General features: G+C 39.6%; 2 protein-coding genes across 6 annotated transcripts in view; one reads left to right on the forward strand and one right to left on the reverse strand.

Moving 5' to 3' along the window:
* The window catches only part of ANKRD1 (ankyrin repeat domain 1), a 7657-nt gene extending 2631 nt beyond the window's left edge, over positions 1-5026 (reverse strand). The window contains exons 1-5 of the mRNA XM_056495036.1: positions 4940-5026; positions 3582-3761; positions 1970-2107; positions 1773-1880; positions 1039-1137 (exon numbers count right to left, since the gene is read on the reverse strand). Coding sequence (XP_056351011.1) covers positions 1039-1137; positions 1773-1880; positions 1970-2107; positions 3582-3761; positions 4940-4969 — 555 coding nt within the window. The 5' untranslated portion in view covers positions 4970-5026. The remainder of the gene's footprint in view (positions 1-1038; positions 1138-1772; positions 1881-1969; positions 2108-3581; positions 3762-4939) is intronic.
* Positions 5027-54674: 49648 nt separating this feature from the next.
* On the forward strand, positions 54675-120412 carry PCGF5 (polycomb group ring finger 5). Of its 5 annotated transcripts, XM_056494701.1 has the most exons (12): positions 54675-55091; positions 64896-65005; positions 70080-70151; positions 87742-88051; positions 96270-96366; positions 100598-100653; positions 100773-100832; positions 104182-104330; positions 105437-105535; positions 106702-106791; positions 108675-108734; positions 110846-120412. In XM_056494701.1, the coding sequence occupies exons 4-12, from the start codon at positions 87940-87942 to the stop codon at positions 110891-110893; spliced, it is 771 nt and encodes a 256-aa protein (XP_056350676.1). In that variant the 5' UTR covers positions 54675-55091; positions 64896-65005; positions 70080-70151; positions 87742-87939; the 3' UTR covers positions 110894-120412. The 5 variants fall into 5 exon arrangements, with proteins under 5 accessions (XP_056350676.1, XP_056350677.1, XP_056350675.1 ...); XM_056494702.1 differs by lacking the exons at positions 64896-65005; positions 70080-70151; XM_056494700.1 differs by lacking the exons at positions 54675-55091; positions 64896-65005; positions 70080-70151 and adding an exon at positions 87197-87322.
* The last annotated feature ends 23767 nt before the right edge of the window (positions 120413-144179 follow it).

Consider the following 144179-nt stretch of genomic DNA (forward strand, 5'->3'; position numbering starts at 1 on the left):
TATTTTAATATTTTAACAAAAACAGTATTTTGATTTTGATAATTTTGATAATTTCTAAATTAACCCAAATTAATTTTATGCGATCTAACCTAGAGCACTTCACTGTGATCACACAGTGATCACAGTTTCTAGCAAAAAAAATTGTTTCTAGTAAAAAACAAATGCTTCTAGTAACAGCTTTTCTTATTTTGCCCTAATTTCTGCAGTACTGTGAATTTCTCACTCTTCACATTCATTGTATATTGCTCCTAAAGACAGAGTTCTTGGCAACCCTGCTGTGAGAAAGGATGTGTTTTGTCTATTCTTTAAGCTTAGAAGTTACCTTCAGCCAGGTGTGTGGCTGGAATGTGCTAGTTAATATTTTTTATTCAATGCCTTTTGAGTTCTAAAATGCATAGAAAATGAAGCTCAAGGGACAGAATACTTCTCTTTAGAAACAAATCCCCAAGTTATGCAAGTCTACAAAGTTAATTTAAACCCGTTTGCTCTACAAGATTCAGCATCTGTGCCCTGAGCTGTGCTGGAAAGGATGGTCACCCTCTTCCTCGCCCTCTGTGAGCGCTGCTGGGATAAGCGAGGGGGAGCAAGGCTGGCAGCACCTGTTCAGCCAAGGGAAAAGGGCAGAGAAGGCAAGAAACAGCTGCAGAAGCTGTCGGTACTCGAGAGCCCTTGTGGCCAGCATTCCAGAGGGGGCTCTCCCAAGCACAGCCTGGAAATCCTGGTGCTGACCTGGGTACCTGTGTGTGACACCTGGCTCAGGTGAGAGCCTGACCTCAGCTCTCTTACCCTGCCCTGGGGCTCCTTCTTTGTGGCACTGTGCTGGCCAGCACTCCCTGTGTTTTCCAACAACCATTTGGGCACAGGGAAGCAGCCCCTCCCTCTTGAAACCTCAACAAAATTATTTAAAGGATAAACTTCAAAGACAGTGTAAGGCATTTTAGTGCCCCTTCTCTGTAAGGAGCACTTCTAAAAATGGTTCTCTTGGCATGCATAAAGCAACAAGCAGCTTTTGGGAAGAGGGTGAGTGGATGTGCATACCATGTCTTTCTGTTCAAGCTGGGCTCCAGCTTCCACCAACTTTTTCACCACCTCCAGATGTCCTTCAGAGCATGCCCTGTGCAGTGCAGTGCGTTTGTACTGGCAATTGAAACAGGGCAAAGTTAGACATTACATATGGCACAAAGATATCTCTGAATCTCTTCTCCTCCCCCTTGGATGATGGCAAATACACACTCCATGCTGATTCCTTTTAAAGAGCTACTAGTTTTGAGACTTGAAATCTGCTAAATTTTAATAGCAACCTGATAGCTGAGAGCTTCCTACCCAGCATTTTAAAGGATGGGAGGAAGTATCTGCAGTATGGCATCCAGATTTGAAATGATGCCTATTGAGTTCCCCATCCAACATCCTACACTGTTTTGAAAATGCAGCTTATGCATTATGGAGTATAAGGGCAGCCACTTATTTCTGTTGTTCTGCAGAAAAATTTCTTCTCTCTTTTTCCATAGCAATGGAAGATCACCTTTTACAGAAAATCAGGTTTTCCTGGGCACCAACAGCATTTTTTAAATATAAAGGACTCTTCTGAGGTATTATGATTTTGAAGGATCTCAGTGGCCACTAGAAAACTTGAGGTACAGAACTTCCAGCATTTATTTACTTTCCCCCACCCCTTTTTTTTCATTCACAAGGGTGGAATCTAGAAAATCTCATGGTAAAAGTTATTTTTGCTCTCTTCTGTAGCAGGCTTTGCATTAGGAAGAAGACTGTACCTTATCACAGACATTTGGATCCCCTTTGTCTGACAGGTATTTTTCAATTACTGGCAACTTATTCTCCAGTGCAGCTTTGAAGAATGTGGGAATATCCACAGGTCCTGTCTGAAGGAAAGAATACAGAGAACATAAATGTGTGTGGCACAAACCCCCATTAATGCCTTCCCAGAATAAGGTACTTTGACATAACTTACAATAACTTCTGGTTCAGGTTTCTTTAAAACAGGCACTTTCACTTTCTTGCATCTTTTCTTCTTCTTCAGCTCAATAATTTTTTCAAGATCCTCCAAGTTTTCAAGTTTTGACCTGGCCTGTAATTTCTTCTTCTTCAGCTGAAACAAATGAGGGAAGGCAGCAAGTTGAGCGGTGTGACCATCTCTCCCTTTCAGAGTGGTGGGACAGTAGTGTGATATTATTCAGCTGAATTCAATTAAGACTGGATGAACTTTGAAATAAATTGTTTTAATTTTTTTTTTTTTTGAAGATGGGGCTAGCTGACCATTCCAATAAGTTGCTAACTGTGTGACAAATTCTACCTCATTTATAGTTTTTCATATACCATTATATATTTTCATATACCTCTTCCTAATTTCTTCTTGAGCCATATGTTGCCCCATGAATTTAGACCAGTAGTCAGAGCAGCACAACAATTTTAAAAATCTCATGTGCAGCTTATGAGAGCTGGAAAGCTCCTGAACTTTCAACTGACTCCCACCAAGTGATTTTCTTTAATCACTTCTTTAATGATGCAGCCCTTTAATTATTGGAACTTAATTCTCTTTGCTGAAAAACATACCCCCAAGAGAAGAACAAGTCATATGGTATACAGTTTTATCAGCTGAATTCTTATTCATGTTATTTCCACCTCTTCTTTTTATTGTTCTCTGCACTTATGGTTGGATCTGTAGATCATTGGCCTAATGGAAAATAATGATGCTGACTGTGGATAACTGGAAACCCACAAAGTTCTTCTGAACCTGCTTTGAAGGAGCTAAAAAAAACCCACCTCTGTAGCCAGTAATGATGTCTTTGTTGAAGTTTAAGAAGTAGTTTTCATTCTAATGTTTCTGAGACTGACTTTCTCACTCTTCAATTTTTAGAACAAAGTCTTATTCCCCCTGCTAAACTTTATCATTTCCAATTCACTTTAAATTTTTAAGCTAGTTGATGTCTTATTCACAAAAAAAAAATAAAGATATTATAGCTACTGTGTTTCTTGGAGGAAAAGCAACATTTCTTAGGGATCTAAGGAGAACTATCGTGCTCCAGGAATAGAAATCAGTACTTTTCTGTAGACCAGTATGAGTTTCATTTGTAAGTGTTCTTCCCAAATGTGCTAGTAAGTGTAATGCTGTGTTTTCATAAAAAGAACATTTTCATGTTAATTAAGGCTTCTGGCTTCAGAACAGCACTCTTACATCTTTTGTGAGTTAGCTGTTTTTGGTAGCAGCCATTAGGTGTGCAAGCTGAAGGTGTCTCACTGGTCTGGTTGCTCCCCCTCACTGACAGCCAGCAGCAGGTGACCCTGGCCAGCAGGAGCTCTCAGGGTTTCAGTCAGGCAGTGCAGGGGGTGTTTTAGATTCTGCCTCAAAGTGTCACTGCCTGCACCCACATCCTACAGAGGTGAGCAGATCTCTGTGTTCTTCAGTGGCCTTCAGACCAACCTCCTTTTGTGGTGGTCTCCCAAGGGTTTTTCTAGCTCACCATGCATGTATTTCTAACTTAGAGAGAGGCAGAACTTCAAGGACTGCAGCAGGAAATGCATGCATGGTGATAAAAATCCAAGCAGAAAACCCAAGCACCTACCTCTGCTTCTAGCCTTTTCTCATTCTCATGAGCCAGACCTCCTCGGGTCAGTGAGTGCTCAGGGATGGTCTTTAGGTCCTCCTGCTTCTCTAATCTGACAGCAGCTTCATACTCTCCGTTTTTGAAGTCCTCAGGGAGGAAGCTGCCAGTCTCTTTTTCATCCACCTTCTTCCCAGTCACCTGTAAATGCAAACATGATATAATAGGATCAGTGGATTCTTAATGCAGTAGCCACCCCCTGGGATGATGGATGGTCTAGGGCTGATTGCACTCATTCCTGCCCTCTCTGGGAGTGTGTGACAGCCAGGACAGGCCATTCTGCCTGTGCCTGGGCTAGCTGGGGGTGCAACTGCCTGGGGCACATCTCCCATGCAGTTAAATTGGGCTGCTGAGTCATTTCAAGGCTGGTTTTGTCCATTGCTGTCAGTACCAAAGCCCCATTTACAGCAGAATGGCAGAAGCTATGTGGTGCTGTGCAGCAGCACAGTTTTCAATGGTTTTCAGAAATACCTCTGATGCCAAATTAAGTGTGTACAAAGAGATAACTTGTTCAACTTAGTAGAGGCAGATGTGTATTTTGAGAGTGGTTCATTTGGCCTAGACTGCCTTTCTGTTGGATTACCTTGTAAAATTGTGTTTGTTATAGAGTCTAATGCAGAAGAAACTGAGAGAACCTTGCCAAAGAATTTAAGACAGCATTAACTAATTAGGCAGTTGTATCCTAACAAAGTCATCTGGGAACATAAATGCAGTGTTTTACTGAATCATTCCTGCTTTCCCAGTTTCTCAATCAGATCAGACCAGTCAGTCTGAATCCTGCAGTAGAATGTCCCATTACTTGTGATCTGGACCTAATTTTTCAAAGACTCTTTTAATCATGAACAGCAGTGGCTTTAGGAACTGTTAGTTTCTTATTAGAAAACAATACTATTATTAAGCTGTTAATTTAGTATTCTAAAATACTGTAGTTTCCCTGTATTAATATGTTATTCCAGTCCCTTATTAGATTGGAATTACTTAGTGTGATCATTAGATTACTGGCTTCTAAAAATATATATAAATTAAAATCAAGGACAAAGCCAAATAAATAGCTAAATTTTGGTTGATCTTTTCCTGATGAACTGTGCTGTGATGTCAAACCCAAACAGCTGTGTAGTTGTGCCTTTGGTGAGACCCTTTCCCAAGGAAAATGAAAATATAATAACATAGTAGATAGTATATGAGGGTTTGCACCTAGAGCCCAGCAGTGCTGGTAACCTGCTAAATCAGTGATCCACAAAGGTCCTCTTTCTCTGCCTGGTCTAATGACAGTGTAGAAAAGAATTAATTGTGAGTAAGTGAAAGAAGGTTGCACCTACCAGCTCTTGTACTTTCATCATCATCGTCATGTTTGCTGTGTCGAAGGCTGTGCTCCCGTGTGGCTGAAACCTCCCAGGGCTCAGGCCAGCTCTGCAGGGACCACCACTCACTGCACTTATATATCTTTGGGAGAACTGGGCTTGAATGAGATAATCTTCCAACCTGGGAATCCAAGTATGCCCCTTGTGCCTGCCAGCTGAGGTGGCTGAGGCTCATTCCAGACGCGTTAACGAGCCAGATCTGGTGTCCAGGCAGCAGAGGGGCGTCAGCTGGGCGAGCAAGGGGGAGAGCCCCACAGTCTGACCACCAGGATGGGAATCAGAGTGAAATGTGAGCTCACCGTGCCTTTGGCAATGACTGCACTGCTCAGCAATGCCAGGCATTCTGTGCTCCCAGTGCCCACTAGGACAGCTGCCTGTTGATACAGCGTTATAACTTCATCTTCTTCTTCTCTCTTTTTTTTAATTGACATTCAGATGACTGTAAGACACTGGAAAGGGTGAGTGGCTTATGTACAATGCTTATAGCAAAATCTTCCTGATAAATGGATAATTACCTCGAAAAGCCATTATTTTCATTGGTATTTATTCTTGGATGATAAACACTTTTAGGGGAAAGGCTTTTCTCATCACGATGACAGTCTTCTATATTTGTTGGAAAGAGTTTTCTGAAGGGATTAGTATACCAGAATGATGTCTCTGGTGTTAAAAGAGCCTATGACATGATAAGTTACAATCAGTATAAGATATCAAAACAGTAAGATTTGTATTTTTCTGAACCCTTGTCAATGACTGTAAGCCAAATAATAAATTTTGTCCTATTATGCAAAAGAAAAAAAAAAGGGGGAAAACTTAATACTGTTTTCTCAGGCAATATTTTCGTTCTGGATATGAGAGAATAGAGGCCCAGAAGTGATTTGTTTATTTTTTAGGATAAGATGAAATACACACAAATATATGCAGATGGTGTGTGTGTTTTGGGGAAAAAGAGCCGTTGAATCCTTTGGGAAAGCTTTTCTTATGCTATGAATCAGACTTGTCTGGAATCAGGAGAATGATCACCAGCAGAAGGCAGTTTTATTACAGGAAGATGCACTAATCTTTGCATTCAAAGAGTGTGGATAAATGCCAAGAAACACCAGTTCTGTGACAGTGCAATGCCTGGAACTCCTGTCTGGTGAGGTACACAGGTCACCTGGCTGAAATGAATACAGCAGCTCAGGTGCTTCAAGTACAACATGTACATAAGTGCTTCACCAAATGGAGCCCTATCTCGGGTGTTGTTTATATCATTAGCATCATTAGCATGCTGCATTCCTGACATTGACCTTTCAAGGTGTCTCTCCTCTGAACTATCTCCCAGTAATCTGAGTACATCCAAACTTGTCTTCCAGTGCCCATCATACCTATGCCCTCCCTTTCCCTGAAATGAAGCTGGACATCAGGTGGTTCCTTTACCACTCAGAATATATATGACATTAGAGGATGAGTCCCAGAACTAAAATAGAGTATGTGCTAGCAACACAACCTTTCAGAACATTTTTTTCCAAACTTAAGTACAGCAACGCTATCATTTCCCCCTAGTGGTATGCTCTGAATCACACTGCCAGGCTTTTTCTCTCCACAGTTTTGTGCTCCTGCTACATGACAAGAGGCAGCTCTGGCTTTTTCTTGTGTTCTAACAGCTTACCTCAATCGGTTCAGTTCTCTGACTTTTATTTGGGAGATTGCCTTGAAATTCACAACCCTAACAGGCTGCATAGAATGCTTCTAGTTTAGTGGAAACACATCAGAGCAGAGACCTGATGCAAAAAGAGAAATGTAGAACTTTGCTTTTAGAAAAAAAAAAACTGTTGAAGGAACTGTGAACTTCCTCTGGACTCTTTTTTTTTTTTTTTTTTTTTTAACAGCTTCATATATAAAACTGACTCAGCAAAACCTAATGTGGAAGCTTTAAGTGGATAGACCTTCCTCTGCAAATGGTACATAAATCCAGAGCCAGAGTAGCTTTACAGGAAACCTCAGTGCTCTGAGGGGAAACAGAAACCAAGTTCTCAAAGTGCTATGAAACACCACAGTTGATTCATCTTTAAAAAATCCCATCCATGATGACTAAAAGAACAATAAATAATAGAATACTCCTTGATTATCCCATGTTTCTACTTTACAATAGTGGCATCCAGAAACCCACTTTAACCAAAGGCTGGGATCTAAATTAACCTAACAGTAAATTCTTTTAAGCTAAATGTCATGTAAACAAAGGCAGCACTATTGAAATAGCAGAAATGCACTGGTTTTTATCAGCTAAGACTCTTGGCTTATCACTATTGCTGATTATTGGAGGGGGAAGTAGTATAATGAGCTTGTAACCTTGTACTGGATGGTAACCACTCAATCACCTTTCATCAAGTGATTTCTCGTTAAGGTGGTAATAGCAGATGGTCAGTGGGCAATGTGTAACAGGAATCTGAAAAACTCTTGCCACTCCACTGAAGGATAAGGGCAGAGCAATCATCTGCAAGGTGTGAGGCAACTGGATATTGTCACCAAAATCCTGCACAGAGAAAACACGAAAGGACAGTAGGCTCAGTGTGACAGGGAGAAAACTGGCACACCCTGTTCCCTGCTACCAAAATGGAACTGTCTGCCTTGAGTAGAGAATGTCTGTAATTAATTTTTTAAGTGATTAATGGTAGAGTGCAAGTATCACGTGTGATAGAAATGATATTGCCACCTCCTGTCAAGTGTGTGACCATCGTGTTTTCAATGGTGTCACTGCTCAACTCTCCTGTCTTACATTTCCAGCTCTCTGCCCTTGGCTCTGTCCATGCACCCAGAGATGCTGCCCTTGGATTGCACTGTGCCTGGCTGCCTAAATTAGTAAAGGTATGAAAAAATCAGTTGCTGAGGAGTGGTCATGCACCCAAGAGGTTACTGAGCCAGCAAACTGCTCCACATGGGTGCAGTCAAAGATAAATTCATAACCAAGGTACACAGAAGTAGAATCCCACAGGTTTAGTGATGTGTTAGTGTGTAATGGCTTGTTTATTTTGCAGTGTGTGTGCACCCAGCACACCTTATATATCCCCATGCAACAGAGCAGTATATAATTGCATATTGCAACAAATGCATTTATTTCCTCCTCTTGTTGGTTTTCCATAAAAGCCAGAAAACACTTTGTCTATTTGTCTAACATATACTCTTCAATATTTTTGTCAAGAAGTTAACTGATTTGGGAATGAGTTAACTATGATATGATAACTATATCACTCATGTTCTAACTTTTTCAACCTAGCAATATATATGTCTATCTGCTTTTCTAAAGTGGCCAGAGAGTTGCTACATCATCTGATTAGAGGCTACTTATAAATGTGTATTCTTGTGTCTAGAACTGCTAAAGGGAAGTACATTTTCTGATCAGAGGAAAAAAAAAAATCACACAAAACCTTTTTTACCTAGGAATATTAAGCTAGTCAAGTACAAAATTCAAATGTAAGAAATTATTAAATTAAAAGATTAAATTAAAGATTATAATTCCATTTTTTTCAGATTGTTACTGAAGAAACAAAGAATTCATAGCCTAGTAGGTTGCAGATTTGGCTAACACAGTTCTCTGGTGTCAAAACTCAACCAGCAATGAGTCAATAGTTGCATCATTGCAGATAAGCTTAAAAAAAGCCTCTTCAAATTACATAAGGGTTGGGAATTTCTCATAACATTAAAAAAAAAACCACAACTGTGGTTTCTATTTAAAAACAAGTTATTTGAATGTATCTGAGGCTGTGAGCTTTATCACAGTGGTATCTCTACAACATGTGAATCTAGATAATTCATCTTTATGGATCTCAGCTAACAAGCCAGTGCAGCAAACCCATCAGAAGGGTGTTATCTGTGGTCAGATGGGTTTATCTCTTTGCTGCTTGCTTTTCTAGTCACCAACATAGGTCAGGGTCCTGCTGCTCCAGCACACAGTGCTGGCACTGTTCATGTAACCTCTGGCTACATTTGTGTGTGGTAAATGATGTACATTATTCCCTCAGCTACTGCAAAAAGGCTTTTCTGTGAAAGTGTGGAATCGTCTTAAAGGGTTCTAGTGTTCAGAAATACTCCAGAACAACTTTTTATCTCTGTTAGTGTAAGGGACTGCTGTAGTTTTGGGTGACAGAAACATCTCTCTGAAGTGCTGTACAGGACAAAATCCTAGCTGTCCTTCACTCCACTTCCATAGCAAAAGCAGCAGCTCAGGAGGCACTGGAGAGCTCCCTGGGGCAGCAGTGCAAGCCTTCACAGGCTGTACTTGAGGAAGTGATGGTCACTTGCAACTGGCTGCTTCTATGTTAGGAACTCCACTCTGTAAAGGTGTCAGGTTTTATATGGAGCCCTTGACAGCAAATAACATCCAGCCACTGCCTTTCCCTGTAGCCCTACATTAGAGCACATGCTGAAGTAGTTATCCATCAGGATTCCCAAATCCCTCTCCAGGCAGAATCAACCAAATTACATTCCTCCCAAGAGGAGACTTTGGGATGCCATCCAGTCCAAGTTTCTGCTCAAAACAAGGTTAAAATGGAATTCAGGTAAGGTTGTTCCAGGCTTCATCCAATCAGATCTTAAAAACCTGCAAGGAAAGAGATTTCATAAAATCCCTGGCCATCCTGATCTGATTGTCCTCATAGCAATTTCTTTTTCCTTACATACAGTTGAAACTCCCCCAGTTTCAGTTTATGATCACAGTGTCTCATTCTCTCCTCACAAACCTCTGTAAAGAGCCTGGCTCTGCTTTCTTTGTAACCTCCTCCTAGGCTGTTTTTACTTTCCCTGAAGCCTTGTCTTCTCCAGGCTGAACAAGTCCAGCCCTGCCAGCCATGCCTTAGACCATGAGTGCTGCAGGCCCCAAGCATCTTGGGACTGATTTTCCATCACTGTTTGGACACGTGATGAAAACCCTAAACGATGTTGTACCAGGAACTGATCCTTGTGGGAATCTGCTGGAAATAGTTCTGCTCGTTACTCTCACCACTTTGCAATCTGTCAGTCAGCCAACTTTTAGTTCTTCCAAAGTGCATCCTTTTAATTCCATACAATGCATGCTTTTTAATCATACCAACATATGCCATGAAATGAAATGCCTTTGGCAAGACCCAGGCAAACTGCATTAACATGAATGCTGCTCTCAACCAGACCTTTCATTCTGCAAAATGACACTTTAAAAAAAATATTTGCTTTGCTTCTAGCCCCACACATTGGCATCCATTTCATGTGATTTGTCTGATTCTATCTTGATAAAGCCTTGGTTAACTCTTCCCTCTGTTTTCCCAGAACTGAGTCAGGTCAGCCAGCCTGTTGCTAACTCTTCCATCATTTTCAGCCAGTCAAAACATCTTGGGAGCTAAGGAAAAATGCAAAGGAGCTTCTCTGCTTTGCTGGCATGAAGCTGTGGTATCCTGCTTCTTGTGAATAAAAGGGGGCTCAGAAAATCAAGGTGGTAAAAATTGAATGGATTTTGCTTTAAAATATGAGGATGTTTCCATAAAGCATTGATTTTGTAATCTCTTAGTAAAACAGTAGCATTCACAAGTGTTATAAGACACACACTCAGGCAGCCTCTCTCTTTCTCATTTGTTGGAATCATATCCACCATAATGTTAGAAACAGCTTGAGGAGAACTTTAAAATCACTATTACCTGGAAAAAATAATCCTTTTATATTCTTATTTTGGGGTTTATTGTTTTGGGTTTTGTTTTTGCTTCTAACATTTTGCAATTAAAATGTAAATGCGTAAATCTGCTTCACATCAAATTTGCTGAAAAGCTGTTTCTCCCCTTTCACAAGGATTCATTTGGCAGTAAGATATCATTGGATTTTTATCCAAGCTATGTTTAACAAATATCTTCTTTGATTCCAACAATACCAGTGAGGCTGGGAAAGCATTGATGCAAATTTGGAATTACATTACATCATCTGTTGGTCATCCTCTCGGGGCTAAAGGATAGAAACTTTCACGACTGCAAATAGGATAAGAAATTTTTTTTTCTCTTTTTTGTTAGTTTATTATAGGTGTATAGCATATACTAAAAAATAAGTTTGAGTTTCATTTTAGAGAAGGGAGTAAGCAAAACACCAACAAAAAAGGAGGCAAGCAACAAACCCCAAATGCATCTTTTCCTCTAAAGTTCAGAGAGAAATTTATGTCTGTGATGAATTTGGAGAAAAACCTTGTGTCCTTCTCTAACACAGAAGTTTTACAGGAGTCTGTTATGAGACAGGCATGGGGTTTCTCTATTCTGTTTCATTTCAGGTTCAGAAAGTGTAGGGAGTGCAAAGGTGGCAAAAAGGAGTGAAAGTTCCAAGCTGGTTTTTCTGGGTCTGCAGACTGCAGTGTATTCATTTTTAGGAAGTTCCTATTCCACAAAGGAAAATACAAAAAATCTCCCCCATAGCTATTTAGCTGTTTTGTCTCAGCAGGGGCATTTTTACACCAGGGCCAGCAGGATAAGGAGACCATGGGGTAGGGCTTCTCCCCAAAACATCTTTGTTATCCAAAGAGCTAGAGGTGACTAGGCTGTGACCAGGACCAGCCACTTCCTTCTGAAGCTCTGCCCATATCTAATTCATATACCCTGTGGGAAAATTGCTATGGGCTCTGCTTTTATTTTATGGTTTTTTCGACCATCTGTGTGGCAAAGACAGTGTAGGCATAGGCTGTTCTCTAAAATCATAGAAAGAGCAGGAAAATCCTTCTTTTCCCTCTCCCTAGGGCATTGATAGAGAGGATGCAGGATGGCATTAATCCAAATGAAACACTAAATTTCATGGTGAAGAAGTGTAAAAACAAATACATTCTTTACTTCTTCTCATGGATATGAGAAAAAACAATTAAGAAACTGAGATACTGAAGGGCTTTGTCTTTATCAGTGCCCAGTTTTTCAGACGGCCAAGGGTTGTGGCTGAGTGACCACAGGAGTGAACACACTCCCAGAGGTTCCTGCCTGAATGGCAATGGGAGGCCACTGCCTTCTCTGGCACTTGGATTCTGGGATGTCTTTATTTCAAGTGAGTGGCCAGTAAATTGTGTTGAGTAACATTGTTTTCAGACAGTGGTGTGTGACGAGGAAGGGAAAAGGCATTGCTTTCCCACTAAGCAGCCTGAGTCAGAGAACTGGTTTGGAGGAAATGAGAAATCACCAGGGCCTTGCTAAGAAACTGCAGCTTGTGAGACATAGCACAGTCTGGCTAGTTATTTTGTTTTCTTCATATTATTTCTCTGCAATTCCTAGTTTTGGCAGAAAGTGGAAAAGAAATATTGAAACATTGGATGTCTAAATTCCACTGGGCTCCTGGCTTTTCTGAAGCAAGGGAGTGTTGGGCATCTCTGACTGACTACAACTTTGTCTGAATTCCAGCTCAAATAGGAATGTAAAAGCTTTTTCCTCTTCTTTTTCAATATTCTTAAGCCTTATTTGTCAGAGAACAAATGCATGGTCTAAACTCTTAGGTTTTCATGTGCTGGCTCAGAATGCCAGATTGCTGAGGCTAGAGCCAGGTACAGGTTAATTTGTGATTATCCTTGCAATTTCCTTTTGGGCTTTCCTCTTTTAGTGTTTGACCACAGAAATCAGTAGAAATGTTTTCCCTGTCTTTTGGGGGAAAAAATTTCACTTGAGACCTGTGTGACATTTGTCACCTCCTGTCAGAAATCCCTACCAGGTGACCTAAAGACTTGCACAGATGGAAGATAGAAATGTTGCTTTGATCAAAAGCCAGTCAATCAATAAATCAGGAGCAAGAGAAAAACTTTATTCCAAAAAGAGCCAAAATAAAGCACTGTCATGTGTTTTGAACATCTACCCAGCACTAAGATCACTACAGCTGTATTCTGTGTCCCACAATGGTAATTTGATTTTTGAGGGCTGCTGCCATGTGCAGCCTCTATCCCAGAAGCACAAACACAGGGACTTCACACCCAGACTCTGCAATGCCACTTCTAGGAAAACTTGAAGAAATGAATCCCAGCAGTGTGCATCCATGCTTCTCTCACCTTCATGACTCAGATTTCATGGAAACTTGTACAGCTTAGTGCTGATGAGACTGGGAATTGTGCTCTTTTAACTAAGGGTTTTTAAGGCAGGAGGAGCACCACATTCTATATCAACTATAAATTATTGATGGGAGGACAAAAGCATCTTCTCCTCAGCAATAAGAGCTCAGTGGAATGAGCTCTCAAGGCATTACAGCATCATTCACAGTAACACAGAGCTGTGAACCACACCCCCAGCCTGTTGAACTAAATAAATCAATCCCAAGTAAAACATCAGACCCTCAGCACCAGATGATTGAGAAAGTCAAGTCTACTACTAAAAGCACTTAGCAAGTGCAGAGGACTTTCAACTTATGGTTTGTACAACCAGAAACTAGTGTGGGAAAATGGCAATTTTTAACCTTCAGATGAAAAATGTGTAGATGAAGCAGTTCCCAGATAAAAAACAAAAGGCCATCATGCCAGATTTGACTTTTACTGTCTGAACAATTTTTTAGAAATGAGAAGTAGTCATGTGAAGGTGATTTTTTCCAAGGACAGAATTTCTAGAGAGCTGCAGCATTAAATTGCTCAGATTTGAATTGCCTTGAATCAAGAATCTGCAAATAATTCTGTGGTCCCAGTCACTGCAGAATGCATGTTGGGATTCTTGCTTTGCTGCTGGAGGGAAACAGTCATAATACATCTTCCCATGCTGGCTGTAAGCTAACAACAAAAGAAAAAAAGGGCAATTTTACACTTAGTAAAACATGGTGAAAGCATACCCACATTTGTAATAACTTATGACTTTACTGATCAATTTTCTATTGACTTTTCAAAGAACTACTCTTTTTTACTAAGCTGCATAAGCAATAGAGCACATGCTCATTATGTTCTTGGGCGGGAAATTATTCTAGACAATAGATGAAAGCAAATCCAATTTTGCTTTTCTCTCTATTAGAAGTTGGTAAATACTTAGCTATCAACCCAAGAAAAGCAGCAGCCTTGCTGTCTGGATCATCTCTTCATGTTTTTGCTGCAGTACATCACCTAGTTTTTCTAAAATTTGTACCACCTGCACCCATGGCCCCCATCAGAACTTTTGATACATGCATGAAAACAATGATTGCATGTTTATTTGATGGCTGGATGTAACAGAATGAAGACATTGAAAAAGCTGGTTTTTCCCTGGGTGACAGAAGTCATTTATTAATAAAATGAGGGGAAAAGTACCTTGAGTATAGGGTTAAAATAGAATTTTATTTGCTTTTAATTACAGCTGTACATTTGAGAAGGGCACTTTTTAATCTCTTATCAAAGCATTCTATTTTTCTTTGATCTAACTGTAATTTATTGAGTGCAGTTGCCACCAGCATCTATAATCCTTCTTAAAATCCCTCTATGCATTCCACTTTCTTCCAGGCTGGCCTTTTTCAGTCCATCATGGTGAACATATTCTCCCTTTTGTTTGTAAGTGCAACTTCCATTAGTCTCCATTGGGGTTAGAGGCAGTCCTTTGAAGGGTATGTTTTCTTTGTATTTTGTTTCACATGATCATTAATTAATATGAGTATTTGCCACTCAGGGAGATCTCAGTTATCTGTATTATTGGAGCCTTTAGAATGGGAGGGAAAAAAAATCTCCAATTGTTTTCTTGTTTGTTACTGTCTAGGAATAATGGCAGGGACATGTATCAGCTTTCCTAGATATAGCAGCACTCTGTCACTGAGTCATGAAACTTGCAGGCTCTTGGTCTATCTCCATGTTTATTATGAAGTTACAAATGGGTGGATTCGGTCCATGTGGTGCCTATAGACTTTTCTTAAAGTATAAGCCTAAAAATACAAAACTGAACAGATGAGTATTTAAAATTTTTGTACATTTCATTCAAGCAAATAATTCAAAGGTTTTGGGATGAAATTATGAATTTTCCCCATGCATTTTAGAATATTATATATATTTCTCTTTCCAGGTAGAATAGTTTCAATTCATAACTTGTATGAGTTGAAGTCTATTGTCTAAGATCCATAGTCTCCTGAGATGTCATAAATGAGTTGGAAGCTTCCCCAATAATCAGCTCTTACCTTCAAGCAGCTAAAACCCAGTTGGCTGAAGCTAATATGTCCAAAACAAAGATGAAGGTTGCAGAAGAAGCCCTTGACTATTCCATTGTGATGTAGGAGCACCATCAGTTGAAAAGAGAAATCCCAAAGTCGTAGGTTAGCCTTTTGAAAACCTGGTAACCATGAATTGGTGCTACCTTCAGCATCTTCACAGAAGGTTGTGCCATAGTTGTACTGGACTTGACCCTGGTTGCCTCTTCTTAAGTTCCCTGAAGATGAAAACCAACAATTTCACCCTCTTTCTGACCAGCACACAGCAAATTTATCTCATTTTTGTCCTGCTGGCCGTGTGCTGTCAGCTAGTGGGACAGTTCTTCAAGAACTGTCACATGAAGCAGAGCATCCATATGGAAACCATCCCTAGATGCAATAAAATTACCACAAACCACAATGCACAATTTCTGCCAAGACTTTTCACTTCTCTTTCAGGACTCTTTTGCTAAGTCAACTAAACACAAAAACTTGGCCACAAAACATCACAGCTGACAAGAGCAAGTTAGTAACACCAGTCCTGCTCACAGGAGAGAAAATGAAACTTCTCTAAGTTTCAAAAAGTGCTTCTTGCTATAAGAATAGATTAATTTCCACAATCATCTCTTCCCATCTTGCAGGGACAGTTGCCTGTGAGATTTCTGCTGGGCTGAGCTGGTGCAGAGTTCTCTTTGATCTTAGTGTACTTCCTCCCTCATTAAGATGGCTTGAGCACAAGTGATGAAAGGGAATAGCTCCTTACAGTATCTTTACAGAAATGACAGGATGTATTTATTAGTCATAATAGACATGAGAAAGAGGAGCCAAGTAGCTGTCAGGAGCATCAGTCACAAGTGGACAAGCTCAGCTACTGAGAGGAGCTGAACATGGAGCTACAAACACCCTTCTTGATCAGAGCAAGGGCAGCACCACCTCCTCTGGGGCTGCAGGTCCATGGAGCCCCTCAGCCCAGGGAAACATGAAGGGTCAGATGTCTGCAGGGTTTTGGCTGAGGACTAAACCCCAGCAGCTGTTGACTCCTCCTTCTGCTGTGTCTGCACAGGGAATGCAAGACCTTCACCCTGGAAATTATTCCCAGTTGCAGCTGCTAGATATTCATAACAAACGTCTGATGGCTAAAACTGTGTGCTGTGGACAGTGTCAGCTTTCATGTCATATGGGGACAATTGTGTATTCTCCACTGTGGCTGGGATGTGTCACCCCAGCATCATCTGAAGCTGCACTCCTAGACCAGGAGCTGCTGTCCCTGAGCAGTAAGTTCAGCCCCTGCTGATGCTTTCTTTGTATCAGGTTACTGTTTTCTGACACTGTAGATAGACCAGAACTGAGTAGCTCCCACTGTGTCTCACTGCAGGAGAGAAAGTGTAACTGTAGTTGCCCTGTCTGTGGATTACATTTGAACCAGGTTCTATTCCAGGTTACAGCAGGACAAGGGAATGCACATCCCTTCCAGAGTGCTTGGAAGTTCGTGTTTCCAGAGGCAATGTGCCTTTTGTGCTGATAGTGGGAATCACCAGGAGAAAACACCAGCAGGATTTATTCTGTTGATGCATGGAGGTGGATGAACTGCTGCTGACCAGCATGAAGTTTCTGCTGGATTGCTCTGAAATGCCTGTTCAGAATCACAGAATCCCTGAATATTCTGAGCTGGAAGGGACCACAAGGATCACTGAGTCCACCTCTTGGTGGACTGAACCATGACTTTGGCATTATTAGCACCATGCTGCTACCAGCTGAGCTCCAAGTAATGCAGAGTCAGTCTTCTGGGGAGAACATGCCTTTCTACTGATTTACACTGAAACAGCATCTCCATGAATCAGCCAGTTTTCCAACCCCCAGAATCTTGCAATCTTACAAAAATCTTTTAGTTGAGATGTGATGAGGTGCCACAAGCAGCTGAGGAGATGGAAAGCACAGAGACACTGCTGAAATGTGTAGGGGTGCAGTGTGCCCAGGGACCAGCAGCACAGTGCACCTCACCCATCACAGCTGTGAGGACACTGCACCAGCTCTGTCCCCCTCAGGGACCTTGCTCCTGACACAGATGATTAGATGTCCTGTTACATACATCCTGGATGTGCTGGACTTATGGAAAATACCTGGAGCAATTCTGTTGTGTGCACAACAACAGCTTGTCTGTGCTCAACAGCCAAATAACCAGGGCTTTCCTCTTGAAGTGGTAGGTTGCATGTTGCCATCCTGAATCAGTAGAACTGGTGCATCTGATAATCATATGTGATTATCTGCCTTTTTCCAGCTCTAAATCTAGATTAGACAGACAGAGATTTGAACTCAGGGCCAAAGGCTCAGGCAGAAGAGAAAGTAACATCACTTGTTTTCTTTGCTTTGTAAGAGAAAAAAAAAAATTAGAACCCAGTGCTTTTCCTGTGGAAGGACAGACCACATTGCATTAGATGCTATCACCCTTTAACAGGTTCTGGGATTATTTTTGAAATGACAAAAACAACCACATGAGTTCTTTCTTGTTTACAGGACAACTGTTCTCACAAAATAAATCCAGCAACAAAGGGGAGTGGCTGGGAGAGATGGATGGTATTTGGTTTCACTAACAGTCTAGTCAGATGAAAATATCCCCCCTATATCTGACCCTCAGGGTGTGTTGCTGGTCAAGTGAAGCCAACTTGCATGATATTGAGCCAAGAGAGCACACATTTTGGCCTGATGAGGTGCTGAGGAGAGATTTATGACACCATATTTATGTGTAGAGAATCAATTTAAAGAAGAACTGCAATATTTGCTATCATGGCCTCACCCTGAAAAGCACTTGGATCTCTTGCCTGGTGCTGAGTCACTTCCTGCAGGAGTTAACCACAGCTGGGAGCTTTGGATATCCTGGGGTTTGCCTCATACAGAATGTGATGTACAGGATCCTCCTGACAAACCCTCCTTCTCCCCTGCAGTTTCATTTTAGGATGTGTATTTTGTGTCTTCTTTTGTCATCACACACATAAATTAGGGTGGAATTGTTACAGAGAGATGAGGGGTAAAAGTCCTTTTTTGAGTAGTTTTGCCACAGCTAGGAGAACTTTTTCTCATGTGAAGCAGAAAAATAGTGTCTGTCCCACAGGAAAACCAAAAGTTAGAGAACTTTGAGTCAGTAACACCTCTTCCCCTTTCTCTGTTGTGCATCCTCCCTCTTGACATGCACTAATTTAATCTTTCACTTTATAATGAAACAATCCCTGAAAAAAATACAGTTTTTTGAAAGAATCTTGTGTCTGAGTTTGACTTGGGTTTTGTTGAAGAAAATTATCTTAGAAAACTATTGGATTCAATCTATCACTTCATTGATCTGGATTTCTAAATTCACTTACATCTGTTACAGAAGAACATCAAATATTTTAAGGAGCTTTTTAGCTCAAATTCACACTCCAAGAAAAAAAACAGTTTACATGAAATGATGCAGCTCAGAAGGGAGAAATAGCTCTAATGATTAGAAAATTCATGAACTTGTTCAGAATTTAAATATAGAGGTTTTGGCTTTCATGTACATGAGAAGAATCCTTCTCAGTCCCTCTAACAGCATTTTCTGCATCTAGGAATGTCATAAACAGATCATACCAAAAAATCATTCAAAATCACATTTCTTAAAATTACAGTCACAATATGATTCACCATGAATGTCATTATACTAAAAATAAGAGGACTGATGATGAATTTTATTAAATGTATACTTTGCTGTTTCCTGTGTCCCTACTATTCCTTCAGTGTTTCTTTTATACCCTGTCTAACAAGACAGTGAAAGTGAATCTCTAATTCATAAGCTCTAATCTTGATACTATATTCTATCATATTGAGCTGTTCCTGAAATAAACCCCTCTAGTTTTTTATGTCATTTGTATTCTCCAAATCCCACCCACGTAATTGGAAGCTTTTGAGGCATAGTATGTGTGTTCATATCACAACACAAAAGAGAGCTCTCTACAGGCTGCAGAATTGTGGGGCATTCATCTACATAAGGTAGGAACTTACAAATCACAAGATACTTCTCCATGATAGTATGATTTAACATAATTTATTCAGATTCATACCATATCATCTTAAAGCAATTGGAAACACTTCTATTTGCTTATCATTATATTTTCAATATATGGTGTGAGAGTTTAATAGAATATTAGAAGGCATTGATCAAGTAAGTTGTTTTTCAGCAGAAAAATGCCCATTACAGCTCACAGACAGCTAAACCTACAATAATTTTTACAAAGAATCATTAACTGTGCTCTTTTGTTTTAAATCCCAGCCAGCCCTGTGCTCTGCTAGCAAGCTGTGCTGAACCAGGTGTTTCTGCTGAGGACCAGGGACCAGCTGACCTTCTGGCAGGTAGCTCATAAGAGAGAAGAGGAGGGCAGAGCATCCCCACTGGGAAAGCAAGCAGGAGGGGAGCAGCTTTAGGTGACTCCTTTTTAGCCCTGAAATGAGGTAAGTGCTACCTTTATTTTGGGCTCCTGTTGAGGGAGATTTGCTTGCTTTGTTTACACTGATGTGCTGCAGTCTGTTTACTGTGTTTAATTGCCATTTATTATGTGCCTCACAGGAGTTGTGCTTTGAGATTATTGCCTTTGGGTCTGAGATGTTTTTGAGAAGTTTAGACTTTTGTCTGGGAGTTTGGAATCTGTTCTTTAACTAGCTGCCTTTCCCCAGGGTGACTGACAACAAAAAAAAACAAAAAAAAAAGGTGGTGTAAAAACTTCACTAACTTCTGTGATTCTGAAATTGAAGTTGTTTGCTTGGCTTCTAAGAGCTCTCTAATGTTTAGGACAGAAGATAATTCAGAGAAGAGGTTGGGTATAGCACCTGTTTCCTGTAGAGCAGTGAGAAAGGAGGTAAGATGGAAACAGAAACCTGAGGTTTGTGTGCTGGACCACTTGTTGCTCTTCTGAAGGAGCAATTTCTTCAGGGGGGTTAAGGAAAAAAAATCCCATGTTTGCTTTTTTGGATGGATCTGCCTTTTTCTGCTACAGCCTTTTACTTCCTTATTTGAAAGAAAAAAGGCTTGAATATTCAGATGGCCAATCTGACATTTGCCAAAAAGACCCTACCCTCTCCCCCCCTAAAAACCTGCTGCAAACCTGAGTTTATTACACCCCTTGTTCCCTCTTTGATCCCAGTTCCTCCCCTCAGGCTTCAGAAGAGATGAACTAAGGAACCATTGAGGCACGGGGGCTGCCCTGAGACCTCCTACTTGTTGCAATATATCTGTAAAAATTACTGCTAAGTATTCCAGGGAAATGGGAAAGAAAGGGCTGTGGGCTGCTTGTCTTGCCATGTTCCCACAAGCAGAGGAGTGCTGGTGTTTGGATGGGGCACAGAGGAGCTCTGCTCAGGGCTGGGTCCTGTTCCTGCTGCCTTGGGAGAGGCCAGCAGCTGTTCCTGAGCAGTGCCTGCTGGCATCAGGCTGTGTTTTGACTGGGAGCACTCCAATATCTGCCTTAATGCTTGTTCAAAAGTAGTCAGGAGCAGAAAACCATCTTTAGTCAGATTGCCAAACACAGCATATGTGAAGAAGTTTGATTTTTGTGGATGTTTTTCCCTTTTGGTCTTGCTGCTTCACCAGAGTCAGAGGGCTCTCCAGCACTCCTTAATCTCTGCATCTCTGTAGCCACCAGCAGGTCTTTGCCAAAAACCTGATTTTATCACTGATTTTCTGAGGGACCACAGGGCAGGGGACAGTGTGCCTGGTAGCCATGGTGGTGCATTGTGACTTACCTGCCCCCTGAGATGTTTATAAACATCCTGGGTTGTTTGGTACCTCCTGTACCTGTATCCTGTGGCACCCAGAGCAGATGAGCTGGATGAACTGCAGGCAGCAGCCAGAGCCTTCCTGTGGCTATCCAGCACTAACTCCACAGCCCCTTGCTCCAGGCACCCTCTGTGCAGACACTAATTGTTCCTTTCCTGTCCCCTGGCAGCAGGCAGGCTGCAGAGGAATAATGCAAATAGTTTGACTCATGCACACCTTTAGCCTCTGCTCAGCACTGAGCCCTGCCTTGGCACATCAGCTACAGAGCAGTGATTTCCATAGCAACAGCCAGGATATGTGGGATAGTATGAATGCTGCCTTGGAGAGCATATAAAGCACCTTCTTAAGAAATAAACTGACTATGCAGGCTCTGGAAAAAAAAAAAAAAAAAGAAAACCACTCAGTTCACTGTGTGAAGGGAGTGTTACGTAATTTTTTTTGTCTTTTTTTTTTTTATTGTTGTAAAAAGATTATATTAATGGGGTTTTTTTTTAGATATCACTTTTAAAAGAAGACATTCTTGGGTAAAGAGAATGGGGGATTTCTGTTTTCTATAGACTGTTAGTGGATGCAGAGAGTATGGGAAGATCTATGGTGATTCTTCAGCAACAGGGAGAATTTAATACCCTGAGTGAAGACCTGATAGGCAATTACCTGAGGCAAGCACCAAGTGGAAGGGAAGAATGACTTTGTTGATTGAGGGGCTGGGAAGCAGGATCAGCTGCTTCAAGGTGTTACTTAAAGGGACCAGGTTTTGTGGTTATTGCTGTGGGGCAGACTTTCTGCTATCAGAAGAGGCAGAGGCAATGCTCTAGTACTTGGACATGCAGAGAAACAAGATGGGGAAAAAAGCATGAAATAATGAAAATTATTTAACTCTTGATTACATTGCTGTGTCTTCCCCTTGCTGCTGTTCCTCTGCTTCTTTTCCTCTTTGTTTTTGGCTGGTTTCTCTGTTTGGGGGGTGTTGCTGCACAGCTCTTTGTACCCACAAAGCAGCCCAGTGCCTGGACCCCACCAGACTTCTCTGGGGAGTGTGGAGACAAGTGTATTGGCTTCTGTAGGGTCAGGTGTTACTGCTTCAGGAGGGTTTGGCCCTTTCACAGTGGGGAGATGTCCCTGCAGCCAGCTCTGTGGTGCCAGCACTGGTTACCTGGATACAAACAGCTCTGTCCTTCCAAATGGCATGAGACTGGAAGGAATTGCTTCAGCTCATTATAGGTGGAATGGATAAAAGCAACAAGGCTGATTTCATCACTTCCTTAGTAAGGTGATATGTAATCAACAGTGTGTGCTGCACTGCAGCACAAGTATCTTAACAATAAACACTTTTGGAAGGGGAAAACTTCTTCACTTTTCAGAAGTTTAGCAGATTAAACCAAATGTTGGAAACAGCTGAAACCATTGGAAATCTTGAATCTTGCAGTTTAGCTGGATGCTGCAGATGAGCTCCATGTGCTATTGAATTCCTGCCCCTTCCACACACTAAGAGATCTGGAGGAGTCTGCACAGCCCATCTACCTAGCTCTTTTTTTTTTTTTTTTTTTTCTTTTTTTTAGCCTTTTGCTAAATAATTACTATTCCTAAAAGATTCTCTTGTTGACTTGTACAACCAACTAGTATTTGTCTGATACTTTTTCAGTGAGAAGAACAGTGACAACTGGCTGTGGCTCTGTATGGGCCCTGTGTGCCTGTAAAGCAGCACCCAAAGGATTAGCTCAACCTTCACATTTGCAATTTCCCTTTGGAAATGTGTATGCTCTGACTCTAGCACTTGTCCTGAGTAGGGATCCTAAATGTGTGTTTTCATATGGGAGCCAAGAGCAGGGCTGTGGGATTTCTCCTGACAGTGGAGCTGGGAATGGCAAGCCTGCCTGCAGAGGTCAATAATGCTGGGTTATCCCACAGTGTCTGCTGCTGTGGGGTTTAGAGCTCAGCAACAAAGCAAGCTATTTTCTTTTAATGAGTATCTTGTACTTCCAGCTTATGCTTTAATAGGATTAAACAGTCTGGGCATGGCCTTGGCAAGGCTGCACATACCCTAGGGCAGGGCAGTCTAGACTCACCCCTTTGATGCTGGCATGTGAGGAGTGGGGCTCTGTGGGCACCTTGGCAGGTGTGGTGAGGCTGAATCCAGCCTAAAACACTCTGCCTTTGTCTGGCATCAGCCTAATGCCCTGCATGTGTGCATTTAGATGCTGACATGGATTCTGAAAAGGCAAAAGATACTGCATGTACTGATGTAAACATTGTAGTGAGGGATGCACTTCTCTCTAAGGAGAATTGGGCTGGAGCCTTTAGTAGATTAATGCCATCTTCTGCAGGCATCTTTCCCTCCTCTTCTTCTGTCTTTTGTTCTCTCTTCTGTATATGACTTGGCCATATAGAGACATTTAATGTCTGACCCAGTGTGGCCATCTGAGAGTGTCCTTGTTTATAGGGTTGTTTATTTCAGGCTGACTTGCAAAGGAGGTTGAGAGTCTGAACCAGAGTGGGATGACAGCCACAGGCTGTTTACACCCTGGTGTGAGCAGCAAGTTTCATTCTTGGAGCAGGGGTCTCCTGAAGCAAGACCTGAGAGTGCCTTCTCCTCACTCCTTCTCAGCAAATAAAATACAGCCTATTTTCATGTACTTTCTTCTCACACCAGCCATATGTCAGCTCTCCTGGCATGTCTCAGATATGGGAGTTGTGGACCCACATTTCAGTGCCTGGCCAGCCAATATTGTGCAGGAAGAGCATGTGAACTTCCATGGTGGAGATCTCCTCTTGCTGTCTCTGAAGGCAGCTCTGTGAAAGTGAGTTCCAAGTAAAATCAATGGCTGTAGAAAACCCATGCTGGAAGCTGCTTTTGTTTTATCCCATGCATCTGTTTTCTTCCTGGCAATGCAATGTATCTGTGTGTCAAGGCTATAGAATAAGATACCTCTTTTCCAGAAATTAATTGTGAATATATGAGATGACATTGCCATTATGCTGAATGGAGAACAAAAAGGAAAGAGCAGCTTGTATTAAAATTCCTTTTATTGAAGCAGTAGAGGTCTCTGTGATCTTCCACCTACCCTTTAAGAAAGTCTCTCAGCTTGCCAGCACTGGTAACAAGGAGTAGATGGCTTTAGAGTTGCTTTGTTAGAGGAAAAACACATTAAATACAGCCTTGGATTTATCAAATATTAGCTCCTGAAATAAGTATGAGGTCTCCCTTTAATGCTCTAGGGCTCATGCTAAGAATGTGCCTTGAAAAGAAATCGTTCTCTGCTGCTAAGTCTGCTCCTCTGCCATCTTTCTGGGTGGGGACAGGTGGGATGGAGCTGAACAAGGAAATTCAGAGTCTTGCCAGAGGCTGGAATCCTGCATGGCATTTTTTGGTAGCTCCTTTGGCAGGAGCTCAGCTGCAGGTCTGGGATCCCCATGAGACTTCATGGAAGCATGATCCACATTCTGGACTTGCAGGTGAACAAAGTTCAGAGAAGTTCTTGTGCTCCATGAGAAATGCTACAGCCAGGAGCAGAGGAAGAGATGAAAGGGAATATGTTTTGCTTTCACTTCCTAAGTAAACTTGCCCAGAGGCTCTAGGGTAGGGACCCTCTGTTGGTACAACTGGTTGTACCCTTGGAGGCTTGTAGGGTATTGGTGATTTCCTTCTGAAAAGGGTTTAGCTGAGGTGCTATGGGACTGAGTCTTACTGGGCAGTGTCTCATGAAAGTACTCACATACTGACTGTGCCTGTGGGATGTTCTCATTTCATGGTGACTGAATGGTGCTATTCCTCCTCTGATTTCCCTACCAGAAACTGATTCTTTACTTTTAAACAGTCTCTGAATCTGTCCTCAGCTTGACCACTGAGGGCACTCTGCTTTCATTCTTGACAGGGCCTACTGAGCTTTGGCTTTAAGCCAGGAATTTCTGCAGGTCTGTGCTCAAACCCATACAGTGTTGCTTGTACTTTAATTATCTGCTGCTGCAGGTTGTGCCTGCAGACATTTGGAGTTCAGATTCAATCATCTGTGGGAAGATGCCTTAAAGGCTATCCTAGAAGAGCAGAGTTGAGTTGGTGCCCTTTGGGGCTTCTGTGTAAAGCAGAAAAACATCATGAATGGCTTTGGGAGGGAGGAACTAGATCAGTTTAACTTGGAAACTCTTTAAAAATGAAAACTTCACTGCTCAATGCAAGAAAAATGTGCTGAAAGTATGTTGTTGAGGAGCAAAATAAATTTTAGCTATTGTGCTGAAAGTCCTTACATCTCAACATGTGGGTGGAAAAGTGTGCTGGTGTTAACTTCTCAAGGCAAAAAAACTGAAGCTCTACCCCTGCTAGATTCTGCAGAACTTTTTGGGAGAGAAAAGCACGAGGAAGGAAGGTCTAGCATTCCAGCCAGCAGTGAAACAGGGAGAGAAACTTCTGTTTAATAGTGTGCTAGAGAAAATGCCTCAGGTTTTCCCAGAGCAGCACTAAACTGTAATAGAGCTTGGTTAGCAGCCTCTGGGGTGAGAAGTTATTCAGCCTTGTATCTGGTACAACAGTGGGTGTTCTGCTGTGAGCAAAATGCCTCAATGCACTGCAGAGAGAAGACCTCTCCAGCACCAGCTCTTGGAGGGGAGCAGTGGTCCTCATGCCCCACACTCATTTTACATGCTGACACTTCTGTAAGGTTCTGCAGACCCTCATTTTTAACATGAAAATCCTACTAGCTCCTCCTCTGAGTGTCTGGGAAATTTGGGCATCATGTCTTGTGCTGGGAACAGATGCAGGTACCCTTATTTTGCTCTCAGAGGCTGTATTTGTCTCATGCAACAGTGCACAGCAAACTCCTCTATGCAGCTTGGCAATTGCTGCCTGCACTCATGTGGGGCACTCTGGAGCAGCATGAGCATTGCCCTGGGCTCCAGCAGCAGTGGAGCTGTGCCCTGAGCACTGCCCATGGGGATGCTGCAGCTCTTGAGAAGCTCATCTGACTGTGTCTCCCAGCACTGGGGGCACCCAGAGCTGGCACAGGGTGGCTTCATGACGCCTTGCCAAGAGCAGCTGTGCCTGCAGCATCTTGAGCAAAAGTAGCACTGGACATTCTGTCTAAAAAGTCCATCACTCAATCTATTGCCCACTGCTCTACATTGGTGGGCTGTCAGCCAAACCTTACATCTGTAAGTGCATTTTCACATGCAAACCTGACAAGGAGATGAATCTTTCCTGGGATGGTCTTTAAGACAGTGAAACTTTCTCCAGCAAGGTAGAGATTGATGTAGCTTTCAACAAAAAATATCCCAAGAACAAATCACATCCTCTAACCTATAGCACAAACATGTAGTAGGGTTTATGTTCTCAAGGGAAAAACAAGCTACCAAAGAAAGGGACTCTGCTGCACAAGCCTGGGGGAAAGTGGGGGGTGAGAGTGAGGAGCAGAGATTGGAACAAAGAGCAGGTGACAGACCTTGGCTGTGTTTTCTAATGCTGGCTGGAATTCTCAGCTGATAAGCAGGGTGTAGGAACCTAGTCAGAGCAATGCTGTAAAGATTTCCATGGATCTTTGGTTACTAGGGCATTAAGCAATCTACTTCAGTCCTTTTAGAAATTTAATTTTAAAAAGGATGTAACACCCATGCTCTTTTTAAATGAGGCTTGAGTGTGGTAAAAGAGGAAAAAAATAGAAAACTTGCCTGTGAAACCAATGAGCAGATATCTAAAATGGAAAGGAAGTGAAGAAGAGAGGAGGCAGAGTGGCTGTCAGAAAGGAGGTTGCCACTCACTATGCAAAAATGTTTTCAGGGTCCCCTCAACCTGTTTGCAAGACTTACTGATCCATCTTCACAAGGATGGGTCATTTGGAGCAGTGAAAACTGACTGTGGAAATATTTCAGAGTCTTCAGCACAGATTTAGGCTGCCCATGTTTCTTTAGTCACAACAATTTATCTTTTTCTTTTTTTAATCTCATTATATTACAGGAGTTTTGATAATCTCTCATAGACCAGATGTGGTGGGAGAAATGGGAATGTCACTGAGGTGCTCTCTGTGGGTGATAGAGATACAGTAAGAAAGTGTTGAACTTGTGCCAAATGGCCCATGAAGAATTAGTGGGGAAATGGCATGTGTAAGGTATCCATTAAAATTTATTTTAAGAAGACTTTAAGCAACTCTTTAGGATAAAACTTCCCACGCTGATATGTGTCCTGGGACAAACTTTCCTGGGAATGTCTCTAATTTTCAAGAGACAGGTTTCAGAGCTCAGATCCAAGGATTTGCAATATGGGAAATGTTGTGGCAATTTTCTCTAGGAGAAAATATTTTGAGATTATTTATCTTGCATCAGCATCATTCCATATCCCATTGCTATACAATGAACATACCAAAAGCAGATGTATTTTCCATCATGAATCTGAACAAGAGTGATGCACACCTGCTTAGTGCTCCAAGCACTCCCACTTTGAGTGCAATCCTTCCTGTGGCATTGCTTCAGTCACTCCAAATGCCTTCAGCCTTCCTATGATCCCAGGTTGTTTTCTCAGCTTAATAGTAAATATCCATGTGGACAGACATCATGGCTTTAGCTCCAGCTTGTGCTTTTGCACAAGGCTGCACTGGCAGCCTGAGCCCTTCAGTTCAGTGGGGGTTAATTGCAGCAGCCAACACCAGGCTTCAAGTGGACACTGCTGCATGGATTATGGAGTCTCTGCTTTGACTCCAGCTGTAATTGGTGATTTTTATTAAAACTCACTTGATACTGTTGTATGAAAAGCTGTGGTATTAAAATTGTGGCACTCATCAGAGTGATCATAAAAACTTTAATATTCTTGTCCCAAGTTGTCCCCCGAGTAAGATGGAATAAAATTTCTCCCTGTTAATGTCTGAATCACTGCAGGACCAACCCCAGTATTTCCTAATGCAGTAAAAGCCAGTCTTGCTTGTTTCCAGGTCAAGTTGAAAGTAATTTTTATGGCAATGACATGAAGTGATCAAAACCCAATTCAATGCAGTTAGGAGCTCAGGGACAACCTTTAGTCTAAAGCAGAGTGAGAGATCATGTAAGGGTTTAGAAAATCCACAAAATATGATCTGCAGGGCACTCCTATCAGGTTTTGATGTTCTTTTTTCTTTAAGATAACTTTATGCTGAATGTAAACATGTACATGTTACTCCTTGGCTTTTCCTCCTCCTTCCTTTTTCTTGATTAGTTCTTAAATATAACAGACACGGTGCTGCAATTTCTCATCTTCTTTTGCTCTCATTTTAAAATCCTTGGGATAAGACTTTAGTTTTCCAATTTACCATAATTCCAAGTTCTCCCAGCTTAAGCTCATTTTCCCCCTTGTACCTCTATTGCACATATTTTTGGGTTCTGCTGCTGCGCATGTGGCAATTCCAATTTGATTGCTTTCCATTTTCTCCTCTGCCTAGAGCAAATTTCATATAGCAGCCACCCAGCTATTCACCACTTTTTGATCCTTGCTCTGCTACAATATAGTCTTAACATTACCTTCCTTCCACCCTGCCTCTCAAACCTAAATTCAAACCACATAAAATCAAGTAACTTGAGTCTGTAAATAAAGAATGTGCTTTTTCTCTTCTTCAGTCCCTCAGATCTTAAATAACCACTAAGATAGATTCTTATTAGATATCTTGATTTCACACTGTTTTGTCATGGAGATCTTAAGAAGTTCCCCCTTGGCTTGCTCCTACCATCATTTCTAATCTGGACCCCAAGAGCCCCTGGACCAACCTCAGGGGCTTTCAGCAGGGAGGTGCAGGGTTCCTGGGGAAGTAGAGCCTCCCTCTGCAAACCCTGGCTCCAAAGTCCTTTAGCATCTCTGGAAGCAGAACTGATGAAGGGTTTGGGGGTTTTTGAGTTTTGTCATATATCATCTTTCCAAACAAAAACACTGAGTCACTAAAACAGACTCATCTCATCTCTTAATGGAGACTTGTTCATCCTTAAATTTTTGTCACTATGAGAACGCAAAAGCAGAGCAGCAAATAGATAATGATTAGGAGGTTTGATTAGGAAATTTCCCCTGGACAAAGAGACACAGGTTCAAAACTCTTGCCAGAATAGGACATGGTGAAATTGTGAACTCGGGTATGTGGTGTCTCAGATAAGATCCTGAGTCACTGAGTTATTCCAGGATAGAGTTTTTATGCCTGTTTACCAAGCAGCTCTGTTTCTTCACTCTTCAGGGATTTATGTAACAAAACAGTGGAATGATGTTTCCATAAAACTCTAACCTTATGCTGAGTTTCTATTTTTGAATTGTATATTTGATTTGTCATGTGTGGAGGTTTGCTTAGGGAACTCTTGGTTGGCACTCATTAAATCTGTTTGCAGATTACTAAATCCTATTGCATAAGAGCACATTCATATAGCCAGGGGCCACACAAATACCTAGATAAGTGTTCATGGTGCTAAATTGCTTCTAATAGCTTTTTTTTTTTATGGGCACACAACAGTTGTTTTCCTGCCCAGGAAAAGTATAGCAATAAACATAAAATAAAAAACATGAATAATTGGAAGTACTTCTATCAATTAAAAACACTTCTAAACAGATAAGAAATGTAGAGCATTTAATAATATTTACATGTGATATTTGGCATTCATTCTGTAAGTGTTGATACAAGATCCCAGCAAGAACAGATAAGTGTAAGGAAGGTAGTTTATTCTACTGATGCATTCTTGGCTGTCTGCTGAGGTGATGTATTCCAAAGTGGTCCATTCTTAGGAAAGTAAGGTGTTCCCAGCTGGGAACATTCCTTCCATAAACTAAAACTAAATCTAATTTTTTTTTGTTGACTTTTATCCCATCCATCACACTGAATGAACCCTGCATATATGAGCAGAAAAATGAATGATAAGCAGATGTTCCACTTCCTATACTGTACAAACTTGTGGAGATGAGCAAGCATGAATGAAAATTATCAGAGTGGAAAGTGAAAAGAAAATGGACAACTGAAAATCAAATATTTTTCTATATCTTCTCCTGCTATGACAGCACAATACAACTGCTTCTTAACATTTTATGTGTTATGGAGATGAGTATAAACTAAAACAATCTAAAATGCAAGCTTTGCCAAAGTAATTAAAAGTCATTTCACTGCCTTTTACCCCCTGTAAACATCTTTTTCCTGTGTGATCTCACAATCATCTGCTGTACCAGTCCCATCAGTGCATCTGCACCCATGCTGTCCCAGGCTTTGGGCTCACTCTCACCTGAGCACACAACAACCAAGTTCCTTCACTGAGGAAAAGCACTTGGCTGGCAGCTAGGCAAGTCCCTCACACAAGGCTCTGGGCACTGCAACATGAATTCTTGGCTGAAACTTTCAGGTACCAAAGTAATGTGAATAAGTAACTACACATTATCATAGTGATCTGTGCATTGTTTTAGAATTCAGCCTTTTCAGTTAGTCAACAAGTGGAGAATGAATTATAGAAGTAAACTTGTTCCAATGTGTTTGTGCTGATGATCTCTGTTGCTTGCTGTTCTTATGCAGTTGTTTGGCCATTGCAAAAAGGTGAAAGGGCTTGTCCTTCAGTAAGGGGAGTGATTGTCTTCCAGTGCACAAAGGACAGTCATTGCCACAGTCTCAGAATAATGATGATGCAGCTGCCTGCAGGCAACACAGCTCTTCAAGCAAGCAACAGGATTGTGGTGTCATTACACATGCTGAATTCTAGTCACTCAGAGTTTACTCTGCCTTCTTTCTACCCATGATGGTTGAACTGTAAAGGGTGCCAGGAGAAAACTGCTGATCTGTGCCAGGCACCCCATCATGGCATAGTGAAGTGCAGCAGTGCTGGTTTGTTGTGGAGGGTCAGGACTTTGCCTGGCTCCATGTGCACTGGCTGCTCTGCAGTCTGAGTCCTCTGTGTTTGCAGGATCATGGCAATGCTGAGACTACAGATGCAGAGTTTCTCTTCCAGTTCTATGTAAGATAAAACTTCACACATGCATCTGTAGCTATGTGAAGGAAAACTGTGCTAGAAAAAAACAGTTGCTGCTTCTCCAGTCCTGTCTTTACAGAAAAAAACTTAGTGTCTTCAATGATACTTTTATGCTTGGTTCTGCTTTTTCATTCCAAAACTCTTGACTGTATCTGTTGTGACAGGTATCCAAACTCCTTATTGAATAATTCAGAATAGTTAGGCAGACCTCAAATTAATAAACAGATTACAGGGTATAAAACAGAGAACAGCAGATGGGGGTACAAGTGGGACAGCAAGGCAGAGAGTTGGAACTGAAGCTCATAGCAGCCCCTTCCCTTAAATAAAGCAATCAGTACTGTCTGGAGCAGGGAATTAATTTAATACCCAACTGCAATTCCCTGAAAATATCATGGCTGTAAAATCATTCTCAAGTTCATCACAGCTGTGCTGACACCCTGTGAAAATGAAGCAAGGGGGAAGATGCATTAGACTTCTGTGACAGCTCATTTAATTCCTAAAACTTCCTGTTGCAAAAATTCAGGCCTACATTCTACACTGGTCCTGTTTTTGTGTGGCTGTCCTTGCATCTAAGCTTAATGCTAGGAATGGTCACCAACAGAGTGACTACTAAATATTTCAGAATCTGATTAGAAAACAAATATTAAAGCTGTAAACATGAGGTCTTTGGGAAAGATGATGCCAAATGTTATTTGTTTGTGATAGTTCATCTGTTGGTAACATCTAATACAGAATATAGCTTGTGTTGTTACATCTTCTATTTTTTAACATCATGTTTGAACCTGGGGCAAAAATAGTGAAAGGAGGCAATACTTTAGGTAACTTCTTAAATCAATTTACAGCAGCCCAAATGATGTCCACTTCCTCCTCTTCATCCCCCAAAGACAAAGGCTGCAGAGGAAAGGGGAGTGTCCTTTTGTTAAGTCCTGCTAATTTCAGGAAGTTAATATTTCAGAAGCTAATTAGTCAAGTCCTGCTAATTTCAGAAGCTATCAGGAATACTGCCACCTCAAAATAACAGGTTTGCTCTCCCAAACACCAGCTGATACAGCCAAGAGTAAAAGTGCTACAGGGCATAAGCCTGTGTGCAGTGAATTCCTGTGGTAGGAGGGGGAAGATTTAAATAGGAAACTTCAGTCTTGGTCACTCAAGCTGTCTTTTAGATTTGCCAGCATTTATTCTTTTTTCTTTCAACCCCAAATTTCTTTAACTCTTCCACACAACCACACACTAAATGCACAAGTATAAGTATTTTGCAACAGGTAAAAATAGAAGAGTTGGTTTATCCATTTCAAGGGTTGGTTTTTATTTGTTTAAGAATTATCATATAGTTACTGCATTAAATTGCTATTGGACCATCTACAAATATCATTGGTAGCAGAGGAATACCCAGGTCCTGAAGACCCACAGGGCTGAAACAGGTTCTCCAAATAGAATCATTTAAAGGTATTTCAAATTTACATCTGTAAATTGTGCATGGATGTATGGTATTTCTCTAATCAATGCAGTTTCTCCTGTGATTGCCAATGGGAATGCTTCAGAGACTCAATCAACACAAAGCTCCTCTAATCTGTGCTTCTAGAAACAAGCTGAGGAGTGGCTTGCAATCACAGCTGCCTGAGCTAGGAGGGACTTCTTGATCAGTGGTTTAGCTGAATGTCCAAGAAAATCGTTGAGTTGACACTAAATGAAATTGTCTTGGATTTGTCTTCTCAGGAAAAGAAAGATCTCCTTAGTTGTGACTGTCTCACTTGTCCCCAAAGCAGTGTTTGGGCTGTGGCACAGCAGAGTTTGGTGTTTTATGGAAAAGCAGAGCCTCAGTCCCCAGCTTGCACATCTGTGCAATCCATAAAGCAGTGTCATTTCACTTTGTGCTTCCTGGAGGACTCTGCTTCAGGACAGCGAGATGTGTGTGCAAGAGCTCATGCATGTGTCATTCTTGGTGATGAAAGGGTTGTTAGCTTTAATTAGTGCTAACTTTTATTTAGCAGTCAGGTTTACTGGTTTTAAATAGATTTACTGGTGTGGCTGCCAAACTTGTAAACTGAGTGATTCAATATTTTTGTGTTCTGATGATTACTGTGAGACAAGATGATATGAAAAAACTACAGACTGCTTTCAATGTTGGATTGTAGATGTGGAATATTTGATTTAATACATTTAATTCAAATACTCAGTTTTTAGCTTTGCCCATTCATGAGTAAGATTAAAATCACACCTTGGGCTGGTACAGAATTTTAGTCAAGAATAATACGAATTATATTATCACATCAGAATATTTCAGCACTTGTTTTTAAAAAATTGCTAAAACAGAAAGAGGAAAGTTTTGAACAGAAGCCCAAAAGGAAAAGCTTTGCATGCAGGTGTCCTGTTTGCTTAAATTTATCCTTTAAAGTTCTAAATGCACTCAGTATTATATGAAAGGCCACTCAGCAGTGTCCTACCATTGATGTTAAAGGTAGGGTGATTGTTAAGCTGCCATATGGAACTGTTGCAAAGCAGCATGGATAGAATCAAAGAAAATAATTTCATTGCCTTGGGTAGTTTAAGCTGACTATATCCCTGCTCCCACAGTCCTCCTGATTCACCAAACCCAAACACAGCAGCTTCCTTCAGTTTTGACCCTCCTCTCCTTATTTAGGTGGAAAGCACCTGAAATGCAAGTTTGGCCAAGCACTTTGGACTCTGCAAACTGCATAAGGTCTTTAAAAGTTGAGGACTCTGAGCAAGAAGCTTTAAAGCCCATGGTTTATATTTTTAGACCCCTGTAAAAATTTTATCCCTTACTAGACCAGCCCTTAAATTCACCACTCCCTAATTTTATGAGATAATAGTCCCTGAGCTCCTCTTATTCACTAGTTGTGATATAAATGATTACCAATCAATCTATTTTCCTTTCTAATTAGCAATAGGAAAGAGAATTGAAGTTGCTTTGCCCCTTGAGTGACACAAGAGAGTTCCAAGCCTGAGGATGACACAAGATGCATTCTCTGCTGTAGGCAACAGAAAAGAAGTGTCTTTATAGGTTATTAAGAAGTTTTATGACCTCAAAGAAAAATAGTAAGTGCCCTGAAATTATTACATGTAAGGACAGGGGAGGGTGGTTTTTTCAACTGTGTATTTAATAGAAGAAAACCTGGCTACCCACTACTGTCATGAACTATTTATTTCAGCAAAAGATGTGAGAACTGTAGTCCAAGTTCAGTGAGATGTTATCCACTTCTCTTTGTGACCACAGGGGTATCTGGCGGTATACATTTCTTCCCAGGCAGGAAAAACAGATGACTAGTATCATAAAGATCAGCCTGATAACATCACCTCAATTTTCCCTCTAGGGAGCTACAGAAGAAAGGTACATTGGAAACAAGTTGGTAACAACATCCCATTGAAAGGTCTCCTGGACACTCCCTACCCTGCTCAATAGGCACTTTATTTCATTGCTCTGGCTGTGAAAAGGGAGGCAGAAATTGTGAAGAAACATGCAAAATGCGTTCCCCAAACTTAACCATTAACATGCTTATATTAAATGGAAAGAGCATGTTGTGATTGCCAACTGTGTGTGAGGTTTTACTTAATTTGTGGCCTGACCTAGTAGCACAACAATAATTAAGATACATTATCCTCATTAGAAGAAATTAAAGGTTTGTTGCCCAAAAGACTAATTAGATAGCTTAGACCCTCCAATATTAAGAGCTCCTGAAATCAAACCAAAAGTTATGTATAATTCCCAAAACTAGTTTGTCTTTCATGTAACCCAGAAAACCACTACTAAATGAGTTGTGATTTACCTTTGAGGAGCCTGCATCTTCTTCACTATGGAGTAAAGGAATAAAATAGGCCTTAACAGTTAAAAAAAGGACAAAAAACCACCAAAAAACACTGATAGAAAGGATCACAGGGAATCTAGGCCATTTGTCCTCCACAAAGTGGGAGAGCCTGTATTTTTAAGTTTGCCACTGCTCCCTCTCTCCCTCTCTTCCTTTCCTCTTGGAACCCCCTGGAGATGGATGTCCTATGTGGTGTCTACAAAGCCCTCTGCAGAGATTAACTAGAAGGATTATTTCTGCCCCCTTGGGCTGTAAGCTGCCTGTTTCTCTGGAGTTTTTTGACGTTTGTAAATCCTTTTCCACCTAGTATGCTCCCAGCATAGTGATCAGACATAGCCTTGATGATGTTACCAGCACTCTGTAAGCAGCCCAAACAGTATGGATCTAACTAGAAAAGAAAAGTTATACCCAAACAGCAGAACCATGTAGTCAAGCCATATATTAAGAAAAACACCCAAATTATTACATTAGACTGTTTTCTGTTGAGACTGTGGAAAGTTTTCCTCATTATTTTAATTGTGCAATTATAAAGTTTGATTCAGCTTTTGAATTGTACAGCAACTCAATCTGACAAAGCCAATAGAAATACAGGGCTCATACCTTGAGTTTTGAGTGATCCCAGAGTTAATAACATGGAGGATGTTTTCAGTCATGTAACTCTATATCTGTTTTTGCCTCCCAGGAGTGAAATGAAGGAGTCCTAGTGATGCCAAAAGTAACTAATAATATATTTTCTGATGTCCTGAAGAAGCTCTGGGCCAGATCTAATGCAGCTACAGTACTTAAAGGCAATTGATTTATGTCAGTCTATGTCAGTAGAGGACTTAATCCTCTGTGTTCAGATGGCACCACTTTGGAAATGCAATTGTAAGAAGGTGTTTCTTCATTCTCTCTCCTTCCCACCCACTATCAACAGCCATAAGAATGAAATGGCAATGTTAGCTGGCTTACCCTACACCACAGCTCAGAATTCAAGGTGCATAATGCTGCCTCTAAACTAATCCTGTGGTGCACAGCTCTCTTGCTTGCCCCCTCCATAGCCTGGCTAGAGAATTTCCTATTGAAATGCTCCTGCCCTTCTGGACAGTGCTGTAACAAATGGTAATGGGGATTGGGCTGATAGCATTGCAGCAGGGAGAGTTTGGGGACTCTTTAGTATTTCACAGTCGTCTTCTTGTCTACAAGGTACTCTTTGGAGATTGGTGCAATGTGTTGCACAGCTTCCCAACTCTTTCTGAGCACCCAGGCAGAGCCATGCAGGCACTGGTTCTGCTGTACAGGGAGACCAGCACTATACAGCCTGGAGGGAACTACTGGAATCTCCCCAGGGACAGAGAAAGAAGCACCCTATGGCACTGAGATGCATCAGTATGTTTGCCATTGCAGAGGAGAAAAGGTGTCTGAGAGCTGTATATGAATTGGAATTGGCTCTATTGTTACCCCAAACTCTTAAGGAGGAAAAAAGTCTCCCTCTTGATTTCCTCAGTTATGTAGGCTGTGTGCTAGGGGGTCGGGATTTGAGCCAGTGTTTGGCAACTCCAGAAATCAAAGACTTACACTTCAACTCATTTGCAAGTACCGTATAATGAGCTTTGAGAATCCTTCTTTAGTCTGAGTTTGCTCTCAGAAGAAGTTCTGTAGCCTATGTATATTAGGGCAGCATAAATGACAGATGACTCAAAGCCTATTTCAGTTTCTTCTCTTTTGAACCTGTAGAAGAATTATCAGTCTTGACTGTCTGTGCTCTCCTGAAATTAATTACAGCTTTACTTCCACTGCTTTTAGTCTCAGTGAAAGATTTGTTTCCAACTTATCATGACGACAGTGAAAAGCTTCTTAATATTTATCAGCAAGTTCAGCACTTTCAAGTTCCCAAAAAAGTTAAAAGATGAGAGTTTAGATTTTTTCCCCCCCATTTTCAGATTTTAGGAAGGTAACTAAAATCTTGATTAGGACCAAATTCTGCACAGAACTTTGACTCAGCCTTGTTGCATGAAAAGGAGAAATATCCTTTGAGCTAAAGACCCCAAATCCATGCCAGATCATAACTGAAGTGTGCTTCAAGTCTCCTTGTGAATCTTCCAGTTTCATCAAATAAAGACTCTATGTTTTTTGGGGGGGTTTTCCTCATTTGCCTTAGTTTGAAAACTTTACTTTTAACTTTGAGGTGCATTTCAGACATTAGTTCAGAAAAACATCTGTGTTGGCCCAATTCCTATCAAAGTAGGCAGAAGATTCCAGTCATGAAGTCACCATAAACCAAACTCACCACAGTGACAAATTGTGATGAAAAAGAAAGGAGAATGGTCCTGCTAGTAAATAAGGTGACTCCCCTGGACTTAAAAGAAGCTTTGGTAGCAGACTATTAGTGTGATCTCAATCCATCACTTTTCCAGTGCTGCAGTTACTCCTGCCCCATAAAGAGGATATTTCCTTAACCAGCAGGAAATTATCTGAGATACCTGGCAAATAAATGATTTTATGCATGGCAGCTCTTACAACTGATTAAAGATGGTGCTTCTCTTGTGGAACTGCACCTGCAAGTCTCTGGACTGGTAATGTTTTCTGTCATTACCTTGAAATCAGGGCCACAACTGCTATGCTTTCAAATTTCAGTAAGAAGTGACAATGTGACTGTGTCTGCTTGCAGAGAGGTTCTGGCACTGTAGCTGAGTCACATTTTGATATTCCTGCAGCCAAAACAGTCTCTTCCTTAAGTCTTCTTCAAAAGAAAAAGCAGGAATTCTGATATGGGCAGAGGTGTCTGAAAGGTGAGGAGGAGTGAGACCCAAATCTGAGCAAGATGGTTTGGGCAGTAAAATCCATTCCACTTCTTCCTCTGTTTTTATTCAGGGTTATCTAGCCCTTAATAGTGAAGGAAGTCATGCAAATAAGAGTGTCTTAATGTCCAGTTTCTTAAACAATTGACATAGTCAAGACAAATGCAGGCTGCCCAAAGTTGTGCTGTTCATAAAGTGAAATGCCAGCTGCTCTCCTTTATAGTATTTTTGATCAGGACAGCTAAACAAGAGCAGAGGGGTGTTTTAACCACCTTTTTACATGTATATGCTTTTATGCTTTTTTTTATTTTAATTTTTATGTATATAACTGTGTATGTACTATTTTTGGGGGCTATGTTTGGACTTTAAATTGGATGTGCCTTTTTTAGATTTGAGTTTGGTCCCTGGGTGGATCTTTCCAAAGTGAGCCAACCACTTGTTGGCTCAGCTGGTATAGTTAAAAAGCCCATCAGTCCTGCCTGACAATGTCAGCCTTTGGCAAAAGCAGCAAGAAGTACTATTGACATCTTACCTGCTCTGACTCTGGTTTAAAATACAAGAAATAACTGACTGAAACATTGTTTTATTACAACTAAAAGTTAAGCTCGGCTGTCCAAGAATGCAGTTGCATACTGGAGCACTTTTGGTGATATGCCCCTGCTAGTAATTACATTAGAATGTGTACTGGTTTGAAAAAAAAACCAGTAAGAGACTCCAAGTCAGAAATACAATTTAATAGAGGGGGGGGGAAAAACCAACAAAAAAATCACAATAGTACAAAAGAAAACTACTGACAGAGTCAGAATACAACCTGACACCCTGCTAGTTAGGGTGGTGGTAGCAGTCCAGATGAACTGGTCTTGTTGAAGTAGTGACCTTGTAGAAGGTCTGGTAGCTCTTGTCTTCTCGAAACCAGTGGGTAAGGTCTGTCTTGGTGTTCCAAATCTCAATTTTTATCTGGGTAGGAAAGGCTTGGCTCCTCTTCCTGGGTGGAGCATCTCCCAATGGGATGATGTAATTTTATCAGTCATGCAGTGGGACTCAATGGCCCATTAACAGAAGATATCTTCCTGGAGGAAGGGTGGGTTGTGGGAAAGAGAGAGAACATTGCCCCACCTGGTTTCAACAGATGGTGATACAATACAGACTTTTGGGGACATCTTTACACTTTTGGGGACATCTAGGACAGAATGAAATAGAGGATCCAAAGCTAAAATGCTTATAATAAAGATCTATTCATGCAGAAATCTTCCTTTGCCATTTTATTCTCTCTTGCCAAATATTCTCTTAGGTCCATTCCAGGAAGCGGTATAAGCTATACCTCCTTCCACATTTCTTAAAATGTCTCTTGTTGAAGGCAGAATCAAGAAGAGTACTTGATGCGGATTGTACCATGAGCTCTGCTGCTGTATAGTGATGAAAAAGAAATTGGTAAAGGAAGGATTTGACTCCTACCTTCTTATGGCTGAATGGAAACAGAAAACTGGGGGAAAACTTTCCAGAATAGGATCTTGAGCTAGAAATAAGTCCCCTGTATAGGAAGTATTTGAATGATAAATTATAAAGGAAGAAGCCTTTTTTATTATTTTTGGAAGGTGTGTGGATTTGCATCCCGCCATATCGAAGGAGACCCAAGTGCCAAATCTGAATGTTTTACATAGAATAATGGTAGAAAGTTATTTGCGTGTGTTATAAACCCACAAGGGATGAGGTAGGGAGGTGGAAAATGCAGCATGTCTCAAGTGTATTGTCTTCTAGCAAGAAAACAAGATGAGTTCTGAGCAGTCATATTTAATATCTCAAGAAAAAAAAAAGGGGTTGACTTCTAATTAGTGCACATCTGATCCCCCAAAGCTACACATGATAAATAATTTTGCTTCATTTAGATTTCAACAAAATCTCACCAGCAAAAAATGTGATTTTGGTAAGTCTCTATTAAATTGAGTTTGTGCTACCATATTTGTCATTTTACAAACTAGTACTTGGTGCAAAAATAGAAATATTAACATGTGCTGATGCTTGTACTGAATCTAGCACACACAGAAGTTCAGGAGGTAGAGGCCACTGGCAAACTGCCAGTTAGAGATGAGAAAACAATTCAGAAGTGATAAGATATTTACAAGTGTTGTGTATGAGAGCATTAAAGTTCTTGTCTGCATTAATTCCTTCTTATTTCTGGGTTACTCCAAGTCCAGAGTGTGTGTATTTTGAAAAACATACATGCTCAGTTGAACGAAAACCTTGATTTTTAAAACAGTGTAATTGCCAGAGGTGGATTGAGTTCCTTCGTGGTGGGGAGAGACTGAAACAATTTCAGCTGCTCGGGTTTCAGAATTGTTTAGTTACTTCTGTAACTGATGCAAAACACAGATAATGGGCTGGGGCAAGGAAAGTAAAGGCTCTTAATAGATCAGTCCTGAATGTGCATTTATTTCTGCACTTAGAGATTGTAGCAGTCACTGCTGCTTGCTGGGGATTTTTGTTGCCCTGGGAGAGGAGGCTATCAGAAAAACTACCACGTGGCAACTGGTACAGCTTGTCTGTAAAAAAACAAAGCATGATTGTCGTGAGAAAGGCTCCCTCCATAACGAGCACTTAGGCTGCTCCTGGAACTTGGCACTTTGCTAACTTATTTTTGTACACGAACTTCCCAACCAGCTATTTATATGTACCTGAATAATTAGCAAGAAAATAATCTGCTGTTACCCCACACCAGGAAAAAACAAGACTCCAAGTATGTTTGTTAGATGATGTCTGTATTTCTTGTGTGAGAGTGCTCCATTAAGCACAAGAAACACTAAGGTCTTGAATTTAAACAGCATATATTGCAAGGAGCAAATTTCGAGAATTAAAAATTAGTTCTGAGAGAGTGCAGCTAATTCTGAAGCAAGGAAACGACGTCATTTGCTCCTTTGAATGATGATCTCAGAACATCTTTGGGTTTATAGTCCCTTCTCATGGTATCAAATCTACCTACCTGCCAATCTAAGTTTCCAAAGACTTCCTCTTTAAGTACTAGGGGTTAGCATTGCGTTCCTGAGCTGAGCCCCTGGAGCAGCGCTGCACACGAGTGATGCTCCTGCAGTGACGGCAGCAGCTGCAGCGAAAAAGTTGTAAAAGTTTTCGCAGATGGGCTCCCCAGCTGAAGATTTGTTTACCTCGAGCATCAGCCACCGACTCGCACTTCAGTGAGGTCCGGTGAGCCCTCCCCAGCCCGCGGAGCCCGGCCCGGAGGCAGAGGCGGGTTCAGCGCGGCTGTGCCGGAGCACCCGGAGCTCCGCGGGGAAGAAAGGCAAGGGGAGGGAACCGAGCAAGGCTTACAGCTGGGAGCACAGGCAAAGAGGATGGGAGGTGTGTGTGAAGCTGGGAGTAAAGCTGCAAGTGCTGCCGTCATTCCATCATTAGCAGTACAGATGTAAATTCAGGGCAAAGGTGTCTTCCTGTGCCACACAGCCCTGTCCCCATCACCTGTGCAAATGCTTCTAGGACAACAAAAGTTTGTCCTCTCTCCTGGAAGACAGGCCCATTTGGACTATTTGTCAGAAATAATTTCTTATAAAATATGATAAATTGTCGGTTCAAAGTAAGTTGTATCAGTATGCCCAGGGTGCTACAATTTCTGTGTCATCCACATGATAAAGCTATTAGGAGAGAACCTCATCCACGACTTGTTTCTGCTTCATTGCAAAGCTAACAGCCTCCAGGTTTGGTGACTTGTTATGACTAACAACTTGGTGGAAACACCGAAAATAGCTCATGGGGAGGGAAAAGGAAACAAAGGAGATAATTTTCCAGAGCAGAATCAAGGAGGTGTTTTCTGAAAATTTGCTTTGATCCTGTTTATAGTGAAAAGTGCTGTTTAAAACAAAACTGTATGGCTTACAGTATTTAAAAAAAAAAAAAAAAAAAAAAAGAAAAATCTTTCATGTTATTAAATCCTCCTTCTCCTACTTCTCTGAACAGAGACTTGTACCTGACTTCTTGTCTATGAAAAAACTAAGAAATTAATTATATTGAAGGCTTTTTGCTTCTACAGTGAGAAATGTCATTCACTAGGAAACATTTCTTTGATGCACTATATTGCTTTATTGATATTAGGATGATGAAGCATGCATTCTTTGATAGTAGCTCAGCGAAGTTCAGTTGGGTTTACTGTAAGGAAAAGTAAAACTAATGTGGTAAATGAATAAAACTAATGTGCCATTAAGATGTTTTTAATCTGTGAACAATATTTGCCTCAGATTTGCTGTGGACAGGAATAAGAAGTGCTTTTTAGGTATTGTCAATATATTGTTTAAATTGCTCTTTTCCCTCTTTGTGATTTCCTTTCTGTGGGTCTCAGAACTCCTCTTCTGGTTTTCTAAGGAAACAGGCTTATGCAATCATGTGATTTGGATGTGCATCTGCTTTTTAACTCACTAGTAAATCTTAAACAAATTGGAAAGCAGCAGCAGCCTCCAAACAATTTCCCTTATATATTTATGAAAATCAGAACTTTGTTACCAAGGGGAGAGAGAGGCTTTGAGTGCCCCTAACAAAGGAGAGTGCCTCTACTAAGGCTTCAGCTCCTACAAGACACAAAAGATTCTACATGAAGAACTGTCATGACTATGCTAAATCCAGATAAAACTTCACTTTAAATGCACACCCAGTTTGCTCCCAGTGAACTGAGCTCACAGATAAAATCTACAGCAAATCAGGCTCCTGAGCTCTCTTCACAGAACCATTTGTTTTGTGTATGTGACCTTGGCCGAGGGTAAGCTAGATCCAAATTCTGCCTGTACATTACTATCCCTGTTTATTTAGACAGATCTGGAGTAGGCATGAAGAAATAATCATAAAAATGCTGCATTTTATGATTCATTAAGCTTTTAGTTTGCACTTCATGACATAATAAATAGAAGTGCACGAAAAGCATTTCTAGGGCCCTTTATTAATTGCTCTGTTTCTGGGAAATCTGCTTGGAAAGTGGCCTGTTAGTGCTGCCTCCTCCTCTCTCCTGTAACACCATGCAGTTCTTTCACCTCTAATGAAGTTTAATCAACACAGAGAAAGTGGTAGGCGTTCCAGGTCACAGGCATTTTGGTGACTCAAACATTGAGTGCTTTTGACAGACCAGAATGTACTTTGCAAACCTTCCATTGTTCTTCTTGTAAGAATAAAGGTAAAAATACAGACTCCTTGCTGCATTCTCTGCAGGTTTGTCTTGATGGAGGTGATTTGTCATTCCATTTTTGCACATATGAAATAGTGAATGTAATCATCCTTTTAGCATATTACTGCTGTTTGAATTCTAATTCTGTTGTTCAGTACTTCAATAGTTCTCAGAAAATTTAACCCTGGTGATCCACCAGTTATTTTGTGTAGAGCAACTGGGTTTTATTATCTGGAGATGTTAAATGTATTTTCATTACATAAAACAAGGTGATATTTCTTATAAAAAGAGGGTATTTCTTATTAAACATTTTAATGTCATATGGTATTTACAGAGCTGATAATTGTGAAGTTTTTCTATTATTTTCTATACTCAAAAGTTAGTGTATCTACTATTATTTGCTTCTTGAGGAAAAGAAGGGAAAACTGAGAACAAGCTGTTTTATAGTTACAATATTTTATACCTGAAAGAAAAGTGCTGTACTCACCTTCTGCTGTAAGAAAGGTCAAACACAGAAAATGCTTCCCTTTCATGTTGCTCACCTCCCAGTTCCAGTACTGATGGAAGGGTAAGAAAATTCAGCTAGGAGTTACTTGGATTTTTCTAGTTTTCTTTAGCAGGTGGTGACTCTTTAAAGATCTGTCACCTCTTTCTTGCCTCACTAAAATCTAGGCAGGGTTGAAAGTTGAACTGAGACTCTTTTTGTTCTGTATAGTTACTTCATGTTCACAAAGGACTGGTGATGGTGCAGCTTGCATCCCTCTGACAGTATTGCTGGTGTGCCAGAGGTAAATGGAGGCAAACCACTGAAGTGGCTTGAAGCTTTTCAGAGGTGCACAGAGCTTGTGCTCGTGGCAAGTGACAATCTGGAGGCTCCTTCAATATGAAGCAATAGTATTATTTCATCATGTTGTACTATTTCCAACCCCTGCATGAGAAAAGCTTTCTATTTTTTGCTGTTAGGGAAACCATACTGCCTGGAAAGAGATCTATATTAAGATGACATATTATATGGTGTTGGGAAACAGATTTGCATTCCATTGGCTTATTCTTAGAAGATTAGTCTTAGAATCAACCACATATGAAAGTATTTCTTCAAATGTCATTTATGTTCAATGTACAACTTGAAAAGGAAGGCTCTGCTTAAGAGCAAAGATGGTTAAAAACATTCACAGGGATTGAATGTGGGCAGGGAATGATGCCTGATTACCAAATGCTTTTATAAAACTTAGTATTATGTGTAAAATTATGTGATGCTCTTGGCTTGAATAGCTACTTCTCTTTTGCAATATCTCCTGGCTGGGCTCAGAAGTGCTGGCTGCCAAGGGGAAGCCTGTGCAACAGGAAGGAGAACAATTGGAAAGACCCAATAAGTTCTCCTGCAACCCCAGAGATGCTCTTAAAGCAGTGAAAGGAGCCTCCATTGTTTTGCCTTCAGCAAAGTTTGCTGGGAAAGCAGTTATCCTGTGATAGACAAAATAAGTACAGCCTTGTTAGAGGAAAGGATACGAATAGGTTTGCACTGCCATCTTCAGCCCTGGGAAAAAATGGAGTCTTTCATGTAATAGGCAGAACACATGGATAAATAGGGATTCCCATAGCCTGCTCACAGCAGCCAGGGCAGAAACCCAGGCACAAGGATGCCAGAGATCCTCTTGGGAAAGGTAAAAGGTACTCCTGCTCCCTCCACATGTAGCAGGTGCTACAAAGGGAAAATGTACAACCCCTCCAAGGTATGGTGGGGGATAGAAATATAAGGAGAAAGGAATTGACAGAGAGGCATGACCTGTGCTGGGGAGAGAGAAATCTGAAAAAAAAATGGGGCTGCTTAGAGTTCAAAAGGGGAAAATGAACCAAGAGCAGAGGGAGAGGCTAGGAATTAAAAAAAAAGAAAAGTTGGGACAATGTATTTCCAAGTCTGCATTACAAGTTTGAAAAATCAGTCGCAGTTTTTCTCTCTACAAACTCCTTTCCCCTTAAACAAAACAGTTTCACTAGTGGTCAGAAGATATATGGTCTGGCAAGGAAGAGCTTAAACAAGCACTTAAGACTTTTCCATTAGGCAGAAATATGTATTCAAGACAGAAACATATGATTATTGATTGAATTTGCTCTGATGTTTTTGGTGTCTTCAAAAATTTTTTACTGACTTCTTAGAGAACATGGAGCATGAAGTACTCTGCTGAGGTTAGTGGGATATTTGCATTATTGAACCCTCCTCTTACAATATCTGAAACACATGTCATAGTAGTTTACAAAGGATTCTACTGAAAATCCAAAAGTGTCTTAAAAATACATTAATACTCCTTTACATAAAGCCACACATCTCTGGAAATCTAGCTGCAGAGTGAACCATCACATTACTACAAAGCTGAATAGCTTTAAATAAAAAATGCTGAATTTCCAAAAGCTGCTTGCAGTAGCCTCTCTGTTTTATGCACTATTAAACTGCTGTGCAACAGGCTGTCACTGAACATTTGTTCCACATTTTGCTGAATGAAGAATGAATGCAAGGCAGCTGAGGTATCTTCCCTGCAGAGAGCAAAGATGAACAAATCAGAAGCTGCTGCAGGGGTAGAAAAGGAGAGGTGTGGGCTACCAGCAGTGATGCTTATTCAGAGATTGTGAGAGAAGCAAGATGCTGTGTCTTACTGAAATTGCTGGAGCTATTATATAAGCCATTAAAGCAAAAAAGGGAAAAAAACCCTCACAACTCTTTAGCTATATGGCATTTTACAGCTAAATGAAAAAAAAAAAAAAAAAGGCCTTATTTGGTGCCTCACTGGAAAATGTTTGGAAGTGGATGGATGTTCTCAGAAGACAAATAATCTGTAACAACTACTAGGAGTTACTACTGGCTTTGAGTCTGGCTAGGCACTAAGAAACATGCACTGCATTACCTAATCCCACTAGTTGTGAAGCTGAATAATTTAACTTTAATAATTTAATCTTTAGTCTAGGACTTGCATCAAATCTGGTGGGCAAAGGAATGTGACCTCTTGCTAACAATTCCTCACCCTTCACACCCCTAGGAGCCCTGTGGTAAAAGCTGCAGAGAAAAGATGGGGGAAATTTTCTGAAATGAAAGATGGCATTAAAGTAGGCATGCTATGCTGTCAGCAGGATTAAACTTGGGCTGATGAAATGTGCCTAAAATCTGTTCTGAAGACAGAAGTTTTGTATCTATCAGGCAGGCTTAGCATAGCTAATGCCAGTATAAGTGGATCCTGTGACACCAGCACGCTGCTTCCTTCAGCTCAGCAAGTGAGGCACATCTGATGATGCACAAGGACACCCTAGCTACAGCTGTCCCTCTTCAGTGGCTTTGCTGTCCAGCCATCCTCCTGAGTCAAAGTGATAATTAACAGAAGATCAGCACTTGTTCTTACAAGGGAGAAGAAAAGGGAAGTTTTGCATTCAAAGTCTCCCAGGTTCTCCCAGTCCCTCTGTGTTGTGGCTGGGGTCACACTGGAGGTGTCTGTACATCACTGAGGGACTCCCTGTAAGGGCTTAAGAACTCTTGTTCCAAATGAAATAAGTATCAGGGGTCCCAGGGTAGCCTAACTCATGTTCCTGATGCTTAAGGGACATTGAAATACTTAAGACTATCACTGCCCAGGGTGTGCTCTCATTTAGACAGATAACCTTTCATTATTTATTTTGCCAAATGCTCATTTTTGAGGCTGATACTTGACAACTGAAAGAATTAATCTCGAACAGAAACTAAAATTTCTGCATCATACAGGATTTTAATTTTGAATGCCCAGCTAGTTATATCTGGTCTTTTAAGACCCAAAGTTCAAAGTCCTGCAGTCATAGCAAAATTAAATATATTTAGCTCCATCTGTCAAAGCAAATCTTAAAATATTTGTAAAACTATTTGAAACTGAAAATAGTTCACTATTTAATAGAAACACTCAAATATCCATGTTTTGACTTTTCTTTTAAAAAAGTGATTTTATTGTTTTGAATTTTGCATATACACAGATGGAGTTGATAAAGCTTTCCCTCTGTGCCAGTTATTAAACCAGGACTGACCAGCTTATTTTGTGTGATGGAACACGATTATAGAAATTATTTAGTTCCAAGCAGAAAATAAATTCTGTCAGGAAGCAGTCATTTCCTATCTCACTGTGTGAGGACTTTTTAAGTTTCAAGGATTCTTACTAACTTCCCTTTGATTTTAGGGAAACACCTAGATGTAACATAGTGTTTTAAAGAAAGAATGCCCTTTGTGAATTATGATTTATACTTGACTGGTGCAGCTGATGCTCATTCTTCTTGCCTTTCCCAAATGCATCCTTGAATCACAGCTTTGCAATAGAGATATGAAATTGTAAATGAGGACATCATCCCAGGTAGACAAAATCTATCCATATTGGTGTGATTCACCAGCTGGGTTGTGCATCCATGTTTTTATTGGCTCATCCACTATAAGATCTATATCTAAGCAATTGTGGAATCTTCTCTTCCCCTTTGGTTGGCCTACACAAGTCTCTAATGCATTTACTTAGTATATTAAAAATTAGTGACGTCTATCTGTAACTAAGGATGTGTGGGTTGGGTGGGTTGTAGCAGAGAAAATATAACCTGGACACAGAGAGGAAGAACAAATTGCAGTGATTTACAGTCATCCAGCCTGGCATGCCACTTAACATCATTGGCATATTTCATTAATGTGATCTTGTGGGCAACAAGATGGGGAAAAAGTGGCATTGCTTCTTTACTTCCCCTGCAGATCTTGTGAATGAAAACCCCTATGAGGGTGCAAAAGCCTGGCACTGCCATGGTGCCTGCAGTTATCCTCTGATGGGCAGAGCAGCTGGCAAATTACACAGACACCTGAGTGAAACCTCTCTCATGGCTTCTATTTTTCCAGTCTGCTTCCTCATGTTCTCCTGTACTTTCCCATTTCATCTCTTCAACTACAAATCAGTCTTTATCAAATATGCTATATAGCAGTGAAGAAGTAACACCTTAAATTCAAAATTCAAATTAACTCTGTAGCAGGGCATATGGATCCTGAATTTGGCAGGAATTTAGATGAGATATTGAAAGTTTCATTACATAAAATTTGGGGGCGTAAATTTTTTTTTAGTTTCACCAATTCATCTTGTAGATTCTTCCTATTTACAGCTTTGGCTGTGTGAAAACAGATTAAATGTTAAGCTTAGATGTCCACCTGCTTCCATTGATTTGTCACTAAGGATGCCTGTAAATTTGGTTGCTTAAAGCTGTTTCCCAAAACCTTGACTTTCAATTATATCCACCACTATGTTTATCATCAGCTTAAAGAAAACATAGTTTGGACTTTTAACCAGTGTTATAGGAAATTGTTTGGTCAGTATTTAATTTCTGAAGTCTAGATCTAACTGGAATTCAGCTGGGATTTTGAAAGATGTACAATCCATAGTCCTACAGTTTGTCCATCTTCTGGCTTCCTTTCCCTAATGATGTTTCAGCTTACTGACAAGTTGCAGCTATATTTTGAGAGAGAGAGACTGGGAGGACATGAAGCCCCTGGAAAAGTACAGAGTAATTTACAGCAAGGGATTAAACCTGCCTACTCTATCTGTGGGTACTGGGGTATTTTTAATCAGGATCATGGGTGGTAGATGTTTCAAACCAAATCCTCATGTGTGTAGATTTGGGTAAAACACACCTTCCACATGGGGTGTTTTTAGGGGCCATATTTAGGCCCCCTAAATATACATTTCTGTCCACACACAGACTTCAAAGCTGTATGTCACAAGCTTCCATTTGTGCCCTAGAAGGTGTTGTTTGTGTTTTGGTTGTTGTCTGCTACCAGCCCTGCTGGGGCAGAACCAAATGGATTTATCATTTCTGTTTCATCCTTCTTTGTGTTCAGCACAGGGGTTTGTCCCACTAAAGTTCTACTGCCTGAGGAATTGGAGCATCATGCATGATTATTATATTATCATCTGTTATTCTCCCTGGCCTAAGTCATGGCTGCACACACCCAAAGTAAAATCCAGAGTGATTGTGTTCCTCTAGGATTAGGACACCATAAAAATTGAGAAGAGAGGGAATTTTCAGTGATTTGTTCATGAAAACCAAATCAGAAGAGAGGGCTGAGCAAAGGGAGAAGCAAGAAAGGAATAATCAGAGGGGGCAAGAGCACAGTTAACACATAGCCACACACTGGAAGGGGTCACAGGCTGTATTTACATGCACAAAATTAGCACTCTGACAAATCAAATTATGAAAGAACTATATTTCTTTTGCATGGATTTGCAGCTATAGACTCTTCATATTGTATTAAAAAATTCTCACATACTGGGAGAATTTTCACAATTTGATAAACAAAAATATCTTGGTAACTGTTCTGATTAGAAGTATAAAGAACAGCCTGTCAAATTCTCCTACCTTATCTCTTGGTTAAAAATCTTCTCTGTTTGCCAAGAAAATATACTGCTACACTAATACCTGATAAGTAAACCATTCACTGACTGATTTTCAAAAAAAAAAAAGTATTGCCTGATGATAATTTAAGGTCTCAATAGCTGTTTGGACTGCTCACATGTGCTTTTACAGTAGTTTTACAAATCATTCAGGATTAAAAACTGCTGGATCACTGCTGTCTGCAAGGAAGTTTATAAGGAAGATTACTGTGCTGTCAGTGATGGTGCCATCAGGTACATGCAGAGGGGATAAAAAATGTATAAAATATGTTAATGTTATGGGACAGAAAAAAGCCCCAGATTTATACTGTGCATTTTATTATGTGCTAAAAAGAATTTTTTAATGTGTGCATGCTGTGTCATCCTAAGTATTTGGTAGTGGACAGGTTGATCCTTGAAGATTAGAAAAGCTCCCTCTTACATAGGAACTCTTCAATCCATCAGTGCTCTATTGTGTCTTGTTTGCTTCTTTTTAAAGAAATTCAAGGAAGATCTCTGAACTGTGGGATGGATTTGTCACACAAATCTTTCTCTTCCCTCTTCTCCGTGTACTGTTACATCCCATTGTAAAAAAACCCCCTCCAGTATCTACAGCTCTAGTTATCTACATCCAGACCTCAACTATGTTGCTCTAAATATATAAGCCCCTTAAAAACTATTTGTTTTCAACAACCAGAGACTAGATTGAAAATAAATGCTGTGTAAGAGGACCTTTATTCCCCTCTCTATGTTTTAACAATCTTTGGTTCTACACTCTAGTTGACATGCAAATAAAAACTTAGAGAAATATTTTCCCTCTAATTACTAAGGTGTTCAGATGCCCCAGCAAGGGCTGGGACAAAGTATACCAGATGAAACACTTGCCACCTCAAGGACTCTGAATTCTGATTTAGAAATTGGTGTAATACAAAACTCAACCGGTTATAATTTATTCTAATTGCTTGAGCAACAACTACTGCAGGTATTTTAGTTGATGCAGTAGAAATTTGGGAAAACCCTGATTTCTAGGAGTCTTAAAAAAAAAATAAAGAAGTGTCATCCTACTTTCTTTTACTTCAACAGTGGCTCAAATCAACACTACAATAAGAAATAGATTCAATTCAGAAAATATTTTCCTTTGGGATTACCTAAAAAAGTTCACATGGTAGGGTATATACATGGGATCTAAATTTAGTATCTAGGTTCACCTCCTCCTCATGAGCAGCTACTTCTCTCAATTGCCTTGTGAGCTGTTTTGTACACCACAGGCTACAAAAGGGTAGTGCAGAAGACTAGTCATGTCCTCATCTGTAAACGAAGAGGAAAAGTGTCCCTGGAGACTTTGCTATTTCATCCTGCTTTTCTGCATTAATTCCATTTGGCAGTGTAAAAGTGATTGTCTAGTGTGGTCTCTGGGCTGTGAAAAGACACCATTCAGTAATTATGCTCTGAATTCCCTGGTAAGGGATTGTTTCCTCACTGCCAGGAGGGAGACTTGCTCAGAAACAGCTGCTGTGATTACTGAGCACAGGTATGAGTCTTGTCCAGCCATCCCACTCAAAGTGTTACTGGTGAGTCTGTTAAAATCTACTCTGGTAATTGTCTAGCAGCAGAATTCCCCAGTGTGAAATAGAGCTCATTACTATGAGACCACCTCTCTGTGCCCTTCTCCATTTTGGAGGAAGATTGCCCATAGTCATTGGTAGGTATTCTATCCTGCCTGTGAAATGACATCATGTAATAATCTCTTATATGGTGTAATTATACCTTAGTTCATATTTCATAAAATTATGAAAGTCAAACTAGGAAACATGTTTCTCTGCTATTATAACCAAAATTCTTCATAATATACTAGGATATAGAGAGTGGTTAAGTTAAAAAGTAGTGAAATAGAAGGAAGTAGAGAAAGTCTCTGGAATAGTGCAACTGGAGATGTGACTTGCCTTAAAGCACAAGAGCAGGTCTGTGGAGACTGCTGATGCCTTTGAAGGAGTGCAGAATTCCCTGCTCAGGGTCTAACCCTGATGTGGCTGTAGCTCTGCTCCAACAAAGAAAATATTTGGTTTTGATGTACTTATTTATAATGCACCAATAAATGATTAAATGTGCTGTTTACCCAAGGATCTCAATAGCTTCTGTCACAAGGAGAAAGTAAACTCTTAGATTTTCATGTGGTAGGCTCTATTGTGACTTTGTAAATAGGCAGCTATTCCAGATGACAGAAGACAGGTATCTGGCAATTCATATTCCTGCTGGAGCTGAAGCCAGGCTGAGCAGGTGTTTCACAGCTCTTCCCCTCTGCAACTGAATGAAAACTCCCAGTCTAGTCCAAAGGCAAGAGAGCACCTCTTTTCTGCTGCATAATTCATATGTCAGGGTGTTTCAGTATTTATAGAATAAAATTAAAACAATGCTCAAGTTGAAAATATCCACTAAAAAGCAGAATTCACACTTCAGTCTCACTGTTGGTATGAGATACTCTGTTAATTATAGCAACACTAAGCTGTGCTCAGTAAAAGCCAAGGGTGCCTTTTGCTGACCAGTAAACAATTGATAACCTTGCTTGGAGAGCAAGTTAATTAGCAGCACAAATGGAATGAAAAAATCATAGTGTAAAATAGTATTTAAAATAGCATCATGATTCTAAATAGGTAGTTAGGAGTGATGATACCCTCTTTTCAAATTGAAGTAGTTTTAGAGTGCCCTAGTACTCTGTTAAAGTAGTCACATTCTGGAGGAGAGGGATTTATCACTCACTGGCAAGAAGTCATAAGAAAGCTGCATAATTAATGCTAGACATTTTAAAGCCATAATTTTCAATTTCTGTGTAGTCTTTGGAAAAGGAAAAATGTACCTTGGCAATATTTTTGAGGAGGTAGGGAGGGCACCCATTGAGAATTATGTAGATTAGGTCAGAAATCGAGAGCCAGGTCTCCAAAAGATCCCTGATACCAAAAAGTTGTGGCTTGCCCTTCACTGGAATTTTTTTTAGCTTATTTGACAGGCAAAATCTACTGATGAATTGAAAGTTAACTCCCAACCCTACATGTAGCAACTGCTGAAAACCAATGAAACCAGTTAATTTTGCTTATTTCTTAGTTTTAGAAAATATTTCCCCACCACATATTTTACACTTGAGTACAACTTTCATGCCAGTTCTTCAAAGATGCATTAGCAGAAGAGGAGTTCCAGATGTGGCTGTTGCTCTAATCTTATAAAAGCCATCATCTTAGGGAAACATCTACATTTTACAAAGCTTGGGATGAAGAAGAAAGCCCAAGGGAGTAGTTTAAGGCTTGTCACTCTATTAGAAATAAAATCAGAGAAAGTGAAAGAAAGATAATTAGAGAACTGAGTGTTGAACCAGGCAAACCATTTTCTTCTGTATGCAAAATCTACCATGAAACTGCAAAAACTGTTTACACTAAAAATTCAATATCATGTAAGATATAAAATAAAAACAGAGTCTATAGTGCAGGTTTTCACAGCTACTTAATGGATTTAGATCTTTAGGCCTTTACATTGCCACACACAAAACAAGTAGTGCCAACTCTTGTGCTTCAATTATTAGTCTCTCACTGTTTGGTGTCTCCTAGGAGCCAAGAAAACATGTGAGAAGATAAATTTTCATCTAAACTTACAGTTACATATGTATGAACTTAGATTTAAATATATGGCCCTCTTGGCTGTGAAGAAACCCTTGGAAAGGGAAATCTATCCATCATTTAGGTAGACTCAGAACATTTGGTGAGAGAACTGTCAGTACTGAAGTGTTTTGCTTTGGGGCTTTATGTGTGCCTTCCTTGCTCTCTCAGTGAAGAAAGTTAATCTGCTCTGAGCTCTGTCCTACCATGTCTAGACCATCACTGGTAGCTACATTCCTACCTTGTAACAATACATTGAATAATTTTATCTTCTACTATGTTTTTTTTCTGTGACTTTAGTGTTGGCATCAGTTGTTCCAGTAAAATCAATGACTGCTCAAGTACAGGAATTTGCTCTCTTTCTGACCTTTCTTTTCAGATAAAGAACTACTGTCTCTCTCTGGAACTGTTCTTCTGTGATTCAGAAATTATTTTTTCCCCTTTTTTAACAAAGAAAAACTTTTAGTTACAAGTTTTACTTACCACCTCCCCCCCTCAAAAAAAAAAAAAAACAAACCCCTACAAGAGTCCCCAAAACTTTTAATGATAGGACCCATAGGACCCAGGTCTCAGTCTTCAGTGAGCCTGATATGATAGTCTGAAGTACAGACAGTCTAGTTTCTTTTCAGTGAAGTTTCTTTTAGTCTCTAAAAATACTCTGCATGGTGTGAGACCTCTTGACTATAAACTCTATGGAGTTAAATGCATTGCTGTGATAAAACCAATCTGGCTCATTATCAAAAACTCAATTATAACCAACAGCTGACCTGACAGTCAAGATCAACACTAGTCTGACCAGCAAAGCCTCAGAATATCTACTCACAGGGTTCACTGCTGTCTAAATAAATGTGGTGCTGTGACCTGAATCAGATGATTTAAGATTTTTTTAATGCAATGTTATTTGGAAAGCATCACGGATATATTAAAATTAATCTTTCAAAACTACACTCCTACTCTCCATCTAAGGATGAAAGTTGAAGTTGGGAAAGCTGCTAACTTGCAGGAGAATGCTCAGCTCCATGTTAGTATCAGCAGTCCTGACTGCTGGCCAACCACTCTACTGGCTTGCAAGGAAATGGATCTAGCCAGGGCCATTATCCCAAACTCTGTGCAAGAAGCAACATGGAACAGGCTACAGGGACTATTGATTCTGTTATCAGTATGAGGAAGTTGAGTGCTTTACCATCAAATGCCAGGAAAACTTGACTGAGAAGCTTACTCATCTGAAATGAGTCAGGGAAGTTCCCGTGGTGCGTACTCAGAGTGCATCGTGGGGATTCCTATTGCAAAGAGCTCTCATGGCTTACATTTCAGTATCGCATTTATTGCCATTGCTGACTGTAGGATGGGAGTGTAAAAGGAACACATTAAGGAGCTGCTTAATTAGAATTAATGAGTACATAAGTAATGTCACATGACTGTGTTATGTTCTGATTATTTCTTTGGTTAAAACTGTTTATTTCACTGGAAATTACCAAGGATAAGATATGAGTCACACCCACCCCAGCAGAAATAAACTAAGAGAAAATACCCCTCGCTGGGATGGCCTTTTGCCTACAGCGCGGTGTTTCTGTGCAGCCGCTGCTCAGGGCAGCAACCCGCGCTGCCTGCGGCTGCTCGCTCCGCACCGCGTACTGCCCGAACTTCTGAAATGCTCGGGACGCGATGGGCTAAGAGCGGCGAAGAAGGGTCTGACTGGTGCTGTGCTCTTGCTGGGGCCGCACCTGGCCGGGGAAGGGGCGGGAAAGTGCAGCGGCCGCTGCTCGGTAAGGGCCCGTCCCTGGGGCGGAGGGAGCGCATCCAACTCCCAGCCCGGCAAACGCAGCCACAGGAGCACCGAGGGGCAGCCCCTCCTCCCCGGGCGCAGCCGCTGGCGCGGGGCAGCCAGAGGCACCCCCCGGTTACATAACTAGCGCCTGAGGGGCGGCTCCGCCTGTCCCGCCCCGCCACAGCCGGCGGAGAGCGCGGAGCGCCCCGGCCGCGCTGGCACCGGGCGGGCAGCGGCTCCGCGCCGGCCCCGCCGCCTCAGCGGGCACGCGCAGGGCGCATGCGCGTCCCGGGCCCGCCGGCGCGCCGGGCATGCGCGGGGGCGGCGGCCGGGCAGCGGCTGAGGGCGGGCGGGCGGCGGTGCCGGCGGAGCCCGCGGGGCACCGGCCGCCCTGAGCCCCGCAGCCCGGCGGGGGCTTCACCGGCGGCCGAGCGGCGCCGGGGGCCCCCGGGGCGACAGCGCCCGAGCCCGGCTGTGCCCCAGTTTGTGTCCAATCAGAGAGTGCAGCGCCTGCACCGGGCGGGCGGCAATGCGTAAACAAGCCCCGGGAACTCCTCCGCCCCCCGCGCTCCCCTCCGCGCCGCTCCCCGCGCCGCCCCGCAGCCGCCCCCGCCCGCCAAGTCCGGCGAGGCGCGTTCCCGCCGCTCCGCCGCCCTCCCCTCCCCCGCCCGCCCGCCCAGCCGGCGCCGCCCGCGCTGCCACACGCACCCACTCCCGCACACGCCCGCGGGTGCCCGTGGCCTCTGCAGGGGAAGGTAAGGGGCCCGCCGGGGGCCGCCGAGCTGCGGATGCGTGCGGGGGGATCATGTGTCATAACAAGTTGTTGAACGTGACATTGCTCTTGAACTGCGGCGGCGGCGGACGCCGGGCCGCCGCCGAGTAACTTTCTCCTCCAATTCGGCGCTGAGGAGGGATCCGGCGGCGGCCGGGCAGGGCGGCGGGGCTGGGAGCGCTCGGGAGAGGCTGGTGCCGTCCGCGATGCGTGCGGCTTCCCGGGGAGACGGCGCCCAGCGCGGCGGGGGACGAGCGAGGGCTCCGCGTCTGGCGGCTGCTGCGGGAGCCGCTGCCGCCCCGGCGAGGATTTTTCTAGCAAGGCACCGGGGCGGGCAGCGAGCGAGGAGCGGGTCCGAGCATCTCCCGCGGGTAGTTATCGCCGCTGATGCTCCGTGGCGGTTTGGCTCGCTTCCGGCGTGATTAGCTCGGCTTATTATGTAAGATGTCACCGGAGGAGGAGAGGCACAAGCCCTCGGTGTGGCGGAGGAGGGACGCACCGGTCCAGGTCCTTGCCCGCCCCAGGTGCCGGAGCAGAGGCAGCAGCCCCGGCCGGGAGGGAACGGGAGCTCCCCTCCCTTCGCCGTCCGCCGCCGGAATACGGCTGCTCGTTTTACACGTGGGTTGGGTGTGTTCCCCAAACCTTGCCTTTGAGCAGAAACCTAACCTGTCCTGGTTCGTCTCCCATGTTTGATTGCTTCTATTCTCTCTCAAAGAAAAAAAAAAAAAAATAAACGTTTGAGCATAAAAAAAAGTTTAAAAACTTGATTTTTGCTTCCTTTATGTGCATATTTAGTACATTAATGTGGTCTGGAGACGATTGAATGAATCATCAGTTCTCTGAAAGAAAAGCAAGTGAATCATCTCACACGCACAACAGTGAGGGAGCATAGTTGGTGCCGAGGATAGTGAAAGGTTGGTGTCAGTTTCTGACACGCAATGGGATGTCAGACGTATAGACAATGCTCAGAAACCCTGCAGGTTTCCTGCGGCTGGTTTGCTGTGAAAGTTTTGCACCATTCAATTGCAGTTTTTCTGGCTCAGTGGTTAAATGGTAACCTCTTTCAGTTAGCAACTTGTTACCCATTATTTTAGCCAAATAGTCAGAAGAGGGATGTAAATGATAAGAATTAAGTAACTTTGTTCAAAGTGTATGAATTTAAAATAATAAAATTAAGCAATAATACCTAAAAAGTATCATCATGCTATGTCCCTACCCTGAAAACAGGAACAGATCCTGGCTGCTTTTAATCTGGGTTTTGTTTTGCTTGTTAGTCTTTGATAGTCTTTGTTGAAATAAAAAATACACTAATGTGTGTTTTTAAAAGTTAAGCCAGTTGATTTAATAAATATGTTGGAGTTGTACCTAGATGGACTTCTGTTCCTGGTTGCCTTGTCTGTTGGTGTTTTAAATGGAATAGAGTCTGGATCCTATATGTAGTTGTCCTTTCAACTTCAACTTGCTTCCAAAGTGGATTGTTCACACTCCACGGGTTTGGGACATGTTCTTCTCTTCCTGTACAGAGGCAGAACTATGAATTTAACAAGATTATTTTTTCTTTTTTTTTTCTCGGCTTACCTGCCACTGTAAAGAAACAAAGTCACTGTTTCTAGCAGGGAGGCAGTGTTTTCCACATACAACCACGTGGTTTTACAGTATAAAGTAAGCGAAGCTCTTTGCATGTTTCCCTAGTAAACTATTCTGTTTTGTGTGGTATTAGGTATCTCTTATCACACTGCCTGTGTTTTGTACCTCTTGTCATTCTCCACATGGGAACAGAAAAGATTGATTTGGGTGTTTGTCACTGTTGGGGCGAAAGGATATGTTACCATTTTTGTTTGTCTAGAACTATACACTGGCGTCTCATAGTATTAATTAGAGGATTGGAGCAGCTAAGTGTGGGAAAACTCTATTACTTCAGGGCTCATTGCGTGGCTTTTAACATATCCCTATCAGAAATTCTGTAGTTAACCAAGTTAAGACTGCACATGACAGTGAAAGTTCTGCAATAGAGAATCTCTTAGGTATGCTGGGTGGTCAAGTTAACAAACAGGGAAAATACTGGTTTATTTATGCATTTCATGCAACAGTCAAATAGCATTCATCCTTATTTATTGAATTTCCTTAAAAAGAAGATAAAAACGTACAGTGTGTATGGCATTCTGTGTGCCCAGACCTCAGCTGAAAGCAGTAAAGGAAATAATACTCAAAGTGGACTTACCACTCTGCACTAGCTGGTTTTCCCTGCTCTATGAATACTCTAGGATTTAGAGTGAGAATGAAAAATTATAGATTTCACTTCTAAGCCTGCAGTATATGCAAAATAAAGTGAGATAAAATGTATTGGTTTGAAGTTGCTCCTGTGCAGCTCCATTTTTAGGACTGATAAGCAAATTACTGTGGGATGCACAGAAGAACTTAGAGAAAAGTTAATGCAGTGAAATTTATCTGCATTGCTTAGAGAAAAGCAATGGAGATAAAAGTGAAGTGTCTGAACTTTGTATCTTGATTTTTGCCATGTTGGGGATACATAGGCATTGTTTTTAGCATGAGCTATTGATATGTGTGTGTGTATATATATATATATATATATCAAAATTTATACTGCCTTTTATTTAAAAAAAATCATCAAGTTATAATCTTTCTGTGCTTTGAAGGACTGGTGCCAACAGCATCTTCATATATTTTTCCAGTTATCTCAATTAGAACATCCCAGTGAGGAAAAAAAAATCAACCCAAAAGATTAGTTCCTTTTTGCAGTTCTGGCTGTAAAGACCCTTTTTAGATAAGTGTGAGAGTCCCAAGCAAAGTTTTGATCTTTTCCTGTAGAAGGACATACTATTGGTGTTGAAAAGAGAAATCCTTTCTCTAGCTATTGACAACTTTGCACCAAGTACACCTTGGCTTGGGATTGTTTGTTCCCAAAATCCTCAGTTAAAAAACGTTTGCTGCAGTTGTCTGGGAAAAAGTTTTATTTAATTATTAGACTCAATATTTGAAAGATTAAGAAACAAAGTTGATTCTATATCAGTGTTGTAGCTGTTTTGAGTGGTGGTGGGTAGTGCCTTAGATATTTCTTACAATGAAGTTTATTTTCCTGATTATTGTGTTTTTAATCCTTAAATTTTTCCAGTAGGTGTAGTGCCATGAAAAGTAACAGCTTGACAGGCTTTGAGACTGGAGCCCGTCATGAGCAGAGCAGGTGCAGCACTGGCAGCCAGTTCCATTGGGCTGTGACAAGACAGTGTCTGTCTCAATGTGTGTCCATGGGAAATACAAGTGTTGCTGTCCTGATCTTGATTATTGCTTATAAAACAAAAATTGTTCACTGTCGATTGTGGGCCACTTCTGGAATGAAAGATATGTGGTGTTACCTGAGCACTATGGTCTCAATAGCAATCACTATTAGTTCTTACCTGTGAAACAAATAATTTTGACTGGTTACCTAAAGCTGAAACCAGTTATTCAATTATTTATAGTGAAATTTGTGCATATGTCAGTAGCTTCCCTAACAGCTGACAAAACTGTTCATTTACTACTGTACATTGGTCATTTCTTTCCTGTAATGGAATAATTTGGTTTGCCATTGGTTTATGTATATTTTGAGATTTGAAAGGAATTAAGAAAGTAGCCTGCTAATGTGCCATAATACTCCTACTTTCATAGAAGATCTGACCAGGAAAAGAGGTTAAAGATGAGAATAACAGTTATTGGGAGGATCTCCACCTCCCTTGAGATACTGTTGTGTCACTGACTGGTGCATCACAGAGAGTTTCAAGTTGCTGCAGTCTGTAATGGTTCAAGAGCTGCCTTCCCACACTGAGTCTTCACTGGCAGTTGAGTTGGTGCTCATTGTTTTAAAGAGGGCACACATGGAGATGAAGCAATGAGGAACAGGTATCCACACTGCAGACAGGGATGCCTTTGGTAGCCACTTTGCTCAGCTTCAGTATAGGTTCTTCCACAAGGAGGAAAACCACTTTGTGTTCCACAGTAATTCTTGTCATAAAGAACCCTTCCCACACACAACATACCAGTGGAGATGTAGCAAGGAGTAGCAATGAGACCTAAATTGGGAACAGTGATATTTTCCTGATTCATGGCTATGATTCTCATTACATGCATGATACTGATGGCAGTGTTACAGAGTTATTTTCTGTCAGCTGAATCTGTAAGTACAATCTGATACCAGCAGGGAGAGTTCTAGTTCATAATTGCTGTAAATTCTCTCACATCCAATTTGTCATTCCCATCTTTCAAACTCCACCCTATACACTTGTTTTGCTCACCTGTTGTTGCAGCTTAGTGTTTGAAATACAAGCTCTTGGGGAACCCCTTGTAATTCAGTCTGACTTTTTTGCATTGTGTTACATCTATTAAAGTCTTTGTGTATAAACAAAGTACCTTAAATTAAGGACATCCAAAATTTAAATATTCTGGAGATAGATTTCAGTGCTGGTTTCTACTAATCAGATCAGTCAGAGAGAGAAATTCTCTCTGCCACAAAAAAGTAGTTATCTTGAGATAAAAGTCTTGAGTGATTCTTGGAGAAGTGTCACCACTGATTAAAGCTAATGTAATTATATTTATTTCCTTCCTTAAGAAGAAGAACGAAATATATAAGAAACCAGACTCTTGATTATTTCATAGTGAAAACACAGTTCTTCTTTCAGATGGAAGATCATCTCTTAAATAGCCAATATGTGTATTGAATGAAGTTAAAGATGTTTCTTTCTTTCATGGTTTTATAAAATTGTTGTTTACTTTTTTGAAGAATCATCAGTACTAGCTGTAGAGACAAAAGATCCTTTATGTGATATAAATGATATTTTGAGTAAGTATTCTTGGTTGATTCTGGCTGTAGAATTTCTCTGCATACAAAGTGATTTTGAAGAGCTGCTTAATCAAACCAATATTTTTCAGCTTTCCATCTTAACTCTTTAGATATATCATAGATAAAGTAAATTTTTATGCTTTCATCCCAAATGCATATTTACCAAAAGTACAAGTGGGGGTTGGGGTTTAGTGGATTGTGATCAGAGAGTGCAATTAGGTTTACTTGAAATAATGTACTCAGTGACAATTAGTGTCTCTCACAGGCTAGTGCTTAAATTCTACTATCAATGTGTAACTTTTGTGTATTCCTTGATGAAAATTTAAAATGCAAATTTATCTGGGATTAGCCTCCAATTCAAAATTGCCACTAATTGCAGAGAAGCTCTTTCAGCTTATTTGTTGTGAAACCAGTGAGACTTATAACAGAGGAGCTTTTCTTTACACCTGGCTTCTCAAGGTGTAAAGCTCTTAGTACATCCACTAGTACAATAGGGAAAAACTCTTGGGCATACAAACCCTCCCTCAGGTTTTGAACAATAGAAGCAAACAATGAACTAGGTAGGGCTGCAGTTCCAGAAGACATCTACAACCACTGCTTAGAACAAAGGAAGTCTGCTGCTATGGCCAGTGCTCTCTGAAACCTGGCAGTCATTAAACTCCCAAATAAATTTAGTTTAATAAATAAGTTTAGTTTAGTAAATAAGTTTAATTAAGCCATCAAGAAACTAGGAAGAAGTTTTCTGCTGCTGTAGAGTATTAAATGGACTTACAGATGGATCAACAAGCTTCAGAGTGGTGCTTCCCTTCTTCGTGGTACAACTGGTCTGTTAGATCAGATCTGTTCATCTAACTATAGGTTTAGTCCAAGTTTGGAAGAGTTGCTGTAAGTTTGTTTCTGTTATGGCAATTAAACAGCTAATTTGATGAAAAGTGTGGTTATCACCTATAAATATTAGTGTGGGTAGAAATTCTGAGGTAGTGCTCTGTCCTGGGCAGAAGGAAAACACATCATTCCCACCAGAAGAGCACTGGAGGCTTTAGCTGGAGACACACTAGACAGTATCTCCAGTTAAGTATATTTATATCCAGAAGATGTGTGAACTCTCATTTCTACATTTGACTTGGTGATGAGGATTAAGAAGTGGGGGATGCATTCTGGCAGTGCAAGTCTTGCTTATTTGTCTGTAACATTGACAGAATAGCATAAATAGAACAGCATACATGTAAAAAACAGTTCTCTAATATTTACTGAAGGTAATCTCCTGTCTTCTTTTCTTGGATGCATGCTAGGCTACTGCACTAGCAGTGTGCTTGGGTCACATGGATTAGAGTTGCTGCAGCAAGTTTGGTGTTCTGTGGTTCTGGACTATGTGATACAAACTCTGCATCTGACTTCTTTCTTGGCAGAAGAGAATCCTCCCCACTCTCCCATCTAGCAGCCTTATACCTAGATTTCTCAAGTGTGTATTATAAGTAAAGAATATTTGCAAACATCTGCCAAACATTGGAGTTTTGTATTTACAGTTTCCATCTTTTGGAGTGGGTGGGTTATATGAGATAACACTGCTGACTGAAATTTCTTACAAGGGATGATAGCTACTTACCATGTAATTTTTGCTGTATGTTTTCAAAGGAAGTGTCTTGACTCTCATGAATCAAAGGAAGAACCCATAAAAATACAAATAGTTTTAAACATTAGCTTTAGCTGATGAAAACTGCTGTAACTTAAGCTGCAGTTTATCCACTTGACATAATCCCACTATTGAATATGCCTGTAGAATGAGTAACCACAAATACTCCTTGTACTTACTTTAGCTAAGTTACCATAGACCTTGCCTTGAATTGCTTATAAAATTGTCAGTTATTAAATAATTCCAAGAACAAGATAAGGAGAAGTTGTAATTTTCCCCAGTGTAGAAATGTTTTTGGTAACCTTTTCATTGAGCCAGGACCTCAAATTTGTTTGAATTATAGCCCTTGTATTATAAATGTATTTTTTGCTGTTCTTGTGAAAATAGAATTGTTAGATCTAAGTATAGGCCATTGAAAAAAATAATCTGAGTTTATATATGTTCTTAGGTGAGGTTGGTGAGAGTCTGCCTGTAATATTTTCCAAAGACAGTATCTGCAGCCAAGTCGTTGAGTAGAACTTTCCCTTTCATTGTTCCTCCTTGAACAGCAGAGAGAACAAGCCAAGAACCTCTCCTCACTTCAGTGCTTTCTGGCTTGGTATTGATTCTGTTTATTCACAAAGGTGAAGTCTGTTTGACAGGTGCAGAAGTCCAACTGCTGACAGCTTAGACTGCATGGAGCCATAGTAACTTAGCAGTAGAATTCCTGTATTTTGGAAATGGTGAAGTATAAAAATTAAACTGTTCTAATATAGCTAAAGGGCCAAAATGTTAGGACATGTCTTATTTTAGGTTGTTGGTGTGGCCATAATTTATCCATTGTAGTGCTCCTTACTTCTGTTCTTGAAAGGCTTTCTCCCCAGCACCCTCTTCCCACCTGCAGGCAAGTGTAGAATGGGCACAGGGGAATGCTGCAGGAAGACAAAGGATAACCAGCTCAGGGAAGTTGAATTCTGCCTTGGAGGGCTAGTATCTTGCATACTGAATCAGTGTTTTTTGCTGGCTAGGTAATGTAGGTCAGGAGTTCACAGATGGCCTTTCATTTTTAACAGTTGTGAGACACATGTAGCCAAATTTGCCCTTGTTTTGACATCACGAGTACAATCAAAATAGCGTGAAACAGAGCTGTTTACTGAGTACTGATTGTCCTGAAAAGTTGAACCTTTGAACATCAGGGGTGTGGAAATAGAGAGTACTTGAAACAGTTTGGACCTAGACTTCTATACTTCCCTTTTCTGTATCTGTAAATTATGGCTTACAGTGTTGTCTTGTTCAATAGGTTGTGGAGAAGATCCTTTTATTATTATCTGGGGAGCACTGAAATACTGGAGGAATGAGTGGGTATAACTGAGTGTGTTATCAAACACCTGGGAGTAAAATACTAAAAAAAGCCATAACTGTCTATACTAATTTGTTTGGTAGTAAATATAATATTAAAACCAGTGCTGAAGTTCACATATGTGCAAAGGGACAAATTTTTTTTCTCTGCAATTCTTTTGAAGACTAATTTTTACTGAAGTTATAATGATCTCAAAGGCCCCATTTAGGTATGGAATCCTGTTGAATTTGGCTTCATGAAGATGTATAGGATATTAATTTGTCTAAAGGTTGGGTATTTAAACAAAGGATTATAGTGGACAAATTGAGTTCAGGGAGAGACATTAGTCATACAGGTATATTGTTCCATAAATGCTTGGGTGTGCTGCTTGGAAGTACAAAAGTGCTATTTTATTTCTTAAAGGAATTATGCTTTGAGGTGCATCTGTGTAATTTTCTAGCAGATGTAAGCTCCTGCTGCCCGAGCTTGAAAAAACTAAGAAGATATCTGCTGATGTTTAGTGTAATATAAAGACAGAGCATATTAGCTGTGGCTCAGTGCCATGGTAACACCATTAGGTGCTACCCTGAACAGAACCCTGGCTAGAGTATGGTTTCTAGTCAGCTTCCAGCACAGACACATCTTGCTGCTAGTACAACCGTCTTGCAACTTTCCTTGTCATTAAAACAGGATTCATTAAAAATACTTTATTGAAACAAAGAAAGTGTTCTTTAGGAAGCTGTGATAGTGATCGTATGGATGAGTTCTGAATATGGAATTTGCATGAAGAAAGGCAGAGTTTTGGGAAGAACTAGTGTAAGTTTAGGACAATAGAAAGAAGCCCACAATACTTGAACCTAGACAATGCAGAGCTTTCTCTTATACATCAGTGGGTGGGATGTTATTGAATGTGCTTATTGGAGTAGGTGAAATTTACACTGGTCACAGCAATAAAACCTCTCATTCCTTGAAAGTGGCAGTTGACAGTTAAATGTTGATTCATGTACTTTCCTACAGGTAAGAAAAGCATAAACATTGCTGAGCATCCTGTATTGAGTGAAGCCTCAGAAGTTTGTTTTGCAGGAGCTCTTTGTAGGTTGGAGTAGATCAGGTAGCTCAGTGTGGTGTGTAAGAGTGGTAGAACACTGGCATTAATGATTGTGGCCATTCATTCATTCATGTTACATGAAGTGCTATATTGCTTCTCACAGGCTAATTGAACTCCTAAACTGTAGTCTCTTCTTTCTGACCACTTTTTTCCTAAGTGCGCAGGTTTTAAATAGTGACTAAAAAACCTGATGCTCCACTATTACTCATTTTATTATGTTCCTGTGAGCATCATTCCCTTGGAAGTCACCAGCTCTGTAGGCCTCAGTCTCTGGACCTATATTAAATACAAGGAAAGCAGTGATTCCATTTAAGTTAAACAGGGCATGGAAATCCAACTGCTGACTGTGCAGTTGCTGCTCTTGTCTCACTATGTACCAAAATTAATCAGTGTAATATGACCAGGAACTCCAGAACTTTTTTGTGTGGTCCTAACATAGGAAAAGATCTTTGAAAAAGCCTCTTTGACAGCTTGTGCTTTTATTTCTTCGGAGCATGCACAGCTGCAGGAGGAGATGCTTAGGCTGTATTCCTTCTCTAGAGGAAAGGCAGTAGATCAGATCTGTGCAGGATACCAGTGTGAAGTACCTTCATGGTTAGGATGTCCCTGCAGGACTCAACTACATTGCAATTGCCTGCACCAGGCATTACTGGACTTAATGACTGAGGCTTCTTCAGAGTTGTATTCCTGTGCTAAATATTTTCTTTTGAGGGGAGGAGGGAGGGCTGGAGTTGCTGCCTGTATAACCATATGCTTACAGACATTTGCTTTTTAGGTCTCATGCTTGTTTTTCTCTACAACGCTTCTGAGTTAGCAAGACTTCATATTCAGAGGTCTATTTTTTCACTGTCTCTTTTTCTTTTCCTTGCATGTTCCTTCTTTCACAAACACAAGGAACTGATCAAAATCCAAGTAGAAGATAAATTTTGGAATAAGAAGAAACCTGTGTATGCTGAAAAAAAATCACAGAAGGATTGTTGGAAGAATTTAGAGTTCAAGTTCTGGTATGAAATTCTAAATATTTTCCTTGGAATTTAGGTCACTGTCTGCTCTGGAAGACAAACCTCACTTAGCATAGATGATAACATGTAAAATAGGTCCATTGAGTCTGTGCAGGCCAGGCAAAGATTAGTTTTTACTAGAAAAACTATGTTTAAATGGGTTCTTACTAGCATAGCTCCTATTCTGTTGTACATGATATCCACTAAGATATGTTTCATCCTTTAATCAAATGAAGTGTCTTATATGTGAGGAAAGTTATGTAAGAAAACTTTTTTTTTAAATATGAAAACTAGCCAAAAAGTTAGGTCAACTTGCTAGTGCTAGATTTTTTTCCACTCAAAATGTTTTGAGTATGATATTTTTTCTTCCTTAGGATGTAGGAAGGAAAACCATTTGTAAATACTATTTGAGATGAATTCTTCAATCTCCATGATATAAAACCAAAATACAATTCATTTTTTTAACACTGAAAAGATTGAAATATTGCACACACTTAAACAATGCTTTGTCATTATTCACCTAAAAAATACCTTGGTCTATTTCTGACTTAATTTTCACTGAAGGCACTAGTAAGCATTCCTGCTAATTTAAGGGCCCACAATTTGAATCCTTTATACTTATTGCAGAAGTTCTAAATTTAAACCTGCGAATTTGCACAAAGCAAGCAAAAGGGTCTTTCTTTTAAAATCATATGCTTAAAACCCAGTAAATTTTATTTAAATTTAGAAAACCTTAATTGTTGTTTTTCGCTTCCATAGTACTAGAATTACATTTTTTTTTAATTTCTTTTTACTCTTAATTATCTCCAGAACTGTGCTGTGTAAAGGCTCGTCAGGCCAAAAGTTTACTGACTGGAATCAGTCACCTAATCTTAAAGAAATGGCTTGATTATTTTTAATCTTATGTAGGTGAACTTTCTGGTTCAATTTCAAAACATTTGTCTTTGAAATTGCAAGACAGAGGACTGGAAGGTCTCCATGCATGTTTTCCATATTCTAAGTGCTCTTTCATAAAAACACCTGTTCAGTATCCACTGCACTGCAATTCAAGCCATGATCTCATTGTTTCTAAGTGCCAAAGTCAGCTGATGTAAAGTGCTGCTACCAGAAGTTTGTTAGTTCTGTGTTCAGGGCAGCCAGAAGAAAGAACAGGGAGCAGGGAGAGGAGAAACTCATTAGATTAACAAGATGACACAAACTAAAATTAGTTTAAACTAAAAAATTTGCTTAACAAGATGGCACAAAACCTTGAGTAATGACCCGTAAAAATGGTAAAAATGAAATGGAGACATAATCTGGCACTTTTCTTACAGTAATGTAATCATGATTTCTCTACAATAGACATTTGATTCAAATGTTAGAATCAGCTTAATTATCAAAATTAAAAATCAAAAAAGCATCGTAAAGGAGGTAGAAGCAAAACAATGTAAATGGGGATGGCTAAGCATCATATCCTGCCAACTCTTTCCACACTTAAAACTGCAGAAATGAGTCTGCAGTGTTCAGTTGTTCATGAGGGAAACAGCAGAAAATATCACATGGAAGTAAGTCTAAAATTGATACATTCCATATAAATTTAATTAAGCTCTCTGATATTAGATGAGTTCAAATAGAAGCCTTAGACACTTCCATGTGCATATTCCAGAGCTAAGATCTAAAATAATAAAATAGAAGAATAGGCTAGATAGCAAAGGAGAAATCACTATGTAGAAACTATTTGTAGGTTCTATTTACAGAGTGCCTCATTCTTTCCTCACAAAGCCCAGACTTCTAAAGGAGTTTGGAAGGGTCATAGTATAATCAGCTGCCAGTGTCAAGGGGAGACAAAAGAATGTTGGTAGTTTTAGATGAATGGACAAGGGGAATATCAAGCAGTTGTTGAATCACATTGATTCAGTGGTTGTTAATGCTGTGATCACCACTCATTCTGAACTTGATTCTGGCAATTGCACGTCGAGAAGGATGCAGAAAACTTGGAAGTTGTATAGAAAAAAATCTAAAAGAATGATAGAGTTCTTTGGCACACATGCTTTATCATGAATGGTGGGGGAACAGCTTAGTAAAAGTAAAGCTAAGGTGGCACTTCCAGATAGTAATCAAGCCATCTCTTGATATTATCTTTCATGAACTAAATGGAAATATTTGAGATAAAGTAAGTCATATTCAAAACCAGATTATTCAGTCTAGCTGATTAAAAGAAAATCAAATTATTTATCTTAGAAAGTGAGGTAATAAAAAACAGACTAACTCAGACTAATATTAAGTATTTTTAATTTTTCAGCATTTGAAACTAGTAATGATTTTTGTAGATCACTCTTTACAATAGAAAATTAAGAAGGATGCTTTAGTCAAAATAATCTGCTGAACTTCAGGAGAAAATTAATATTTTTAGTGCAACTCAGATTAGATGATTGGCCTTTTTTTACTTGATATGTATTACAGTAAGAGTTCTGCAGTCAATCATGGCTGTAACTTTTGGAAGTTTAATTGCACACAGTCCTGGCTCAGAGTTCTTTGTGCAATTACCCGAAATTCTCCAGAATTCATATTGCTAATTCAGAAAAAGCAGAACAGAGGGACATCTATAACAAAAAGACAGCAGTATGGCATTAATCAGGTGAGACATTTTCAAGTACAGCATGTTTAGTGTGGTTTGTCAGCACTTTATAACGGCATGATGGGATCTCTTGTAAAATACCTGACTATTTAGATTTTAAATGCTCTTTTATCTTCTTTTTCGAGGAGTAGTATTCAAAAAGTATGTGGAAAGTAAAGCAACAACTAGTCCTGCAAAAGATAGCCCTGGGGTACAAGGGAGAGCTGTGTACTGTATTTGCATAACATGTTGGTCTCAAAGTAGGTTAGACATCTGCTTAGCCATTAAGTTTTCTGTAAAAATACTGTTCCCTGCTTGTTCTGTATTAAACCCTTCTCCATTTATATTTTTATGTTCTTTAAAAATAAACCCAGAAAAGATGTGTTGTTTTAACCATTAATGAAAACAAACTAGCTAAGGTGCAGAATGGTCCAAGATCAGCATTCCAGAATTCTTTCAGAAAGAAGAAAGTCAGACTCGATTGAATGGCTCATATTTATTTTTAAAATAAGGTTAGAGAAAATAAATATTGTGTGGAATTGTATGCCCAGCTTCCCTAAAATAACACAGGGGTGTATGTCATGTAAATAAAACTAACATATGCTTAGGAACCATGAGAAGTCAGGATTCCTATCATTAAGTCTCCTTCTCTTCATTGTGGCACTTTTTTTCATACCACTGACAGAAAATAAATATTTTGTTATGATCAATAAATATCCCTGTTAATAACCACATTCTTTAAGCTATCTTTGTACAGTATTTCAGTGGTATGCAAGATAGAGCTTTGCTTCAGATGTACAGCAATCTTTAAGCCCCTTTAGGAGACTCTCAGTTTGCTCTAAGAAGTAGATTAAACTAGTTCTTCACTATTCATAATATTTTTCATGTGTGACAGTGATGCAGTGTTTTTTTTAAGAGTCAAAAACCACGGGTTCAAATACCCTTATAGTCAATAGGGAAAATTGTTTGCAATGGCTTCTAACTTAGACTCTGTACAGATAATTTCTATTTTACCCATAAAATTTATGTATGAAAATTTAATGCAAAGTGGTTTTTATTTTTGATAATACAGCATTTTAATGCTCAGTGAGAGGACATTAAGAATATTCAGCAATACAAATGATACCTTTCTATGAGTGCAGTAAAAGAGTCAAGTATTTAGTGGGATGACACCTAAAAATACTATCATTTGTATCTAGTATATTCCCTGTCATAAGAATATTTAATAACTTGATATAAATATCTGTCTGAGATTATGCCATAAATCTGTATGATTTCTTATAATGAATTTATTACCATATAAATGGTAAACATCTTCCAGCTGCATAGTAAACAATGTCCCTAACATTTGTCACAGTCTTTTCACACATCCTCTCCCCCAGGTGAGAAGCATGTGCAGTACATGGCTATGTTTTGGTTAGAATTTTTGTGTAGAATTTCGTTTGGGGCAAATGCATTGAAAGCATTTATGCTGACAACTTATAATCAATGTATAGTGTTACACAAAATTATTCTGATTATGCTAATTGACCTGTAGGCAAACTAGAAACTGAGCTGCATGCTGCCTGGGTAAGTACTTCATCTGGCACCCAGCCCACTCCTGCATTCTTTCCATCCCTCAGGGATGTTGGTCATGTCATACCATGCACATCTGCATCTGGCCATGGAGAAATGGGACAGCCTATATCTGCTTGTAACACAAATCCAGGCTTAGTCACAAGGGTGCATAAAGCCCCAGTACCTGCTCATACATCACCAGGCAGCACAACAGAAAGGTGGGAAATCACTCATTTTGTTTATTATGTTGTTTTTGTGGGTTAAGTCCAGTGGGCAGCTAAGCACCACAAATTGCTCACTTCCCTCTTCATGAGGGAAGAGAAAAAGGAAAAAAAATTGGGGGTTGAGGTAAAAAAACCCTAAAAGTTTATAAAGTGAAGGATAGATGAAAGATCTGAGAAAGGAAAGAAAACAAGTGGGGCAAAGGCAATCACTGTCCACAGTTATCCCACAGGAAGACTGATGAACAGCTAGTTCCAAGAAAATGGCAGCCAACATCCCTAAGCCTCCCTGTTATTCCTTGACATGACTGAATGTGGTATTGTTACATGGCATGGAATATCTCCTTGGTTGGTTCAGATCAGCTGCCTGGTTGCATCCTCTCCCAATTTATTGCACCCCCACAGTCTTCCCTGTGGTGGGAGTGAGAGAGAAGGCCTTGGTGCCAAGCACTGCTCAGCAATAGGTAGAGCCTCAGTGTGCTGTCAGCACTGTTTTGGGCAGGTAAGTAAAAGGCTATGAGAGCTGCTGGGAAGAAAGTTAATGCTGTCCTAGCCAGGCCCAGCACAGCTATTTAGCAGGAGGATTTAAGCATTTGAGACTTAAGCTATAAAAAGCCATAGAGAGCATCTCAATAACATTTTTCAGGAAGGAGGAGCACAGTATTTTACAGATAACCTTGGTGCTTTTGAACACATTTCCTAGGTCACGTGGTGCAGGAGATGAATATTTCTAACTCGGACTGAGAAGGAAATCCACATATAAAAGATATTCAAGGTATGTATTTGTATGTCCCATTGAAGTTGCTCAAGAATTGAAAAATAAGAATTTGTGTTTGTCTTGGACAAAAGTTTGTATTTAGGTCAGTAAGTACTCTGTTTCATTCCTTTCACTGCAGAAAACAGACTACTTATACAGTTGTGTGCATTACATAATCCTCAACATTCTCTAACTAGAGTATCAATTTTCTTGTGCAGGAGCCTTTTGGATGTTTTGACTAAATGTCTTATGTTTCTGCCTACTCCTGTCTAACATAATGCATTCCTTTTTTAGAGAAATGAGATCTGAAAAATCATATTTGGCATTAGTCTCAGGTGGAACTGAATTTTTTGCTGGAATTTACTGAGTTTTGCAGGTTTACTCTCAGTGTTGTTTTGGGAATAGAGAGAAAAAAGGTTACTGTTATTTTTGTTGACACAGAGTCCGTAGGGATGTAAGCAGTCTAGTGTTCCTCATGTGAGTAGTTTTCTTTACATAACATTGTTTGAATATTGTGTAAAAACTTTATTCTTTCCCCATCTCTGCTCACATGCTAGTGAAGTGAGTCACTGACTCCACTGTGGAGAGTTTGCTTGAGTGCTTATGAAGTATGGGAAGTACTTTAGACAGAGTAGAAGGTACTTACAGTGTCTAACCATCCTGAGTTTGGGAAGTGTGAGGAACGGACTAGAAAAAGAACAGAAATTTGGGTCTCAAATGAGCAGTTTCTGCCTGTGCAGTGATCACAACCTAAGCAAACACAACAAAACACCCTTGGGACTATAATGCCATCTTTGTGGCTTTAGGACTGAGAGGTGCAGCAGAGCAGTAGACCAGAGGACCACTTCAGTTCTGAATAGTCCACAGGCTTCCAGCACACTTGTATTAGATAATGCACTGGAATTTTCTCACATAAGAATTACAAAAGTTAAAAGGAGTGACACTTGGTTCTCCCAGTTATCAATGCACTGTGGACACTGGTGGTATCCTTTATTTGATGTCTTCACTCCTGGTTATTGGGAGACTGTGGTACTTGTGCATGTGTGGAATGGGAGTAGTTTACAAGCACATTTGCACCATGATGCAAACAGTGCAATGATGAAGATACTATATTTAAACCTCACTGCAGAGTGAATCTGTAACAGCATTCTTCTATTTCCAACCAAAAACACTTTCAGTTAATTACAAACATAAAATGAGACAGTATTTCTCTTTCAGTGATTATTAATATTAACTGCTGCTTTGTAAATGAGCATAACTTGGCATTTTTATTTCCTTTTTAATAAGTCATGTATAGCTGTAAAACACTATATCAGCTCTAGATATGCATTAACAAACAATGTCTTCATCACAGCAGAGGTAAAAGTACATTTAAATACATCATAGAGACATAAAAATAACTTGTTTCAGGAAGTCATGATGGTATTGTGTGGGATTAGACTGTGTAAACAGCAATATTTATGTTCATGAGATGCTTGTTAATATGAAAAAGAATGATGACTTGATGGGTCTGAATCTTTGCCATCTTAAGTGATCATTTGCTCTTGCTTAAAACCAAATTCAAAAATGCAATTAAAACACAAAGTTCTGTTTCAGTCACAAGCATATAAAATTTTGTATCTATAAATACATGGACACATACTATATAAGGAATGAAGTTCTGAAGAATCCAGCTTTTTATCTTCAAATATTTTATCTTGCAAAATGTTTTACTTGCCTCCATATGCTGAAAATTTGAGAGTTAACTCTTAATTTTTTGCCAATCCTGTTCTAAAGCTATCTGCCAATATCTTGACTATTTTCAGGAGCTGGTATCAATAGCAGTATGAGGCAAAATGTAGGCTTCAGTAAGTTTTCAGTATGGCTATTTTTTAAAAATAAAATCTCTCACCTCAGAGATTAGCTGTCTATTTTAAATGCATGTCAAATTAACATTCAGATGAAGACTAATGTTGTGATTAACACATTGTATTGGAATTTGAGAGTTGGAGGCTTAATTCCTAGGCAGTCATGCCTTCCTGTGTTGCTGATATCAAAAATTTATTAGGAAACAGCTAGAAATATTTTAGTCTTTATGTAAAACAGGCTCAGTAATGCATCCTTTTCTTAACACAGTTTATATTGGAGACTTTTTAGAGCAGATGGACTCTCAAAAGGGTATGCTTCCACTGCAGCTGAAGGTATTAGCTAGATGGATATATTTGGCTATATTTGCCTAAATGTAATCTAGCCAGTTTTGTTAAATACCAATAAAAATACTGTCAGGTGTTTCAGTAAGTGGGACCAAGCTTGTGTGAGTAGATTATGCTGAGATATCTGTTCATTTCTGTTATTAATGGGGTTAGCCAGTTCAAAGAATGGATCTGCTTTTCCCTTTCAAAAGACAAATTATTTTCTTTTTAACAGCTTTTGTCTTACTCCTTTACTAAATACTGCAGTCAACCTTTAGATTTTCTTCTGATTTATTTTCTTGTACAGGCAACAGTTTTCCATCCTCTGTCTTCCCTTGGCCCTCTCTGCCCCAAAATACACACAGACTCTTCCTTTATGCACAGAAGACCAAAGGGCACACCTCTGTGGCTGTTTTGCTCAGCAGAGCTCTTTTAAAGGGGAATACTAGTTGACAGTTGCCCCAGAATTCCTAAGGTATATAATTTCCTTGGTGCTTTCAGAAAAGCAAAAAATAGACATAATTAAAGCTTGAGTCCATAGAGTTTTGCCTAGATTTCCCTAGAGTTGGATTGTGATAATACATAGCCTGGACCCTAAATTTGGCTACCCTCATTCTCATCCTGAACCACACCTAACAGAGAGCCTGTTTCCAGCCTGAGTTACTAACTTCTGAAATGGCATCCTCCTCTAGGACAATTGGGTTGTAGGTGTTCTAAAGTCAAGTAGTGAACTGAATATAAAACTTAGTTGATTATGTGGAGTTCTGTGAGAGGATACCTTCTGCAATTTGAGGTGGTTGAGTTTTCCTCTTTGAGAAGGATTTAGACTCCTGTTACATAAACACCATGGAATAACATCTCTACCCCAAAGCTATACTATTTTCAAAACACAATTATTTCTTTGGAAGCTAAATTTGTTCATCAGATTTTTGAATTAAAATATGTTGCCTCTAAGAAATGTAGCAACCCACAGAAGCAAGGGAATGCAGAAGAGAGATGGGAAATAGAAAAAAACTTGAATGAAGGGAAAAATGAGGAAAGTTGGTCCATGCAAAGCAGCCATTAACCCAGTTAACCAGGACTGTGTATTTTGCTGTATTGCACTATTCCAGGAAGCTTACTATACTGGTAGCTTTGTCTTTAAATTAGTGAATAGTAGCTTTTTCATAACTTAAATTTTTAGACATGTCATGGAGCAAATGAGAATGGACACAAAGCTGCTCTGCAATTTGTACTGATTTTTAGGAGAACCCAGTGGCTTTTGTTTGGTTGATATTATTATGCTTAGGTGACAGAGCCAGTGCAGACTTGGGTGTATCCCTAATAACCATTGCTCTCAGGAGAGACCAATGTCATGGTGTGAGACCAGAGCCCAGCACTCACCATGGCCTTCACCTCTGATAAGGTCAGACTCAGCTGGGGTGGCTAACACTTGATACACTTTCTGTTTGTAGGTAGCCTAAAACTGCATGAAGTGAACATATTCCTGACCTATTGAGTAATTCTAGCTAGTATTTCACAGAATTCCTGAATCACTGAGGTTGGAAAGGACCTCTGGAGCACATCTATTCCACCTCCTCTACTTAAAGTGGGATCAATAGAGGAGATTGCTCATGACTTTATCCAGTTTAGTTTTGAATCTTCAGTGATGGAGGCTACACTGGGCAAATAATTCCAGTGTTCCAACAACCTCACAGTAAAAATCACCTATTTCTGATGTTTAAGTGGAATTTCCCATGTTTCAATATGTGTCCATTGACTCTTGTCCTTTCACTGGGCACTAGGATTCTCTCTTTTTTACTCCTTCCTCCATCAAGAATTTACAGATGCTAAGGTCTGCCCTGACCCTTCTTTCCTGCAGGCTAAACAGTCCCAACTCTCTCTCTCTCTGTCTGTCCTTGTATAAATTCTAAATTTGTTCATCATCTAAGTAGATTTTTCTTCCTAATGTTTAGATGGGATTTCCTATGTTTCAGTTTGTATCCACTGCCTCTTGTCCTGTCACTGGAAAATACTGAGAAGTCTCTTGCTCTGTTTTATTTACTTCCCCCATCAGGTATTTATACACATTGCTAAGAACCTGCTCTGAGCAAGGCTAACCAACCTCAGTTCTCTCAGCCTCTTCTCAAATGACAGAAGCTCCAATCTCTTAATCACCTTAGTGACTTTCAAGCACTTTGTATGATAAAAACATAAACAGACAGGAGAAAATTATGTGCTAAGAGTACCATGTACCTTTCACTTTTTAATAGTAAATATTTGCATCTTCTCTGACTAATGTTTCTGTGTTCTGCTGTTTTGAAAAAAGACACTTATTGAAGAAGCAGGACTCTCCATTGCATTTTGTCTATCCTAAATAAATTGCAGTATTCCTGTAAGTGGTTACAATTTATTGTTCTTTGGCCACTAAGTGCCATTTAAATTGGCTCCTGTTTACATCAGTGACAGTGGTTTGAACAATAACACCATTGAGAGATCATGTTCATAGCAAGGATGTTTGGTCTAACAAACATAGTAAAATTGACTTTTTTACTGAGTAAAAATTGTATGTAAAGACTTAGGTAGGTGTGTTCCTAAGATCCAGACAAACTATGGAGTTACTTTTTCCTTCTTCAAAAAAGTGATTGGACGCAATCAATCTACAACAAACCAGTATGCTTTCCATTTCTCTTCTTTATGGCTATCTTTGTTATGTGGTTTGTTAGCACCACATTAATTGTACCAAAAGCATTAGTTTTCAGGAGTGTTATCAAGTCTCTCTACTGAAATTCATTAGCTTGTCCTTATTGACTGAGTGACATTAGCATTAAATAGGATTATAAGAAAGCAATTTCAGTACCTCTTCTTGGCAGTTTTCAACTGTTGTTGAGTTTTTTGTACTATACACTGATGTGTAAAGAAAAAGAAAGGGCAAAGGTATTGCTTCACTGGTACAAATGTTAAGAAAAACAGATGCAATGAAGAAAATTGTACAACAGATTTTAAATATATCAGGTAAAACTGTGAATTGCTAGTCTGTGTTTGAAATTACCTGTTTTAGATATATTTTGTAGCAATGGTTTTTGTCATGAATTTGGTAAGTTGATGTATAATGGAAGACACAGCTCCCAAATACATACTTTAGTTCCTGACTGATAGAGAGTTATGATGGCACCACTGTTTCTGACAAGTTTAAAAGACACAGGATAAAACAGACAGAATTCCAGATTTCTCAGCAGGAAAAATGTAAATCTCCTTAATTTTATTCCTACTGAGCTGTGGCAACTGAGGCCTTGTATTTAAATGTGAATTATTAAATAGACAGCACGATGATGATCGGAGCAGACTATGTGTTACATGTATCAACAAGTTCTCATAAGCCAAATTCCTTGTCAAAATTTCATATTCCCATCTATGCATTTGTCATAAAGGGAAATAATTTTAAGAGTATTATGCCTTTAAAAGCTTCCCAAGGATATTAGATTAGGGAATGGAGTGAGATTTGCTATTGGATTGATAGGTGAAACCTTCTAGCTTTATGCCTCTAGAATCTGAAGTTATTACAGCACTGAAGAACATAATTATCTAAAAAAAAAAAAAAAAATCTAAAAAAAATCTAAAAAAACTCAGTAAAGTGCATACAGATTGTAGTAATGTAGAAAGGTCAGAAATTGGTATCTTTAGCATAATTTATCATTTGCTTTAGAAAACTACTCTTGAAATGTATTTAGCATCTATGGGAGCTCAGTTCATTACAAAATATGAAAGATTTTGCAAGTAAAAATGTTTTGAGTATGTTTGTGCTTTTTCAAATGTGTTGATACAGTGAAAAGGCAGCTGGCAATCTGAAGCTGAGCTATTATATCTGTGATAAATTTCATCTCATAGAATCTCTTAGTGTTTGACAGTCACTATAGAACTTGGAACTCTTGCAATGCAGATTAGAAATAACAATGAGCTATGAAACTATAGTAAAGAATGATGCATGCTCTCTACTGATTTTATACACCTTTGTAATATATAAGGAGGTGATGGTTGCATATATCTTTACATTCCTGCATGGATTTCCACACTAAAGCTTGATAAAAGCTGATAGTCACTATTTTAATGAGGAGTGTAGGCTTGCATGGACTCTGTGCATGCATAGTGAAGATAGTAATGTTTATACAAACCAGGCTAAAGATATAAATATTGTTAACCTGCTATTTAAGTATAGGTATACCTGCAGGGTATATGTAGTGATTTTAGCAAGATTGTGATTCTTTGTAAGGAGGAAATGAAGATCTGTTTTTCTATATACAAAACAAGATTCTTGATACAATGATCCAGTTTGTACAGTTGTTAGATGCTTTTATTAAGTGCCATTATATATTTAAGGACCAAAACAGGTATTATTTTGTTGTATTCAAATATCTTGATCTCTAGAAGGGCTGTGCCTGTACTGTCTGGTATGCTTAAAAATTAACTTTAGACCCAAAAGCATGTAATCTCCTGAAGTATTAGCTACATTTGTCACCAACACTTTCTTCCTAAAGAATTCTGTAGCAAAGTAGTCCACAATCATGTCTAGCTGATGAGACTGGACGAGTTTGAAATGTGAAAATGAGCTTCAGCAAACAGTACGATTTTGTAGAGTCAGGATTGTGTATATTCTTTGTATTCTGAGAAAGACTCAGCCCTGCTCTGTCAAGAATCCTAAAAACAGGGAGTCCAAACTGCCACAGCCTACTCAGCTAAAAGCCACATGATCTCATTAGCACTGTGCTGACTCCAGGCTTCCAAGTACTACGAGAGGAAGTTCAAGAGCAGGGATGATAGGCAAGGTCTCACAGTTTTTGGTTGATTTTGTGTTCATTCTGATTAGATGCATGTAAACCAAGAATATGCTGTTTACATGCAGGCAGAGTCTGAAAGGCAGGATTTTGTAATTGCAAAAACAGTGTCAAACTTATTTTGCATACTTGAGAATTGTTTTATACATCTTTTCTTTAGAAAACTCAGTGATGATAATGTTGGACACTGACACCATTTATGCAGACTTTTTTGGTTTCATGCAGTCATGGAACTAAGGTTGGGCAAACCAGCAGTCAAACTTCCTAAGCTAATGTCACTGCAGAGCTGGCAGATGATGCCAAGTTATGGGCTGATTGCTCACTTGAGAATAGGTTCTGGGTAGAATCCTGAGTTTGTCTCAAAACTAGCACATTCACATGAAGAATCAACTACATGTATCAATTTTGCTGATTGTTACCATTAGTATCATGGATAAAAATTATTAGAATTTCAAGATAATGCTTTCAGTGAAGTATTATAAGCAGTGACTCTCATTTGTTAATGTGAATTATTAAAAACATTTAAAATACCTAAAAAGCTTTTATTTTAGGTTTTTCTTATGGAAAGTTTTTTTTATCTGACTCAGTAGGCCAAATTCCATAGTGACTATAGTCATATGATTGGATGGACAGGATCACATGGAACATGTTGCTGCACAGACCTTGGCTCTCTATATACATATTGATGTTAAATTGCTGTCAGAGAAGATCATAGGAGGATGTTAGGCTTGGTATCTTGGTCTGCCCCCTATTTTCTCTTAGTTTATCCAGAAGAAACATTCTCTGTTTTACAATTTCAATTCACAGGTATCTATGTTAGGTTTTCTCTGATGAAGCTGACTCTTTTAATGGGCTGACAAAGTGACAGTTCCCATGAATGAGTCCCATGTAATTCAAATGAAATGGAATCCACCCAACACTGTGTTATGAAGTTAAAGGTTTTATTCTTGAGAGAGCAGGAAACAGAACTCCTGTTGAAAATTGATTGCAGTAGAGTAGTTAACTCCCTAAGACATTGTGAATGTCATTAATTTGTCTTGTAAAAGATGAGGCAGTTTGGTTGCTACTTTTCTATTTCCTTTCAAGCCCCTCTTTTCTGGTTCTGCCATCATAACAGACATGAGTAGATTCGCTGAGGATTGCTTTTGCTGAGCTTATTGACATTTTAAATTTGTTTTGACTTAAGATCTAGTAGCAAGTCTTGTTTTTAATTTGCAGTGCAAGTTGATTGCATAATTGTGAGGCTGTTTGACATGTGTGATACAATTTGATTTGCATTCCTGCCAGTTTTCAACTGTAAGAAACAAAATCTGTTAGTAACGATTTTAGTAGGAGTCACTGGAGGTTTCTTACACTTTGTTTCCATTGTTTTCATTTATCTTTTAATTTCATGGAAATTGAGAGATGAAACTATAAAACTATTTCAGGACTTCAGGTTATTGTTTAGCTGAGCTGTATGTGTTGATATAAGTGGCTTCGATAATTGGGGGGGGAAAAAGAGTGGAAAATTAGCTATAATAGATATTTTTATATAATATGTGTGTACAATGCAGTATAGAATGGAAGAGGATATATATTACTGACAGAAACAAGGATTTTTTAAAAAGTAATAGAATTATAGCAAGTAGACATTAGGATGTCTTATGAAAAAGCATAGACTACATTGTGACTTGATTAGCAAATTTGAAACCTATGTTCATACTGTTATAGAAATAGTTTTCCCCTGGAAAGATACATGCATCAAATTGACCACGTGTTTGCTCTGTGACCTACAGATCCTGGAAGTCTATGGAGGAGACATAGTCTTGCCCATGCAGACAACAGCTGTATCAGGTGCTCTGTGCATGAGTACACCACTGGAATTTTTCTGATAATGTAGCTCTGAGTATCACTGATTGATTTATTTCTTTCCATTGTGGAGTAGCAGGGAGACTTGAAGCAACATTAATTGCAGAGCAGATTTTCTTTGGAGAAGCCTCAGAATAAGCAGGTGATACTATTGTAGAGAGCAGCATAAAAGGAAACTGAACTGGCAGAAGCATATAATCAGAAAGCAATAGATAAAATAGTTAAGAAGTATTGGAGATTATATAATAACAGAAATGGCAACACAAGTGGGATTTCCATTAATTCAGAGACAGCAGAAGTAAATGGCTGGAGATGAAAAATGTAATTCTGATGATGCAAGATGTTCGTGGTGCAGGGAGAACACCTGATTAAGAACCAAGGTGATTTTTTCAAATTATGCATCTTCTTTAAGATATTACCAAAGCACACCACCATTACTTGCTCTACTTACACAGGCTTGCTAGATTTTGTACTAACATAGTATTGCTAGAAATTTATATAAAGCATAGGACTTCAGTAAAAGTAAAAAGTAGTAAAAGACTGCATTGGTCATGCCCAGTGGTTCTCCACAATCAAGCAATTCTGAAATAATGTCTGCTCCATTGCAGCCTACAGAACATACTAAGAACAACAAAACATTTTTTTCCAATACCCTATAAAAAGGTGAAGGAGATGTAATACAGTGGACCAAAGTGTGTGGAAGTTAGTGTGCCATGATATAAAACCAGGAGAGGTTGAGGATAGCACCAGTATTTTAGTTTCCCAGAGATCCACCACAGAGCACTGGTTTTTAACTAAGCACACAGGCAAATGGAGGCACAGAAACCTTGGTTTTATTTCTTGTAAACTTCCTGCAATTGCATCACTCCCTGTGAGCAATCTGATGCTTCAAAGGCTAACTCCACTTCATCAAAAATCAATTACCTATTAAAAAAAAAACCGACCATTGTGGTACAATACAAAGTTTTATATGATAACAAAGACTCTATGCCTTTAAAGCCAAAATAATGTCAGTTGGGTTATTTGCATGAAGAATCAGCTACATGGCTGTCTATACCTGTACTGTGCCTTAAAAAACCCAAACAAACCAGAAAGCATCAGCTGATCACAGTTCACACACTGGACACTGGGGTAACTGAACAGACCATTTGGTCTGTAAAATAAGTTTGTCTCACTTCCTCTGGGAAGTTTCTGGATATGTTTGTGTCTGATACATGTAATCATGCCTATTCAAACTATTCTTCAAAATAAAAATCCAGAATAGTAGACAAAATAATCAAGGAAACAGAAGGAAAATACCTTTTTAAAATATGCCCATCACACTTAATTCTTAAATCTACAGCTGCTTTTAGCTGATAAGTTTGGATTCTTCTGAGATAGATTGTTGTTTTTAAACTTGCAATACCTCTGAAGACTATAATCACAGTTCTTAAATTTGCTGTTTCCAGGGAGGTATGTCAAACTGGTCACAAGATCTTCACTCAGTATGTTTAATGGTCAGCTAATAATATATTCTAAATCAGATATTTTTTTTCTTTCAACCTCTGTATACAAGTGACTAAAGTTAAATTGTCTCCTTCGTGCTTGTGACAATTTCTAGTCAATTTTGTTTCACAGTTATGATTTTTTTTTCCCTTGCACTGGCAATCTCCCCCTCCCACTGCTATGACCTTGTTTCTTGTTTTCCTAGCTGGGAAGAGACAGTGTGTGCTATGGCTGACCAGTATTGCAGTGTGCTAAGGAAACGTTTAACAATATAGATCTGCTCATTTTTCCCTTGCTGGAGTCTCTTATTTGATTCTCTCTTCTTTACTAGCAGCCAATTATTATAAAGTCTGTAGGAACTTGATTTCTCTTACTTTTTAAAAGTTCCTGGAATTTAGTTCAGCACAGTTGGAACACTTTGTGACACAATTTTACCTTTCTCTTGAAGTGCTTCTTGAATGCATTTTTCTTGTTTACGTACTTGTCAATGGCCTAATAATACAGATGTTGGCATTTTGCAACCTGCTTTGCTACTTTACTTTAGGCTATAAAAGAAGAGTAAGCATTAAGAAATGCTATATATATCCCAGAAGTGCTATTATGGGCTAATATATGGCTTCTTATAGAGAGCTCAGTAAGGATGAAGAAAAACCCTCATGGTAGAAATGCAAAACCTCATGGCTGATCATTTTCATGGGTAACTGATGGGGATAAGAATAGCTTGATTCCTGTTGTTTCTTATCAAATCAAAGGCAATTTTCACACTGAGCATACTTATAATTTTTTATATGATAAACAACATTATTACTCTGCCTAAAAAGCAAAGAAATATGTCACATGATCCCAAGATTGTGACAAAGACTTTCTCATATATATGAGAAAGTATACAAGGTGGAGCAAGGAAGATTCCAAATGGACCTAAATAAATTAATTCACAATAAGGATAGTCAGGGGTTGAGACAACTGCCATCCTTACAACACAGGCTTTCTTTGGATGAAGCCCTGAGCAGCCTGAGTTAACTTTTAACATTAGACCTGCTTTGAGCAATGGCATTAGACCAGATGATGTCCAAAGGTCCTGACAGCCCAATTCGTGCTCTATTCTAGATGATGTTCTACTTGATTAGAAATTTAACACTGGAAATAAGAGATCCCAGGTGATTATATATGATCTCTTCTTCCTACCTGAGTAAATATGCAGCAATTTTAAGTAAGTTGCCTGCAGTTTGAGGGAGGCTGATCTTCCTCTCTATGGTGCAGCACTGATGAGGTGACATGTGAAGTGCTGTGTCCAGTTCTCAGAATAAAAAGGGCATGAAGCAAGTCTCAGGGCCCCAAAGATGTTTAAGGTATTGGAGCATTGTTCATATAAGGAGAGGTTGAGAGTTTGGGGACTGCTCAACTAGGTGGGGGGTGGGGGGAAGTCTCAAGGGGAATTTTTCAGCATGTATTTCTTCCTTGATGGGAGGGAATGGAGATGAAGTCAAACTGTTCTCAGCAGTGCCCACTGACAGGAAAAGAGGTAATGGGTACAATTTTGAAACACATTAAATTCTATCTGATAACAAGAAAACTTTTTTTTTACTATGAAGTTGATCAAAACTAGAACAGATTGCCCAGAGAGTGTGTACAGCCCCATCTGTGGAGATAGTCAAAACCCAGCTGGATACAGTCCTGGACAACCTGCTTTAGCTGACCCTGCTTGAGCAGACAGGTTAAATTAGATGATCTCAAGAGGTGTCTTCCAACCTAAAAAATTCTGTGAAGTGTTCAAGTTTTAAAAAGCTGTAGAATGGCATTTCCATCAGATATCTAGAGGATCAGTATCCAGTGAAGGTGAATGCTGTGGTTCTCTCTAAATGCCATTCAGATTGCTACACCATTTCTATTAAGAAAACTAGAGTTTGTTTGTTTTGTTAGTTTCCCAATTCAGATGTGCCCCGATAATTCTACCATCTACAAAATACAAGTAACTCTTAGGATAACTGGAGGGTAGCTGGAGAGTTACTTAGAAACAGACTCCAGAGTAGCTTGATAAGAATGTAACACTGTACCAGTGTGGATCTTCTTGCAAAGTTAGAATTATTCGCTCATTAAACATTTTGCTGAGAAATTTGCTTATTGACCAATGTTTATTTTGTCTCTGAAATTTACTTGGGAGCTGACATCAAACATTGGTATTTTTCAAGAAGTATTAGAACTGCTTTAATGAAATCCTTGGAGTTCACAAGTTCTGGTGTGTCCTGACTGTTCCTTTAAAAAGATACATCTTATTCATATAAATGTAAGTAATTACTCTGTTTCACATCAGGATGATACAGTAGTTCTTTAGGGATTTCGAGAAACTACTCCTCAAGGATGATAATGCTTAGAAAGCAGCATTTATTTTCTGTGTGTTAGGAAAGCCCATATATGTGAAAAAGGACTTGGCTTTTTTAAAAAAGTAAGCACTGTGTTAGAGGAGAGTCTGCTGAGTAAAAGTCAGTTGATGAGAAAGTCAAAAGTTTAAGAAACGCAGAAAAATGAGAGCAGCTGTATTTTCATCACTCATTTGAGGGCTATAATCACTGTCTCTGTTCTACCATGTGTCCTAGGGTGACTTGTGGTACTGTATTGTATCCCCCACCATCTGCTTATGCTGGATGTTGATTTCTGTGCCTTTTAGACTAGATCCCAGAGCAAAGGGAGGGAGAGGCAATGGCAGGCAGTTTTGTCTGCAGAAGCTTCACTTCTCCCCCAGATTCCTTTCTCTTGGTGAGTTGTCTGCAGCATGGGTAGAGAGGACTTTCCTTTGCTTTATAAGCTAGTTTCTAGTCTGTGAGCTGAGTCAAGAAAGTTTTTCCTGGGATGGTGATTTTTTTCTGGAACTGCTCCGTTTTTCTCTGGTCCAGAACTCCAATCACAGCTGCACAGTGGCCTGAATGCCAGCCCAAGCCCCAGAGAGACTGAGTGAGAGCTGAGACACACTCACAGAGGACTGTCTGAACCACAGGAGGACTCTCTGAATTTGCCATCTCTTCAGAACAGCGAGAGGCTTTATTGTTTAGTATTATTCATTTTTTCATGCTTGTGAACACTTTACTTGGTAAATAAACAGGTTTTTTCCATTTCTCCAAGGAGATTTTATCTCTAACCAGTTGGGAAAGGGGCTCCTGGAATCTGCCTTTTCAGAAAAGACACTTTTCAGACGTTTCCTCCCAATTTTGCCTCAAACCAGGACCAATATTTTGGCACCCAACACGGGGCTTGAGAAAATGGAAAAATTGCATTTTGGTTTTACTTACTCTGTATTGGGATAAAGCGGTCAGTAGCCAAGCTGCTTGAATTCATAATGTCCCTCCAGCTTGAGGCACTGATGTCTCTCTGGTTCATAGGCCTGTTTCAGGTACTAATAGTTGTCTGGTCCCTAGACTTGTTTTCTTACCCACAGAAACTCCAATTTTGTCCCGAACATGTAGCTTTTATAGAAGAAGGGCACAGATTAGGATTGCTATTTTGCTGGGCATGGTGATTTTGATTTATAGAGAGTTAACAAAGGTACTGGGGTTTGTTCAAAATGTGTATGGTCTGTTGTTTATCTGTCCTAATCTCCATCCTAACTGTTGTAACCTGTTTGGGGGGTTTATTAGTAACTGCACTCAGTTTGTTAGAGCAGGAGCAGGGGGTAAGGCTTCCCAGCCTTTCCTCTCCTCCTTCTTTAAATCTGTTATGTCACCTTTTGAGAATGTTCAGTTACCCCTGAATGTTAAAGAGACCGCTTTCCTGGTATTTTATTTAGTAAGCTTCCTTTATAAGGTCTGCAGCTTTCTAGAGTGAGGGCTGAGATATCATGAGGAGTTGAGGAGACATCTGACCCAGGCATGGACCCATGTGTGGAAAATTCTGAGTGGTGTGGGGAATGGGGGAAAGTTGGCCAGACCCTGAAGGAATTTTCTGGGACTTTCCCCATGAACAAATTCAGAACCCAGACAAGATAGGGAAGTATTTGCAAGAGAACCAGGACACCATGTTTCCTTCACTAATACATGACACATACTTACTCTGATGAGCTCAGTGCATTTCTTAATTCTGTTTCTTTCATAATATGAAATGGCTGCCTTGTTTGATTCAAACACTATTCTTGTTATCTTTGAACTGCTATAAGTAGATCAAAATGCTCACATCAATTATATGGACCTGTATTTTTAAATAAACCTGTTGCATGCAATGGTAGGAGTAAACTATCTTTGAATTTTTAATTAATTCAAAAGCATTTATTAACATAATTTGCTTCCTGATGATATGAAGCATAAGTATTTTAGGATCTACTTTCCTCTGATAACGAAATGAGAGCTTCTTCTTTGCTGCTTCTCATTTGCTCTTTATGTTGTTGTGGTCTGGAAAGGTGCTGAAAGCCTCAGCTTTCATCGCCTTCAGTCAGCATCTCATAAATATAGCTTGGTACCAGCAGGACTGAGTTCCTGCATTGTGGAGAGATGGGGCAAAAATTTGTCATGTACACTATCACTTACCTGGCATGGGACTGCTTGTCCTTAAAAGAGGTTCTTCAGTATGACTTATGGGAATCAATACCAGTTGTGTATATTTGCAAGTATCCCAACTGCTGTGTGAGCATTACTGCATGGCCTGCACAGTATAATAAATGACACGACTGAGTTTTTAATGTGCTTGAATAGAATTCTGTGCATCCATTACTGAGTAAACATGAGCCTAGCTGATTAATTCATTTAGAAAATGTTGGGGGGGGATGGTTTTGAATGAGACACTTGATAAACTATGCTATGAAATCTCACTTAGAATACAGTTTATTTTAAAAGAAGTCTTACCAGATACAGTGGTTTGGAAACAGCCAGGAAAGCATAAGCAGGTGCTTGTTTTAAATGCATGTATATAGGTTAAAATTAGTGCATCAAACTACATTTGAGCAGGGCCACTCTTATGCACATTCTGAAATAAGTCAAGTTCTACTAAGCCGACTGAATGTGACTAAGGAAAATATTCCCAAGAGATGTTTTTGTTGTCTCTTTCTCTGTTTAATGTTCTTTTGCCTGTGACTTGTCAGTGTGTACTTTGTGGTATAAAACTGCAGACAGTGGTTAACAGTAGAAGGTTTAAACCATGAAAACACAACTCTGTTAAGCTATACTGAATCCTGGGGTGCATCAGGCACAGCATCACCTGCCAGTCAGGGCAGGTGGCTGCTGTCTTGTTTGCTCTGCCCTGTACAGCCTCTCATTGAGAGCTGGGGAACTTCTGGCCACCTCAATGTAAGAAAGATCTAAAGCTGTTAGTGAGTGTCCAAAGGAGGGCTGTGAAGATGGTGGGGAGCCTACAGGGGAAGCCTTATGAGGAGCAGGTGGCTTGGGTCACTTGGCTTATTCTGCCTGGAGGAGACTGAGGAGAGACTTCATAGAGTCTGCAGCTTCCTCATGAGAGGAAGCAAGGGGGCAGACACTGATATCTGCTCTGTGGTAACCAGTGACAGGACCCAAGGGAATGGCCTGAAGCTCAGTCAGGGGAGGTTTAGGATGGATAGTAGGAAAATATTCTTCACCAAGAGAGGGGTTGGGCACTGCAGCAGGGTCCCCAAGGAAGTGGTCACAGCACCAAGCCTGACAGAGTTGAAGTTAGGCAGTGCTTTCTGGCACATGATGTGACTCAGGGATGTTCCTGTGCAGGGACAGGAGTTGGACTTAGATGATCCTGGTGGGTTCCTTCAAACTCAGGATACTCTATGATTCTATGCTGCTTCAAAAGATTTTTTTTTAGCTATATAAACTTTTGTTCATTTTGTGGAGAAATAACCTCATACAAGATTAACATTTTATCGGGAAAAATCATTCCCAAAAATCAGTTCTGTTGAATTGCTCTGTGTCTGATTTCATGCATTCATCTGTACTGTAACTTTAATTATAACAGTTTTTGATGCACCTGACTCAGACTAGCCATTGAATTGATGTAAATGGAGATCTATTGCCTGGTAAATATTACAGCAGTAGGACTAGATGGCAGAAACAGGCCAAAGTTATTAAAGCCTTCTGCTGTTGCAGCACTTACACAAGGATGAAAGGGAAGAGTGCACTGGAGGGCCACTGCAAAATAAGCATTTATTTCAAAATGCGGAACAGAAAAGCAAAGACCAAAAACAGTCACAGGTAATGTGGTGGCATTGCAGCTAATAGAAGAAATGTCTCCTTATGTTTCTGCCATTATTGTGAAAAGCAGTATAAAAGAAATTTTCTAGAAATTGTACAATTGGAAAATTAAGGCAGCATTAGTTTTATGGATAATTACCTGGTAATATGATTGATTTCTGTGACAAGGTGGGGGGGGGGGGCAAAAAGCAGATGCACTGAGCCACGGAGACAGCTTTTACAATCGTGCTAAGCCCTTGGCTAGTTGGTGCCGGTTCGACGACAGCACACACGTATTTTCACGGGATTTGGGCTAACTTAGTGCAGTGTTTAGTGTTTGCGTTTGCGGGCTGGAGAAATGGGTTTAACTTCCACCCTTCCACGGGCAGAAGCTGAAGTTATTTTTAAGAACGGCGCCGGTGCCCCAGCGGGTTGCGCGGGCCGGGCGCCGCGCTGCGCTTACCTGGGCGGGCAGCGCCGCCGCCCCGCTCCGCTCCGCTCTGCTCCGGCCGCGGAGCGCGGGCAGCCCGCGAGCGGGGCGCGCCGGGCTCCGAGCGGCGCTGCGGGCTGTGGCGCAGCGGGGCTCGGCCGGGAGCAGCGCCTGCGCGCCCGTCCCGCCCGCCCCGGGACCGGCCGCGGCAGCCCGGCGGGGAGGAGGGAGCGCTCCGAGCGGGGGAGGCGCACGGCGTTTCCCTTTCTCTTTCGCCGGGCGCCCGCCCGAGGCCGCGGGGCCGCGCCAGGTACGGCGGGGCCGCGGCGGGGGCGGGAGGCGCCGCAGGTGCGGGCGGGGAGGGACGGGAGTCGGGCGAGCGGGGCAGAGCGGGCGGCCGCCGCCCTCTCCGGCCGCGGTCCCGCGGGGCTGCTCCCCGCGGGGCCCGGCGCGGCCTGCGGGCCCGGCGGGGCGGGGCGGGCTGTGCGGCCGGGCCGGGGCGCCCGCGGGCCCTGCACCTGTCACCGCGGCCCCGAGCCCGTCCCGCCGGCGGCCGCGGCCCGGCGGGGCGGGGGGCGCGGCCTTGGAGCTCGGCTGCCGCGCACGGCGGCTGCTGTTATGTAAATTACAGCCCCGTGCGCTGCCAAGTTCATGGCGACTCTGCTCCTCCGGGGCATCGCCGCTGTCCGGCCAGCTTCACACGGCTCTCTTTTTCCACGTGTGTTGCAGGTAGGAAAATGACTCGCCCGGCACAGGAGCGGGAGTTATGAGCCATGTCTCAGTGGGACCTGCGGAATTAAGATCCAATGCCTGGAGAAGTCCAGTTGCACAGAGCAGCGCCACAGCTCTTGTGAACTGTGGACATCGACGCCTCTCAGACTTGCTTCTCTGGCCCCAAGCACTCTGCCAGCGTTTCCTGCTCCACGAATGGCTACTCAGAGGAAGCACTTGGTGAAAGATTTCAATCCTCATATCACCTGCTATATCTGTAAAGGCTATCTCATCAAGCCAACTACAGTAACGGAGTGCCTCCATACCTGTAAGTAGCTCTTTGCAAAATAGTCCCTCCTTTGTAAGTTATATTTTTTTTAAATGTTAATTTGTTTAATATGACCACTGTGCTTGTTTTTGTTTACTGAGTTTTTACATTAAATATTCTGAATTAATCCAGTCTCTTCTGGAGCTGGTCTGCAGTGTGGGTCATCCTTAGCTGTGTGTGCAGTTCTGTGCTCCACAGTACAAGAGAGATACGATGCTCCTGGAGCAGATTCAGCAGAGAGTACTAAGTTGATAAAGGATCTGGAGAGCCTGTCTTACAAGGAAAGGTTGAGGGAGCTGGGCCTGTTCAGACTCAAAAAGGAGTGGCTGAGAGCTGTCCTTATTAAGGTGTGTAAATATCTAGAGTGGGTGTCAAGAGGATGGAACCAGGCTCTGCTTGGTGGTGCCAACCAGTAGAACAAGAGGCAATGGTAAGAAAATGATGCACAGAAGTTCCACCTGAACATGAAGAACTTTATGGGTAACCAGGCACTGGAAGAGATTGCCCAGAAGGGTCTGGAGGCTCCCTCATTGGAGATATTCAAGGGCAGTCTGGATGCAGGTCTGTGCCATGTGCTCTGGGATGACCCTGCTTAAGCAGAGAGGTTGGACCAGATGACCCACTGGGGACCCTTCTAACCTGACCCAGTGAGGATATGTCAGCTCTTCTGGACACCTGGCAGAGCACAGAGACACTTTTGTTTGCCCTAGTCTAGTGGTGATTGTACTGGCTCTAAGACCAAACTTACATCACTGTTGCCTGTCTTATCACAGGTGAGATCATTAGGTCTGGTGTGCTCTTTTGACAATATAACCATGCTTGAAACCTGAACTAATGTATCTGCTGGCAGTGCGTACAATGGATACAGTAGTTTGGTCAATACTGGCCCACATCTCTCTAATGTGTTCCATGGCACAATGCAGAGAAACATTTGAAAGGTGGCAAAATATTTACTTAGGGAGTAGATCTCTTTCAATGAACTGTCTCAGGAAAAGACAGTTTTTTAAATTGTCTTCTGCTCCTACTACAGCTAAACCATTGTAATGTATGAAGTATATTAAACATATGAATAGTCCTGGCAAGCTCTGTCATCTTACCTTCACAAGCTTATTTACATGCTTGCTTTTTTTACATTTATTTCTGAATAGGCAGTAGTTTCACTGGACTTCCTTTAGAATTTGATATCTTTCCAAATAACATTTAAAGTCTTCTAAAGGAAGAGTAAGGGGAATTGTATGTCTTCTAGTAGATTTCCCATTTTTAAACCTTTAATAAATATCAGTTAAAAGTCTTGTCTTGGCATTTCCTGTCATTTCTGTGCAGTGTTGTTCTTGCAGTTATTGTCTGCACTGTTCATTTTTACAATTTGGTATTACATCCCTACTGTATGAAGCACACAGAGAATTAAAACAATAGAAGCCACTGTGCAGCAGGAAAACTATGACACAGTGGCCATCACAGAAATATGGTGGGATAACTCACACAACTAGAGGGATGCAGTGGATGGCTATCAAACTCTTCAGAAGGGGTAGGAGGGTGTGTTAGAGAGTGTTTTGAGTGTCTAGAATCCAGTGATGGTGATGATGGAGTGTTCATGGGTAAGAATTGGTGAGATGGCCAACAAGGCATGGTGGGAGTCTGTTACAGATCACCTAACCAGAGTGAAGAGGCAGATGAAACATTCAAGAAGCAACTGAGGGAAGTCTCACAATCACTAGCACTTGTTCTAGAGGAATACTTCAATTTACCAGATGTCTACTGGAAATATCAGAGAGAAGACAGTCTAGGAGGTTCCTGGAGTGGGTGGGGGGTAATTTCTTGTCCTAATGGGCGAGTGACACGCTGCTGGACCTGTTGTGTGTGAACAGAGAAGGACTGGGTGATGTGACAGCTGGAGGACGTCTTTGGGCACGAAAAGATAGTTTTCAATTTTTGGACAAGTCAGGAGGACATTTAGCAGAACCACTTCCCTTAACTTCTGGAGGGCAGATTTTGGAGCCTGGTTGACAAGTGTGCCTTGGGAGGCAGTCCTGAAGGGCAGAAGAGTCCAGGAAGGCTCTATGTGCTTTAAGAAAGAAATCCTAAAGGCACAGGAGCAGGTTGTCCCCATGTGCAGAAGGAACAGGGCTAGCAGGGAACATGACCAGCCTGGCTGTACAGAAAGCCTTGTCTGGAACTTAGTAGGAAAAGCAGAGTTTATGAATTTGGAAGAAGGGGCAGTGAACCTGGAAGGACTGCAAGGATACCATGAATTTAAAAAGAGAGAGAATTAGAAGGGCCAAGGCCCAACCAGAACTTATTCTGGCTACTGCCATAAAAGACAATTAAAAATGTTTTAGTAAATGCATTATCAAGAAAAGCAGTTCTAAGGAGGATCCTCATTCTTTATTGAATACAGAGGGAAAGTAGTGACAAAGAATCAAGAAAAGACTGAGGTACTTAACAGACATAAATTTATTAGGGAGAAGTAAATAGATTATTAAATTCTCTTTGCCTTTAAAGAAAGTGGGAAACTTCCAGTATTAGCTAATTTTTTATGGTTGAAGTTTAATGAACATTAGTAACTTTTAAAAGGTTGGGGTTAGGGGAAGATAGTTACAACAGAAATCAGATTTAAGAAAAAATGTTTTTATTGTGGTATCTTTTTGTTTATATAATTTATTAGTTTATTTACTGTTGCTCCTATTACAAAACAATAATGGCAGAAGGAGCATTCTCTTCTCAGCAGCATCTGCTGCTTTTGTTCTTTTTAGTTTGTGAGCTCTCCACTGAGCCAGCTCTGTTACTGCCTAGTTCCTAGGTTAGAGCACAGGAATTTTACTGAGCTGCCATATAGTTACACAGGTCTCCGTGCTGAAAAACTGCCACATGTTTGGGTTGTTATGTAGAAATGCAGGGAAGAAGATGTTGTTTCTTTAAAGCAAACTCTAGTTACAGTTGCCAAAATACAAAGCTTACAGTGATGGAAAGGAAAATTAAAAACTTGAAAAAGTGGTGACATGCAAATCTTATGTCTGCAAAGGAAAAGGTGATGGCAGAATTCAGGAAGGTACTCTGCTAACTTATCTTGTAGAAAGTATTTAATAATTTTTAAATTTGTTTTTGTTTTTGTTTTTGTTTTGTTTCTGTTTTTTTTCAAAAACAGATATGGTACCATACATGATTCTTCAGTATTGTCCAAAAAGATACCACAGAATACAATGATTTTAACTGTCCTTTGGTATTTGTCTTGTACTTACTAATTGCCATAACTGAAAACAGTGTTGTACAAATGGTCAAAATCTGAAAATACTAATCGTTGAAGAAGCAGCATAAATTCATTAGATACTGGGTGTAGAGTGTATTACTCTGGACAAGATGAAAAGCATATATTGACATAGATATTCTTCAGTGATCATAGGGGAGCTAATGTGATCAGTAGTAACCAAAGTAGGGAATTAGCAGTTAATTCACATGTTCTGTATTGCTGGAAAATAAGTAAAGTCCTGCTCTGAGAAATGAGTGCTCTTTCAGTAACAGATGTTTCTGATGGGGCTTTTGAAAATGTTGGACAGATAACTCCACTATTCCCTGGGAAACCTAAAGGCAACTTGGGTACCAGAACTGAAATTTTTCCTATCTGTTGGAAAGGAAATGGTTGTGTTACTGGAAAATGACTTATTCTGTAAATTCAGTACTTCATTTCTTTTTTGCTACTTCCAACAGAATGGTTTTGTCTTATGGACTGAGACCTTTTTTTCTAGTCTATTACAGACTTGTCAAGGATGTTTAAGAACTACTGATGGAAGCAGGCTGGATGTGAGCTAAAGGGCATGTCCCATCATCTGTCTCCTGAGTCACTCTGTTGTTTAGTACAGTGTGCACTTACAAAATTTGCAAAATAAACTTTCCTCAAGAACATTCTTCAGTATCTTAAAAAATAACAGACTGTTTACACAATTGTAGAAATGCTGGTTGAAAACATCTGGAGATTGTATAGGCCATCTTGATGCAGGAGGCAGGTTAGTTGCCAACACTCTACCAGGGCAAGCCATGTCTCTGTGTAGTTGGCATTTGAATTTCTAAGCGTGGAGTCTCCACAGTCTCTCTTAATAACCATATCCAGTGCTCAGTCTTTATCTAGTTTTTCTGAATGTCCTGCCAAATGTTAACATGTGACCATTGCTCTTTGTGATACTATTTGCCACTCCCAAGAAGATGAGCTCCATCACTCCTGTCTGGTAATTGTAATTAAGAGTGGAGTAGTCCCACTTGAATAGTTTCTGAAAAGGGTGGTTAAGTGAATTGAAGTTTTCTGTCCTGTTTTTAAGCAAACACTTTCCCTAAAAGTAAGTGCTTCTAAAGCCAGGCTTAAGGCAGATAATAAATACTTCCGTAAACATACCAAATGACTTGTAGCACTTCTGTGCCATCAGTGAGGTGGGTATGATGTTCCACTAGCTGTACATATCCTCTGCCCTTCCTTTGTCCTTTGCTCACTGAATCAGAGTGACTAACTTTGAGAGAGATCCTTGGAAGAATTCAAAGGATGAGTTCTGACAAAAAATTTGTACCACAATTAACTAATTAAACTTTAGAATGCTTTATTTTAAAAGTGGAATATGAAGTTTAATTTAGGTACCTCATTAATCAACATTTAAGCAGTAACCTGGAGGGATACATATGTATGTAGATATTCATAAGATATGTGCTTTTTTTGTTTGTTTGTGACGTACAACACAGTCTTGTATGTTTTTCATCTGATTATAAAGATCTGAAGGAATGTGTGAACCAGATATCTCTGTATTGGAAAACAGCATTGTTATGGTTGCCAGCCAATTAGTACTTTTATCAGACTTTTAGAAAGTCATCTTATGCAAGTTTAACTTTTATTGTGTCTCATCTGAAATGTCATTGTACAACTATGACATTCAGGTTCTCATTTCACTGGCTTGTGTAGCATACCTCAAAATTCTGCTAACTGTACAGCTTGGTTAAGCAGTTTTCTTTTGCCTGTTTGCTGCCCTACCATGACCTACAATAAAGCAAATGAAACCATGTTATTTTGTTAATCTGTACTAGAAGCATTAAAGGGTTTTGGTTTGGAGTTTGTTTTTTCCCTGATGTAGTGAATTAACTATATTTGTCATTTAATTGTGTTTAAGGATTCCTTTTTTGCCTATGTTTTTCACCCAATATTTAGGTTTCATCCCATTTTCTGAAACTGCAAAGAGATAGGCTTTACAAATATTCACATTGAGAGTAACAGAGAATGATTATACCTATCATATAGGAAAATATTGGTTGATGATCCTACTGGGAGTATCATGTATCGGTTCATTATTCTTGCCTGCTAAAATTTATTTGTGTTTTTTACCCTTATATTCCTGTTGGTAAATTACATTTAGTTTTGGTTGGCAAATCCTCATAAAACCATAGCTCGACCTGAGAAAAAGCTAAAGTTCTTTTAGATTATTTTCATTATTATTGATTTACAGTTTCAAGGGGTTTTTTATGGTATTGAGATGGTTGTACAAACACAGGATCCAGATCTGTGTGTCTACTGGCATAGAGAAACATCCATATAGGACTGGAATAAGGTTCTTGTTTCCTTATGATGTCTTCTCTGTGTATGTTCTACTCAGAGACCTTTCCTACATTGAAAATGAAGCTCTTCATTAATCATTAGGTCCTTCCTTGGACCTTGCATGGCTTCCAAGGGTGTCATCCCCTCTCAAAAACAAAAGGTATAAATAGAGCACGAAAATATATTCAGACTAAGGAATTCCTTTCCCTTCCATAGAATGGTTTATATTATAAATATTTCTTCAAGTTAAATTTTTGTGGATGTTAGCATGCTTAATGTTTGGTAGTGTGGAGTCAATTATCTGACTTAAATAAGTGTATTAGTTGTTGATCCCATAGCATGGAGTTCTTCTGAATAGTAATAATTTCAGATTTCTTCTAGATGTAAATGAAAATTATAGGTCAGATAGGCCCTATTTGTCTTTGGGAAATGAACAAAAAACCTAGGAAGCCCAAATGTAAAATATCTTTTCAAGACAAATCAGTGCAGTAAGAACAGTGTCATCTCATCACAGACTTTAAAAACTTCTGTGACATGAGTGGAGCAGAAATCCTGAGAGGAAGTGAAGGGAATCAAATTCTCTGAAGAATTTCAGAAAGTTTTCCTAAAATTCATGGAAACTGTTTCAGAAGGAGGCTAATTCTATTGCTTACAGAAAAGAAACCAAATCGCTTTGGTATTGATACTAAGCCCCTTCTCCTTTTGAAGAATTTTCATGCTAATTCTCTGAGTCTCTGTTGCAAAAAAAAATTCATGGAATGGTTTGGGCTAGAACAGACCCTTAGTTCTGTCCCTCCTCCCATGGGTAGGGACACCCTCCACTATTTCAGGTTGCTCAGAGCCTCATCCAGCCTGGACGTTTTCCAAGTAAGAGAAGGTTATGTATTGAGCTTATCAATTCTGAAATTAATATTAACCAGTTCAAAGTACATTTATACAAATTTTTCCGCTTTGTTTCTTCTTTATCATTTTAACTTGGTATTGGGCTAGAAAGATCTCATAGAGATGCTGCTGTTTATACCAGACAAAGGGTTTACCAAAAAATAACAACTAACTCCTTCCCTTGTTATAGGAGTCAGCAGATGAAACTCCATTGAAAAAGAGTTCTCTTTAAGCTAAGTTTCTATGAAGTCAAGTTAGAAGAGGTCTAAAGTAAGCCAAATCCTTCTGTTACTTACCTCAGTGACTTTCAGCTGAATTTCCAAATGATGATAATTTACATCTGTGTTAGACTTCACCAATTCATCATTGTACTTGCTCCTCAGACCTTTCCCCCCCACACTCTTTGAACTGAGGTTTCCAACTGATGACATTTCTGAGACAGTCAGTGACTCCTCTTAACCTGGTGGTTCATAAGTATTGTCATCACCCACCACTAACCCATACACTGACTCCTGACAGCAGCAGTGTATTCAGCACAATATAGGTACCAGGGTTATGAGCTATCAGGTGTTGCAGCTGAAAAGCTCAATTGACAAGAGTTATTTTACAATTCCTTGAGAAAATAGGTCTGTGAAGTTAATGTCTTTAATTTAGTGATTTATAGCAGTTGGAAGAAACACCTGTATGGAGGTTTAGTGTGTGTTCATTATCAGCATCAGCTGATATAACCCTTCTAAGGTAAAGACAAATACAAGCTTTGTTAAAGGAAGTTCAAGATTCCTAGAGTTGTATTCTAATTAGGATTTGCCAACTTTTTTAGAGATGTTCATACTTCTTTAAGTAACTGATGAAAAAAATTACAGTGTTTCAGCAGAAAACATATTGCAATCACAGCAGTCCATTTATTTTTTCAGTCCATTTACTGATGAATTTGCAGTTCTTATTTCAGTGTAGGTGAATTAATAATAAGAAGAGGATAGAGTTTATCTCCATCCAGAACATTATTGTGCAGTAATAATAGCAGGCATATTTGTTCTCATAAGCTTGGCTTCCCTTATTAATGACATTAAAATCTAGAGTCTGTAATTAATCATTTGAAAGCAACAGTAGTGTAGCACCTTGTTTAGTTTACTTTCAGTTGATTGGTTTTTAAATTCACATTGTTGTTGGTTTAGGTTTATTGGTTTAATATGGTCTTGATCCTGATTTTTCATTAAATGATGCAAATATTAAATGTTGAGTGTACATTCTGGGAAGCTCTATGTCAAAAGGGAAACACTTTGAACCTGTGTACAATTTCTGTGACCTTTTCTCTTACAATAAGTATTTAAACCACTATTTCCAGCTGCAAGCAACACCATTGGAACAGAAGTGTTGTGTGTAAGTAATTTTCACATCAGCTGAGGTGATGCTGAGTTCTGCTGGCTGGAGTTCCCCAGCACACACCTGAGAATCTGTTCTTTAAGGTGCTACAGGCATTGTGTGTTTTGATGCTGGGAGAATTCTAAGTAGCAAAAATATCTGATAATTTGAAACAGTGCTTGTCCAACCTGTGCTGCTGACCTTGGTGTCTCAGCAGAGCAGAACTGACTATGGTTTTGAGGAACAAGAAGGGGATAAGACACATTGTAATTATTTACTTTAAGACAATAGTCTTATTTCTGATGCATGAAGTAGCTTGCAGCTATCATTAGGTCATACTTGTGCAATATTATTTAGATTTTGTCTAAGTGGGTTATATCTTTTATTTTCTTTTCTCCTCTGTCTTAGTTTGTAAGACTTGTATTGTTCAGCACTTTGAAGACAGCAATGACTGCCCCAGGTGTGGCAACCAAGTGCATGAGACCAATCCACTAGAAATGTTAAGGTAGGAATCTCTAATATCTTTATCCTGAAAGGGAAATAATTGTTTTGCTTATTTGTATCATGCATATATTAACTGTTCTAAGCCATATACGTTGTCATTTTCTCAGCTCCCACTACATTCTAAATTGATTTTTTTTGGATATAGCAAAAAGAGGAAACATAAGGGAAAGGCACAAAAATAGTGCTTATATTGTACAAGTTTTTAAAAAATTAATATCTCTATTAAACAAATAAATGAAGCAGATATCTTTTATTCTTTACATGAAATTAAGTTCCAGAGGGTTGTTTTTTTAAAATTATTTAGGGCATTCCAAACCTCATGGCCACTTTTTCTTTTTTGAGCAACATATAGGAAATGAATCATGTTAAAAACAATGTTTTTCAGGGCATAAGTCTGCCAATCTGAATTGAAATCTACTGTAAGGTTAATGAAAAGACACTCACAAAGAAGGTTTTACATTAAAAATACCTTTTTTGAGATTTTTTTGTGAAGAACTTCATGTTTTCCTAGAGTGATGAAAGCACTCCCTGCCCTCACTCCCAACACTACCTCCACCCCACTCACCAGTATTATTATTTTGTAATACTGTTCTGAACTTAGGAGAACTTATTCTTACATCAGTATAAAAATATAAATTCACATCTGGAATTTACTAGACTTGGTATAATTTCCTGATGGCATTGGTTTTGTTACAGTTTGTCATACATTGCTTTGATTTTTGACTGATCATATATGTACAACCATTCCCATATTTCCCATATTAAGGGGATAAGTGAGAGAGATTGAATTCAGCAGCTGTAAAGGGTATTATTGGCCTAAGTCTTTGTCATCTGAATATTTTTTGGAAGGGTGGGGCTGAGCAGGTTTATGTAGATTATTTTTCTGATTTCCTGTCAGTTTCTGAGGTGCTGTGTGAGTCATAACAGAACATGCTACAGGCTATTAATAAATTGAAAACAAAGGCATTTAGAAATATTTCTTTTGTTCTGATAGGACCACTTCATATGAGAAGAAAAATGCATTTTCTGAAACATGTAGTAGATGTTCAGTAAACAAATACTGTTCTTTGAGCAGGAAATTATAGATGGGTGAGGAAAGTTGAGAACACAAGCCAGAAATGTGGGAAGAGCTATTTTCTATGCAATTATTTCCTGAAATTTCTTTTAGAGTCATTTGGTCTCTTTGCCAAGAAATTGCATATAGTTAGTAGTTTCCTGGCTGTATTTTATGAACCAACTTTAAACATTTGCTAAACTAATAATCAGAAGAGCACGTGAGCCATGCAATGGAATGATCTTTCCTGGATGTTGCCTGCATAACTTAATACAAGTCCTACATTCTGACCATCATTGCTAAAGAATGCAGTCATTTTCTGAGAAATAGTGTTGAACATCACTTGGTAGTTTTAACTAAGATCTCTCAGATAAGCTTTATAAACTACTTCTAAACTCAGTTCTGAGTAACTTCCTAACTATGTGAGCTTTCTACATGCATTTCTTAATTGGCAGCACTTAGGGTCTGTTGTAACTACAACATTAAATCTGAAATTCAACAGCAAGCTCTAAAATGAAAATGTAGGAAGAGTGTTAAATTTTAAGAATTCCCTTTCCCTAATTCAGCAGAATTCTGCATCATCAGTACTCAATAGAGTCTATGTTGATAATGCCATGAATGCAGACTTCTTTTTTCTCTTGCTAGCATACTCCTGTGCATGCAAGTTTTCCTGAGCAGTAGTCTTAGTTTGGTTCACATTAGCTGATAATTGTCAGATAATATTGATCTTGTAACTCATACAGTATTATAGAAGAGGTGAAATAAAGAACTATACTAAGCTGAACAGAAATGCTTCTTCTTTCTACATGTTCTGATTTGGAGATTTGGAAGATGTGAGAATAGAAAGAGGTGTCTCTAAAATACCAATGTTCTTGTTTCAGCATTAACAGGAAGTATCATAGTGAATGACTGAGACCATCTTTTTTGAGCAGTTTCATTTTGGAATGGGTTTGATGTGGGTCACAGAAATACAAATCTTTATGTCAGAGTGCTTCCATGTGTGGATTATGGGAACACTGAAAAATGCATCTAAAATTGACAGTCTTGTAATAATTTCATTTTTTCCTGAAGTTTTAGTTTCCCTGCATTTAAAGATCAGATAGAACATTTTTTTCTGCCGCTTGTCGGAGTATTGATTAATATTTATCCTCTGTAAAGAAAGAAGGGTTTTTTGTTTAATTTTTGGAAGAAAATTAAGTCATTGACTAGAATGGGAAGCCACTTCTTTTTTCTAGAATTGTAAATTTGAAAAGTATATGGGATTTTTTTGCTATTTTGGCAGTACCAGTGACTGTTGTTTTGGGCCATTGAAAGTAAATTAAAAAGTGCTAAATGGGAATTTTCAAAAATAAATGAAAGAAAACCAGTATGTATTATACCATTCTGAAGGGCAGAGGGATTTTTAATTAAGGTAGTGATGTTCTCTTTTGAAGTCCTTATTTCATTTCTTTTAATGAGTAAATTATGAAGGTTGGAGCTTTCTTACAGTGTGAAATGAATTCAATTTCTAAGCCATGCTCCCAAGTTCCCAGTGCTCTGCTGTAGGAATCTCACAGAAGGCAGTTCCATGTAGTTACCTTAGATACAGACAGGGGAGGCTGCAAGATAGACAAAGGTAGAGCTACATGGTCATCTATCAGAAATCAGGCACTCAGACATCCTGCAATTTAAATTTCCTTCTTATCTATGACAGTGCTCTCCATGCTGCTTTGTTTCGTGGGAGGTATGTTTCACTTGCTGAATTTTTGTTGTTGTTGTTAATGTCCCCTTAAGAAGAAGCAATTAAAAATGGATTCTGGTTGTAGCTGAAACGTGAATATTCCAATGGTAGGACTGTATCTACTGATGGATACCACAGGGATCTAGTCTCAGGACTTGATGGTTGGGTAATGGGTCTAACTGTAAACTTTGAAGTACAAGTACAAATTCTGCAAGAAGAACCTTGAATACTAATATATTTATTTTAAGATAATTGTTATCAATTTATATGGATTGTAGGCATTCCTCAACAATAAAAACTTTCAGTCTTACTCCTGCTTTGCAACTCTTGGTGAACAAATGAAAGAACAGCTATGTTTTTTTAACAGGCCTATAGTGTATTATTAATACCATGTACACATGTGTATTTGCAAGTATATGTGTAAAGAAATACATTGTTATTGGGATAAAAAATAAGGCAATTTAAAATATGCCTGAATGTCAAGGTGTATTTAGTTTCTCTGTATTACCTAGTATTTTACTTTGTCATGAGTTTTTGTTTAGGCTGTGGGCAATGGGAGTTTCTGTTGACTAGAGAGAAGATTACAGGCAAAGGAGAGGAAGGAAAAGGAAAAAGAATGAAGGCCAGAGGAAACTGAAGGATAAGAGACCAGGAGAAGATGTAGAACTTGAAAGGAGATGATAAACTGAATGGAGAGAAGAGTTGGTTAAATTCAGAGAAAAGGAAAGAAAAGTATTTTAGCTTCAGCAACAAGGGTAACTGCTGTGTGTACACGGGAAGGGACCATTATAACTAGTTTTGGCACTAATATCAGGGTATCAGAGGACATGCCTGTGCTGTGTACTCTCTTCTGGTGTACAACACATGGCACATTTAAATAGTTCAAATTAATTATGCTGGGTACTGAGAACTGTCAAGTCAGAGCAGCATGGCTGCACTGTGGTCTTCTTTATCCTGCCAAGACTGGTTTGTCTGTGGTGTGGTAAGTAGGGAATAGTCTGTTCAGTTTTTCATAACAGGCTTATTACCAAAGCACTTCAACACTTAATATGATAATGGAGTTTATAATTTTCATGCTTACTAGTCATGTGCTGGACCTTAAAATTGGATACTACTTTTCCAGTCTGTTCCTTCTAGTAACACTATTGCTTGCACGTAATATAATTTTTAAAAGCAAAAGAATTTTCGAGTATAATATTTTTCTCTTTTATTTCATTCTTACCTTTATACATTAAAAAATAAATTCCTTGTTTTTTTCTATGATAAATCTATTTAGGAGGTGGTTGAGATTAGCTTTAATGCATATTTTCTCCTAATCTAAAATCAGTTGGCTTTGACAGGATGTATTATTTACTCAAAAAATGTGACTCATTATTCAAATTTTTGTTATTTAGACACTAAAAATACTAAAAATGCTTGTTACCATTTAATGTGAAATGTATTTTTTCCCTCTGAAAGGCTGGATAACACCTTAGAGGAAATTATATTTAAGTTGGTGCCTGGACTTCGAGAACGTAAGTTTCTCATTTGGTTTTGGGAACTGTTTGGGTTGGTGGAGGGACTATGGCTATTTCTAGTTATATTCCTGGTATTGATTTAAAAATTCACATTACTGTTCTTTGATATTAACTAGAGGAACTGCAGCGAGAGATTGAATTTTGGAAGAAAAACAAACCTCAAGAAAATGGACAAGGTGATGATTTTTTCCCTCTCTCATCTGTGTATTAAGTGACACTGCTTATTAAGACCAGTTTCTTCACTCACACAAGTACATTTTGTTTTCACTGAATTTTAAGATACTACAGAAATTTGTAGTAAATCTGTGCAAATGTATGGGGCTTCACATACTATTGCTTGTCTATCAACCAGTTGGTTAACAAACTCTAGCTGTTTTACCATTATTTTTATTGGCATTACCCTAGGCTCTCACTTGCAATGCTCTTTCTATTGTCCAGCTGAGTTCTTAATTCTCTCAATAGAGCAAGACACAGAATTTTTTTGCAGAGTATTTACAAATTACTTTCTGTTACCAAATTTGACCATCTGTTTAGTAGGAGGTTGTCAAGAATTAGTTATGACAAGTAGTAAAACAGTTTTCCACACATTTTAAATAATTGTTTTATATAGATTCCACAATGCTTGCTTTCTTTCTCTCTTTCTTTCTTTCTCTCCCTTCCTTCCCTTCCTTCCCTTCCTTCCCTTCCTTCCTTCCTTCCTTCCTTCCTTCCTTCCTTCCTTCCTTCCTTCCTTCCTTCCTTCCTTCCTTCCTTCCTTCCTTCCTTCCTTCCTTCCTTCCTTCCTTCCTTCCTTCCCTCCTTCCTTCCCTCCTTCCCTCCCTCCTTTTTATTGGGTTTTTTGTTTGTATTTTTTTGCTTTGTTTTGTTTCATTTTTGTAGTTTACCCATTAACTTTGAACTTCAGTGTTGAGGTGCTAAGTGAGGACTACATGCAGCTGATTTTATGCCTCTTTAATTTGACTCAGGTTTTTAATACCATAGCCTATTTGATTTAATTTTAAAGAACTTTTGAAAGACTCTGCTAAGTTAAAAAATAGCTATTTTCAGTAAAGGGTAACTGTCAAGTAAACTTCTTATAATATTTTTCTGCATTCGTTTCTTTATAATGTCTTCTTTTCAACTTCATAACATTTCATTTTCCTTGTCACAAGTTTTGTTGATTTGCATTTGGCATCCATTGTTAGGGACAATATTATTGTCTCTATTATATAAATAAATTAAGAATGCAGAATAGTTTAGATGAAATTATATTTGTTTACTGCAGTATACTATGTAGTGGATACCTTCAGTTTTAAAAATACTTAGAAAATATTTTTGTGAGATATAGACACTTCTTGACTGTTTAGAATTTGTCTTCTGCTATATACATAGAAAGAATCAAAAGATAATTTGCAAATGTAGAATGTGACTTACTTTTGACCAACTTACTCTTCTGGTTCTTACCTTCCTCTCCTAATTGAATGATAAACCTAGTGGAGGTGAGTTATTAAGTGTAGTGAGAGCTTGGACTGTTTTTGTGACTGAAAAGAGGGCTCTAACAAATTTTACTTTTGAGTAGCTACAGATGTATCCAACTCCATTAGTGACTGTAGCCTGGGGCTATGGAACTTTGTCTCTCTAAACCATTTGAAAATCATGACAGCTCATTGAGACAAATTATGAGCACTTAACCTATTTTCTGCCATAAACAAGCATTTAGAATCTTGCCTGGGAAGAAATTATTTGCTGAGAATAGTTTCATTTAGAAGAGACTGTTTCAGTTGTCAATACCATGCCCTGCAACCAGATTGTCACTGTAGTTTAAGAGTCTGTCAGTTATGGCCTCTGCCACAGGTCACAGCACAGTTCCTAACCTAAGCATCTAAGAGATGGAAAAAAATCCCAGTACTTAACATTTTCACGTATCAGAAGGAAAAAGCCCCAGACAGTAAAGCATTGGTGACTCCTGTAGGAGAGTGGTTACCAGAAAGAATTGATGAATGATGAAATACCATGAGAGTATTTTTTCAGAGAAAAAATATTCATTGGTGCTCTCCAGCCTGAAGAGAACAGGTGGATAGCTTGTGACAGGTGGACTGCACCTGCTCAATTAATAGAATTTTCTTCTTGGACTTTCAGAAAATAAAAACTAAAAAAATCTGTAGTTTGATACTGTAAATTCTCATAGGAAGGTGATGGGAGCAAAATGTACGTATGATGCACATTCAGCTAAATGTGTCAATAGCTAATAAGGACTTGAGGATAAATCTTTTATAATTACTGAAAGCTTAAAAACTGTGAGAGAGAAAAGTAATGAATATAGCTTAAAACTCATCTTGAATATGTAAACGGAACAAAGGCAACTAATTACTGTGTCAAGAAACTTAGTCATGGCTTGGTTTTTATTAAAGTTTACATTCTATTTTCTCATCTGAACTCTTCTAAATTCCTTTAGAAGTCTGGTAAGTGCAGGAAAGTAGCAGAACTTGATCTGAAAGTTTTTTGAAAAACATGAAAGCAGCTTATCCAAGTTAATTGTGATGGTGTTTTATTCCAACAGAGAGCAGCCTTTGTTTTAAATCAAAATAAGTAAGTTGGGGATACAGAAAAAAACCCAAAATGTATACAATTAGATTATTGTATACTGAACTCTAAATCTGTAAAACTTACTCCATTTTGTGGTTATTATTTACATATGTTGCAGCCTTATTTAGATGTACTTGCTAGTCTTAGTATTTGAGTGCTCGACTTTGCTAAACCTTACTACATTATACAAGATATATATATACCTTTTCTAAAGAGTTAGAATTTTAAACCAGGAACCAATAGAACCTGCTAACAACAGAGTGAAAGGGGATAATGTGTTGCATGCAATTATGTTCTTTGTATAAGCTCTGCTAAAAATACACAGACCTTTCCTCTTTTCTTATATATCTTCTAAGGGGAAATAAGTAAATATGTGGCTATTTAGTTATAAAATCCTTCTGGAGAGAAACACCTGGAGTTCTTACAGTGACATACTTAGATCTGGGTAAAAGTAGATGAAATCTAAGGTTTAGTTTACCTTGTGATTAAATTACAGGAACTTGTCTTCACTGGATTATTGTGACAGCTAATACATATCAATTAGCCATGTTACTTTGATGTAAAAGTATTGGGATAAGTTATTCCACTATTGATTTTAAAACATTATTTTTGTCACTGAACTGCCACACTATACACTAGGTTTACATGTCTGAGTGATTGTGATGCATGCACAGTTTTAATTTTTAGACATATCAGAAGTAGATACCCATACCCAATATAGTCCATCAACTAATTATTTTCTGTTCCATAGAAATCTGTTGCTTGCATATTGCATTAAAATTTCAGTATAAAAATTTGTTCCCAGAGATTTTTAAATTGGTCAGTTTAAGAAGGCGCTGAATTATAATTGTGTAAATTTAATTTGAAGAAAAATTGTGGCTCATAAAAATGCTGTATTTTCTTAAATATGTGATTTTTAATTACTTTATACTTAAAAAATATGATCTTCATATTTTACAGATGAAAGTCCAAAAGCTGATAAACCCAAAGTAGATGAGGAGTGTGATGAAAATGAAGAAGATAAAGACTATCACAGGAGTGACCCACAGATTGCAATCTGCCTCGACTGTTTACGCAACAATGGGCAGTCAGGAGATAATGTCGTCAAAGTGAGTAGCAAACATGCTGTGCTGCAGTTATTGATGACAGAATAGCATCTTATAGGAACCATTAAAAATAAACCTTAATCTAGTGACCTGTTCCTACTTCCATACTTATTTAGTCCTTCCCTTCGAGGCATTTCAGTGCATCTCTGGAATTTTGTGAAAAACACAGTTCTATACAGAAAGGCATCTGTGACAGTGGAATTTTTGTTAGTGTGTGGATTATAGTCTTGTAGTCTACAGCCTTTATGGTATATAACTGCATTACACAACAGATTACAGCACACCACAGAGGTGTTTATAAAGGTAGCTGTAGGTGAGCTGCCTCATACCTTCAGGATTACTGTTTTAACGTGCCAGAATGAACCTGCTTATCAAATATGTGGCACCCTGAATGACTGGGATCCAGATCTTCTGAGCTGTAAACCTGATTCTGACTCTGATGTGTTGTCTGTGGCCTTGGGGAGATCTTCAGTCTGCAAAATGTGTAGAATAATACCTGCCAATTGCTGCTTTAAGAATTAGGGACATTTGGTTTCTATTCCTGAAGAGGATTACCTAACATACTGAGTCTAGAAGAAAGTCTTTAAAAATCACCTTACATTTTAACAATGTTTTATTAAATTAAAAATGGAAGAATAAAAAGAAAAATATATTTAAGAACTCTTCTAATAAAATTACTTATATTTCTGTGTTTTATGTTACAAATATAACTTCGGGGGTTCTTAATACTTCTAAGAAAAGCAACATTTTTTTGACCCCCAGCATTACTAAGACAAACACATAGATTACTTAAATTCTTCTGGGTGTTTTCATGGTTTCAGTGGTAGCTGGGTTTTGCTTTATTCTTTCCTTCCTTCTATATCTTTTAGAAATATCTTTAGAGATGGGTCAAATGTACTTCTTTGTCATCTTTGTCATCTTTAAATTTTGAAAACAAGTGAACAAAAATGAATCTATGGTGTCATTATGAATTAGAAGACAGTGCAGTAAAATTGGTCACTGGTTGAAAAAATTATTATTTCCAGCTGTTCTTGCACTAAAGATTACTCACATTTTCCAGAATTTCTAACATGTTTTTCTCTGATTTGTTGCTGTTTTTTTTGCTTTAGGGCTTAATGAAGAAATTTATCCGCTGTTCTACTCGAGTGACCGTGGGAACTATCAAAAAGTTTCTCAGCTTAAAATTAAAACTTCCAAGTTCCTATGAGGTACATTTGAAAGAAAGATGTATTTTTATTTTATTTTATTTTATTTTATTTTATTTTATTTTATTTTATTTTATTTTATTTTATTTTATTTTATTTTATTTTATTTTATTTTATTTTATTCTATTTTATTTTATTGTATTTTTATTTCCCATAAACATAATATATTTCTATGAAATTAAATCATGTTTGAACCTGCTTTCCCTCTTTCCAGGGATACAGGAATTTAGACTGAAGGGCAGCCTATCTCTTCAGCCTGTTGTCTTACATGAGCCAAAGGCTGCATGAAGGGCAGGCTGCCCTTAGCACCAGCAGCAGCCTCCCAGCTTTGGTCAGGGGTAGGGCTGAGTTAGGTTTGGTGTACAGGTTATAACTGTACAGAGGAGTTTGTCACAGTGTCATGACATGCTGACCAGCCTTTTTGGTGTCATTTGGTGTTTAATCTGTCTGGTACCTTAATGGCTTGTTTTACAAAGAATGTGCTTACTTCAAAATGTTGACTCTTTTTTTGTCTAAAACCCAGAAATCATTATAGCTCTAGTAATGAAAACATTGTTGAACATTTGAAGTGGCAGGCAGCAGTAAGATGCTATAATACAGACATTTAAACTAGACATTTTTCACACTGAGATCATTGTTTATCTCTGTCTTTAGCTTTCAGTTAAGGGATGTTTCTATACTTTGAAGTGCATTTTTCTTGTAATTTATGATTATTTTTGAACTAATTCTTGCAATTTTCTTTACAATCTGTTTTTTAATTTAAATTACTGTACTTCTGGTTTATATCTTTGGGTTTGAAAGAGCACTAGCATAGCAAGGTGGACTTCAAAATACAGCACAAGGCTTTCTCTTCAAACAGAGACTGTGTAGTGTAGCTAAATATAGGAAATGTTTGTCTGCTGGTGATTTCATACCTTAGTAGCAGACTTCCTTCTGTCTGCTACTTCAAATAAAAACACAAAAGTGAAAAAATACCAGTTGAATACCAGTGTACAAAGTAGCATATTGTCAGCATGCTGTATTCATCCAGGTTTGATATACATGTCTGATGGAATTGTTATATAATGATAGGAGTGGAGGGATTAACTCTGGAGATACACTTAGCAGTTCATTTAGACATTATAATTCTGCATCCCCTTGTCTTACTGTTTGTTCTGTTACATTTTAAGCTGGATGTACTATGCAATGGAGAAATCATGGGGAAGGATCATACTATGGAATTCATCTACATGACAAGATGGAGACTAAGAGGCGAAAACGTAAATGCTGTTACATTATTGATAAATGATGTTTTGGTACATTTATTATAGAGACTATACATGCTTTCACATCTTAGGCCTGAATGTAATCTATGACCCTTCAAAAAAACTCCTATTTAAGAAGGCCTTCTGCATGTTTTCTCAGTTTCTTGTATAAAACCCTATGGGTGAAACCCTGCAGCACATACATTGTGTAGATTCTGAAACTTCAAAATAGCTGATGTACAATGTGTACATGCAAGTTCTGCTCAGAGTTTTAAATAACTGAAAACCCAAGCCCTTGTTCTTTTTCAGCAAATTTGCTTTTGGTGACCTTTTGAGTTACAATAGTTGGGGAATCTGCATCCAGCAGTTCTTCAGTAAGAACCTATTTTATTCAGTCAATAAACTGAAAGTGACACTGAAAAGTTACTGGTGAAATCTAATTGTTTTATTACTGTTTCTGTTAATATATACATCTATTATTTTTTTATATGCTCTATAACAATAACATTCAGATCACAGCCAGATGTCTTTTCCTTGCTGCATGTGTATACTTTAGAATTGCAGTATTTAAATTTTTAAAATACTTTTTTTCAGGACTGATATTCACTTGGGTTTAGTGCTGCTTTGTATATTTAATTTTTTTGGTTAGAAGTCCTATCCCCTTTTCTTCTCTTTCTTTTATGCATTTGTTTGTGTGTGCCTGTTGATCGGTCGTCACTCTTTATTGCTTTGTAGTATGGAAGTTTGTCTATCATGACTAGTGGAGGCTAAATTGGAGTGCAGCTAAGGTTAAGCATTTAACATACCTTAATGTACTGATCTGAAGAAAATCTTAAATTTTTCTGTTATTTTTTTTGTTTTAAGCTTCCTAGTGCTTAGAATAAAAACCACTGGGACACGGGCAGAGAAGACAGAGGATTAAACACACTGTAGAATTAACAATTCACAAGTTTCCTAAAGTTTCACCTTAATCTGAAGCTGGAGGGGAAAGGATAGGTTTTGATAGGAATTAGGGATGTCAATATATATAGGCAAGTATTCTAGAAAGTAATATTGCACTGAAATTTGGTGATTGCTGAAACCCCAGTATTGCGTGAGGAAGGGAGCTCTAGGTAAAATTTTTTCCAATACTGCCTTGAAACCAGTGGATGTTTGTTTGGTTTGCCATCTTGTGTCTTTGTTAGCATTGGCTGTCCTATTAGGAGGTGTTGAGGCAACAATTGCAGTGATAGTGGAATTTTTTCATGGCATTTCATCCTGCAGCCCTTGCCTACAAATGGACTTTTGGCAGCTGTATGAAATTGGAGGCAACAGTAACTATGATCTTGATAAAAAGATATTTGCACTAAAAATTTTCAAAAATCTCAGAACTATAGATTTTTAACATTTAGTGAATGGATAAGTTTGGTTAAGTTTGTAAGTGTATTTTTATACACACAGTATAGCCAGGCATGTGTTCATCTTCTCTTTCATGTAGTTTTAAATCATTCCCCCAAAGTCAAATATGATTTTGAAGATGAACCTTTAAAAATTCCATTGTGCTGGTAATAAATCCAGTAATATCTAGGCTTCTATGATTTTGTTTTCCTCAATGAAGTTGCAGTGGTGATTAATTACCAATCTCTTCTTCTGAATGAAGATCAAGTGAATCCATTATCTTCATCTCTGGTACTATTGACCATGAGCTTTTACTGGCGTAGCTATGGACCTTACATGAGATAGACAAGAAAAGGGAAAAATTGTCCAATTATTCACTAAACAAGTCTTGTCTGTTTTTGAATAAGTAGATTTATTGTAGCCTTTACATTTAAAAATTTTTTTTAAAATCAATAAATGGTAAATGTGTATGTCCAGCTGTGGATGCCTCTTATCTGATCAGAAAATCATCTCCTTCGCAGTTTCGGTGCCAGAACTGCTCATCTTCGCAAGTCTGCTCACAGGATGGCACTTTCTATCAGGTAAGAGGCACTCACGACTGTACATATTACAGTCATTAAGGTCCTGTCAGCACCTCCATTGGAATTCCACTTGTGGAGTTTTTATAATTCCTCACTACAAAGTGCTAAAACTCTGTGAGCAAGGTCTGAACATTTTCATTCCCACAGCACAAACTTTATTCAAAGGATTTAGGAATTTTTAGGACAGTTTTTGTGGTTTTGTTTGTGATTTTTTTTGAGAGATATCACTCTGTAGGTTGATACCCATATCAGCCTCAAAGGATTATCTACCTCTTCCTATCTCATTCCTCTAACTAAGCAACATTGGGCAGTCACTGGCAAGGGATCAAAAATGAAGAATGTGAATTAAGAGATTACACTGGTTTCATCTCTTTATGGGAATTCATATGTCCTTTTTGATGGAGTAAAAAAATGTTAGATTTTTCTAAACTCTGTTTCTTTCACATTTTTAAAATTAGAAATTGAATAATCTCTAGAAGCAAAACCTCCAGAACTGCAAACTGAATCTGGTTTCAAAGTTTCACTGACAAATCTGGTTCCCAAACAGTATTCAGTTACCTCATTGAGAATTTTGATTCAAACTGATTTCTAAAAGTTACTTTGCAACTTCAGAATACTATTTTTGTCTTGAGTAAAAAATTACAGCCAGTGGTAGAGGGTCACTCCCCACTAGTGATGGAAGTTAACTACTGCACTCGTGCCTCCTTCAATAATTGGAATTGTCCCAGCATAGTGCATTTGGTTTGTACAGTTCTGTGATTTTGTTTGCTAAAACACTGAGCCTCACTGGTTTACTTGGCAGTTTCAGTGTAGTGATTCTCTGTCTCTGCCTGTGTGCACTTCCGATTAGATCTGCACACTTTTTATACTCAAAGTCAAAAACCATGTGAAACAGCATTTAAATTATATGGTAGCCATGTCCTGGTCAAAGAAAAAAATTAATCAAAGACCAAGTAATTTATAACACTGCAGGTACATGTTTGTTAATTGTACATGCAGAATACACATGGTGCTCCCTGTTGTCTCTCCTAAATACTCCTGGTACTGTTAATACTTCTGGGTTTACCTTGTGATTTCTCTGAACTCCAATTTGTAAATCCCCTGCAAGCGTGACCAGTTCAGTTCTGGTGATATTTCATTACCATAAAAGTGAAAAAAAGTTTATTAACTTTGTAGTTCTCTGAAGCTGTATCTTTGTTTCTTCACCTCTGTTGCATTTGAAGGATAAAGCAAAATGTTTCTGGTTTTAATGATAGCTTCTGTAATAATTCTTTATATTTCCAAATTTGGAATTACAAAACTTAAATTAGCTTTGTTTCTCGGTTGTATGGCAGAGAGGCATTTAAGGCCATACAGCTAGTGAAACAATGAGATTTGCATGGGTTTTATGCTATAGAAAATATCCAGGATGCTAATGAAGTTAAGAGGAAAACTTGAGACAAATCAAATGCTGACAGACTGAAAAATAAGAGGTTGAGTGAAACAACAGTTTGAGCAGCTAGTGCCCAGATATTCTACAGCCCTTTTGGGAAATCCGTCCACTCTTGCCTTCCATTCCACGAGTTCTATCCCGTTTAGGGATCCAAGAAGCTGATTTGCTTTTGTTTTGGGGTTTTTTTCCCCTCAGTAGGAATTAATAAAAATTTATCACTCTCAGAAAACCAACTGGCAGCAAATTGACCTTCTTTATACTTTAGCTAGGGAACCTCTGTATATAAATTTCAAAGCATATCACCTGTAAATATACTTTGGTTTAGAAAGTATAAAATGTCAAGATTGCTTTTTATCAAAGACAGCAACACAGAAATAAGACTTGTTTGAGGACTCCCAAGTATAAATGTTATAAAACATAAATATTGAAATATATAAAAGCAGATACAGAAACTGTATGTCAGTGACAAATAGCTTATAGATTTGAAGTACAGGGATGGATTTAACTGTTGAAATGTATGGAATTATTTCACATAAATTGTCATATACATCTGTCTTAGAGATAAGGTCTGGCTATTCTTAAGGTAGTCTTTAATTGCATTTTTTTGTATTGTTTATGAATCATGTCTTCATGCTTTCTTGTCTGTTTTTGTTGTTGTTTTTCCCTTGCTTGTTTTCAGTCTTACCCTATGGTACTTCAGTATCGACCTAGAATTGACTTCGGTTAGACCAAAGGGCCAGATCCCACTGAGATGAATCCTGCACTATTTGTTTACCCATCGACAGATTGCACAATGAATGGATGTGCCTGGATTGGGGGGACACAGCCAGAATTTCAGCATGCAAATAAGGACATTGTCTTTCTTAAAATTGTCAGTTGCATCTCTGTTGTTTCTATTAGAGCAAGCCAAGTGCCATTCTGCTACTGAAATGTGCATAAGATATTTGTGTATCTTAAGAGTGTGCTGCAAATCATAGCCAAAATCATGAAGTGTACAGTCAAGACTCCAAACCTATGGAATATTTTTGCTTGCGTGTTAGAAAATTTTTCTGGTCCTAATATTGATTACACTAGCAAAATGGCAGAGTGCTCATTCATGTAGTGTTGCAGTGTCACACACTATTTTACTGAATATTGTTGTTTAAATCATAGAGTACTGTAAAAATAACTAAGGATTATACCTTGACAATATTTTGTATAGAAAATTTATTTAGAAGAGAAGTGGTGATTGGGCCACTACATTTTCCTTGATAAGGTTCTCAAGGGTCCAGGTATAGCTCACTCATGAGTGTGCAACAGTCCTTTTGCAGTGAATGAAGATTAATTACACTGAACAAGAGATGTAGAACTTGATAATTCAAAATTGTAATTTTAAATCTTCTAAATTGCTAATATTGCTTAAAAGCATTGCAGCCTTTGTGATTGCACTTTCCGATGGTTTCCCTGAGGTCTGGAATTTAGCTGTTTTTGGAAAAATGGCTTCTGGTCAGATTACATTTCTTCTAATAAAGCCTCCATAAAAATGAAGGTAAAATAATATAAATGTCTATGGATCAACTAAATTCTGCTACAAAATTATGACCAAGGCAAAATTTTTCATAATTATTACTTTTCATACTAAACATTTCCTTTTAAGATTGAATAGAGGTCTATAATATGCTAAGACAAAAATAATATATAGCTTTAATTACATACTGTATCTCTTGTGACTATCTGGCTTTTAGAATTCATTACAGAAATTTTCATTAGTTAAAGTCACGTCATAAAACTATTTCCATAAAATTAGAAGTAATGCAATACTGAAGATTAGCAGTCTGACCAAAATAATTGTTCAGGTCATCTTTTTTTTCCTAAGACCTGGTAGTGCTGGATTTAAAGTGATTGTTGCCTTAGGTATTGCAAGCATGATGGTTCTAGTATGGGGTGTTTCTTGGGTTTTTTGGTAATGTTGCAGGGAGCATAGCAATGTGTATGTTTTCTGTCTTCCGTTGTTTTTGCTTAAAAGTCAGTTGAGGTTTTCTGATCAGATTCTCTGGAGATACTTAAAATTCAGTCACGTTATGTAATTTCTACTTAGTACATGCCTGCTGGTATTGTAGATAGCTGTTTACTTTCTTTATGCCTTTTACATACAGCAAAAAGGAACCAAATCAATTTTTCACAAGCTACTGTAGAGTGAACTGATCATTCTTAGATAGACAAAGTGAAAATTCTTTCTTGGGATCAAATACAAAAGATAGGTGTAAGGCTGTAATTCCTTGGTAAGTTTATGTTCATGTACAGTGGTATGTTCTGTAGGAGAAATAAGCATGCTGTGGATTAAATCTGGCCCCTTTAATGTTGCTAGGAGTTCTAACATTGATGGCTCAAGGAATCACATGTAGCTGTGTTGAATCCTACCAACCATTGCACTCCAAAGCCCTTATGACATGCAGAAATCAAGATGCTGTTAGTAGCAGTCTGTTAAGGAACCCTGCCATTACAGGTCAAGGTTGCACATATTGTGCAGATGCCAGTGGAACTGGGAAAGGAAAATGTTTAGGAAGAAGCTGCTGTCCCTTTCTTCAGTGTGCTGGCAAATACAGGCACTGCTTTGCCCAAAAACAGGCAGGGGTGCACGTGCTGGCTGCAGGGAGCAGACATCCCTTTGCCCACCCAGTCTGTTACGTGCTACTTGACAGAAAGAAGATACTCCTTGTAGGGAGGGCCCGTCTCTGCAGAGTCTCTTTGGAAAAATAGATTCTTTTTATACCTAGAAGTCCAGCTCATGGAGCAGCTTGGAAGAGCAGAGCATGCTTTCTGATTGAAAATCATTCTTCTCTTTAGCATATACAGTTGTTTTGTACAGTAGAAATAGGATATTATTTGTAAATATTTACATGCACATACAAATTACACCTTGCAGTTTTTATACATTTCATGTGTTTTTATACCAGAATTTTCACTGTAGATTTTCTTGACATAAAACAGCTATTTCAGTTTATCACAAAACTAATGCTAGGATGCTTAAGCATAATTTCTGCTTGGTTCAGGGCACAATTTTTTTCTCAACAATTGTGTGTGCTGTTTTGAAAAAATTTCAACAGACTTGTTTGTAAAAGACAGGAACATGTAAGTTTTAATCCATCCACTAACAGGATCCTTAGAATAGCACTCTTTTGCCTTGGCTTTGGAATGGCAACTAATAGAAGCTTTCTTTGACTGTTTGGTAACTTCCTTTATTCATAATTCAGAGAACCATGAAGTTTTTCAATCAGAGTTGGACATTGGTTTTGATTCATGGTATTTTCTTGATGCAAGTTAAGGCTAGATTACAGAAGGCAAATCTTCGTTTTAAGCATGGAAAATAGTGACAGATCTGAATCGACGTTCCTGGCTGTGAATGGTGGCATTAAATGTATATGAGCTAACCACCTACACTTTATGCATTTCTGATTTGATGGCATGGTGCCTGAGTGCTGCTGTAGTTTAATAGTTTTTGTAAAAGTAAAGTGCCAGTGAAATACATATCTTAACTGGGCAGCTTGTGCAACACAGGCATTGCCTTCTTTACAGGAAATTTTCACTCATATAGTACCTATGTGCCATGTCTCTACAGATACAAAGATTTAATTCATTTGTGCCAATTAAGAGTATCTGAGCACCATAGGAATATGAGAATGCAGATTCCTGTGTGCCAAAGATGAGGTAAAGTGAAATGAGTACCTAGGCCTTCCCTTCAGACTGCACCATATGCCATGCTAGAGTAGATGCCTGGATAAAGTCACACTTCCTGAGCATTTCCATGACAAAGTATCACCACTGCATCCTTGTAAAGCATAGGAATATAAAATAAGTGTTGCTGCCACTGTGTTTCTTTGACTTTCCCACATTAGCAGTATCTAACTGCAGAGGGACCTAAAAAATTCCACACTACTACCTAACCTTGCTGTCCCTTATTTAGCATATTTGGTGCTGCTTGGGTTTTTTTTTCCCTAGAAGTGAAAAACTCATTAATGAAAATCATAAACAACTTTGTTGTGCATAACTGGTTGCTGCATTTATCTCAGAACAAGCCGTAAGCTAGAATTTAGAAGCAAGATCCTGTACTATCTCAAACAATATGGAATTTAGATGATTAATCAAGACATGTATCTTCCATGATGCATTACTACATTCCTGGAAGCTAAGGGCCTAGTCCTATGAGGGATTTTTTTTTAATGAAATACCAAATAAGACTGCTACAATAACTGAAGTGACTCATCACTATAGTAGGTATTGTTCACATGAAAGCTTTGGGGATTTGAGTCTTGGGAGTATGCAGTGCAAGAAGTATTTGTGCATACTCAGCTAGCTTGCAGTTATGCAAAAAAAATTACAAAAGTATTATCTTGACTTTACTGAAAATGTTACACAAAGTGAAGTGCCTGATTACTAATACAGAATACTTTTAAAGCCCATTATTTTCATTTGACAGGGTAGTATTTGCTTCTGAATTTTATCTATGGTCTTATACTTTCAGCAAGAATATATCATAAACATAGTGAATTGAGAAGCTTTCGTGGGGAAAAAAAGGATAAAAAGAAATGTGTTCTTTTAGATAATTTAAATTAAAACTACCCTATCTCAATAGACATATTAAAATAAGTACTTTCATGTTGAAAATATTCCATTTTCTGCATGAGGCACGCTTTAATTCTGGATCTCAGTCTTTTTTTCTCCATAGGTTTCAGCAATTTGACTTGACTTTTCTGCTCTGATCACAAACAGTTCTAGTGTATCTTGCAGGAGAAAAGAGATTGATCCCATTACATTTAGATAGGAGCTAGGCTCTTACTGCAGACAAAATAAATAATGGTCCAGAGTTTCATCTCATCTCTGCCATGAATAACTGTTATACATGACTTTGTGAGAGAAGTAAGCAATTTTTCCTTCTCTGCTGTTTAAAAAACATAGGCCATGGCTTAGTCCTTTAATTGAACCAATCACTGAGTTGTCTTGTTCCATATATTTTCATATAACTGAAGGCAAGTATTTATTCACTCCCCAGAAAAAAATCATTCTTGAGAGAACTTGCAACAAAAGGCATAGCATCCAGCTCAGCCAATACTATGTCTGGTAGAAATACTAGAGAACAGGCAGCTGTTCAAAACCAGTCTTTAGTCTCAAAATAAATAGGTTGAGCCTTGTTTATAGAGAGGCTACATAAAATACTGGTTAAGAACATTCACTGATCAGACTAATTTTTGTCCTGGAAAAGTGCAAAGGCAATTAAGACTTACATCCTTATCTAGAAGTTTGGTCCAGTTTCTTCACTTAATCTGGCAGATTGAAGGCATCTCTTTGCTTCCTAAAAAAGTGCATATATCATGCTGCATATTCCCCTCTCATTTTACTTTATGCTTTGTTGACTTATTATTTTTCTCAGTTAAAATATCTAAACAGGCATCCTCTCTCCTGCACTTAATTCTGGGTTCTTACACATCTTTTGGCCATTCCTATACCCCACTCAATTTCCTACCCAAAAGTCAAAACATTAAGGACTTATAAAGGTGGAACTGCACATGAGGTGCCAGCTTTCATTGATCAGGCAGCTCTCATGGATTTCAGCAAAGTTTTCACAGTTCTGCATGTTCAGTCCTTTATAGCCAGTTTGAGCAAGGTCAGGCTTCCACAAGGATATCAGCTAAAAACACTTGTTTGAGGAGGGATTGAACTACTAGAGTGGGTTCCAGGATGAGTTCCAAGACACAAGGGGATTGATTCACCAGAAGGAAATCTGTAAAGTTCCAACTGCACATTTACCTCTAATTTTGTCATATAGGGGTTGTCTGACCTTCAGACCTCAGCTGAAGCATCCCTTGCTGGAATGTCCTTCAAAAGATGGTCTTGCAGTTTTTAAGTAATTTTCTTCATTAACAGATCTACCTATTGATTTCCTTTTGTACCTTCTGTATACACTCTCTGTAGGTCAGATTAAAACCTTAGGTTCCAGAATAGGAAATGAATTAATTAATGAATTCCTGACAGATTCTTCCATCCAAAGTATGTGCCATAAATTTTTTGCTTAAATCAGGTAGCTTTCCCTACAGCTAAGGATGTTGTTTCATTCTCTAATGAGAGATTTGTTTATAATTCTCTAAAACAATTTAGGTCTCTGTGGTCCTGGAGTGTGGCAGTGAAGTGGAGGAGCTCTGTACATGGGTAGAAATGTCCAGGCTATCTTTTGTATTTGCAGAAGGAGACAAAGTTCTGTAAGCTCAGGATGGAGGAGTAATTCTGGAATGAAAGATGTCTGTAAGTGGTAGTTTTTGCTGTTACATTAATTTTAACCAAAGATAGGGATTGGTTTGAATTTGCTTGTTTTTCTGAACCATTAGGTACTTTTCTTTGAAGTAACTTTTATATGTATTTTTAGGAAATGCTTCTAACATGGTTGACAGTTGACAGGATGAGGTGAGCAGAAGTAGCTACTGTGCATTTTCCTTTTTCCTCATGACAGTCAGTGTAAAGCAAAGAGTTGAGAGAAGGTTACTGTACAATATACAAAATGGCTGCACAGTAAAATGGTTTTGCTGCTAGATAACATACTGAGGGTTTTATTACAAATGAAGTTGTAATGAAGATGTTTATTGTCAAAGTGCAAGGCACATATTTTATAATGGTATTCTACTCTTAAAATTCAGCTTTGTATTATATTGAGTATGGTAGATGTTGTTCCTGTTGTCTCCTGAATTTTGATGTGGTAAAATGAAACATGCTCCATTTTTACTGAAAAAATATCACATACTTATTAATTTAAAATTAGTCTTTGCTGTCAGATATTTAGTTTGTTCTTAAAAACTAGGGTTTTTTAAAAATAAACTATTTTTATGGATAATCTGATTGCCTAATAGTTTTAAGGCACCTATTGAATTAATACCAAAGGTAACGCCACCCAGAAATGGACTTGGAATATGACATTGACACTTTCCTGGAGTGCCTGAATGGTCAAGAGTTACCTGGAGTCAATCAAGCAGAGCTGAACCAGTGGTAGTTGTCTGTGTCACCAAGCTAAAGGGTTAGGCACACCTAGCAGTTTCCAAAACAAATTAGAGAAGGAAAGAAACAACAGGAATAGCATTGAGGTTGAGTCAACAGACACAGAGTAGCTCTGAGTCCTAGCTAATGTTCCTGAAGAAAAGCACAAAGGCTTGCATTTACTGATGTGTCTGCTATACCTGGCCTGTGAACTAACAAAAAACTCAGTGTGCTGTCAATCCTGTAAACCTTCCAAAGCACAAAATAGTCACCAAGCTACTTTTGGGGTTTCTAGTCATAGTTCAGTAATTTTTGGAGGGTGGAAAGGACAGATTTGGAGGATAATAGGAAGATACTAAGTACGTTTTACAGATTTTTATAGCTATTTTTTTAGCAAATGGCATTGCTGTCCTTGACGTGAGACCATTGATTAGTAAGAAGTGATTATTTTACTTGTGCAGTATAAAACAGAATATTAAAAAATCCAAATAATCTTGATTTCCTTTTCCAGGATAGTGGTTAACTAAACTGGAAAGTAATAGGTCAATATAATTATCTAGCTGGCTGGAAGATTTCATTCTAAATACGTACTGATAATTTTTTTTTTTTTTTCTCAAATAGAAGCTTCTTAGCATAAACATGAAGCAATGCATCATTTTTTCCCTTATTGCAGACTTAACTATTGAAAGGAAAGTATTTTGCATTTTTTTAAATTAATGCAAAGCCTGAATTTTTGGATGTTCCAGGCTACTGAATAGAGGATATAGAGTAACTCTCAATGGATTTTTGGGGGTGGGGGCCTAAGTGTCCTTATATAAGCTGTGATCCAAGTTAAAAGAAAGGAGCCTATGGTGAGCAGTAATAATGTTCTAATGCTTCCTTGCATTTGATCAGTAGTTACCAGTTTTTAATAAAGCAGCCCTCACAGTACTTAGGAGCTCATAGAACATATTGTGATCTTAAGTTGCTAATTTGTTAAATATAAAATGTTTTAAGCTTTTTGTCAAAAGTGATAACATCCTATTACAAATAAACCTTTTTGTGGTTGTAAAATTTAGCTTATAAATCATTCAAATTGAAGTGAAAAAAACACAGGTCATTGTTAATGACAGTCTATCCTACTATTAAGAATATATGTATTTTTGTAAAGGAAAAGCACTTGTAGATATTTAATCAGTCCAATATCTATGTATGTTAATGTTTTGGAAAAAAAAGAAAACAAAATGCTGCTTAGAGAATCACTTACATATTTTTATTTTTTGTGCTCAAATGCATTTTCTGTTGATTTATGGAATGTTTATTCTGTGTGAAGCTGTATAGTTAGTACAGCTGGGCTAAATGCATTTCTCACCTTAATCAGTTGTATCTGACTATGATAATATATTTTGTGTCCAATCAGAAAGCAATTGCAAAACAGAGGCTTGTGGTGCTGTTTTTCATCTTTGATATTAGCTTCATCTTGCCTTATAACTTTTCTACTTCAGAATAAGTATAAAAAATGCTAACCATTTTTTGTGATGCATGTGTTTCAATGGGCATTTCAGGGTATATCTGGTTGTTTAGTTGAATCTTACGATGCTTACTAACATTTTTACAAGATGACAGAATTTTACATACAGTATTTAATAAACAGTCCCCTGGATGAAAAAGCATGCAAGATTAGTCAAGTTTAATACTTACCTTCCTTCAAAGGAAACTACTGCTGGGTACATGCATGGAATGTGAGTGCATCACTAAAGATTCTAAGAATTTGTAAAATAATATTTTTTAAATTCAGAATAATTCACTTCTTGTAATATTTTGCAGCTATTTGAACCCTCCCTTTCAACTGTATTTTGATTCATCATAATGCATTAACACAGTTTCAGGGAAGAAAAAATACAGTAAAGAATTTTATTAAAGTACAGTAAAAAGTGACAACCATATTTGTTTGTGTACAGATTAGTGTACAATCCAAAATCCCTTTACTTATTTCTGTGGGATTCTACAGGGATCTACTTCATGGGTCTGATGCTTAGTTAAGTTCTTCAGCTTGACCTCAGTGGAGTGACTTTTTCTAATTATCCTTGTAGCTGAGACTTGAAATGAGCCAGACTTCCCACTTCCTCACTTAATTTCCTTTCATGGGTGACTAATATTGTTTAAATTTACTCTTATTATATTAACCTTCTCATAAGTTCTGCAATAATGAGTGTGTACACTAGCAGTAGAATTCATTGGTAGGAACTCAACTGAGTAAATACTTGTGTCCTTGACAAATTGGGGGAGAATTTGACTCAGATTATGAGCACTTGAAATGGCATTCTCTCATTTATGTTCATGCTTCAGAAAGATCTGCAGTTGATCAGGATTTGATGTGTTTTATTACATGAATATTGTCCATTTTTACAATTTTTGTTAAGAACTAATTTCTGTAGTAATTAATTTGGCTCAGCATCTCAGGGTCCACAAAGTAGCAGTTTAAAATCCATTTGATGTGAGTGCAATACCAGTACTGCATGCTTTTATCTTTTGAAGAACCAAATATGTTGTGTTTTGAAGTACTTTAAAAAAACACTGTAAATTTCAGCCTTTTACCTGTAAATTTCACCTCAGTTCTACCAAAGGAATGTGAGGAGTTTTCTAATCTCAAATCAGAGTGTGGCCCTAGACAAAGTGAGACACTTAGAACTGAGTCAGCACTAGTGATCAATTTTCCATTTAAAGATGGGAAGTGCTGGTACTTGGGGGGTTGTGGCAAAACCCCATGGTCATGCCTCTTGATGTAGAGTGAAGCCTGTTCAAACCTGCATCAACATTTGTAAGCAAGATTTATTTTGAAACAACAGCTCATACAAACCCTGAGAATGGACCTCTAGAATCTTGTATATAAATGTATCAGATATGTAATGATACTTCCAATAGTGAACTACCTGTATGGCTCAGTCCTGGTGATGTTAAATTGGTGTTTCATGCTAATGTCAGGAAGGTTTACAGCACCTTTGTTATGGTTGATAACAAATCACAAATTTGGCCTGACCTGTATGCTGCAAGATGCCTCTAGCCCAGCTGGATTAATTTTATGAAAAATCTAGATGAGCAAGAAGTATAACTAATCTGCTTACTAGCACTGAATTGCTCCTTTCTCAAAGCAATAAATATATCCATGTTGTAACATCTGTTGTGCAGCCTACAATACGAGTTGTTTTGTTGCATTGTTTCTATATAATTTATTTTGTGCAATAAAAAAATCTCTGGTTTTATCTGACTTCTTTCTAGTTTGTAATAACATTTGAATTAAAACATTTGCTAGCTTTACATCTTAATCATGGAAGCATGCTGTCAACTCACAGAAGTGCAAGTAGAAAACAGAATGCAGTAATATTCATTACAGAAAAAACAGAAGGTACTCACACAGCCTGATTTCCTTCTAGTTAATGTCATAGAGTGCTACCATTAATTTCCACAGGTGCAGAGTTCTACCTGACATTAAAGTTGTCTGGATTTGGCACCCCATTTGTAAAATACAACCAGGTGGGTTACAGTGTGACTGTGTGCTTGAGGTTTTGTGCTTGAGCTTCTGCAACTTTTTTTTAACGTAGTTGTCTAAGATGCTCCTACAAAACCTGCAAAACCACCACCACATGAGCTCTGAGATGTGGCTCAGATTTGGAAATAATAGAAAGGATTGCTGATTGAACTAAAATTATCTGAGACAAAGTACATTTTGTATCTTCTTGTAAAATCCTTCTATATGTTAGCAGAAAAAAAAAATTATTTGAGCATAAAATGGGAAGGTATATGTAGCACATTGCAATACATATATATGATTAAATAGGATTTGTTAGTTATGGTGCAGTTGGCTGTTAACAGGCTCAGAGCAGCTGTGGTACCACTGGCTGCTCTGTAACCTGTGCAGATGAAGCAGTGCAGCCTCGATGGCTTTCTTTGGACCTTTTTCACGTGGCATATTTGACCTCCAGATTTTTTAAAGGTCATAAACTAATACTTCCCTTCTTCTAAAAGTGTTCTTGAAACCTAAGGTCACTCCATGAAAAAACCTCCAAATTTACATAATGCTTCTACATAATGTCATTACATTATTTATTAAACAGAAATTGAGTTGTATATAAGTGCAAAATTCTGCTCCTAAAAAGGGAACTTTTCCTCAAGCAATGTTTCAATTTAAAATGCAGTGATTAAATTGTTCTAAATCATTACTTTGTTTCAGGTAGCTAAAAAGAGAATACTTGTGGGGAAAAAAAACCCCATGCATAAGAATAGTAACAAATGCCTGATAAGTCATCAAGCTGGATTATGTTTTAGAGAAGGAGGAAGGTAGGTGGTATACAAACAGCTGTTTACATCAGGGGTGTAGCACATGAATTTCCCTGTTGGAACTGTGATTCACATTGCTTTCTACCCTAATTATTTTTGCCTCTTTTATTCTAGAGGAGAATGTGCAATGCAATGTCATTATAGGCAAGAGTAATGTTTTTCTGAAAAAAAGTGCTTTCGTAATTTAGGTTTCATTAAAGCAACAGAAATTTGCTGGCAGTATGTAATATGAGCACCTTGTTCCAGTGGCACACTTCCAACATCTTCATTTGGAAAGAAGACTGCTGCATTCACAATTCATAAAAGCATTGGCATTTATCCCATTAAACTCACAGAGGAAAATAAAACATTCTTATATTCAAAACCACCCTATCTTTTCAAAACTATTTATAGGTAATGGCCTGTCCATTCCTGTTGTACACAAATAATGACAGTAAGTGCACTTCTAGATATGGAGGAACTTAAGAAAAGCTGTACTTAGAACCACTTTTGCAGACAATTTAAATGCCTTGGATTTAATGTCATCCTTTTGTAATGTATGTGTCCTGTGCCCCCAGTGACTTCCAGTCCTGCTGCCCACAGGCAGCCTCTACAGATTTGTGTCCTGGTACATCTCCAGAACCAGCAGGACTTGTTACTAGCCAGTATTCCTCCTTTAATTTTTCTCTCCATGTCCTTCTCAAAGTAGTGTGATTTTGTTTCTAAAATGTGTTTTATTCCTCCCTACAACCTGCTAGGAGTGGTGCAGATGTAGAGAGAGTGCTCTGTGTGCTCTTCATGTTGTGCTACACCCAACATCAGGAGTTGTAAACATCTTAAGAAGTGAGCTCAGGAAAGTTCACTGCTGCTCCTATGCTTTGCTAGTTTATGATGTTGGATATGTAAAGCAGCTCAGTACTCACAAAGAACTCGTGGAGTGCATTTCATGCTACTAAGAGAAAGGGACATACTGCCAATAGTAGTCCTTGGAAGCAAGCAGCATCCAGAGTAGAACCTCTACTTCTCTGAGTACTGCCCTCATCTCCAGTGTGGATTGCTTTATAATGCTAAACAGCAATTACTTCTTCCAGACCCTTTCTCCAAGTGTTCAGCTCAGATTGTTATTCCCTGGTAATCAAAATCCCTGGAGCAAGAGACAAAAAAGGCATGGATCTGTATTGCTGAAGAGTTCTGTAACTTGCAGCAGTCAGCCTACCCTTTTCCACGTTCTGCTGATTGCCAGAATCTTTCTTCTTAGACTGAAAAGGTGCTTCCAGAGTACCTTATAAGTAGGCAAAAATAAATTGCTACACTGCTTGAGGTAAGCAATATGCAACTTGTTTTTTTATTCATTATTTGGAAAAATTACTATAAAAGAGGTCTCTGGCTAATACTTTGAGTGAATGAATCTACATGTTCAGAGCATTAACCATGTAATTTGACTTTTTAAAAAAATTTATTCAGTGACATAAAAAATCGAAAATGTTTGCTAATCAAAATTTTTGTTTATATAAAACTAAATACATACATTATGCTAATACAGCTTATTTAGAGAAGTGATACTATGAAGGAAAAAAATCTGCACTGTTGTTTTTGACCCAGGGCTGCTATAGTTTAATTTTCTATACTTGCTATAAAAACAAGGTGTTATGTCACATCATAATAACAGCATGAAACCAAATATATGTTATGTGGATGCCTGATCCTATAAAGGCTTGTGCTGAAAAAATACTTATGTGCAACATGCAGGATGTGTACATAGGTTTTTAGTGTTGTGGAAATGCAAATTGGCCTGCTGGTAGCATGTTCTCTTTTTGTTTCACAGGTTGTATTTAAAACAAGAAAATCGCTTGGAAAATAGATGTCTACCATTTCAAAGGAACCCAAAGTGCTTTGTAGGTTATGTATTTAAAACATACACATGCAGGAGTGACTTTGCCATGGCAACGTGGCCATAGGTAAAAGTAGAATAGAGCAACTCATCCCAAGAAAGTAATTCAAGTGCAAGAGAAGTGTTCAAGGTAACAGTAATGTGAAATCAGAATTCACACCTAAATGTATTCAGGTCTGTTCCCTGACTTTGGATAAAAATGCCAGTAAACCTTTTCAGTGACTGCACAGTGAGCTGCCTACCATCTGCAGCCTCAAAACACTGATTTCTGCCTGCAGCTCCTATTCTATGCCAAGACTATTCTGTGGCAAACAAATCCTCAGGATAAAAAATTTAAAAAAAAATTAAAAAAAGAGTAAAATGCTTTATCCCTATGAGCCTTAATATAGTCTCAATTCCCAGCACGGTGAAGCTCCAATAATCACTGCTTAAAGAAGCTGACAAGAAGCTAAATTATTCCTTGTAATATCTTTTAGATTTTGAGAAGGAGGTGGATGTGATAGGAGAGCCATTTGTTTTCTAAGGGAAAGGACTTTACACTAATTTTCTTTATCCTGATGTCATCTACTGCTAGTCACAAGAGGAGACTGGCTAAAACCAGACTTGCATAGCCAGTAAGAAATTCAGTCTTCAGCACTGGTAGTTCTCTCTCTCCATTGCACAACAGTAGGTGAGGACAAGAACTGCCAGAGATGCAGCATCACAGAGAGAACCATGTGAAGGCAATTGCACAGCACACCAAAACAGGGATGTGCCAGGCAGCCACAGAGCAGTCCTGAGCCAAGCAGCTGGCCACAAGCTCCCCAGCTGCATTTCTGCAGGACTGTTGGAGCTATTTGCAGCTCTGTGCAAGGAAACTGGCAGCACAGAGACAGTGGCTGTGGGCTCTGAAACCTTGTAGAGCTCAGGTCACTGCCACCAGACTGCCTGTGTACCACACTTCACCTTGGACAAAGTGTCTGTCCATGGGTTATATAGAAAATACTATATATGTGCATTTGTACAAATACTATGTATGTGACCTCTCACCAATAAACATTTTTAACATCACCCACATTCTGAACTGCTGCCAGGTCGAAGTACATAGCCAGCAGATAAACTGTGTTTTCTAAACATCCTCACATTTTGCTACTAGGAAGTGTAGACTTGGTTTCAGCTGCTGTTTGCAACCTGACATTAAGAGTTAGCAAAGAGCCTGACCTTGGCAAACAGTAGAAAAGGCTCCTTTAGCCTTTCTATAGGGCTGCAGGCAGAAGTTCAGAAAACAGGAGACTTGTTGGTGTGGCCTCAGCTTGAGACCAAGGCTGTGAAACCCAGTGCCTGAGCCTGTGGATTCACAGGTTTCTTGTTGCTAAACTCTTTGGGAAGGTCATGGGGAAGGAAAACCACCTGTTGTGCAGCAGCTGTATCCTGCTCTGCTTTTATTTGCCCACAAGGAACCACTGGAATAAGAATGGTGGTAAGGAATATACTGTGGTAAGGAGTGCACAGTTGTGAATATAGATCAAAAGTTTCTGTGGGAAAGTGAGCACTGGACAGTACTTCATACCATTAATAGCTTCTAAGAAAAAATAAAATGTCCCAAAAGCTAAAGCATCGTGGATTGTCACCTGCTGCTCAGAGAACTCATTCAAATATAGTCCTCCCAGATTATTATTTTCATTGACTCTGTAAGTCAGATGTGCTTACTTCCACTTCAGCACAGGATTAATTAAACTCATCTCTAAAAGCCCACAGGTACAAGCAACTCTAGTACAGCAGACCACAAGGCACATAAACATTTTTAATTTGGGAAGCCAAAGCTGAACTGAATCCCTGTGTCTTCATGCATCAGTAATATTTAGAATGATGATCAATTAATGTTGCATTAAGAATGCTTAAATTGTCACTGATCCCTTCCAAGCAGCACTCTAAAGGGCTCCACTTGTGCCTCTACAAAACTCTGAAAGGGAGATGGTTAGATTTTCTCTGACTTCCATAAATACCTGAGCTAGACAGTAACACTCAGATGCTGAAGCAATTCTGAGTAAGATTGGGGAGCAGCAACCCAGCACACAGCAGATTGCTCTCAGCAAAGCCATGTGGATGTATGCAAGACCCAGGCTCCAGGGTGGGACACAAGGCCAGCACAGGAGTCCATCCCAAGGAATGGGAGAAGTTCCTCAGGTGTTCTTCAGAATCAGATGGATCAAGGCTTGTTTAGCTTTGACCCACACCCAGATCTTCTGTCAAGGCTAGGATGCATGTAGAGGTTGTGCTTTGCATTCAAAGAAAAATTACCTTTTGACAATTTTCCAAAAGCCCCTGGCATTTTATTTTTCTAAATGTAATGATAAAGCCCAATGCTGGAAGACCAAAAGGCAAAGCTCCCCCACTCACACTGTGAGAACTTCAGTGGCTTGGAGAGACTACAAGTATGGCAACTACAACTACAGCAAAAGAAAGAGGGTTCTGTGAATGGAAATGTCTTATTAAATAGAAAAAGCTATAAAAGATTTTTTAAAAATAGCTTATTTTAAAATATCAAAGTAAAAGCTAAGGAAATAAGAAAAAAAAAAAAAAGAGGAAAAAACAAAAGCTTGTTAATGGTTTTGTGGATGTTCTCCATGTTCATTAGTATCTAGCCTTTTTCCTGTTGAGCCCTAAGCAGTTGGTTTATAATTTACTGCTGTTAATTATCAGTGCAGAGCAGCCTTCCCTTGGGCTCAGATGTGTCCAAGTCAAGATTTTGAACTGTAAACATAACCACCTTTACAGTGCTTTGGTAAAAACTGAGCTTAAATGCAGGAGACAGCTGCTGCAGATCAGATGTGCTTGCTGGGGAGGAGGTGTAGAGAGTTATCTTAAGGTCTGGAAACTCCATCTGTGTGCAGTCTGTCAATTACCCTGATTTTTAGGAGCTTGGTGTTATAAAACAGTGAGTCCATGCCCAGGCAGGATGACACACTAAACACCACTCTGCAGCTGCAGTCTCTGATGTGCTAAACATTTCTAGCAATATCCTTAATCTTTGTTCTTCTCAATATGTGACACAGCTAGAGCTGGACTCTTCTGATAGCATTTTTAGCAGTAGCTATGTAGAACAAGGGTAAATTGACCTGGTGCTCTGCTGCCCAGCAATGACAGAAAGAGTTACTCATATTCTGGGGCTGTAGGTATGAATCTGCTGGGCCTCCACATTTTAAGTTCATTATATATGATATGTGTCACAGATATCCGTTTAAATAACAGAAAAATTTTGCCCACCATCTTTTAGTATCAATTTACTTGAAGCAGCCCACAGGCTTGTGAAGGCATAAGCTTTTGCCATTGATTTTACCAGCAGCAGTGGGTGTTCTGCTTGCTCTCCACACCACAAGCCCCATGTAGGAAGCCAGCTGCATTGTGTTAACCCACTTCCATCCCTTCAGGTTGGACCTCCTATCAAATCGGGGACTGACTTACCAGATTTTCTTAGAGAAGATTTCCCTCTGTTTGTCATTAACCTGTCTTTGTCCTTTTAACAGCAACAGTTCTGCTTGAAATTACAGTGGTTAATTTCTTTGCAACCAGCTCCCCAGTGCTTGTTGTGTCAGCAGGATGGAAATTACTGCTAAACCAGCAGCCACAGGTACGTGCAGTTGCTAAGGTCTGAATGCAAAGCTCTCTTAGCACTCAACCCCTTCCTTATTAGCACAACATCAAAGCATGGGACATCCTCCCCCAGTAGCCCATACTGTGGAAAATTGGCATCCCACCTGCACGAGGCGGCACAAACTCACAGGAAGGCTCCTGGGACATCTGCAGCATCCCTCCCCAGCCCTACACTGGATCAGAGGGCAAGCTGATTTGCCTCCCCCTCTGCCTTTCTGCTCAGAAGATTCCTGGGAGATAAACTCTGGGAGATGGGCTAATTTTGTTTCTTGACTGGTGCCACCTGCAACATAAATAGTGCCATGCTGGGCCCATGGTAGTGAGACCCTTGATGCTGCAGACAGGAGGGGTGTACTGGGTATATGAGCAGATCTGTTCTATAAGTGCCCTGAGTGGCAGTCTCAGTTAAGAATGCATTTTATTAATCTAAAATCCTGCTAAATAGTAGGTAGTTAAATCAGTTTTTTCTTTCATTCTCTCTGTAATCATTATTCACAATGTTTCTCTTTTGGTTTTAGTTCATATCATGGACTTAGATTTGATGATCCCAGTTCCTTCACACCTTTCATAGGTTACAATTTACATACTGCAAGGAAAAATGCTCTAGATTGGTATTGCATTTTTGAGAAATATCTGATGCATCTTTTACCCATAAAATCCTCTTCTCCTTAGCTGGGTGCTTTTTTGTTTTCTTTTTCTCCCTGAGCCTTCTGTCTCTGTGGAGACCTGCTTCAGCTGCTAGTAAGTTGTCTTGATATTATTCCTAAAAACACCTATATTTTCTTGGTTTTTTCTTAAACATTAAATTGGAACCTTCATTTTTCTGTTTTATTCTAAACTTTGTCTAAGACCAGCTAATGAACTCACTAAATCTGTGCCCCTTCTACCCAAGTGTGATTGGCACAGAAATTTAAACTGGGGCCAACTTCTACGCTGCCTTTGCCAGCATGTTCAAATCAGAGAGATGAACATCCTTGTGTACAAGAACCTAATTCTGAATTTTCTCAGGTTAAGTCTGGACTTTCTCTGTGAACATCAGGTTCATGTAAAGCAGAGTAGATTTGATCCCAAGATCCCCTTTTTAGTATATACAATGCTAAATTTCGTTTTACTTATTCAAAACACAAAAGAAGGAAATCAGGTGCTGTTGTGTATTTCATTCCTGTGATCAATGCTATTGTTTTTTCCCACAGATTTGCAAAAACAGACCCTACCCAAGTGGTTTTGAGGGTCTCCCCAGGATTATCCATATGCTGCAGGGTTTCCTCAGGCTCTCCAGGTGAGTCTCTTCTTTATTTCCAGTGCAGATCTCATCCTGGAATGAAACTAGGCAATGGGAGTGGTTCCTTCTGTCCCACTGGGGCAGTTTTAGAATGATGGTGATCTGTGCTGTGCACTTCACTGGGCTTTATCATTAGTTGAGCTTCATGTCAACTTTGAATTTCATTCAACATGGAAACAGTTTTTATCACAGAAGTGGGTTGAGTCTAAACTTAGCAAGAATGGACCAGAGCTCATCAGTGCTCTTTATTAATCTTTCAGTCAGCTAATTAAAGAAGCAGAACACGGTCTTGCTCATTGCATTGCTTCCTAGTATAGACAAAATATTAATTTCAACCTTAGCTACAGGAGGACATTGGCAAGAGATGTTTGGATCTGAGTAGGTTTCCAGTTTTGTTTTACTCCGCTTCTTAACATCTGCTGAGGTGGGTGGCTGCTTCAGGGGGGAGAGAAAATTAACTTTATTGATTGAGTAATTTCCTTTATGAAGGCTCTGAAGGGGATGGCTGCCTGCAGAAAAAATATTTGTTAAATGGCCATATTTGGAAAATGAGTCAGTGAGAAAATACCATGCAAATCCCCCAGCTTATCTCCAGCAGGGAAAGAACAGAAATGTGCTAAGAAAGGAAGATAGATGCTGTATTGGAGATGACAAGATTAAGTGACCCTAATAGGACTTTTTTTTAAAATTATTAACTAAAAAAAAACAAAAAAAACCAAAAAAAAAAACCAAAAAAAAAAAAAAAAAAAAAAAAAAACCACATAAAGAACTGGCCATTCCAAATGTTAAAATTTTTTTAATTAGAAAATTTGCACAGAAATAATTTTGCCTGCCTCTAAAATATGTTTAGTTCCCATTAATGCTGTGTGTGCAGCTCTATCCTTTACCTACCTTCACCTGCTTTTTCAGAAAAAAAAAAAAAAAAAAAAAAAAAAGACACAATGATGTATTCAAGACATTAACAATAGAAGAAAGGGAAAAACATCTTTTTCTTGTATGACTTCAGTATACTACACAAGGATGGCAAGACCCTGAAAACTTTAAATACTTCCCAGGCAAATCCTTAGGTTTCAGAGAGCCAGGCAGCAGCCCATCTAATTAGCTGCAGTCACTGTCTCTTTACAGCTGTGTCACTGCCGACCTCTCTCATTTACTGCGACTCTTTGCAAGAGAACATTTTCCAGAGTCTTTTGTCCCGGCAGCTTACTCTTTAAACCCAGGAGCAGACTGAAATAGTTTCTACTTTCTACCCGTTCGTGAGTGTCTTGGGTCTCGTTTCCTCTCGTGTTCCTGTAGAGATGTCGTGACCTCACTTGGCTTTTATGATGCCGTGGGCTTGGAGCGGCTGCTAGGGAAATGGAAATGCTTGTTATTTGGGAATCTTGGGGAAGGGGAAAGGAGACCAACAGCAAACTGATGTGAAGTTAAATGCTTTAGTCCTTAGCCTAGAGACTGGGGTGGGAAGCGGTAGATGAAACGATATGGAATCTGATATTCGCTAAGTAAGCTCTTAAAACTCACAGAATAACTCTGCACTGATGCAAGTGAAATGCTGCGTGCCAGAGCTAAGCCCAAAGCAGAGGGGCAGTGCCGGGGGCGAGCGGGGCAATGCCGGGGGCGAGCGGGGCCGTGCCGGGGGCGAGCGGGGCCGTGCCGGGGGCGAGCGGGGCCGTGCCGGGGGCGAGCGGGGCAATGCCGGGGGCGAGCGGGGCCGTGCCGGGGGCGAGCGGGGCCGTGCCGGGGGCGAGCGGGGCAATGCCGGGGGCGAGCGGGGCCGTGCCGGGGGCGAGCGGGGCAGTGCCGGGGGCGAGCGGGGGCGAGCGGGGCCGTGCCGGGGGCGAGCGGGGCAGTGCCGGGGGCGAGCGGGGCCGTGCCGGGGGCGAGCGGGGCCGTGCCGGGGGCGAGCGGGGCCGTGCCGGGGGCGAGCGGGGGCGAGCGGGGCAGTGCCGGGGGCGAGCGGGGCAGTGCCGGGGGCGAGCGGAGCAATGCCAAGGGCGAGCGGGGCCGTGCCGGGGGCGAGCGGGGCCGTGCCGGGGGCGAGCGGGGCAGTGCCGGGGGCGAGCGGGGCAGTGCCGGGGGCGAGCGGGGCCGTGCCGGGGGCGAGCGGGGCCGCTGCGCTCGGACCGGCGCATCCCGCAGCCCCGAGCGGACACCAGCGGCTGGGAAACGCTCTCGGGCCTTGGGCTGCCAGGCATCAAGGGTTTACAGCAGTGGGCTCGTTCTCACTGCAAAGCCCTCCCCACCGCCTCTCTAACACGGGTAATAAAGCACGCAGCAAGGAAAGCCAGCGCTGTGTCCGGGGCTTTGCAGAAAAGATGCTCAGCCCTGGCAGGGACTGCGGGTTTGGCAGTGCCCGATGGCAGCCCCGCCCCTTCCCCTTCCCATGAAATTCCCAAGTCTCATCACTGACAGTGAATGTTTTCTGGCCCACTGGAAAATTCTCTTTGGAGTGATTTCACTATATGATTTCTCATAGACCAAAGTTCCTGAACTAGTGAATCTGCACCTCGAATCCTGTATTCAGTTTTGGGCCCCTCACTGCAAGAAAGACTTTGAGGTGCTGGAGTGTATCCAAAGAAGTGCAGCAAAATTGGTGAAGGGTCTGGACAGCTGAGAGAGCTGGGGTGGAGAAAAAGGAGGCACAGAGGAGACCTTACTCTCTGTACAGCTGCTTGAAAGGAGATTATGGCAAGTTGGGGATCAGCCTCTTCTCCCAGGCAACTAGTGCTAGGATTCAAGTTACACCAGGGGATGCTTAGATTGGATGTTAGGAAACATTTCTCCATAGAAAGCATTGTCAGCATTGGAACAGACTGACCAGGGAAGCCTTTGAGTCATTGTCCCTGGAAGTATTTAAGAAGTGTAGATGTGGCACCTGGGGACATAGTTTAGTGGTGGACTTGGCAGAGTTAGGGTAACTGCTGGATTTGATGATCTTAAAGCACTTTTCCAACCTAAACAATGCCATGATTCTGATTCCAAATGTTCTTACAGGACTCAGTTGATCAGAGCAGCACTGAAATACAGTGCTGTAAATACAACCAGCAAAGGGAGGAGTGCAAGGTGTGAAACAAGCACAGAATGAGCAATAATACTATAATGATGTGTGTGGTGGCCTTCCTAAGGTTATCACAAAGACAAAACATTTAAAAAAATATTACTTCCTACAAGTCAGAAGGCACCAGATCTGGCCAATTAACATTTTGGCAATTCTTTAAAAGATAATCCTAGGAATATTATTTAAACCCTCTGCTTAGAGTGAGGGTTGTTTTCTTGCCCTGGATTGTGGAGTGGTTTTATCCTTTATCCTATTTGCTTTAATAAAGATGGATGTATGACTCTGATGTCCCAGAGAAATATGAATTAGGTTATTTCCTTCCAACGGAAGTTTTCTCTGTATCTTAATTGGATGTACTCTAATTTGCCCTGTGAGGTTGGGGAAGAGGAACATTCTGTGCAGAAAATCCTGCCCAGTCCAGGTCATACAGGAGGTCTAATGAATGGCCTGCTGAGTTTGTTCCATCAGCTCCCTTGATCTGCCCCAGAGATCCAGCAGCCTGCAGAAGAGAAAATAATGAAGCATTGCAATAAAAGTTTTCATGGTATTTACAGGCAGATGAAGATCTGCACTACTGAATGCAGTGCAACTCAATTGTTTAGATGGTGCAACATATCCTAGTCTTCCACTGACTTTTTTTTTTTCCCAGAGGCAGCATATTCAGAATTGAAAGTGCTGTTGCTAGTGCCCTTTTTATGCCAGCCACATTACCTTGAGCTGCACCCTTTCCACTAAATTCTAGTTATGTGTTAGGGAGCTCTTCCACTGGAAGTGTCTCAGGGAAGTCCAACAAGTGTCAGTTCTGATCTCCACACCAAAATGGCAAACACTGATTGGCTTTGTGCTGGATTTGGTGTAAAGGGTCAGGTCAGTTACACCTCTTTGAAGCACAAAACACCAAACAGTGCTGGATTTGCTGCATTCTCTGTGATAAATTTATTCCAGCTCTGTCTGCTCTTGAACAGGGGCACAAATGCCTCTTGTAGAGTGGACCACAGCTGATTCTATAGATAAGAAGCAAAATCTCTTTTAAAAAAACACAAGGCTTTTTAATGTCTTTCATCTTCATTCTAGTATATTTGGGCTTATTCCCAGTAGGAAGACTGGGATATATATAGATAGATAGATAGATATAGATATTATTATATTTATATTTATTCTTATATATTTTATTTTTATCTAATATATCATATAGCATATCTCTCTTATCTATCATATGTATCAATTAATATATATTTCTTATTGAAAAATACATTAATTCAATGGTGAGCCATTAAAAAAGGGGTCTGAGGAGGAGGATGAGCATATGACAGAGAAGGAGGGTGAGTTTGTTTGCCCTGATGCAGAAGGAAGGGATTGGGAGGATCCAGTTGCATTCTTCTGCTATCAAAAGGGGTGTTAGAGAGTTAAAAGGTAATTTCAGCAAACAGAAACTTTATTAAACATTAAAATGCTTTGTAGGCAGAAGAACAGGGACTGCCACTGAGGTAACACTGAGAATTAGGATATGCTCTGTTCTGGTAATACCTGTTCACTGCTAGAAGCAAGCCAGATTAAGCAATGTTCCTCATATATTCCCTTCTCAGAATTTTGGGGGGTTTAAATTTTCTAGTGATTTCTGAACATGTACTGTGCCCTTGGAGTTGCTGTCCTGACAGTGGTGGGGAGAAATAAAAAGCCTCAAGTTAGAAGCCTGAGTTCCATGGGAATTGTAAATGTCTCAATGAATTTCAGTGGTTCTTTAAGCAAGCAAAATGAGAGACTGCTCCAATGCCTCTGTGTAATCAGTTTCAACATTTATGACTCAGACTATGAAACATGCAGTACTGAATTATTCACTCTGGGCCAAGAAGAAAAAATAAGGCAGCATCTCTTACTACACTGTGAAACATTATTACAGGACAGCAGTGGTATGCTGAACTCCTAAAAATCCTCTTAGTATAAACTAACTGAAAGTAGCAAAACATAACAGTCTTGGCTTTTGGACATACACAGCTAAATTTCATAGTCTTTTGGGGTTTGTTTTTAGAACTGCACTTTTCTTAAAGCACAGGGAAAAGCTGAAGGGAAAAAACACGCATTTGTTTATTGGAACAGCATGATGTAACTTGATAATTGTTATTTCTGTTGCCTTTGATCTTCGGCACACAAGACAGAATGGCTAAAAGTCTCTCTGTTTCTTTGCTGTGGATGCCTGAAGTGGTCTTCATTTGACACCTTCACAGTAGCCTGAAACACTCAGCAAGGGATCTGTGTCCAGCTTGCGAATCTCTTGGCATTTTTCCAGAAAGCTTTGCCCTGAGACAACCTTTTTGCACTTTGACTAGCTGTAAGGAGCCCAGACCTAATGCTAACATTGTTTGAAAAGAAGCTATGGGGGAAAGCACTTTTCAGAAAACAAATAAACAAACAAAAACAACTAAATCAGATGTAAGATCATTTTACTTGAACTTGTACCTACTGGCTCAATTCAGAAATCCTCATTATTACCTTACTGATTTTTTGGCAAAATCACTGTTTGTTTTTTTTCTTTTCTCCCTGACATGTTAGATTAGCAGTCAGAAAGCCTGAGGAAAGAATCATGCAAAGTCTAAATGCTCAGCAAGAAGTTGCTGGGATGATTACCTGAGTAAAATGTCCTACTACAGCTTCAGGGAAAAGCCTTCCTGCAGGAGCCTGGTGCTGGCTCTGTCCTGGGGACACTTCCATGGTCCATTTCCTCAAGGAGAGGGCTACAGCTTGCTGGATGTCTCAGGTGTGCACCTTTCCCATGGTACTGGGTGCTTACTGCCCTTGCAGATAAAGCAGGGGCTTTACATTTGGTTCTCTTCTCAATTTGAAAGAATTCAAATCCACATGTCCTATTTGCAAGGCAGCCACTCATCCTGGAAGAATGTCCTTCTCTCCTTTTGAATGGGTTCTTCCAAACCAAAATTAATTAAACTGAGAGAAAGCATGAACACAAAGAAACAGCAAGGCTGCAGGGCTGTGGGCTACAGCTTAGGGCAGCCTTGAGGAAGGGGGGAGTTGTGAGCTGTGGTTCCTGCCCCCAGGAGGAGTTGTGTTTGGCACTTGAACAGCAATGTTTGCCAGCACTTCTGGCAGCAGGGAGAGTAACCAGAATTCCCTGCTCCCCCTGGGGTGCCCTGAGCATGGTGAGTGCTTCCCTGAACTGTACCAGGTTTCAGCTGGTGGGATGAGGAGCATTGCCTCGTGGAGGATGAAGCTGGCCCCCAGTGACAAAGGCATCCTGCTCAGAATCACAGCTTTCTTGCCCACAGGCAGAAGCAGCCAAGCATCAGATTAAGTAATTGAGAGATCCCCATTCTCTGTTCTACAGGAAGACAGGAGGTGCCATGGCATCTATCTGCATCTCTGAGACTCAGAAACCCACTGCCCCGTGGTTGTTTCCTGCCACCAGAATGAACTAAAGCCCTGCCTTTGGGTGTAGAGCAGGTTGAAGCAGAGAGGAATGCTGAGCATTCCTGCCTACCCTCAGCTGAGGCAGTTCTGGATGTATAAAGTGGTGCAGCTCAGGGAACCTAGGTGAGGAAGTGGAAAAAAGTAGTTATTTGTCAAATTGAGTTTTCTCAATTTGTGCTAGGAGGCAATCAGGCAAAGAGAGTCAGGGATTGGGTATTGAGTCCTGCACAGCTCTTTTGTGATGGCTTGTATGCTTTTTTACCTCCCTCTCTGTCACAATTTTTTTTAAATTATCCCAGGTCTGTTGGTCTGAATTAACTCATTTTAAGAGCCCTAACAGATCTCTGAAAGGATAAGAATTTAAAGGGATTAGGTACTTCTAGTGCAACTAAATAGAAGAAGGGTTCTCCAATATAAGAAAAGCTTCTTCCAGATCCTCCATTTAATTTAAAGGTTGTCTGTTCAAGAAGCTTTTGAGGAGTCCTGTTCTTACCAGTACTTAATGATAAAAAGTAATACTGCTTTTGGGGATGTGTAAATTTGGCTGTAATGATGTTTTAGCCTGGACACGCTCAGCCAGGACATGTTACAGGAAAAGGGATCAGCACTGGCTCACTCCTGCTGCATTGACAGGCATTCCCTGTCACTGATGTCTCTGCTGCTGGAGCCAGAGAGAGGAGGCTGAAACCAAGTTAGGATAGGCAAGGAAAGAGTGACTTGTAAAATCATGAATCTCAGCATTCTAATCATAACCATGGTTATAATTAGTGATATGGCAAAGATAAAATATGCAACATGCCTGAGGGACCTATATATCCACTGCTCCTGGATTGCTATCTGACAAGCTTATTAACCACAACAATGTTGAAATACATACTCAGAATGGTTGCTTGGGACTGGACTGACTATTCTTTCATTATAATGACATGGAGAGAGCAAAGAGAAAAGTAAAGGAAGTAGAGAAATTAAGGACCTATTTTCTCAATCAGAATGAAGAGATCAGGCTAGCAAACCTGCATTACAACTGATGTGGGGGATGAGTGATCTCCCTCCCTTGGAGAGACTTCTTGTGCTTACATTTTGGAGTGTCTTCCATTTTCTTTTGCCCAGGAGTGGGCACTTCTAAGTCACCAGGCTTTCTGTGGATGCAGAACAAGAGCACAAGCAGTGGGATGACAATGGAGCATTTCTTCAGGGTGAGCTGAATGAAGTTCCAAATTTGGCTTACTGAATGAACAGCTTTCTCAGCTGTAGGTGCTTGAGTACATAGTGCTGAGTAACTACTCCTAAATATGTCATTCCTCTTTGGTGTGTGCTGACAAATTCTGGTGCAGAAGGAAGAAATCCTTTATCTAAAGGAGAAAAATGCAGAGGTGGCCATAAATGATGATTTCTCTCCTGTGAAATGCTGGTGCATCATCATGTGTTCTTGTCCCACCTGCTTGGGGCAGAGAGGTGAGATAATGAACATTTTTTTTGTTTTGACCTGTAGAAGATGTCAGTCATGTGGAAAGTGTTCTCTGGAAAATATCAGATGGGTTTCTGTACTGACTGCACCTACAATGGCTTGGCAGGGCACCCTGACAATGCTTTGGTGGCACTGCCTCAGACTTGCTCACACTTTAGGTCTCTTTGCTGGGTGTGCTTCAATCCCCTCCTCTATTGAGGAGAACGACTGTAACAGATGTTCCAAGGTCTGTGAATTCAGGTTACTTGTCTGTCCCCTCAAGTGAAATGTGGCATTTTGAAGTGGAAGCCATAGCTCATACAGGGAAGTTGCACACTCTTGAAACCATATATCTAGAAACCTGAATCTATTAAAGAATTGCAAATGAAACAGGAACCTTGTAAGTGAATTGTAGATCTCTAGTCAGACCCAGTTTCACTCCTGCCACAGGTGGAGTCTGACATGGCAGAGAACAAATGTGTCTGTAGGAGATGGCACACATGCCAAAGGAGTCACCATTTTCATTGGTGATGTGCATCTACAGAAATTAGAAGGGCTTTTGGGAGTACCTTTCAAACTTTCAACTTCTTTTCTGCATTGTTAGCAGAAAATCATAGAAGTGTGTTTGTGCTTGGCCTGATGCACCTCTTGAGTACCTCATGCTTTTGCAGAAGTTGGCTGTTAAAGGAGCTGCTTACAGGCACTGGGAGGTTTGTGGTGGAAGCTCCTCTCTGAATGTGAATGCTAGGGTTACCTTCATTTCCTGAGTAACTGATGAACAAATGAGAGCACATCCTGCAAACCAAAAATTAATTGTAGTTGAAGTTTAGGGAGCCTCAATGATGATTAAACAAACCAAAACTATCTCATAAACTGAGGGTTGGGTAAGCTCATATTTTGTTCTACTCAGGGATAAATGTCTGTGTTTGAACAGCTCTTTCAATTGCACTGTTTATTCACCCAAGAGCACCTCAGCACATTGTCCATCCCTCACCACAGTTCCTTGCTCTCTTTTTAGCCACTAATACCCCATTGTAGTACAAACCCTGGAAGGAGGGTGTGGAGGGGCACTAAGAGGCCAGTAGAGCCATACTTGATTATTCCAGGTGGTAAGAAAAGGTCCCCACTTGCTTTAATTTTGCTGCTTTGCAAAAGTATGAAATATCAACATGCCGCCATATTTTGAGTCAATATTTAAAATTATTTGAAAGAAAGAGTAAGTAGAGGCAGCTGAGTGTTGATTTTCATTTTAATACATGGGATATTTCTGACTGAATGACAAAGGTCCACCATGCCACTAGACCAAAATGAAGTTTTGGCCCAAAAGGTACATCTTGCAGCAATTAATCAAGCAAATATCCTAAAATTTCCAATGGAAGTCTTGCTGCAGGATCTTTTTTTGGCTATGAAGAACAGCAACTACATTAATAATTTTTGGATTGGTATACTTACTCTCTTCTTTGTAAATGACTCTTATTTGTGCATATAATGCTAAATCTCCTTCTTTCTGAACAGCCACTGATCTTGCTTTAAAGTCCAAAAATTGTTATAGGCCTGTTTTCAGCTGATTCTCTTGACATCAGTAGGGAGATCTGCCTCTCCCTGTAACCCATTAGTGGATGGGAATGTTATAAATACATCAAGCAATAAAGAAATTTCTTCAAAATAAGTGAGCAGCAGCTCCTACCTCAGCAGACACCTTGCCACCTCCACTTAGCAGGAGGCAAAAACATGGCTGTTTGCACAGAGCAAAAAGCTTCTTCTGAGCTGTTGCCTTCCATTTAAAATCCATTATTTCTCAGGGATTCAGTCATATTGAGTTAAACCTAAACTAAGGAAGCTCTTGTCAAGTAAACAAGCAGTATAATTTTAGTACAGAGTCAAAAGTATAAATAAAATACTTGCTATAATTTTATATCCCCTGTGCAGAAAAAATGCTTGCTAGTCAGCCATGATGACTGTTTTCTTCTCTCTGGGCTTTCACGCTGGAGGAGATGCAGAGGGTAACCTGGGACAAGGGTAAGTGGCTTTTCTTGTAACGTGAGATTTTCCTGCAGCGCACAAGGAGCACAGCGTCTGTGTGGAGCTCAGCACAAGCAATCCTGCAGAGGTGAGCACACTGTTATTGATGGGAAGATGACACTGCTCCTCCATGGCTTGCATTAGTTCACAGAGAAGGCATCCAGGCTATGCCACTGCCAGACAGCTCTGCCTTATTAGGATGAGGCACTTTTCTTCTGAGCCTGCGCCTCCTGGCTCGCTCAGAGCCTGGTGAATGGCTGCATACCAATCTAACTCTCACTTTTTCATGCCAAACTGGCTGTCCTGTCTTAACATAAACTAAAACCCCTTTCTTTAAGCTGTATGTTGGCATTTCTTTGAGCCTAAATCTGCAGTCTTCTATCTTGGGAAGGCACAGACTGTGTTCAACACCATCTGTGGGTGAAAGCTATATTCCTCACATGTTTAGGTTCACAGCAAATCCTATAGTGCTGGTGCAGAAGGGAGAATTTCTACCTGAACCTATTCCCTTCTCAATTTGTCAGCAGTGGTTTTTTTCATGTGGGAATTTCCTGAGGGACTACTTTATTATTAAAAAGCAATTATTATTAAGACTACTTGGACCAGGGCTTGAATGATGCTGTGAAGTAAACATAGATATAAAACATGGAAACTGGCATTTGGCATTATTTGGCAATTAAAACATGACTGTTTTTTTACACCAATAAATTCTTTCTTTAAAAAGCTGCTACAGCAGCAAAAAAAAAAAAAAAAAAAAAAAAACAGATTCAAGGAGGCAAAATTATTCACCCATTTCCTAAAGAATCACAGCACGCTAAACGTGCTTTTTTTCAACACTGAGCAGAGCCTGTGCTTTATGTAAGTGAAGGCATTGGTCTCCATTTGCAGACACTGAAGCTCCAATTTAACACGTTTCCCCAGGACAGCTGGGCACTTCTGCAGGTCTGTGGGTGAAAGTGCTGGAGTCTGGCAATGGGACAGCTCAGCAAGGAGTTAGTTTGTTTCTAGGAATGGATGGGCAATGGGCATTGTTGAACTCGGCTCTGATTGCCACCGTTTGATGTAGTCTGGCCCAAAATGTTCAGGCAACAAGGTATCCTGATATTTGCCTCCAGCTTCAAATAGGTGGTTTTGCTGAAGCTGACAATTTACTCTTGTTTGTTCTCTGCTCTAAATTTGCAAACAAAACAGGATTATCTGAATACTCAGAAAACAACTGACAGTATTGTTCCAGAATAGACTTAATGAGGGTAACTTCTGCTCTTAGGGAAAGTCAGTCACACAATTCCTTTGAACATTTCTGAGACCATGTTTGTCAGTAATGGCTTTTTCCAGCAGTAAGTGTAGGCTTTTACAGCACCACTTTAGGAGCAGCTCTGAGGTCAGTGGTGAAGGGGACAGGATTTGGAGTCCCACTGCATTGAGTCCCACTTATTTTGTATAAATCACAAAATGTTGACAAGTTCCCCAAGTGGTTTAGAATCTTTTTCTGTTGTCTAAATTCCTGTTACAGCCATAACTAACAAAATAGCAGAATAATAAAAAAAAAATCCTCTCATTTCTTCTCCAAGTGAGAAGTGCCAGTGATTGCTCTGGGGGATTGTCTTATTGCTATAGCATTTCATTTATTTTTTGCAATAAACTGTGAATTCCAAGAGGAAGATATTACTCTTCTAGACTCTCAGTCCAATAGGTTATTCATTTGTCCTAAGGATTTATATAATTTCTCTTATCTAAATTTCCCACTTACTTTAGAGCTGCTTTTTCTGTAAATTTTGCCAGGGCCATCCCACAACACTTCCTGCTCTAGACTTTCACCAAAGCCAAAGAGCACAGCAGCTACACCCATAACTTCCTTAGACAGATTCCTGAGAGAATGCATCACCTCCCTCTTCTTGGCTTGTTGTAACTTGCTTAACTTTTATAGGCACTAGACCTTTTAACACTTTCTAAATTTATGCTAGCAAAGACATGAGCAGGGTAGAACCCTGAACTGCATCCATCACATTGCTCTGTGTTAAATATACCTGAGAATGCAATGCCTCTGGCCTCTCAGAGATTCTACTCTGTATCAAAGACTCTTAATTAATAAAAGCTGAAAGAAGGCCTCAAGCAGAGGTGTTCTGTAAATCATTAAATTCTCATGCTCTCAATCTGCAGAAAAAAAAAGAGATGTGTTTAGACTGTTGCACTTGTGCAGAGCATGACTACCTCCTCTCAAGGATTATAGTTTTTGGTGAGGAAGAAGCATACAGGTATGAAAAAAAGGAAATCAGAGGTGAAACATAATGCTGACCTGGATAATGCACCATTTCTTTAAATATGTATGTTTTTATTAGCCACAAAAAGCTTATTTCTCCATTGTAAAATATTTACAGTAGCAGCTTTATTACCATAACAGAATTCTACTTCTAGTTACACTTGTAACACCAACAAAAGCTCTTTATAGCTGCTTTTATAATGGTACTTGCTTAGTTAGGATAAGCTCGAAAACTCTTTAATATTTCATCCTTCTTAAATACCATTCCTTGGCTATTCATTATAGCTGCTTCCCTACTCCTGTTTTCTTGGAAATTCTGTATAAAAGCAGAATATTGGTTTTCAGTTACTTGTGAGCTTTTCCTTAACTCTGTATGGGAGAAAGGTTTTTGTTTTTTGGTTTTTTTTTAATCCTTTCTGATGCTGATTGGAAAAACCTTTTGATTTGAGAATTCTCATGTTTGCTCTGTAAAGAACAGGCTAAGTCAGAGAACCAGAAGATGTCTCAAACAGCTGCTGGAGTGTGGATGATTTAGAGTAGATCCACTATAAAGTGTCTTCCATCTGATACTTGTCTTCTTTGGCCTCACAGAGGAATTAATACACTCTCTTGTGGTTCCATGGAGCTGGGCATGAGCTTCATCAGAGAAAGTGCTTTATAAATTACAAGTTTTGAGGTTTGTTTGGGTTAGGTTGCTGTGCTGTAAATGGGTTTGCATCTAATCTTGTTTCTTGTTAATCAGTGTTAGTTGACCAAATTACAGCAGTATAATTCCTGCCAGAATGGAAGTCAAGCATTAGAAAATATAAAAATTAAAATCTAAGGGTCCCTGAATAATACAGAAAGGCATCTAGCATAAGATAGATTTATGATCCTCTCTGTTCATTTTTGTACTAAACATCCAAATTCTAAATGCTATTTTAGGTAACCTGATTCTCACCTGAAAACATTGCTGTTTTCCCTAAACAATCACTTTAAAATTTGGAAGCACCTCCAGAATGGCAATTAAAAACAGTTTTGATGGTGTTCATCTCTGATGTGATTTCCACATCATCAGGCACCTGGCTCCACAGCTTTGCAGATTTTATGTCTGAGAGACAGGGACAGATTTGCTGGTGGTAATAACTTTCTTACTGTATGAAGCACAGACTGGATACCTTCTAGGCAGTAAGATGAATGTTTCTCTCCTTCCACTGCTGCACTTCTTGGCATGGGCATTGCTGTGATGGAGGATCTGTCTCAGGGGCAGCTCCCCAGGTCTCCATCACAGATTGTAACACTTTGGCTACTGTCTGGTCCCATCTAGACTGTTCAGTATATGGGGGCTGGATCCAGCTGCCAAAGCCCCTCTGAGTGCCCTGTGGCTGCCCAGTGACAGAGCTGCTCTGCAGAGCCTGGGTGTGCAAATGCAGGCTGATCTCTGCTGGGCCATGAACACTGCAGTTCAGCTCCCCACGTGCCAGAGCTGCTGCCTGGGCTTGCTGTGAAACCTTAGTCCAGGGCTGTCCACCTAATCCTCTGCAGGTGCTGATAAAGCCCTGAGCTGGCTTGGGGCTTATCTTGACACACAGCAAAGATGGGCACATGGAAGCAAAGCCAGCCAGGTCAGCCCTTTGGTGCAGGGAATGAGCTGCTCACCCCTGATGGATGGATCTCTGCTCCAGCACGTCCATGGCAGCAATAAAGGCATAGCAGCAATAGTGCTACTGCTGGCTGCCAACACCAGCAACCCACTGGCTGAGCTCTGCTCACCTCTGCCTCCAACACGTGGAATGGGCTGCTAATGGAAGAAAATTTACAAGGCAGGAATTTCTAATTGCTGTCAGCAGTCAGTGGCCACAAACACAGAGGCAGAGCGGAAATGCTTCTGTCATCCTTCCAAAAAAATAAATGTCTCATCCATTTATTTGGCCTTGCAGTAAAAAAAAAAAAAAAAAAAAAAAAAAAAAAGAGCTTGTTAAAAGAATTTATCTGAAATTTTCTGCTTCTCTGAACAGATAGCTCATATTAAAAGATCCATGCTGTCTAACAAAACAGGGCAGGACTGGCTTTCATTTTATACTTTCAAGAAAACGATCTTTGGCCTTGTAGAATGAAATGAAACACTGAGAGAGGTGGGGATACTGGTTTTGCTGAGTCTTTTGTCCCATGTCTTCTGATCCCTCCTTAACTGATTATTTTGCTATTTAGTGTGGTCTTTTGGTGGGGAGGACTAGAGGACTAATTGGATGGTATCCTTCTCCCCCTACTGCATTTTTAAGACCATATAGAGAATTTTCAGAATATGCTTTCATCTCATATAATTTAAACAGAATTTTTTCTAAATAACATTTATGAAGTTCTTGATTTTAACTCTCTTCCTTTTTTCATGGTTTTTAAAAGTGACATTAGAATCAGCACCAAATCCAAAAATAATCTGAGGTTTTCTGTAACATAAGACAGGGAGAAAAGGTTTTCCATGTTACTGGCCTGCTCAAGGCAGCTGAAGATTTGTATGGCATCCTGATGTAATTTTATCCCAGGCTTTGTTTGGAAATTGAGGTCTTCAACACCCTCAATGGAGCCCAAAGTGCAGCACATGAAGTTAACCCATCACCTCTTTGTCTCTGATGTGCTGGCAGGAGGGACAGCACTGGCATAGCTCCTTCACTGGGGGAATCCTTCATACTGTCAAGGTGCTAAGTTTTGGTTGAAGTAAATAATGCTTGAACTGTGCCACTTCTGTACCTGGGAGCTGCTGTCTGAGAATCTCAGCTGGGGCCAGGGCTCCTTTATCTTCTACACTTGACATTTTAAGTTCCCATCTTTGTAAGTCATATTACTGTGAGCTACCAATACTAGTGTCAATTAGATAAGGAGATAACTTTGTGCTGTTGTTCATATCTATTGCAATACTTCATTGGTTTTCTAGGCTGCATGACAGGAAGGAGAGGTTAGGTCTGTGTTTCAGGCCTGTGTCTTACCTATGCCAGGATGGGACTAACACACCCAAGTCTAAAAATGTCTGCAAAACACTTTGTCATCATTTCTTGGACATGCTGGAAATTATAATGGGCTTGAGATTTTGGGCCTGGGTTTCCTCTTCTTTTCCCTACAGCTGTTGCACAAAATTCTTGTATCTCTCATGAGAAATTCATCTCTAATTTCTGCAGACATGCTCCTACTTGCTGTGTATGTCCTTCTAATGTCAGAGCCCAGGATTGGATTAATGCCAGGGTTAACACTAACATGATTTCCTTAACATGGAGAAGTAGGACAGCACATGAATATTATCTTTGAAATGCCCCTGGCAGGTTTTGCCAGCCATCTGTCCAAACTGAGCAACACCAATCATTTATTTAGACTGACCATGGTGCTCTGGTTTAGATCTGTATCACTTTCCATGTGATCTAACTTGCTTCTCTCCACTGTAACCAGTGCATCCCAGCACAGGACTCTCTCAAAACATGTGGAGTGCTTAAATCATGTTTTGTGGTGTGTCAGAGGAGTCTGGCACTCTGAGAGACTTGCTCCAGAATGGCCAGCAGCCCAGTGCTTAGGGCTCATGCACTTAGCCAGGCAGCAGAGCCAGGCATACAAGGACTCTACCTGATAGAGAACAAGAGCTTGGCCTGGGCATGCCATGAGTGCCTTGAATGCCAGGCTGCTGTTGTTCAAAAGGCTTCTATCTTTATTTTTATCAAACAGAGAAACCTTTTCTTT

This window comes from Oenanthe melanoleuca, chromosome 6, assembly GCF_029582105.1.
Source record: "Oenanthe melanoleuca isolate GR-GAL-2019-014 chromosome 6, OMel1.0, whole genome shotgun sequence".
Classification (NCBI taxonomy): domain Eukaryota; kingdom Metazoa; phylum Chordata; class Aves; order Passeriformes; family Muscicapidae; genus Oenanthe; species Oenanthe melanoleuca.

Bases quoted from the DNA above. Each gene is read 5' to 3' on its own strand.
- PCGF5 (XM_056494701.1), top strand. From the start codon at position 87,940: ATGGCTACTCAGAGGAAGCACTTGGTGAAAGATTTCAATCCTCATATC. The intron at 104,331-105,436 runs GTGAGTAGCAAA...TTTTTGCTTTAG, and splicing joins CAGGAGATAATGTCGTCAAA to GGCTTAATGAAGAAATTTAT. The intron at 106,792-108,674 runs GTAAATGCTGTT...TCTCCTTCGCAG, and splicing joins GGAGACTAAGAGGCGAAAAC to TTTCGGTGCCAGAACTGCTC.